The sequence below is a fragment of the Cibotium barometz genome, chromosome 11 (assembly GCF_041138505.1).
Source record: "Cibotium barometz isolate CiBa-2024 chromosome 11, ASM4113850v1, whole genome shotgun sequence".
NCBI lineage: Eukaryota > Viridiplantae > Streptophyta > Polypodiopsida > Cyatheales > Cibotiaceae > Cibotium > Cibotium barometz.
In genome coordinates this window covers 60208913-60346481 of record NC_141056.1, presented here as the reverse complement: position 1 = coordinate 60346481, position 137569 = coordinate 60208913, and the positions used below count along the sequence as shown (strand labels likewise).

Sequence of the window (137569 nt, the reverse complement as noted above, 5' to 3'; positions counted from 1 at the left end):
CAAAAGGCTACTAGCATCCTCCCAGAAAAAGATCCTCTACATATGAGGATATGCCTCCTCCATCAATATTCCTCTTTAGAAAATCCTTTATTCCCTCGATCAATATTCCTCCTCCATCAATATTCCTCTTTAGAAAATCCTTTATTCCCTCAACATTGGTATCCACTCTATTATGCCTCGTCATCAACATTGCCAAAACACATAAACACCAGTATATTTCCTTTTGCAATCTCATGCCAAGAAGGGCACCAAACCTTCATCTATGTGTAGAGTAGTCGTAACCTCACAACTAGCAAGTCAACACCACCGATTATAAATCTGTCTAGAATTGTGATAGCACATTGCTCATGGGAATGGAAACCTCAAGTGTGGTCACCCTCAAGCTTTACCAAAACAATGCTTGAATCTCCATAATCTAATCACACATGAGGGAGAAGCTGGCAAACTTCCTCTCTACTCACTCCATCTCTCTCTCTCTCTCTCTCTCTCTCACAATCACACTCCACATATACCTAATCTCTAGCAAGGATCAAGCTTCAAGCACGCATGCACACACACTCAAGCACTCACACATGCAAGCAAGTAACTCTACAAGATTTCATAGCCAAAGACAAACATAAACATGAGAGCATGAAAGAATTAGGAAATGAACAAGACAAGAAGGAAGGCAGGAGCTCCCAAGCTTGAGCTCAATAGTAGGTTTTATTATGAGAAAAGTGCCCTTACACACCCTCATAAGGTCACTTATATACAAGTGGGACAGCTATATCCACACTAATGGGGTGCCCAAAACATATGTTCTCCTTACATATACAAGCCTTATATGGTTGTCTTTCATTACAAAAGTGGGCCTTTGGCCATATACAATGTGAAGTATCTAAGATGTGGGTGGGGATTACAAAGAATGCACAGAAAAGGAGTAACCAAACCCCCTTCCTAGTCTACCTTTCATCCTCGAATCATTACTATATAGCGATGCCAAGCGATGTAAGCAACAAGTTTTGGATGGTGTCATGTGTAAGCAAGAAGTTTTGAATGGTGTCATGTCAAAGTAGAGAATTAACTGAAAAATATTTGACATGCTGCACATTGGAAAAACTATATATCATAAAACATTCCTTGAACATCCTTTGATGATGGAATGAGAGGTATTGGACTTGCTTGTAATAGCTATATATTTACCTTAGAGTCAGGCCGATGTGGCTCATAATAGTTTTATATTGCCTCAAAGTGTTGGGTCGTTGGCAAAATTCAATGCTAACTTTGCACTTCACTTTCATGATATATATGCCACCCCTTAGAGCTCTTCACTTTGTTGAAGCCTTCAAGGCAGGTAGCCAATGTATGGAAGATTTTGCAAGTGACTTGGACATATATGTCTTTGGATTCTTTGTGCTCATCCATGAACATGCTCATCACCTCGAGCATCCATTGTTTGGTGATGGCTTCACTTTGCGGTAGAGGGTAGCATTAGAAGATAAAAAATGAATTTGTTGACTGGTGCTCGAAGTACTTCTACCCATAAATAGATCCTTTTGTACTACAGATCTATTCTTTGTTGTGGGTTGGTTGCAGGTAAGTATTCCTGTATTGCACGCCTCTTTCAAACCATATTATGAGTCTCCAATCCAGTTTGTTTTCCATGGTGATTTTGGTGAAAAGTTCTCCTTGAGCGGTATGTGGTAATAGGTCTTAAATTTGGTCATGTAGATGATTTTTGCCTCAAACAAGTTACAAAGAAAAGGTCATTACCAACCACCTACAAGGTTGATGGTGAGGCTATGTTTCATACCATGATCCAAGCTACCATGGTTCCATCATCTAGAGATGTACCTAGAGGGTTAGTCATGTTGACGAGGATAGTTACAGATGTATGTGTTTGTGGGTATCAAGAAGTGAAATTTTTTTGTGATGCATGTAGTGAAATATGGAGGTGATGTGCATGGGTAGTGGGCGGAAGGTGTGCCAATGTGTGTACACTTCTCAACATGAAGACTTCTCCAACTCAACTGCTTTCTTTGACTCTCTTTGCAGCGTTCTTTGACATTTACTCGACATCTCTTTTTTGGGGGGAGTCAAGCTTATGGCATTATTTTGGGATATGGTAGCAGACTTTTCTCATGGCTGCACCCACAGCTGCAATGGAGTTGGCAGCCTCTAGGGCTTGAGCGAGCACTTGGGAAAGAGGTGATTCACTACGTGGTATGGTTGAAGACAAGACCATAGAAGGTTCACGTTGATTGTAGAAAGATCTAGGTGATGGGTCGTACCATATGGGCTTGGCTTACACTGCCATGGTCATCCCATCCCAGAAATGTACCTAGAGGGTTATCAAACAATGAGGCTGAATGCATATACATTGGTAAACCATGAGCTCGGACATGCTCAATAGTTCCGAGTGCTTTTTGAGCCTCTTTTTGAAGTGTTGGTGGTTTTTTGCTAGCTTGCTTGAAGCATGGTGATGTCGATGCAAAGAAGTGAAGCATTATAGAGGTTGTGCAGCTTCAAGGTGAAAGTTCAGATTGTTGGACAATGCCGACCTTAGCGTGTGGCTTTACATTGGCATAGGCATCTCTACCACGTTTAATTAGCATGATTGTGTACATGTTTTATGCCTTAGGGGAGATGTGGAGCCCAGTTGATTCTTGGGATTTTTTCAACATTAATTGCATTACCAGCTCTTCACCCCCCCAGTTAGGTTCTCTTCTTGGGGGAGGTTTTCATGCCCCTCTCGTACCCTCTTTCTCTCTCCCTTTCTCTTGCTCTCTTCTTCCCCTCTTTATATTTCTCTCTCTTTCTCTCTCTTTCTCTTTCTTTCCTTTTCTTTCTTCTTCTTGTCTTTTCTCTTACTCTTTCTCATATTTTATTATTATTATTATTATTTAAAAATAAAAAATATATTATTTTTTTATCCTTTTTTTATTTTAAGGAATTTTTAAAATTTTTCTTTCTAATGAGATGATGTGGTAACATGAACCTACATGATGATGCGGCACATGTGACTAATATAATGATGTGGCACTTTTTTTCTAAGATTTGTTTTTTTCAAGTGATAATGTGGCAACGTGAGTACGTGATGACATGACACATTCTTATTCAAAGTTTTTTTGGGTGATGACATAGAAACGTGAGCTTGCATGATGATGTGACAACATGAGCCTACATAATGATGTACACATGAGCCAATATGATGATGTGGCATTTTTTTTCAATATATTTTTTTCTCAGGTGTGATAACATGGCAATGTGAGCATATGTGATGATGTGGTGATATGAGCCTATGTGATGACATGGTGACATGATGACATGGCACATGAGCTAACGTTTTTTTTTGTAAGATTTTGTTCAGGTGATGATGTGGTAACATGAGCATACATGATTATGTGGTACTTTTTTCCAAGCTTTTTTTGGGTGATGATGTGGCAATGTGAGCCTACATGATGATGTGACGAGGTGAGCCTATGTGATGATACCTGTGAGCTAACATGATGCCATGGCACTTTTTTTCCAAGGTTTTTCTTTTGGGCGTGTGGAAGGAGATGTTTCAAAATTTTAAGGGAAGAATTTTCAGGATCTAAGGGGAAGAAAAATAGGGGTAGTTTTTAGGGGGGGTTGAGTGTGCATACGTGTATATGTGAATGCACATGCAGGTAAGTGTGGGTGTGTGTATATGCTAATGCTATGTGCTTGTTGTAGATGCATGTACATGTATGCTTGCTATGAAAAACTGTGTGACCATGGGCATGTGAATGTGTAATTGGGTGCACAATAAGAAGAGGTCTGTGCACATGTATGTGTGGTACATGTGTACACGTGCAAGATGCAGAGGGGGGTGTAAGTGACAATGCAAGTGTGTGCGTGTACATGCATGAAGGTGGGTGTGCACATGTAAATGTGTAAAGAGTCTATGCACGTGCATGAAGGTGGGTGTGCACATGCATGAATGTGGGTGTGCACGTGTAAATATGTAAGAGTCTATGAACATGCATGGGGTGCAAGTGTGTGTGTGCATTAGTAAATGAGTGTGCAAGTGTGTGTGTGCATTAGTAAATGAGTGTGCATGTGCAAATGAGAATGTGTGGGGTGCTATTGTGTAAACAAGAGTACCCACATGCGTGAATGTAAATGAGTGTGCATGTGCAAATGAGAATGTGTGGGGTGCTATTGTGTAAACAAGAGTACCCACATGCGTGAATGTAAAGTGTGTGTGCATATGCAGTGTACATGTGGATGCATGTTCTTGTTTTTTGATGTGTCTTGTAATGTTTTTGTGTTTTTTGTGCTTTTATCACTATCGGTGAAGGTAGTAACTATACACTTGAGCGGGGTGGAGGGGCTACGTTACATATAAACACATGGACTTAGGGAATCGAGGCTTATCATGCGTGCACTTAGCTGGTTGCCAGCGAGGTGGAGAATCATTTTCCCATCCATGACAAAAAGCTTGAATACCATCCTGGCCGGCTTTGTTCGTGCACTTGATTGGGCTATATATTTCCACTTCCAACTTGCAAAGAGTTTACAGTGTGGCGCACAGAGGTGTTGAATCATGGTGATTTGTTTGATCCATATGGTTTCTCGGTGCTTCCATGGAAGTTATGCATGGTTCTCTTTGGGATTTTACACCATGGGTGGCTCTCCTTCGGTTGGGAACAGGAATGGGTAGGGCCACTGCATATGGGCAAGGTATTTCCTCTTGCTACTTAGACTCCACGGACTCATCTAGATGTTGGCACATGAGTCAAGGTGGAACTACTCTACATTAATGCTTAAGCTTTAGAGTTAGTGTCAAAGGCATGGCTTTTGAAGTGTTACCATATTATAGTAGTGATGTGTGTGAACACACTTAGGACCGTCGGGGCACTTTTTCCCTCACTAGGAGGTTTTTTCCCCCGTGCATTGTATATACGCCCATTATCTTCTAGGGCTTGTTATCTTTCATTTTTGGCACTCATAATACACTACTATGTTGTGCTCAAGCTTCCTCATCTTCTTGAAGTTGTGTGTGCATTCCTGCAACCCTAATTCCAACAATTGGTATCAGAGCAGGCTTCCTCCTCCCGGGCAGCATCACCGGCACCTGCCGCTTCATCTCCTCCGATTGCGACGAGGTTTCACGAGCGTCTGCAGGTTAGTATATGCCGTGGGGTAGCCCGTAGGGCTTGGTCGTTTCAGAATTTTGATCTGAAGTCATTTCGCCCTCCGTTTTTGCATTCCAAGTACTGCGCAGGCAAAATCGTCCTACTGTGCAGATTTTCTGTCAAGATTAAAATCTGCAGGACAGGTGCCCATTCGTCTGTTTTGGGCTGTGCTACATAGCACAGGTCGATTTTATACAGGTTTACCTCTTACAGACAGCATTTACATCTAGTAGTACAGTCATTGGCCATGGCTGACAACAATGATGTATTCCGCATGTTGGCTGCTGAGGATAAGTTGGATGGCACCAACTATCCATTGTGGGCATATATGATGCGACATGTATTGGTAGCAAAGGGGTTATGGAACATTGTGCAGGGTATTGATGCACGTCCTATTGTGGCTGGGAATGCTGCAAACACATCAGAAACAGGTACTGTTGATGATGGTGCAGGCACAAGTACTGTAGCAGCTGTTCGAGAACCACCACTTTCAGCAGAGCAGATTCGTTGGGATGGTAGAGATGCGCAGGCTCATGCCTTGATTGCGCTGTCTGTCAAACGTACCATTATCCCACATATTCGCTCCTGCAGGACTTCTAAGGATGCTTGGGATGTACTTGCCACATTGTATCAGGCAAGAAATGAGGCTCGTGTTGCTTACCTCCGAAAACAGTTGGAGAGTGAGCATATGAACGAAGGTGATTCTATGGATAGCTTTTTGACAAAGATCAAGGATTTCAAAGAGCAGCTCATTTCTGCAGATGAAATCCTGTCAGACAGTTCACTTGTGCAGACTGTTTTGAATGGTCTACCAGATTCTTATCAGGGTTTTGCTTCCACTCTTCGCTTGATGATGAAAGGCAATCCCAATGCCTTATCATTTGAGGAGTTAGTTTCTGTTTTGCTGCAAGAAGACCAGTCAAGGCAAAACAGGAATATTATGCGTGTCGCAGATCAAGCTTTCGTTGCTAGTCAGAGAAGCGGGAAAGGTAAAGCTGGCTTTTCTTCTAGTAAGCAGAAATCTACAAATGCTGCGCAACCAAAGAAGGAAGACAAAGATGAGAAGAAGGGTGACAAACAGAAGACATTTTGCAAGTACTGTAAGGGAAATGATCATGTCATCAAAGCGTGTCCTAAGCTGGCTGCGAAAGAGGCTAAGAAGAAAGAGGCTGGTATGGCTGTTGCAGATGCCTCTCCTTCTAACAATGAATCTGCTAATGTTGTTCAAGATACAGAATGGGCATTCAATGCGCAGTGCAGTTATGACCCATCTTTGCATGACACATGTATGTCTGCAGTAGATTCAGATGTATGGTACTTTGACAGTGGTGCCACTAAGCATATCACCTCGCAACGCAGTTTATTCACTTTCCTTGAGTCTGCTCCCACAGGGAATACTGTCACTTGTGCCAATAACTCCTCTTATCCCGTTAAAGGAGTTGGACAGATTGTGCTGAATGTTGCAAATTGCAACACCTTTACACTTTTTGATGCATTGTATGTGCCAGGGATCAAAAAGAATGTGCTGTCAGTATCCGCATTTGCCAAAACAGGTTTGGTTGTAAAATTTGTGGATGACAGATGTACTGTTCATGATCTCTCTTGTGGTGACATCATTGTAGCATCTGGTTCACTATGTCGAGGGCTGTATAAGCTCAATATGGATGGCAAATGTGTAGAGGATTCAGCATGTGCTATTATGGATACGCAGGCTATTTCAAATGCAAAACTGTGGCATGCACGTTTTGGTCATCTGAATTTTGCAAGTTTGCTGCGCCTGCAGAAATCTGAAATGGTGTCTTCTTTGCCTAAGCTTGAGGCACCTGTCAAGCATGTTTGTGAGGGCTGCATATTGGGTAAAATGCAGCGTGCTTCCTTTCCCAAAGATGGATCAGTGAGAGCTGAACGCAGATTGCAGCTTGTTCACAGTGATGTTTGTGGTCCCATGCAAACTCCATCATTTGGAAACTACCTTTACTTCGTGACTTTCATTGATGATTTTACCAGGCATGCATGGGTATATCCTTTGAAGGCAAAGTCCGAAGTGTTTTTGTGCTTCAAACAGTTTTTGGTTATGGCTGAAAATGTGTCAGAAAGTAAGATGGGCACCCTCCGTTCAGATCGAGGGGGGGAGTATATGTCTTCAGAATTTAATGCATTTCTGGCTGAGCGTGGGATAAAACACCAATGTACAGTGCCGTATACACCACAGCAAAATGGTGTGGCTGAGAGAAAAAACAGGTCTCTCATGGAAATGGCAAGATGTATGGTTAAGAGTCAAAGTCTACCACATGGTTTTTGGCTTGAGGCTGTCATGTGTGCCACTTATGTACTAAACAGGTGTCCCACCAAAGCATTACAGGTTGTCACTCCATATGAGGCTTGGCATAGCCGCAAGCCATCTGTTGGCCATTTACGTGTTTTTGGTTGCCTGGCATATGCATTAGTGCCTGTGCAACATCGCAGAAAATTGGATGACAAAGCTGTCAAATGTATTTTTGTTGGATATAGTGCTGAGAGCAAAGGCTATCGTTTGTATCATCCACAGACAAAGCGCATTTTGGTTAGCCGTGATGTTGTATTTGTGGAAGATGCAGTTCAGCCCTTGGTTTCATGTACTAAGGAGACAGATATCAGCTCACGTGATGTCTATGATACATTGTTGCCTCTTTTCAGTGGTGCACAGTCAAGTGCAATACCTCATGAGGCAGTTTTTCAGCCTATGCAGGTTTTAAATGATGGCACAGATCAGCCTATATCTGATGCAGATGTGCATGATGCACTTGAGGATGAGAGACAAGAGATTGAGGGCTCTAGGAATATGCCTAGATGGCTGGTGCAGACTTTGCGTGACAGCAAGTTGGATGCCCCTTTGTCTAGTCGCACTCGTTCTGGCTCTCATGGTGCCTCTTATGCGTCAGATTGTTATGCATTGGTTGTTTCTAGTATGTGCGATGAAAGTGAGCCTGTTTCATTTGATGAGGCACAAAGTTCAGAAAATTGGATGGCTGCTATGCAAGCAGAATACGATGCTATTATGAAGAATAGTACATGGTCTTTATGTGACTTGCCCCCTGGCAAGAAGGCCATTGGCACTAAGTGGGTATACAAATTGAAGCGTAAGCCTGATGGCACAGTGGATCGCCATAAGGCTAGGCTTGTTGCAAAAGGTTATGCTCAAGAGAAGGGCATTGATTTTGATGAGACTTTTGCTCCCACATGTCGTATGACCACTGTTCGTAGCATCTGTGCATTAGCAGCTCATAATGGTTGGAATGTACATCAGCTGGACATAAAGACTGCGTTCTTAAATGGAGATTTGCATGAGGAGGTGTATGTATCGCAGCCTCGTGGTTTTGTTCAAAGAGGGCAGGAAAACAAAGTGTGCAGATTAAAAAAGGCTTTATATGGTTTAAAGCAAGCTCCACGAGCTTGGTATGAAAAAATACATGCATATTTGACTGCACATGGGTTTCAGAATAGTCCAACAGAAAGCACTTTGTATGTTAAACGTGTGGATGGTGTACATCTAATCATTGCTCTCTATGTCGATGACATGCTGCTCACAGGACCAAATGAGAGTCATATTGCTGATTTTAAGGCTGATTTGAATGCCTCTTTTGAGATGTCAGATTTGGGGCATTTGCATCATTATTTGGGGATACAATTTAAGCAGTGTGATGGAGGTATTGCTTTGTGTCAGACAAAGTATATTGAAACATTGTTGCGGAGATTTGGCCTTGAAGACTGCAAGCCTATAGCTACTCCAATGGAGACAGGTTTGAAGTTGAGTCTTCATGATGCTGGAGATCACTTTGATGTCACACTCTATCAGACAGCTGTTGGTTGCCTCATTTATGTATGCATTACGAGGCAAGACATTCAGTTTGCAGTCTCACAGGTGAGCAGATTTATGCATAGCCCAGGCATTAAGCATTGGCAGGCAGTGAAGCGTATCTTTCGCTATTTGAGTGGTACTCGGCATCTTGGGTTGTTTTATCCCAAGGGGGGATCATTGCCGCCAGATTTACATGTTTTTTCAGATTCTGACTGGGCTGGTTGTTATGACACACGCGTGTCCACGAGTGGTTTTTGCTTCATGCTTGGAAGCTCATGCATATCATGGTTGAGCAAGAAGCAGCCTACTGTGGCCACTTCTAGTTGTGAAGCTGAGTACAGGGCAGCTTTCACAGCTACGGTTGAGTGTGTGTGGCTCAGACGCCTTATGGCTGATTTGGGTGTTGGGCAGCCATCTGCCACCACCATCTTCACTGACAGTCAGAGCGCATTGGCAGTTGCGCGGAACCCAGTGTTCCATGCTCGTACGAAGCACATTGAGGTGCACTACCATTATGTCAGGGAGAGACTCTCTGCAGGAGAGATCAGTTTGGCTTATGTGCCAACACAGGATAACCTTGCAGACCTTTTCACAAAGGCTCTGCCTCGTGAGAAGTTCGAAGCTTTTCGCAAAGCTTTGGGCTTACTCCCTTTTGTGGATTCGTCCACATAGCTAGACACTTCCCTATACATGAGTGCTAGCTCTTGTTCACCGCATCACTCCAGGGGGGATTTGTTACCATATTATAGTAGTGATGTGTGTGAACACACTTAGGACCGCCGGGGCACTTTTTCCCTCACCAAGAGGTTTTTTCCCCCGTGCATTGTATATACGCCCATTATCTTCTAGGGCTTGTTATCTTTCATTTTTGGCACTCATAATACACTACTGTGTTGTGCTCAAGCTTCCTCATCTTCTTGAAGTTGTGTGTGCATTCCTGCAACCCTAATTCCAACATGAAGTCCACTCCATATTTGGTCTAGTGATGGCTTGGTTGTAGAGGCTTGTGGTGCGGATTTTCTTGACTTTAGAACCCAAATGTACGGGTTCACTTTGTAGAAGCTTTGCGTTCTATTAGCTTGGTTAAAAACCAATGGAATGTTGGCTGCTACGCTCGTACTAGCATTCGAGGCTTATGGAGAAGAGACCAAGGCCGACAGGGTTCGTATATCAAGATGAGGATACAAATTTATCTGAACAACTAATGATCTCTCTAAGGAACTATCTAAAAAGGACCTCTCTAAAGGGGAACTATTTAGCAACGCACAGTTGGAATATAATAGTTTACAACCATCAAAGCCACTTAGCATAGAACCATGAAAGACACTTAGCACAGTGTCATCAAAGACACTTAGCACACAGAACCATCAAAGCCACTTATTTCTATTCACTAAGGGTCTGTTACATATCGTGGGGAAGCTCGAGTGTTATGGTTCTTTTCTACTAATTACACAATCAGTGGTGCTGTAATACATCCCCTCCCACCAACGATGATGCTCTCTTTCGTTGTACCTATGAGGGTCACATAAAACTTATAAAACACAGATTTAGCTCCAATATAAATTCAGCTTCAAAACAATTGATGGTTATAAATTGGGAATTGTTTACCGTAGTAATGGTTGATGTGGATGGTGTGAGGCCTAATGAGGTCCCCATGTCTCCTAAGACAACATGTTGCAGCTAGCCCCAGTGTTAACTAAGCAGAGCCATGCAGCTAGGTGACCTTTCTAGGGGAACTCTAGATCAATGTTGAGTGGGTTTGGGTTCCATTGCTGGTTCTGTTTCAAATGCATTAAGCATATACATAGATGTGATTTGGGCACCATCCAACCATGCAAACCTTGTCCCAAGATTTTGTGAAAGAATGTCCATGGTCTCGCCAAAACGTGGATCCAATCCTTAGAGTCAAAAGGCTCTAAGAGGAGTTCATATTCTTGGTCCTCATCTTCACCATCCCATATCTTGTTACAAGCTCTACAGATATCAATTATTGATATGGTCCAAGTAGTTGTGTTAGACTCATTGGGATGAAAAGCTTGTGCCTCTACAAGTGGTGAGCTTGCCAAGGCCTCCTAGCAAACAATAGGTAACAAGGGGTTCATTTCGCTTTCGAAGTCATGTCCCAGCTTGTTCATGGGCACTTTTAGCTATCCTTTTGTCTAGGGCAAAGAAGGAGAGCGTTTAGTATGGCACGACTCATCCTTCTCATCCTTCTCTTCCTCTTCACGTTCAAATGTGTGGGTTCTTAGAGTTCAAGCCATCAAGTCTGATAAGACTCTCCAAAGTTGAGAACCTCCTTGTAAAAGATAACTTATCAAGATGACTCACTCTCCAAAGTTGAGAACCTCCTTGTAAAAGATAACTTATCAAGATGACTCACTCTCCAAAGTTTAGAACCTCCTTGTAAAAGATAACTTATCAAGACGACTCACTTCCAAGGGCTGGCTACGGGTTAGTATAGGATTAAGTTAGGGTTATCTTCCTTCTCCTTCTCCTTCTCTTTCTAATATCGTAATAAGAGATTGACATGGCTTTTAAGTATTTCTATTAAGTAATCATTAGAGACAGAGAGAGTTTCAAAGCACAACTCTTTGGCGGCTCTCCTATTAACATGAGGCAACATTAATTGCTACTTCAAATTGACCTTAGGCAACATAGCAACCTACTTACTGGCATCGTGTGACTATTGTCACTAGGAATGTAAAAAGGTAGTAGCCTTTGAGCATTACCACACAACACAAAGAAAGCTAGAGGAGTATAGCCCCTTGGTAGCTACCTTGAAGAATGTTATGGCTCACCCTAACCCCTCTTAAAACACATCCAACAAGAGATTACCTGGTGAACTGCAACTGTCGTTTGAGGATCTTTCCAATGGCTAAGCTTGTAACCCTTGAGGTCTCCAAGCTCTACAACTACACTACAAGTACTTGTCCCTCCTCTGACCTCACTTCACTCACACACACTCACTAGCATGCATTAGGGAGAGAGATTAGTAAGAGGATTAGCAAGAGAAAGACTCAATTGCATAATGGGAGAGTATGTTGTATTATGAGAGAGATTCACTTATATACATTGCCATAAGTGTTCACACTCACTTAAACGATGGCCGACCGGGCACTTTAGGCTCATAAGAGGCCTAATGCTACTACAATGACTACTCTCATAATATATCCATGAAGTACATCACTTGGGACTTCATCCTACATGCTACCACATGCTCTTGATGTGGGAATTGCCATAAATACTTCGTCACAACATTACGGGTGCCCATCCAAGTTGTAGCTTTGGACACCATTGCTTCCTATCTTGAATGTATGACCCTTTGGTTATCTACCTTGACTCCTTGACATCAGATAATGGCGGTAGCTCTTGTTAACCGTAGGAATGGGTTAACATTCCCCCTTTCCTGATGGTGATCGTGTCCTCATGATCGTGTTTGAAGACCTTTGTGTGGGGAGAATTGATATGCTTGTAGATTGCTTGGATGTTGATTGTTGTTCAATGGTCTTTATTCCTCCAGAAGGAATAAAAAAAGCTAGTACTGAATGAAAAGGTTAGTTGCTTATTAGGAATTCCTAACGGAGTGGGGGGGGTGGGGTTTTTTGTGAGTAATTGCATTTTTATATTTGTGTGAGCATGTTTTTTTTGGGTTTTTTGCTCACTTTGTTTTTAGAAATCATAAGCAAGGTTACATGTGATTTGTGTTAGTGGGGACGTTAAGAGATGTTAAAAATGGGAGAGAAGAGAGGGAATGTAGACATAATCATCAGAATGAAATGGTAATTCTTAGTTCCTCATTTGATTCATTGAAGCGACATTCATCATTTGAAGAAATTGGCCTTCGATGAAGTCCCTTTGTGTGGCTGGATTCTTGTCAAATGTTGTTGAGTAGGACCTATTCCTACATGCTTCTTCCCATGTGCTTTTCATACTTTTATGTATATTTAAGTGCTCTTATGAAGCAGATATACATGAAGTACAAGAATTGAGTCAAATAGACTCTTATTAAGCTGTTGCTTTTTGTTGAAGTAGCCACTTGTTGGCGCGGATTGAAAGAATTACATCGACTTGCGAGACTAATATAGATATCTTCACTAAGGATTGAAGATCATTGATTTGTGAAGATGGTAGCGTCGTTTGGAAAGGTTTATAATTTGAAGGAAAATTACAGGCGATGGGTTGTACCATTGACCAGGCTTTCGCCCATCATGGCCCCCCTATCCAGAGATGTACCTAAAAGTTGTCGATGGGTGAGGCTTTGGTGCAAATGTTCTCCAATACATAAGTATGTATATGTACTCATGGAGTAGGTGCTACATTAACATAGCCAAAAGAATAGTAAGCGATAAGCTTAACAAGATATAATGACTATTGAAGATCCTTGGGAGTTGTTTGTGATATTTTACCACTTCTAGGTAGGCCATATGTGTGACTCCCTTGTGTTTGTGTGGTTTTTTTTTTACTACCACACCTTGCGAGCAATAGGTTCTTGTGGCTCATCTCCTTTTTCAGAGAATGGATTCTTATGTCTGCCACATAGCTTCTACACTTACGCTTCACATCCCCAGGGGTGAAAAGAGAACTGTGAGTTTGTCTTTGATTGACTCATAAGTCTCCGTTTGTAGACGTGGGAATTGATTCTTGAATTTTTGGCTCAAATGTTGTCGAGGTGGTAGGTAAGACTGCTGGTTGGTTACCACTGGGGTTGCTTGAACACACAAGCTCTTGCGTAGGTGCTGAATACACGAGAGTGGTTGAGTGACTTGGTTGGTGTGTCTTGGGCTTCTTGTTGAGCGTTAGCCCTTGGGGTTGAAGTCGATGGTGAGGCTTTCATCACATTGTTAAATTTTGGCAACCATATGATGGGATTACCATCATAGTATCCTTGTTATTAAAGCACATGCACAGGCACCCATCTTTGATGTACATTATAAACTGGTGGCTAATGCCTTTGGTGCTAAGGTTTGTTTCTTTGAACAGGTTGAGGAGACTTTTTGATGCGCTTGGGAATCCAATCTTTGGTATTATCTTGGTAGTACCCTTGTGCTTGTAGTAATCTTTTTGGTACCCACACTTGTTGACTTAGTAGAGTTCTTTGATGAGGAACTCGCATAGGCTTTTGTGGTGGACGATGTTGTGGAGTACTTTTCTTTTTCCTTGGCCTCTGAGTGCTACGTTGAGGAAGAGGCTTTGACTATCAAGGCACCCAAATTTGATTGGCACCGTCGTAGTAGCCTTGAGCAACAAGTAGCTTCTTCTCCACCCAAATTTTGATACCATTAAGATACCTTGATTTTTGTTGTCTTGGTTGATTTTTCTTTTTGGTGGAAGTGAAAGGTTTTGGGTTCTCCTTCACATTGGTTAGCGCGCTGAGGTTGCAGGTTTGAGAATCATGGATATTTTTTACGATAATGAGGCTAGAGTCTCTTGTGGAGTGGCTGTCAATGATGAGGCTTTCGATCATGCAGTTGTCTCCTTTGGTGAGATTTGTTGATAAAGAGGCGTTGGCTCTGGGGATTTTCCTTTGAGTTCCTTGTTAAAGATAGATGGTTGCGTGGGGAGAACTTCTTCAAGAATAGTTGTTGATTGTAAGGTTTTGGCATCAAACTTCATTGGTGAGGATGGGATTGAAGGAGTAGATACTTTATCGGAGTCGGTCATTTTTGTTGACACAGATGGTAGGTCATTGTGTAGAGAGTCTTCTGTGGAAGAGGCTTGTAACCTTTTGCGTTCAGCATCATAGAAATCCATTAAAGTTGGATCCTCTTCCTTGTAGTATGGTATTGTCAACTTTGTGTCATTGACCATCATGATAACTCTATCGCTATAGTAAAGCACAGTGGTGCTTGGGTAGCAATAGTCCATTTATATCCCAAGATCAAATCTACTCCCAACACATACTTAACCACCAAAAACTTACAAGTAAGGGGGTTAGTTTCAATATGCATTGTATGTTCAAAGTACCCCAAACATGGTATGCTCAAGTCTTGTGTAAAGAAAATTCTTTCAAGATGAGCCGTGAGTGTTGGTTGACATAACAAATCTAATAACTCAAGGGTCATGAGATTGTGTTCTCGTGTTGGATAAAGTTGTGCTTAAGCTGTGGCAATTTTATTAAAAAGTTCCAATCCAACCACAATCCTAGGAATCTTTTCAAAAAATAAGATATGTTGGAATTTCCAGCTCCTCCAAGGTCTCTTCCTCCCGTAATATCAATTATAGAATGCCTGCAGGAGTGTTCAAGGTGATTGTTTTCATGGAGTCATCAATTGAATACAACGAGCCACGTATCCAAGTTCCACATGGAATGTAAATTCCACATCTCCACTGATTATTTGAGTAGCATAGCTAAAGTAACCAAGAACTTCAATGTTTTGTCCAATGGCTCCTCTTGCAAGACCATTGTCTGGTAGGGATGATTTTAGGTTGTCCCAATGACACCAAGTGTTTATTGTCATGATGTTATGACTAGCTCAAGTGCTAATCTCAACGCGCATTTGCGCTTACCATCATTGCCTCTAGGAAAATCCAACCATATCATGATAGAATCTTCAAGAGGAACCATGGATGTTTCAGTTTTTGTTTCAACTTCAAATCCTATTTCTGTTTCATATTCCCATTCACTTTCGTCCTGTTTTTTGGCTCTCAGTGTTTTCAAGAGTACCCAATGCCAATGTGTACAATGGCACACTTGGTCCTCTAACAATTCTAATTGTGTTCTGTTTGGAAACTTGCGAATCCTTACAGTTCTATTCTATGGAGCTCTTTATGTCTTGGTATAACTCATGTTGAGTCCTTATATAAAGGTGCAAGTGCTGATGCTATGTGGACTTCACCAACCATGAGAGAAGAGCATTTCTCCAAATGAGGTTTTGAGAGACTGCTTTAATTTTGTAAGGGAATTATTGAATTCCTCACGTGCTTTCTCAATTTCATAATTCATGTAATTAGTCTCTAATGACTCTTGTGTAAAGAGAGTATGTCTTCCTCTTGAAAGGGAAAGCGATACTTCTCTAGGTTTGTATTTTGGTTGCTTTTTTAGATTTAGCATTATTAGGTTCAATCATAGCCGGTGATTCTGTAAGACACTCAACCATGCTAAGCATGCTCTCCTGAGCTTGCTTTTTGCATTTTGCATGTCATATGATCATGATTTTCAATCTGGGATGGTTGGGCGGGTTCTAGTTTCTTGATTGGTCTATTAAGTGCACTTAGTGATGAATCAGAACTTGCTTCATCCTCCTCACTAAGTGACGTACTAGAACATGTTTCATCTTTTGACTTTCTTTGGATCGTCGTGTTTTCATTATGTTTGCTCATGCAACGAGATCGAATTTTCTTTTGAGCTTTTGTATCATGTGTCGCACATATGGGTCTTGTGGTTTGTGTGGTGGCTTTGAAGACGGATGCTTCTGCATCATGTGTAGCTTTTGGCTCTTTTGGGTTTATGTCCCCTTTTGGGCTTATGTCCTCCACCACAAGCTCCTTTTCCCTGTCCTTTAATTCAAACTTGGTTTCAATAGTTTGTTGTCCCTTGTTTTTCTTGGTTTCAATAGTTTGTTGTCCCTTGTTTTTCTTGGGTTTAGAAGGTTTCGTTTTCTCTTTTGGTTCCTTCTTTAAGGCATTTTTTTCTACCCATTTCAAAGTGTTATCTTTTGCATTCTTTTTTACTATCTCTCGCGTGCCTTGGCTTGTAAGCGTGTTAGCACATTCAAGGGTACCATGGACAATTGCCCGTTTTGTACACTTAAGATATGTTGAGTTGAATTTTGTGAGACAAGTTGCATTGAAGCAACTCACCTTGGGAAATCATGGAACATGTGATCAATGCCACATCGTTTACACATGGGTTGCAAAGTGTTAGTGACTATGGGCATGGAAGTATTCCAAGCTGTGCAGTCAGCCACCTTGTGCGGTCCGACAATAGAAACACTGAAGTGTTTGATTAACTGCTTCTTGAGTGGTTTCTACCCTTCATCTCCTGTTTGTGTTTGGTGCATAGGAGATGAAGGTTTTAAGTCAATTGTTGATGAATTGGGATACTTTGTAGTATTATGACCAAAGGATTTACAATATATGCATTACAAAAAGATAGGTACCTTGTATACACAATGGGGATTGGGATGGTCGTAGTGATGCACTTAACACAAGGCATATCGCTCCTCACTTGTAGAGGCATTAAGGATGTTTGGCTTTGAAGGATTTCATCCTCTCTTAGAGATGTCGATTGAAGCTTTTAAGCAAGGTTGTATACAATTCGAGGAATGACAATTCCGCGATCGATCTTTCTTTTGCCATTGCTTCACTTGGTTTAGTTGAGGAACATCTCGTAGGCATGATCATCTTCCAGCATGTTGTCATCTAAACGTACTGCTTCTTTACAACATTGATTGAATGTTTCCAGGTTGATACAATGATAAGTTGTGTAAGCTATTATTCTTTAAGCCCATCATGAAACATCTCTTCAATTGAGAATTGTTTAATTTTTTCCATAACTCACATCATGAGTCCAAGAGTTTATCCGAAGGATAAAGTCTCTAATGGTTTCATTTGGTACGCATAGAGTTCTTTCACTGCACTCCACCGGTCACCTTGTTTGGAAAAGCCATGGATAAAGGTTGTTTTCAAGGTTCTGAAGTTGGTCTTGATCACCGGCATCAATGTGATGAACCATCGACTAGCCTTTCCCTCTATAAGCATAGGTTCAATGCATGTACCTTGGTGGGGCAGTTGGGATTTCCCAAAGGCTTCGCATCGCTATTCAAACATTTGTATGAATTGAACAGGATTAGTTGTTCCGTCGTATTTGCCCATGATTTTGGAAATCTGTACAGGCGTATTTTTATATGAGTCACTGAGGCCGTATGTGAGTGCTCTTGATAGTAGTGACTCACTGAGTCCTTGGGCTACCCCTTCCTACACTAGTCAGTATATCCAAGGTGTGGGCATTCACCGGTTGAAAAGGGTTGGTACCTATAAGATTGGTGGGAATGTTAGGTAAAGGACCAAAGCCAACGGGATTGAAGTGACAGGGGGTTGTAAAACCCAATGACACTCTTGTTATTGGTATAACAAATGGTATTGGGAGGTACATTTGGGGCATAGATCTCAATGACTCGAAGATGTTAGCCATTGGGTTCAATGAGGGTGTCAGCCCACCTAGTCCCTCTATCGTTGCCATGTCTGATTGCCTATTTTCTTCTTACTGAACAAGCACGTGTTTTTTTTTTTACTTTTTATATTTTCTCATAGCTCGTTACAGCCTCAAGAGGCCTGGCGTACTCTTCGTTGGATCAAACGATTGTCCTTAGACGCTACACGCATGTGAACGCACCTTAGGGATATTTTTCCAGAAAAAGTGCATGCTAGTAACTTCCCAGATGGAAGAGGAGGTCCTAAAACCTATTTTCCATCATTGTCTCAAGATGAAAAAAAAATTTAAATTTTTTTCCCTGTTTTGCAGCACATTTTTTAGAGTATTCCAAAAGAAATTTGAAAAAACTCTGTATGAGAGTCGTAGTATTTTTGGAGTACTACAACTTTGTCTTTTTAAGTCGTTCGTGATTTTATCATTTAGACCCTCCATAAGTAGCCCGAATATGATTCGAAGTCGTTTTCACGCTGTTATTTACGATTGTGCTTTTTAGGCTTTTTTTAACCTCGATTTTTCGGTCAAATTTTGTGACTGCTAATTAAAGGCCAAAACACTCAATTTTAACTCGGATGGCCAAGACCAAATTTGAAGAGCTTGATGTCGGCTTTCCGATGAGCTCTAGAGCGCCCTCATCAGATTCACGGTTTAAGAGATACGAGCCTCCAAACATGGGTGTTTTTCAAAGTCTTTTTTTTTTGGCCAGCGGACCTCCTTTCACGTTGTAAACTAGCAGGGTGCAGTTCACGGCATGAAACGGACTTCACGGATTTTATCAAATTTGATTTATTTTTTTGCATGAGGTCTTAAGGCGTAAGACCCTTAGGCTGCGGAACCCTTAAACACATGTCTCACGCGGTCTTTTTTTTAACGTGGACCCCTAGAGTGCGAATCCTTAGGACGAGTGCAGAAATGGTTTAGGGCATTAGCTACGTGGCTCATGTGATTTTTATTTTTTATTTTGGACGCAAACCCCTATAGAGCATGAGTGTAGAAATGGTTCACAGCGTGAGTCATATGGCTCATGCGATTTTATTTTATTTTTTGGAGTCTAGCGAAAAATTTGAATTTCCTTGTTTGGGGGGAATATTTTTTAAATTTTAAATTAAGGAGATATGAGCATTTTTCCAAAAAGATAAGTGGTAATAAAAAAAGTTAACCTTTTTAAGACACCCCTTTATACCCTTCATAAATGACCCCCAAAATAGACAATTTGACAACTCATGGACATCTACTCATTGAACCCTTTTTTACACTAATCAAAGACTCTAATTAACTCTAATTAATCACTGATAAATTAATATATAACTAGAGATTAATTGAGCTCTTAATTTTGATCTCTTCTTTTAAGATAAAACTAAGCAAAAGAGAGTCCAATTCCTCCAATTGATGTAATTAGGTGTTTTGAAGCTTGTAGATGCTCTTAAAACACTCAAAAACACTTATTTCAACTACTTACATGATCAATTTTGATCCCAATTAACACATTTTCTAAAATTTTTACCTCTTGAACAAGATTAATCACCCTTACTGACAAAAACCAATCCATTAAGAGAAATTAGTCGAATTTAAAGATTTTATATGGTTTTGAAAAATTTGTTGAGGAATTAAGCTACTCCTAATGCTTGCTAATACTCTAATGCAAACAATTTCAACAAAAAAACACAGAAATTAAGCTAGAATTAATGATTTTAGTTCTATGTTTAACACTAAAGAGAGCTAACATTCACTAAAAAATGCATTATATTACATTGTTTGATGCAATGGATGCAAACTAAACCTAATACACTCTATGTGCAAGTCCTAAGAACATGAAAAAACCACATTAATAATAACAAAAATAATAAATTAAGCTAAAAATAAGACAAAAAGCATTCTTTACAAAAACAAAAAAGAGAGTTATTCTATAACAAATCATACATAAATCACCATCAAATCCACATCTCTCTCATGGAAAACCACTAATCAAAATAATGGGCAATGGTAATGCATAGATTAGAGGAAAAATGATGGAAAAAGCCAAGGGATGGCTCCCCGAGACAACAGCGCCAAAAATATTATGGCTCACCCTAACCCCTCTTGAAACACATCCAACAAGAGATTACCCGGTGAATCACAATTGTCGCGAGGATCTTTCCAATGGTCAAGCTTGTAATCCTTGAGGTCTCGAAGCTCTACAACCCTTTGGGAAGCATCTCCACAAGCATTCACACTGCCGCATTGCACTACGGGTACTTGTCCCTCCTCTCACCTCACTTCACTCACACACACACACTAGCATGAATTAAGGAGAGAGATTAGCAAGAGCAAGACTCAATTGCATAATGGAAGAGTATGTTGTATTATTACAGAAATTCACTTATATACATGGCCATAAGCTGTGGCCAGCCGGGCACTTTAGGCTCATAAGAGGCCTATGCGATTACAATGACTACTCTCATAATATATCTATGCAGTACATCACTTGGGACTTCATTCTACATGCTACCACATACTCTTCAAGCGAGAATTGCCATAAATATTGCATCACACCATTACGAGCGTCCGTCCAAGTTGTAGCTTTAGACACCATTGCTTCATATCTTGAATGTATGACCCTTTGGTGTATCTACTTTGACTCCTTCATGTAAGATAATGGTGGTAGCTCTAGGAATGGGTTAACAAAGAACCTCCTAGATCTAACCATTGCAAGAGTGAAAGCAGCACTTATAGAAAAAGAGAAGTGGATTCAAGGAAAGGCAGCCCAAGCTTTATCAAAGTGAGAAGAAAGCATTCTTCTCAAGAGGACCAAGATTAAGAACCAAGGATAAAGATGACATGCCACTAATATGGAAAGCTATGTCACATGGCAAAGGATTGATGGCATAAGAAACATGCTGAAACAACAAATATCATGATCTAGAATGAAGATAAAAGCGAGGCTTCCAAAGATGGAAGCAACCCATGTTGAGCATGAGAGGCATGGCTTCTCACCCCTGGTTGCAACCCCATCCTTCGGTGTGTAAAGTGTCAGGTCAAAGCTAACATTGTAGCCCACAGAGCAAGCTGAGACGAACCACTCTAGCATGACTAGGAGTGTAGGTCCAATGGAGCACATTAGGTGATAGACCCTCATCACATTAAGGAAGTGTTGAAATAACAATGTGTGAGGGTACAACATGAGTAGAGAAAGGGGAAGAGCATGCACATTAGAAAGGAAGAAGAAAGACTAAGGCCTAACTCAAGGTTGAATTGTATGGTTACTTGTAAAAGGTGAAGTCAACGGTCAAAAAGCTAGCATATGAAAAGTAAAAGGTGGTATATGGAGTGTGATCGTTTATTGACACATGTATGGTAAAAGGTTGCATGTATCTTGTGGATGCGGCCTCCTCGAGAGCAGTAAAATCATGTAATCCTTGGCTCATTTTAAGAGCTTGATCAATGAGATTGTGTCTTGATTAAGTATGGCATTGCTTAAGCATTCTATTAACTCTTAATTAGTTAAGCTTTCTAATCATGGAGCTTGTCACTTATTATGATCCACCGTAAATAACATGTATTTCAACTAGCCACTCAGGTGATTGTCACTCCATTGGAACAATCCTTGAAGGCATGTTCGAATCCACACTTGTACCATGTCTCCATGTGGAATGACATTAGGGTTTGTCACTCGATTCAAGGATGAGGTTGGGACACGAGGTGTGGGTTCTATGAGAACACTTGATAACACAGTGTGGATCCTTACAATGGAAACATTGCATCGATGGCATGCATGCCATATTGTTAAGATCTCTCGCTCTTTGTTCCACCACAGAGTCTATGGCTGGAGGTTACTCAAGATATCCATATAAATCATGTTGCTCATATGACTCATAGCTCTTCTACTCTGGTCCACTGGCATGTCACGGAGTCCTATTGTATTGGTGTAATTCTAGGAGGAATCGAGAGCTGGGTAATGGCATTGGTGAGTCTGTACATATCTCTTAGTATAGAGCTCTGATGAATGGGCACTTGATTATGCAGTTGTTGAGCAGCATTTGGTATGGGCAATAGAGGGCTGATGGTTGCTTTGGCACCAAGAGCAATGATGTGTTCCCTACCTCTTGGTTCGGATGGATGACTTCTACATCCTTGTCTTGTAGATTATCCACTAGGTCTATTGCTGTAGCACTTATTGAAGATATAGTGCCTAGACCTGTAGAGATGGTTCTGAAGCCTCTTGCTCTTAAGACCAATCATGAAGATCGATCGATGAGTGATAAATCATCCAATATTTTGTGGGTGTTGCATCTCGTACGGAGATACTTCATTTTAGCAATGTAATCACACATTGTTTCTCCCTCTTGGTTGTAGATCTGTGCAATGGGACTCCATATGGTTCCACAAGGTGAAAATCCCACTATGAAGGTGTGTCACGAGACCTCGTAAGCTGGTCTTTTCAAGTGGGTATAGTGACCTAAACCACTAGCTTGCTTTGCCTTTAAGACGAAGTTCGAATGAGCTTAGTAGGATCATCAATCTTTCACATGGCCCCACAAATTTGATTGAATTTCTCTAGATATTGAATGCATCTCCAATTCCATCAAATTTGGTCATCCTCCTTGAGATGTTGATTCGCTTATTATAGCCCAACTCTGGGCCTCTTTTGCTATATTGCACAACCCCCCTTCCTACTTCAAATGCCATCTTCATCATGTCTTTTGCATATTTACATGGCGATGGAACGTAAGGAGGTGGTTGCGTGAAACCCTCCATATCATGGTATAGAGTTGGGCTGCATGATTTTCCATGGCACTTGTCCTTTGTCGGCCTAGCTTTTGAGACTACAAGCTTACTACAACCGAGGACACGTTCTATGAATTCCCTTCTGGATCCCTTTGTGATGAAGTAGTCCCAAACACACTGGCTTGTTACCCCTCCCCGTGTTCCCTGTTACTTGTCCCAACGGAAAGAAGAACTAGAACTTGGTTATGTAATAAAGGTGTTTCTATAATGAGCTCCTACGACGAGAACCATTGATAGGTATACACATCACGAGCCAAGATCCCATACAAAACCCTTGTCCTCTCGAAAGGGGTGCCACAAAAGCTTCATGACCTCAACTTCCAAAAAATGGATAAAAGATAAATGTTAAGGAAAGCAAATATAAAAGTCGAAGAGGGCAGAAGAGTTGGAGTTGGAGTTGGAGTTGGAGTTGGAGTTGTCACATAGAGGAGCACACACTTGGGAACACCTTCAAACCCACACATCTCATGCACGACACCCGATCATCACTAAGGGCTTTATAATTCACAAGCACATCTTGCATGAGTTAACACTCACAATAGCTCACACATATACTAACACTCATCATCAACGACCAACAACCATTTAAGTACATCTTTGGATGGGGAGAGCATGGTGTGCAAAGCCAAGCTCCTTCCAGGTTCCACTTGCCTCTTCTTCGATTTTTACCGTCACAACAAAAACCTCACCACAGAAGTGCAACAAAGCAACAACAAAGTCCGATCCCTGGATGTGGTGCAGCCTTGGTGCAGAAATGCTTGATGCGAGGTCTCAACTAGCTTCCTACCTCAAGGACCAACCAACGTTCATCTCCAATTGGCCCGAAGCTAGTGGATTGATCTCTCACCACCGACTACAGTTTCGACCATCCATGCCTCTCCGAAAGCATCTCTTTGTTGCCCACATTACTCTCACATAGATGTTTATTCTAAAATAACTAAACTTTCCTAGCACACTTGTGTGAAACTAGTTCCCCTCCATCAAACAAAAGCTAATTCAGTCACCACTTCCGAGGCATGCTTATGCACTACAAACTCATTGAATAGAGAATAATGCAAGGTATTTGCAAATGATATTTCATATAAGGGACGGAATATTTTACACATCTTCACAAACTGTGGGGGAGAGCAGGTGTTCAGAGAACTCTCTGCTACTGTAATGCCACACATCAGTATGGCTTCCCTCATGAGGTCATCAGATCTGTTAAGGAGCATTAGAAACTCCTGTGCCAGCACATCACAGAGAAACCAACTATTACGCACGCTGAAGTCATACTGCAGCTTCACTCTGTTTCCTTTTGCTCTTCTTCTTTAGAACACGCTTCTCTCTTAGCACCTTCATCTTCTTATCCTTCCGATCCTTAAACAAATCCTCAAGACCACTGTCTTGCATTTTTTGTGAAGCAAGCCGTTTGGCTTTGAATACCTGCATATGAGCCAATTTGAACACTAGGAATATTACAGCTAAAACACAACTGGTTCATCAGATAGCATCCACAGATATCTCATTAGCAGTTCTCAGTAGCATTGCCCTCACCTTGGTGATCCCTTTCAGTGCATCGTCTTCCTCAACCTCATATTCCACTAGCTGCTTTCCAATCAGTGCCTCAATCTCATGTACAAGGTCCACGTCATACTGCAAGCAAGCAAGGATTCAGCTCAATTAACAGGACAGCCAAAACATCCTTTTTGTTCAATCGTCCACTTCATACTGCAAGCAAGCAAAGATTCAGCTCGATTAACAGGACAGCCAAAACATCCATTTTGGCTCAATCGTCCATGTCATACTTGTTAATCAGCAATCTCATAGTCATAAAACTAAGGGCTGTTACTTGAAAATGGTTGTTAAAGACCATGCAAAACATTTCAACAAAAATTTCAAAAAAAATAATCATGTCTCTAACCTGCGTAACTAAAGAGATACCCATTCCACCTCTGCCTGCACGTGCTGTACGACCTACACGATGAACATAATCACTAGTAAACCTGCACCCAAAAAAAACATTATTAAAAAAACCCATATTTTCTAGTCGCACAACATACACGTCAAAATGAGAATGTGTTGGAGAGTGCACAAGACGCGATTAACTAAACATACTAATGTCATAAAAATGCACATTTAAACAGTGACTAACGTGTACACACAACACAAAACGGGGTCCCAATAATGACTCGGACACCCCCCCCCCCCAAAAAAAAAAAAAAAACTTCCATACGCAGAGCACTTGTTCTTTTTTTTAAGAAATTGAAATGCAAGGTTGAAATCTGCAAATTACCGTTACCTCTCCATGTTCTCATGTGCTAACAAACTGGGAGCCTACACGTTATCTGTTATGCCCGCCGTCGGACACCACCGCTTGATTTCCATCTGCATTATGTCTGTTGTTATAGGTCGATGCCTCCCGGTGGCTATAACCCCTCACCTACATGATACATCTACCCTATATACAAATCCTAACCTACACTCACAGTACTCATCAACCACCTCCCATCTGTGAGATTCACAAAGGTCTACTAAAACATGATATCACACTCGTGTACATGTCCCCATGAAGCCATGGCACATGCACCTGAGGACTCATGCATGTGACAAGATGAATTTCCGTGATCAGGATGGAAGAGAGAATCTAAACTATGATAATGCCAAGAACAGTGGTTAAATAAAATTATACGCGACCACTGTATGTGCCAAGTTTAAACAGGTCATGAATGAAACCTGCCTACTGGATATCATTGCTGTTGCTATGAAGGTAAATTAATTTGTTCAAGATATTCACAAGGTTGTCACGTGCACCATTTATCCTAGGGTGCTACGTGGGCATTCTCCTTCATCTAGGACAGAGGATACCTTTCCTGATGGCCTTGAGCATGTTGTAAGCCCTAATCCAAGGGATCGGTTGCCAGGCAGTGGGTTTAGTCCAATCGTGCCCCTGACACAAGTCTAGGTAACCCTCTTTACAAAATGTAATGTTTGTACAGGCTAAACCAAACACTTATTAGACCCATGGTCGGGTGTCTAGGAAGGCTAGGTCAGGCGGCCTTGTTCGAGTCCTGGGCAAATGTGCCATGCCATGTGTGAAAACCATTAAGGTTAATGGTGACTAACAATGGTCAAAAGTGGGGCCATCGTGCTGTGACCAGCCCATGGCACCCGGGTGTGAAGTGACCAGCTCATGACACCCGGGTGGGGAGGGACCAAAAAGGGCCATGAGAGTGTTTGCCCATGGCACACCTTTTGATAGCACCTTTGCCTCCCCTTTGGTGCATATAAAGGAGCAGATCTAGGATGTTCTATCCATCTGGTTCACATGCCATAGCCATCAGCCTTGAGGACTCCATCTCTCAAGGAAGGAGAGCAAGAGTACCATCATTCAAGGGGCGACCAGGACAAAGGTGAAGGAGGCGACCATCTGAGGTATAATGCACATCATCCAGGTGCTGATTTGCAGCCAAATTCAGCATCTATGCAGGCTGAAGATTACCACACCATAAGGCAGCTCTTCTGGGCATGAATACACAGGAGAAGGGCGGCCACAAGAGCATCTCCAGAAGGCCAGTACACAGCAGATTACAGCAGCTTGTGGGCACCCAGATCAGGTCCCAAACAGGGGCAAACAGGCCATACAGTCAGTCCTCTACAGAGGGCAGCCAGGCCAGTAAAATGCACAGCCAAGGGGCGGTAAAGATCAGTCCAAATCAGGTCCATATCACCCGTCAAGTCTTAGTCAAGTCCAGTCCCCGTGTGACAGCACAGTAACTCAATCTTGTACTCATTCTCTTGCAAGCAATAAAGTAAATGCACCTATAAGGTGGGGGCCCTTGAGAGGGTGGATTGGGAGCCAATCTGGTGTTCGAGTGTTCATGGATTGAGATAATATTAGGGAAGGGACTGAACTAGAACTGGACCACATTACATAACTATCCAGATAGCTGATATTATGACAGAAGGCTCAAACAAGGAAAGTGCATGCATGCCGCAATGCAGACATTGCCCTAAAAGCCTCAATGCTTCTCACGCATTAATTACCCACAAAAATGTATCTAATGCCCTTAGTAATTGATTTCTTGAGACAGAAGGTAGCATATAGATCACCACTTTCAACCTTGGAATGTCATAGTTGATAACTAAATCAACAGTTGGGATATCCAAGCCTCGACTTGCAACATCTGTGGCAATTAAAACAGGAACCTGCCCAGATTTGAAGCGATTCAAAGAAGCCAGTCGCTGAGGTTGTGACTTCATAGAATGCAATGCTACAGTCTGGATTCCGAGTTCATCCAGCATTAAGCTCAAAAGATGGCAAGTCCTGCATTTCAACATAAGAAAGACAAGCATATGATATCAAATAGTGTGCACAATGAGACCCGAGGAGACAACTAAAACAGAAAAAGTTTCATACTAAGACAAGAAGAATATGAACACGGATAAACCAACACAGTAAAGATTTAACATCAAACATGATGACAGAATTAAGCAACAGACAATTGATTAATACATAATGCAAACAACATTGTCCAGACAATACAAAGATGGAAATAGACTTTGTGTATTTTTCAATGCTCTTCTCCTTCTTCTTGATCATCCATGCATGATTACAACTAGCGGTTTGCGGGCAGGTATGATCACATGATTATTGGAATTCTATTCCTAAACTACCCCTAAGTGAAACTGGCCTTCAGAAACTTGACGGGTAGTGAAACAAACACTCGCACACAAAACACTTCATCACCCATGGGGACCTGGAAAAGGAAACAAACAAGGGGAGCTAGAGTGTTCCTACAAATAGTAGTAGGACACCGATTGGCCCCAAAACGCAGTGGTGCCCCTTGCGGTATTTCTTTACATGTCTGCAAGTTTCGCCTAGATACGACTCCTACAGGCAGCTCATGGAGAGAAGCACCATGCCACACGATATTCGTCAAATTCCGCCACCCTCCCCTTTTTAACAAGGATGCGATTCCATTCACTTTCCAGAAAGCAAAGTTTATTGCAAAAAGCGCATACTTCAAAAATATTATTATTTTAAGCCTTCAAAGGTTATAAAACCTTATAAACTCAAAATCCCTTTTGTCCTCTTCACACTTGGGCTGGCTACACATATGAGTTTCCTTTTCATATCCAACTGATGCCTTTTCACACTGTCCATCCTGTGCCCGTGCCCACCTCCTTGTTGTCCAGAGGGAAAAACACAGGGTCGTAACATACAAGATTAAAGTGGTGGGTTATTTCCTAAGCTAGCACCTCGCCCACCTGGTGAGTAGTCCACCCCATGGGCAAAAGTCAAACCCACTTGATATTCAGATAAGTGAAATAAATCCAGATTTTGTAATCTCTTGATTGTGCAGATTTTCTTTGCAAACCCAATCCGGATCTATCAAATGACTACCTAAAATCTATATCTATAATATGGGCTAAGGAATGGACTTGTTTGTAAGAATTAAATGTATAAAGTAAATAATCTTTTTTTTAAATCTTCTATTCCGAATTTCCAAATTGTAGATTTTCTTCATTCTACTTAGCATCATCCGGACTGTCACTCTGACCATATAGTGAGATAGCGGCACCTCTTCTTTGTGAGCGAGTTTGAGTCGATGAAGAACCTCTTTGAGCTGTTGAAGGTCTTGATTTTGAAGAGCGATCTGGATTCTGATGATGATCCTCCAAAGCATGGTAAGATGGTTGCCTATCTAATGGCGGAACTTCCTTGCTAAAGTGAGCTACTATATTTTGAACTATAAGCTAATTAGCCAAAAGTGGCAACTACCTAGACCGCAAGGTTTCCACTCCTCCCAGAATGTAGGTGGCACACCTTTCCATCTCCCACTCTCAGACATGAACAGAGTTTTTCAATTGACTTGCCTTCTTTATTTTCCATCAGATTTGAATACTCTGCATGATGACTTTGAAGCCTTTGGATTTCTTCCTCATACTCATCAAGCTTTCTGACAGCATCCCGCAATTTTGTAGAAGCAATAACTTTTTCTCTCAATTTGCCAATCTTTACCAAGTCTCATACTCTTTGATCTTCAAGTTCAACATTCCTCTTCTCCACTTCTTGATTGGTTAACCTTAAGGCTTCAGCTTCATTTTTTAACTGCTCTGAGTTATGGTGAAAAGCTCAAGCTTGTTCTCTGAAAGATAATACATTCTCTTTGAAGTTTTTAAAGTTTTTATCCTGCTATGTGATGACTTTCTTAACTTTCTCTGTTGGATTATCGGAGCACTGGCCTATCATTGTGTCTGTGGTATCCTCAGTTCCTCCAAGTAACTGGGGATTCGGACGGATCCACCTGCTCCAGATTGATCATCCGCCTTGTTGTGCTTGAGCTCATCTAGGCGGCATGCAAGATTGATAATGTATTGGAATTCTTTTATGTAGCCATCGTAGAGACTTTCCGTCAATTCCCAGATTCTTGCTTCATAAGTACCCACATCATTCATAGACATTTCATTAATTTCCAAGTCTTTATTAGAAACTAGTGCATTAATATGGCTCTACAAAACTTGAAGATTGGCTCTATCTACTTGTCTACCTTTTCATGCTGATCCATGGAAAATATATGTTGAGCTAACAAATGTTGGCTTTTGAGCTCTGAATCCATGTATTTTCGTTGAAGCTTAGTTATCTGTTCCTGCATCTTGGCTTTATCCTAATTAGCCTGACTTATTCCCATGCCGAGAGTTTGAACAATCCTCTTTAAGTGCACAAGTTGTTACATGGCTGAGGCCTTTGGTCAACCCCAAAGGGGGTGACCCTTGGCCTTTTACATTACTTCTATGATGGGTGAATGACTGAATGACTTGATTAAATGATTAATGAATGAATGCCTTATATATATGTTTGGGATGCAGTCGGCCAGCCACCAAGAGCTGTCGGCCTGCTGTGGACATGAACCCTGAGAAAATACTAATTTTGATGCCCACTCCATAGAACCTGGCTGCCTGCTGCCAACCGACAGGGTCTTATGCTCTCCCATGATGATGCTGCTAGTGTTGATGATGATAATGCTGATGCTGATGATCTGAGGCTGATGCTGATGCTGATGATGCTACTGATGTCTTAACCAGGGATTACGACTGTTCATGCACAGGATTAGCCATGGCATGGGCGTGCACGTGACACAAGTTCTGACTCCCAAGATCTGCACCTTCTGCTGAAGTGCAGAGAGCCCTGTTAACTTTGCTTCAGTCTTTTGTAGCTCAGATATAGATAAATTTACCTCATTCGATGGTAAACAAAAAAGGAAAGTAAGCTATGAAAATTGCTCGCTGAAGCTCGCGCTCCCCCCCCTGCTCGCGCTACTGCACACCTCCTCCCTCTTCCGCCTTCGCGTCTGCTCACCCCTCCCTCCCCCCCGCCTGCATTCGCACTCGCCCCCCCTCCGCCTGGCTGTCCTGCGCGCCCAGCGCTGCAGCGCCCGCCGCCCCCTGCTCCTCCTCCTCTCCTTCGCGCCCTCCCATCTTCCTTCAGCGCCCCGCCCCCCCTTTTTCGCCGCCGTTGCCTCATCTTCCCCCCCCACCCCCTGTTTCGCGTTGTTTCCGCCTCCCCCCTAGGGCCCTTTTTTTGTCTTTGCCGCCTTACCTTCCCCCCCTTTTTTTTCTGATTTCTCCGTCCCTTGGGGTCTTCCCTTTTTTTTCTCTCTTTTTTGCCTTCCCCCTCCGCCCTTGTGTGCAGCTCGGCTCTTGCAGGACTCTCCGCTTTCGCTCCGCCTTCGACTTAGCTTCAGACTCTGATGGAGGCTCCTCCCGCCCCACCTCAGAGGGACTCTCCCGCAGCCCCCTCGCCCGCCCCTGAGGATACCCCCATCAGGCTTTCTCTTTCGCCAGAAGAGGAAGCGAGCCTCACCGCAGAGGTGGAATGCCTCCAGGCACATTCCACCATCTGCCGTATAGTCGGCACTCGCCCCAGCAGAGGGGAGATCCGGGATCTTCTCCAAGCCCGCCTTCTTGCAGATGTGGGCAAGATCCTGGACGTTCAGCTACTGGGCCGTGGTCACTACCAGATCGAGTTCGAGACTGCCCAAAGCATGGCCAAGGTCCTAGCCATGAGTCCCCTAGACATCAGGGGTGCTCGGGCATTCTTCAGACCTTGGCAGCATGCTTTGACCCAGCAGCGGCCGAGCAGGGAGAGCGCCTCTTCCATGTTACAGTTTGCTTCCCTGGACTCCGCCGTGAGTACTTGCCGCTCCTTTCTAGGCTGGGAGCATTGGTGGGTTCGGTGCTAGAGACTGGCCCCACAGCAGCTTCAGTGGGGGCCAGAGCAGCTGGGCTACCTTTGGTCAGAGTTTTGGTTCCGAACATCTCCTCCCTTCCGAAGGTCATTCAGCTACCGAGGATTGGGGGGGGATGGATTGATCAGAGAGTGGAGTTCTCGGGGCTCCCGAACCAGTGCTTTATTTGCACGCATGTCGGCCATCTGGCCAAGGCCTGTCCTCGCAGGAGAGTCCGACCCTCACCGCAGCAGCAGGCCCCTGATGGCCCGCCCACAGATGCGGCTCGGCAGGCAGCCTCCGGGACACCTGCTCAGGCCACAGAGACCTCGGAGTTGCAGCCTGGACAGGGGCGCCGTCGAGGGAGGCAGCCACAGCAGCACGCCCGCACGCCCAGAGACCGATGCAGCAGCAACCTCAGTCTCAGCACCACTGGGTTCCCGTGAGGAACAGCTTCGCTCCCCTACAGGAGGAGACCCCTGCGACGACTGGAGGTGACAGTTGTGATAGGCCGACTATGGGAGTTGGCTCATTTTTTCTTGGATCCCGGGAGTGTGGATGCCTCAGGGATTCGCCATTTGGTCGTTCGCATAGTGGTCGTCTTAGCACGCAGCCTTGGATATGTATGCATACATGAGGTTGCTCTGTCTGAGCGAGAGGCAGTCGCCATGGGACACACCCACTGGCGCCTGATCCGTGATTCTTGCAGCACGCCGGGTGGGCAGATTCGTAGCCGCTCGGATGGGGACTATTCTCCATCCAAGCCGCTTGCGAAGGCCCGTCGTACGGCTGAGACAGCATCCACCTCAGCAGGTCATCCATGAGGATCATCTCATGGAATGTACAGGGCCTTGGCGAAGCACATTACATACGCTATCGTGGTTGCTTGAGGCAGGAGCTGCAAAGATGCCTGGTTGGTGGCAGTATAGATATCTTGATGATGCAGGAGCACCACTTGGGTGAGAGCAGGATCCGGAGATATGGTTCGGTGATGCCTGGTAGATGGGACACCTTTTGGTCTGCAAGGTTCGGCCCTTTGGGTGGATAGGGAGGAGTATGCATGGTCATTGCAGATGTATGGCAGCAGGCCATTGTGGATCGAGGGATCATTGTGCCTGGTAGAGCACAATATGTCATTCTGAGGATGCATGATGAGCTCTTGGGCATGCTTAACGTCTATGCGCCCAACCATGCTAGTGCCAGAGCAGAGTTCTGGACCTAGGTTACGGATGCATTGCCAGAGGCCGCACATTGGTGTGTCGAGGGAGACTTCAACATGCTTGAGGACCCGGCCGATAGGGTGGGAGGCAGTCATGTTACAGTGCACGGCACGGAGCTTGCAGCTTGGGAGCGATTTTGCATGTCATTGAGGATCACTGATGCATGGCAGCATGGGGCCTTCTCCCGCTCTCAGGACAGTCTTAGTTTCTCTCGATCGGATCGCCGGCAGGGAGGGACTAATCTATCACGGATTGATTGCTTTTATGTGGGCGACTGGTTAGTGGAGCGAGGGGGCTCCGTTGGCATTCTCGCTGGCAACTCATTTTCAGACCATGCGCCAGTTATTTTGACACTTGAGGAGAGGACACGGGAGCCCAGCCTGCAGTTAAGGTTCCCAAAGAGGGTACTTACGGATCCTAGTCTCGCTAAGGACATTGAGAGGATCTGGCATGATAGTCACTGTTCTGACCAGGACGCAGGCCAGTGTGCCCAGGGACTTATCGAGCTTAGCTCTTTTCTTCACGCAGCAGCTTTAACACGGTTGAGAGAGACTCGCGAGCGGGAGCATTGGCTGAGACGCAGCCTTGCTTCGCTCCAGCGCCTTCAGGAGCAGCAGCCTGCGTGTGAGTGGGTGGCGTCCCAGCTGAGCCAGGCACGCTAGGAGGTTAGAGAGGCAGAGGAGCAAAGACATGAGTTTTACTATCGCCGCCAGGCCTCTCAATGGACGCAGCTTGGTGATAGAGTGACTGGGGAGTTTTTTGAGATCACTGGACCCCGCCATGCTCGAGCAGGAGTCCGGCAGCTTGGGAGGCCGGACGGATCGGTAGCTACTTAGCCCGGGGAGATCAGAGCCATTGCCACTGGGTTCTATAGAGACCTACTTTCAGCGGAGCCAGCCACTGAGGCTCGGGATGCTTGCAGACAGACTGTGTGGACCCATGTGTAGAGGAGGGTCACATATCGTATGCGTACAGTTCTGGGTGAGCCTCTTTCAGAGGTTGAGCTTGCTGAGGCCTTGAGGGTCCTGCCGCGCCATAGTTGCCCAGGGGAGGACGGATCGACGCCTGCCTTTTTTATGCGCTATTGGGACCTTTTGGGGCCAGGCCTCCGCAGGGGCTTTCAGTATGTTTTGGACACTGGGGTGATGCCACAGAGCTTTTCAGAGGGCTTGATCTTTCTTATCCCCAAGAGAGAGTATCAGATGGAGACCTATTACGAATCAATTGAGCAGGTACAGGTCCTAATGACTCAGATTTGAGCACAATTGGCAACAATTGGGTGACATTGGTCACATTCCAGGTCAATTGGCAGGAAATTGGATGTTAACATTTTGGGGCTTTTGATGTAATTGTGCCATTGGGCATTCATACATGCTGTATGATGTGAGCAATCTCACATTCGGGGCTAAATTGCAAGAAATTGGAATGCAAATCAAAGGGCTTTTGTGCCAATTGGGTTGATTTGCATGCAGGCACTGGCAATTGATGCTTTGGGCAATGTGTTGATGCCTATCAAGCACTCAATGTGCCAGTAAATCAAGGGGCTTTTATGTATTGGATGTATATGTGGCCAGGGGGAAGACTCTGGATGCCTTCATGTGCATTAATGTACCATTCATGATCAGAAATTGATCTTGAATCAAGGGGCTTTTCAAGATTTTGTGCTTGTTGAGCTTGGCAAAGCAGCAGGGAAGACTTTTATGCCTTGAACCCTCAGTAATCCACTTGCAGTCAAGGGCCTTTTGCCCAATTTCTGTTCGGGACTGTTGTATGCAGTGGTGAGGACTGTCAAGGTCTGATTTTCACTCATTTGGACAGCCAGGAGAGCATTTATTGCTACTGTACTTGCTGGTACAGATTTGGTACAACTTTGTACAAGTTTTGGCATGGCTGTACATTGATTTGAGTGAGGAAAAGGCTCATTTTCAGCTGCTGTACTTGCCGGTACAGATTTGGTACATCATTGGTGAGCACTTCGTACTGTTGTACAGTATTTTGGAAGGGGAACAGAGCACATCTAAGGTGCTGTCATAAATCTGCAGCAACCAGATTTTGGTGATTTTATCACATTCAGTGGGGGGAGAGTTGCATTCGTGCTTCCGCAGTGGGAGATAAACTTTGGGAGAACAACTGTGAGCATTTTGGGTGCTTTAGTGCAGTGTTTGCACATCTTGCAAGGAGTCAGGCATTGACTGTGTCAAAGGTTGCATATTGCTATGGCAACCACAGGTGAGAGCTCTTCATTGCTTCACATCAAGAAGCTTGAAGGCTCACATAATTATGACATTTGGCAAACCCAGTGCTATAATGTGGTGCTCCAGAAGAAGCAGCACAAGCCCATCAAAGAAAGGGGTGTAATGCCCGCTTCTCTTACTGCTGAAGAATGGGAAGATATGGATGAGCTGGCAAGATCCACCATCATGTTGTCTGTGTCAGACTCTTTACTTTTCAGCATACGTGAAGAGAAGACAGCTTGGGGAACGTGGCAAAGATTGCAGGGCTTGTATGCCCAGCAAAGTGCCTCAAGCAAAGTGTATTGGTTGAAGAAACTCATAGGTCTTCAAATGAAGGAAGGGACGTCTATGACAGCCCATCTAAATGAGTTTAATGGTGTTGTCAGCCAGGTCATCAATCAAAAGTTGGCAATGGACGATGAGTTCAAAGCCACCTTTCTCTTATGCACTTTGCCAGAGAGTTGGGACACATTCAGGACAGCCACTAGCAATTCAAATGCTATGCTATCATATGCAGATGTGGAGGGTGCTCTCCTTCAAGAGGAGATGAACAGGAAGAACAACTCTGTTGGAAAGTCCAATGCAATGAATGCACGTGGGAGATCCCAGCAAAGGGGTAAAAGCCAAGAACGGGGAAGGAGCAAGTCCCGCTCCAAAAAGGACTTGGAATGTCATTATTGTGGCAAGAAGGGACATTTCAAAAAGCAATGCTACAAATGGAAGAATGATCAAAAGGAAAAGGGCAAAGGAAAAGACAAAGACAAAGATGAAGCCAAAGATGCAAAGCCAAAGGGCAAAAGTGGAGTCAAGATTGAAGAAGTCAATGTGTCACATGCAGGTGACAATGAGGATGAAGTCCTATTCATGTCTTCACTTGATGCCCATTTACTCCATGCAGGAGATGGTCATGGTATGTACTCATGGATCATTGATTCAGGTGCCTCCTTTCATGTCACAGGTTGCAGATATTCCGTATGCTTCAGCTTGTGGCAGTCTCATGTATGCCATGGTTGCTACCAGGCCGGACATTGCATTTGCAGTGGGAGTGGTTACTAGATACATAGCAAACCCTGGTAAGAAGCATTGGGAAGCAGTGAAAGGTGTCATGAGATACCTGAAGGGCACAGAGGATATGTGCATCTGCTTTGGCAAACAGGATGCATTAGTGCATGGTTACACAGATTCGGATTATGCCGGTCATCCAGATAACCGGAAGTCTACTACCGGTTATGTGTTTACATTCACAGGAGGTGCTGTGTCATGGATATCCAGGATGCAGAAGTGCACTGCCTTATCTACTACAGAGGCCGAGTATATTGCAGCCACAAAGGCTTGCAAGGAGGCATTATGGCTATCTCGGTTAGTGGTTGATTTGGGGTATACAGGGGATATTCCATTGTTGCATTGTGACAGTCAGAGTGCCATCCACTTGGCAAAGAACCCTGTCTTTCATGCAAAGACGAAGCATGTGGATGTGAAGTATCACTTCATCAGAGAGGTGATAGAGAACAAGCAGATTCAGCTTGTCAAGATTCAGACGGATGCCACCGGCTGATCTGTTGACAAAAGTTTGCCTCCAGAGCGGTTTGCTCATTGCAGACACTTGATGGGCATTGGATGAGGCCAGTTTCAGCCTTGATATGGCCTTGTATATTATCATGTCCATGCTGATTTTTCTTTTCCTTCATTTAAGGGCACTTTGCCTTTCAGTGGGAGGTTGTTGGGGTAAAGACATTATGCCCACCCTTGTAGTGTGTACAAGTGTCACCAATTGGCCGACCATTTGGTCCATCTCTAGTTTTTGCGTCTCGTTCACTTGAGGCCAGGCCGGTGTCTCATGTGAAGAGGCCAGTATTTTGCTGACATGGACGGGAGCCAGACTGGTGCCACCCGTGTGTTAGCAGGATGGTGTTGTATGGACGGGAGCCAGACCAGTGCCACCCATGTATGACCTGGACTGTGTTCGACCCATGGGATTGTCACGCCATGGAAGAGCCAATATTCGTGCCGTGTTTTGCCTATGGGACTGTCATACCATAGGGAGACTCGTGCCTGGAACTGTGTCTTACCTATGGGACTGTCACTCCTTAGGAAGACCAGGTTTTTATGTTTTTACGTCGTGCCAGTTTTGTGCCGACAGATATTTTGTACTTGTTCCATGAACGGGAGATATGTCCATGTTACTATTTGCACATGCACACATATTTTGCATGTTTGAAACTGCTTTCGCATGACATGTATTTGTGTGTTTGCCTGTTTGACGTGTTACTTACTGAGCAGGGACGCCTGCCAGTGAGTCGTGAAGTCTGCTCTGTATTCTGACGAGTTTTGGTGCATGTGAACAGGTGGTAAGTATGGTGCACATGTTGTTTTTATTATTTTATTTCTAACCTTTAGTTTTATAAGGTTAAGTGTTCACATTCACTTAAATGTGGGCACCCACTTAGGGGCCAAGGTGGGCAGCCCCACTTAAGTGAGTGTGCGGGTGGGCATGGTCACCTACCCACACTAATCACCCACATGCAAACGTGGAAATCACCAAAGTGTAACACCACTTCAATTTTATACCTTCCCTATCAAGCGTGGGGATGAACCGCTTTCGGCCTCTTTCGTAAAAACAAAGACGGCGACCATCTCTTGCGTGAGCTCTCTTGCAGGCGGCTGTCACCTCCACAAGGCTGCACTGCTGCGCTGCCTCCACTCCTGCAGGCGACTGCTTCACCTCCCATACAGGCGTGTGTGTGTGCTCTTTCTCTTCATAGCAGGCTGCGCTTGCTTTTCCCACGCGGCTGGCTGCTCTACGACTGCACATGCTACAGGCTGCCCACCATCTATTGGCAGCCTCACCTGTATGCTGTCCAGGCTGCGCTTCTGGACCATCTGTGGCGACTGTACCCTCTACCGGTTCCCCTTCTCAGCAGGCTGCGTGGGCTCTCCTGCAGGCGGCTGCTTCACCTCCTATACAGGCGACTGCACCTATTCGCCTGCAGCTTCTACTCCCCACAGGCGGCTGCAGCAAGTATCCCTCTTCTCCATATAAGGTGGCTGCACTTGCTCTCCAGCAGGCTGCCCTTTTACTCTTGCAGGCAACTGTGGGTGTACTCTCTCTTCATAACAGGCTGCTCCTCCACACCATCTTCTTCCCACGCTGCAGTCGGGTATCCTCTCCCTTGCAAGTGGGTACTCCTCCTCTCACAACAGGCGGCTGTGGACTTTTGCGGTGGTGGCACATCTTCTCCACTGGCGTTCTACAAGGAGACTTCGCATCTCCTGGGTGGCTTCATCTTCTACACAAACACCGCGAGTATTGGTTTTCTATCAGCCATCCACAAGTAAGTGAATTTCAGATTTAAGTAAAGTATTTTGTGTTTAAATCTGATAAGGGATTCCCGACTCCCTCTACGGCCACACCCGTTCGGTGCTGGGTTGTCCAAGCTCTATTGGAGAACCTCGGTCCAAAGGTGCTGAGATCGGGAGAGCCAGGCGTTAGTACGAGAGCGCCTGTTTGTGCGTGGTCTCGGAACACCAGTGAGGCGCTCTCCGCGGAGTCCAGTGAAAGCACAGGACCGTAGAGATTGGACCACGCTAGTGGTCGTTCTGCTTCGAGCTTCTACATCGAAATTCGACTTGGAGCCTATTTGTTTGGTACTGTTTTCATATGTACATGGACATCATCTGGTTCTTGGAACCCATGGAGCATTGTATTCATCAAATACTCCCAATAAATATATCATATATTGAGGGGGGGGTCGGCCTGTTCCGGCCCCAGTGCTGGTGTCCATCTTTCCATTTCATTTCATTTAAATTTCAAGTTGTATTAAGTTGTCCATTTCAAATTTGTGGTTTTAAAGTTGTGCTATTAAGCGTGTGGGTGTCCAACGGAGTCCTTCCCACTTGACGGGATCGGTTTCATTGGTATCAGAGCACGGTTATTTCCCTCTTCCTAGTGGGGAAACGAACCTGTGTACTGGACATCCCGCTTTTAGCAAACTTAAAACACAATGGCCAACCAAGGTAACCCTTTGGAAGTGCCAAATTCGAGGGGTCCATCTAGTGCCTCTCGTGGGTCTGATGCCCTGCGAGGTAGACACAAGCCCCTTGAAAGGGTTAATGATAGTGAATCAAAGGGTCAACTGTCTCCAGGAAAGACAGTTATGCTTGAATAAGAGCCTGATGCTATGAGGGCTGAAATGGAACATATGAGAAAAATTTTGCTTTCTGAGTTGTCTCATGGAGAGACATTACTATATGCAGGTAAGTCACATGCATCTGAGTTTCGAGTTCGTGGAGCACATGCCACCGTGCCCCATGAAACTTCTATGACGGCCCATGGAGCCCATGCAGATAGGGCTACCCCGTTGGATAAGGGGAAAAGAAAAAGAGAAGACCATGAGCCTCATACCAGGAAGCTCAAGGAATTCAAAGCAGGTGACAAATCTGTCAAATTTGATGCTTTTCATGGTGAACATGATGCTTCTAAGGTGTTAGCATTTGTGGCACAGTTCGACATTGCTTTTAGCGATGAGGATTTCACATAAAAGTCAAAGGTGCGCCATGCTAGCATGTTCTTGAAAGGGACTGCTGCTCATTGGTGGATCACTGAAAAGATCACCAAGGATCCCATCTCCACTTGGAAGGAATTCAAGGATAGATTTTATGCTCAGTTCTTGCCACCCAATGCACAGCAAACTCTCACTCAAAAGTGGGACAGGCTGGGGCAAAGAGATAATGAAAGTGTGCAACAGTATGTTAACAAATTCTGGAAAGTGTTGCTGAAAGTGACTCCCTTCATGCAAATCACTGAGGATGAAAGAAAGAGGAAGTTTCGTTCTGGACTGCAACCAGCATATCGTTCGGGCATAGAATTGCACCCGAAACATACTTTGCAACAACTCACAGCTTCTGCTCTTGCTACGGAGCAATTGGTGCTCAAGATTAAGCAGGATCAAGGAGGTTCCAAGGGAAAAGACAAGGCTGTCCCAAATCAGCAAAAGGTGGGACAGCCACCTAAAAAGAACTTCCGGGAGCCCTATAAGGGTGGTAAAGCTGAAAATAACACATCTAAAGAACAGGGCCCAAGGAAGAACAAATTCGGCTTAACCCCGGAGCAAAGAGAGCAATATGCCAAGGATGGAAAATGCTTTTCTTGTGGTAGCAAAGACCACATGTTCCGACAATGCCCAAATCGCAAATCAAAGCACGAGGATAAGCACACCAAAGCTAATGTACATGCAGTTCCTGATGTGCAAGGAAATACAGGTCATGATGCAAAAGAGCGAATGGTTTGCAAGGCTTGGGGGCAAATCAAGGATCAGTCCGCATTCTTCATGTTTGATGACTGTGCAACTGACAATTTCATCTCTATGCAAATGGCAGCTGCATTGGGTATTGAGGTTGAAAACATGGGACCTCAGATTGAAGCCGAAGCTGCATTTATTGGTAAAGAGGTGCAGGTTGCCCCTTTGATAGGGAAGTTGCGCATCCATATCCAGGGCTACCTTGATAATGAGCATTTCCTAGTTGCTCCACTGAATGGATGTGATGTATTGTTGGGCAAGCCGTGGCACCATAGGCTTGAGCCCCGCACAGACTACAAGTCTAATATGATTTCTTTTATGCATAAAGGCCGCATGCATTTTATTGATGCTGGCAAAGAAGGAGATTCCATCCCACTTGTATCACACATCCAAATCAATAAAGCAATGAAAAAGAGTCTTTCAGCGTACTTGGTTTTTGTTGGTGATAGTCTTGTGCCAAATCATCAAAATGTGGATGCTATGTCTAATGATAGGCTGAATTTTCTTAATGCATTCAACGACTGTTTTGCTGACTCGTTGCCAGGTGAATTACCTCCCCAAAGGCCCGAAGACCATCGCATAGATCTTGTGCCAGGTAGTTCTCCACCTAACAAACCCGCACACCGAGTGAGTGCTGCACAACAAGAAGAAATAATGAAGCAGGTAAACGAGCTTTTAGAGAAAGGTTTGGTTCAGCCCAGTTCCTCACCTTACTGCTCTCCTGTGCTTCTTGTCCAAAAGAAGGACGGATCATTCCGTATGTGTGTGGACTATAGAGCTTTGAACAAGTTACCATCAAGAACAGATTTCCTATTCCACGTATTGATGATATCTTGGATAAGCTTGATGGCTCAGCTTGCTTTAGCAGACTTGATTTGAAGAGTGGTTATCACCAGATACGCGTGGTGCCACAAGATGTCCATAAGACTGCATTCAGGACAGCCTTCGGATTATATGAATTCTTGGTAATGCCTTTTTGTCTCACCAATGCTCCTGCTACTTTTAATCGTATGATGGATAGGATATTCCGACCCCATCGCAAGTTTACAGGAGTCTTCTTTGATGATATCTTGGTTTTCTCATTTAGCAAGCAAGCTCACTTCTTGCCTGTCAAGAAAACCATCAAAGCTGATCATATGGTAAAGCTTTTTCTTGCTAATAGTTTCAAGCATCATGGTATGCCTAAATCCATTGTTGGGGATAGAGATCCCAGGACTACAAGCCTTTTTTGGAGGGCTTTATTTGATAATATGGGTACTAAACTTGAGTTTTCATCCTCGACGTAACATTTGCTTCAATCATCGCGGCTCGCTGAAGCTCCCGCCTCCCCTCTCCCTGCTCGCGTTGCTGCACAACGCCTGTCGCCCCCCCGTCTTCCCCTCGCCTTCCCTGCATTGCCCGCCGCTTGTCTTTTAGCCCCCCGCCCCCCCCCCCCCCCCCGCCTGCTTCCGCTGCTGCTCCCCCCCCCTTTTTTCCGCCTGCTGCCGCCGCCTTGCTCTGCTCGCCTTCCTCTCCTCGCGCCTCCCCCCCTTATCTTCGCGCCCCCCTCCCCTCTGCAGCGCCTCATCCCCCCCCTTCCGCCAGCTCGCTTCCTCCCATCCCTCTTGCGCGCAGCCCCCGCCTTCCCCCCTTTTTTGGGTTTTTTTCCTTTTTTCTCCTTCGCCTGCTCCCACCCCCCCTCCTTCCTTTTTCTTGCTTCCGCCCCCCCGTTGGGGTTTTGTTTTCCTTTTTCACTCCGTATCCCGCCTCTCTGTGTGCAACTCGGTTCCAGCAGGATCCCGCCTTCACCTCGCCTTCGCCGCAGCTTCAAACTCTGATGGAGGCTCCTCCCGCCCCGCCTCAGAGGGACTCATCCGCATCCCCCTCGCCCGCCCCTGAGATCACCCCCATCAGGCTTTCTCTTTCGCCGGAAGAGGAAGCGAGCCTCACCGCAGAGGTCGAACGCCTCCAGGCTCATTCCACCATCTGCCGTATAGTCGGCACTCGCCCCAGCAGAGGGGAGATCAGGGATCTTCTTCAGGCCCGCCTTCTTGCAGATGTGGGCAAGATCCTGGATGTACAGCTCCTGGGCCGGGGACATTATCAGATCGAGTTCGAGGCCGCCCAGAGCGTTGCCAAGGTCCTTGCCATGAGTCCCCTTGACATCAGGGGTGCTCGGGCTTTTTTCAGACCTTGGCAGCATGGATTTGACCCAATAGCGGCGAAGCAGGGAGAGCGCCTCTTCCATGTTACAGTTTGTTTCCCTGGTCTCCGTCGGGAGTATCTTCCGCTCCTCTCCAGGCTCGGAGCATTGGTGGGCTCGGTACTAGACGGGCCCCTCAGCAACTTCAGTGGTGGCCAGAGCAGCTGGGCTACCTTCGGTCAGAGTGTTGGTGTCTGACATCTCCTCCCTTCCTAAGGTCATTCAGCTACCTAGGATAGGGGGGGGTGGATAGATCAGAGAGTGGAGTTCTCGGGGCTCCCGAGCCAGTGCTTCATTTGCAGGCAGGTCGGTCATCTAGCCACGGCCTGTCCTCGCAGGAGACCCCGACCCTCACCACAGCAGCAGGCTACTGATGGCCCGCCCACAGATTCGGCTCGGCAAGCTGCCTCCGGGACACCTGCTCAGGCCACAGAGACCTCGGAGTGGCAGCCTGGACAGGGGCGCCGCCGAGGGAGACAGCCACAGCAGCACGCCCAGAGACCGCTGCAGCAGCAGCCACAGTCTCAGCCTCACTGGGTCCCCGTGAGGAACAGCTTTTCTCCCCTCCACGAGGAGACCCCCGCGGCGACGACTGAGGACCAGGAGATGCCAGCACCCCCACCTTCACCCCCCCCACCCCCGTCCCCTCCCACCGCCTCGCTTCCACCATCGCCTCCTCCCGTCTCCGCTCCGGTTTCGGCAGCGGCTCCCTCTCCACCTCCCTCGCCTCCCCCTCCTCCCCCTCCGCCCGCCTCACCTTCCCGGGAGGCCCTGGTAGTTCCCTGGCGTTCACCTGCAGTCCGGAGAGCGCTGAGCACTGACCTCGCTCGAGCATCACAGAGGAGACCTATGCCGATTAGGGCTTCACGGATTTCATCTATCCGCAGTCGGCTGAGTCGCCTTGGCATTAGACAGCGCTCGGAGGCTTTTGATTATACCTTCACACGGCTTTTTGGAGCAGAGGGCCCCCATGAGCCAGCACCCATCCGAGTTCATGTAGTGATACCTCCGGCCCGCGGGGAGGAGGCACTAGACTCAGCAGTGGCCTTCTCGTTCCCTCTATGTGGCCCTTGCGACCGGGAGTGGACTCTAGAGCTCGCTCTCAGCACTTTGAAGACTCAGGCAGTTGAGTTTTCTCATCACATGAGCGATCTGGAGGTGACAGATGTGATAGGCCGACTTTGGCAGTTGGCTCATTTTTTCTTGGATCCCGTGAGTGTGGATACCTCAGGGATTCGGCATTTGGTCGTGCGCATAGTGGCAGACTTAGCACGCGACCCTGGATATGTGTGTATACACGAGGTTGCTCTGTCAGAGCGGGAGGCAGTCGCCATGGGTCACAGCCACTGGCGCCTGATCCGGGATTCTTGCAGTACACCGGGTGGGCAGATTTGCAGCCGTTCGGATGGGGACTACTCTCCATCCAAGCCGCTTGCGAAGGCCCGCCGTACGGCTGAGACAGCATCCACCTCAGCAGGGCATCCATGAGGATCATCTCATGGAATGTACAGGGCCTTGGCGGAGCACATTACATACGCTATCGTGGTTGCTTGAGGCAGGAGCTGCAAAGATGCCTGGTTGGTGGCAGTATAGATATCTTGATGATGCAGGAGCACCACTTGGGTGAGAGCAGGATCCGGAGATATGGTTCGGTGATGCCTGGCAGATGGGACACTTTTTGGTCTGCAGGGTTTGGTCCTTTGGGTGGACAGGGAGGAGTATGCATGGTCATTGCAGATGTATGGCGGCAGGCCATTGTGGATCGAGGGATCATTGTGCCTGGTAGAGCACAGTATGTCATTCTGAGGATGCATGACGAGCTATTGGGTGTGCTCAACATCTATGCGCCCAATCATGCTAGTGCCAGAGCAGAGTTCTGGACTCAGGTTACAGATGCATTGCCAGAGGCCGCACATTGGTGTGTCGGGGGAGACTTCAACATGCTTGAGGACCCGGCAGATAGGGTGGGAGGCAGTCATGTTACAGTGCACGGCACGGAGCTTGCAGCTTGGGACCGGTTTTGCATGTCACTGAGGATCACTGATGCATGGCAGCATGGGGCTTTCTCCCGGTCTCAGGACAGTCTTAGTTTCTCTCGGTCGGATCGCCGGCAGGGAGGGACTAATCTATCACGGATTGATCGCTTTTATGTGGGCGACTGGTTAGGGGAGCGAGGGGGCTCCGTCGGCATTCTCGCTGGCACCTCATTTTCAGATCATGCGCCAGTTATATTGACTTTGGAGGAGGGGACACGGGAGCCCAGCTTGCAGTTGAGGATCCCAGAGAGGGTACTTACAGATCCCAGTCTCGCTGAGGACATTGAGAGGATCTGGCATGATAGTCAATGCTCTGACCAGGATGCAGCGGGCCAGTGTGCCCAGGGACTCATCGATCTTAGCTCTTTTCTTCACGCTGCAACTTTGACACGACTGGGAGAGATTCGCGAGCGGGAGCAACGGCTGAGACGCAGCCTTGCTTCGCTACAGCGCCTTCAGGAGCAGCAGCCTGCATGTGAGTGGGTGGCGTCCCAGCTGAGCCAGGCACGCCAGGAGGTTAGAGAGGTAGAGGAGCAGAGACATGAGTTTTACTATCGTCGTCAGGCCTCTCAGTGGACGCAGCTTGGTGATAGAGTGACTGGAGAGTTTTTTGAGATCACTGGACCCCGTCATGCGCGAGCAGGAGTCCGCCAGCTTGGTAGACCGGATGGATCGGTAGCTACTGAGCTCGGGGAGATCAGAGCCATTGCCACTGCATTTTACAGTGACCTGCTTTCAGCAGAGCCAGCCACTGAGGATCGAGATGTTTGCAGATAGACTGTGTGGGCCCATGTGCAGAGGAGGGTCACAGACCATATGCGTACAGTTCTAGGTGCGCCTCTGACAGAGATTGAGCTTGCCGAGGCCTTGAGGGTCCTGCCGCGACATAGTTGCCCAGGGGAGGACGGACTGACGCCGGCCTTTTTTATGCGCTATTGGGACCTTTTGGGGCCAGGCCTCCGCAGGGGCTTTCAGCATGTTTTGGACACCTGGGTGATGCCGCAGAGCTTTTCAGAGGGCTTGATCTATCTTATCCCCAAGGGGGAGGGAGTATCAGATGATATTCGGCATTGGAGGCCTATTACGATCCTCAATACTGTCTACAAGGTCTTAGCAAAGGCCTTGAGTTTGAGGATCCAGCCCTTCCTGGGGGAGTTGATTCATGCTACTCAGACAGGATTTGTCAAGGAGCGCAGTATCCTTGACAACATCTTTACTTTCTGGGAGGCGACGGCCCGAGCTAGATTTCTTGGCGAGGGCTTGGTCATGATGCTTCTCGATTTTAAGAAAGCATACGATAGAGTTGATTGGGGTTTCTTAGAGGGCAACGGCAGCTCTGTATTCCACAGCTCACAGCCAGGTGCTGATTGCAGGAGGACGGGGGCCGAGTTTTGAGCTGACCAGATCAGTCCGTCAGGGGTGTCCTCTCGCCCCTTTCCTTTTTCTCTTCTTTGCGGAGGCTATGAGTATGTATTTGACGGCAGAGGGGGTTGGTTTGAGAGGACTTCAGCTCCCAGTCCGGGGGGAGGACCTGCTTGAGGCTGAGTTTGCAGACGACACGGGCTTATTTTTGCATGGCCAAGAGGCCAATCTTATTCGGGCTGAGCAGTCGCTCCAGGTTTTTAGTGCAGCTTCGGGAGCATTGATCAATTGGCGCAAGACAGTGGCCTTTTGGATCAGTAGTGCTCCCACTCCGGCATGGAGCCCGGACCCCGGTTTTAGATGGATTCCTCCAGGCACAGCAGTGCGGTATTTGGGATGCCAGATTGGCCTAGATTTGTCACCTGAGCAGCAGATTGCCCCGCTTCTTCTGAGCATTCGGAAGAAGCTATTGTATTGGAGTACAGCTCGACTATCCTTGGCTGGGAGGGTGGTGGTGGCAAATCAGGTGCTGTTAGCGACCATGTGGTACATTACATCTTGCTGGATCTTCTCGAGCTCTTGCATCAGCCAGGTACAGAGGCTGATCAGGAACTTTCTGTGGTCTGGGCGGGACGGTCAGCCAGCTTGGGCAAAGGTTGCATGGGCAGTTATTACACTTCCGCTGGCTCAGGGAGGTTTGGGCATTATAGATCCAGTCGATCAGAGTAGAGCCTTATTGGGGAAGCTTATTGTTCGGGGGTTGCTTCCAGGCGCTGAGCCTTGGAAAGAGCTCCTCTTGGAGCGGCTGCAGGCTCGGGCGTCCCCAGCAGGGGGTACTTGGGCACCAGAGATTCGCTGGATCTTCATAGAGATGAGGAGGACAGGCCTCAGTAGAGGATGGGAGGACAGATTTGCTTTGAGTATCCTGAGAGCTTGGGAGCTGCGGAGACCGGGGCTCTCTCAGCGACCTCCTTCTTGTGTTGAGGAGCGGGCCAGACAGCCGCTCATCTGGAACCCAGCGGTTCGCACGGAGCAGGGTCATATGCTGGGTTCTCGGCCTCGTCTAGCCTGGGGACCTTTAGCGGCAGGCCCAGCTCATAGTTTTGGAGACTGGCAGGCTTTCTGCAGTCTACCAGAGGAGATCCACGTGGAGAGGCTGAGTCACTTCAGAGGGGGGTTGATTATGAGGGATGATCTTCAGGAGGCACTCACAGAGGAGTGGTTCACGCCTCTCCAGCCAGTGGCCCCACGGTGGATGGGAGCCTTTACACAGTTGGAGATCTTGATTGCTGTCAGAGCTTGCACTGAGGATGGCAGATGCCTCTACTATGAGATTCAGGATGAGGGCAGACTCCAGAGAGTGGAGGTGGAGTCGCCTTTGGTTGCAGAGTGCACCTTTCAGAGGATTCGGGTAGTGGCCGCTGCTTCTTGGAAGTGGCATATTGACCCCGACCCTACTGATGTGCTCCCGGATTGGCGCATATGGGCATATGCAGCGCGCCCCTTGGCCCGGCTACAGTGGGACCCCGGGGAGTACGAGTGGCATGATCCTTATGCATCCCTTGTGGCCACAGAGATCACCTTTTTCCAGTATACTGTTCGGCTGGGGCGGCATATTTTGACGGCGAGGAGGACGGTTTCTCCAGCGGCGGCAGCGAGGCATTGGCGACTACAGGGACTCTCACAGGAGTTCCTGGAGGATTTTTGGGCTCGGCTCTGGGCTAGTCGACAGGCCCGCAGGATCTCGACTTTTCAGTGGCTGGTCGCCCACAGGGCTCAGCAGTTGGCACTTGGCTTGTTTACAGCGGTCTTCCGGCGGCCTGCGTCCGATGCGGCCACCCTATGGAGACACAGAGACACTGCCTTTGGGATTGCCCTCAGGCGCAAAAGATTTGGCTGCGGATGCTGCGTATTCTGGCTCCCCTCTCTCCAGAGGGTATGCTTACGTGGGGTGCCGCTGCTTGGTCGACTTCGTCAGGGCCTGCTATGGGCTATGAGATGGAGCAGGGCAGTCAGGCCATCAGATTTATTAGGGGCCAGCCTCGCCTGGTTCCGGCACCGGATTTCTCGTCCGCCAGCTGGACACAGGAGCGGGATTTACGATGGGAGCTCCTCAACAGCCTCACCATCTGGTTCACCTGGAGGGCCCGGTGCTTTACGGCCTTTGAGGAGAGAATGGAGCGCGCCAGGCCTTTCACACCACTTGGCGCTGTGGCCCTTTCTACACCTTACACACGGGATCCCCCCGTTGGCACTACAGGCCACCTGTTTGGCTCTTCCCCCCCCCTATTGTATGATTTAGTCGCTCAGTTCTTTGTACTGATGCTTGTATTTTGCAGCACCTAGGGAGAGTCTCCCGGGCTGTCATGCTGTATTCACTGCTCTGTCTCTCTTATGAGCAGGAGAGATCTTTTGTAGCCCTACGGGCGTTTTTATATAACTAATGAAAGGATCTTTTCTCGGAAAAAAAAAACTTGAGTTTTCATCAGCTTATCATCCCCAAACGGATGGCCAAAGTGAAGCTGCAAATTCAGCCGTGTTGGATTTATTGAAGTGTTATGTGGCAGATCAAAAGAGTGCATGGGAGAAGTATCTTCCACTTGTTGAGTTTGCCTACAACAATACAATCCATGCTTCCACAGGAAAGGCTCCGTTTGAGATTATCTATGGCAGAGTGGTATTGCCACCCATCCTTCGTACCAAGGATGACATTTTTGCAGCTGATGAATATGTTCGTGACTTGGATGTTGCCTTTGGTCAGGTACGGACAGCCATTGCAAGATCTCAGGATAAGCATAAAATGGCTGCTGACAAGCATAGAAGGGACATGGAAGTCAAAGAAGGTGATTGGGTATTCATGAAATTTGAGAAGGCTCGGCTTCGGAAGAGGCCAGGACGAGAAGGATCATATCCTAAGCTTTCTCCTCGCTATTATGGACCCTTCAAGGTGATTCAGAAGATCAATGAAGTGTCCTACAGGCTTGCTCTACCTAGTCATTGGAAGATTCACAATGCTTTTCATGTGAGTCTATTTCGGAAATATGTGGGGCCAGATCCTGATGAGCCTGTCACAGAAGATCCACCAGAAATTGGTGAGCTTGAGGAGATCCTCCAGCTAGAACAGATTGTTTTTCACAAGGAGAGAAAGCTGCCTGCAGGAAAGCTTTCCAGGAGATACCTTGTGAAGTTTAAGAATTATTTGCCTATTGATGCCAAGTGGGTAAATGAGGATTATTTTGCAGATTATCCGCAATTGTTGCAGGCATATCTTGAGGCTTTTCAGTTGAGGTCAACTCTTTAGAAGCCCGGGGGGATGTCACCAATTGGCCGACCATTTGGTCCATCTCCAGTTTTTGCGTCTCGTTCACTTGAGGCTAGGCCGGTGTCTCATGTGAAGAGGCCAGTATTTTGCTGACATGGACGGGAGCCAAACTGGTGCCACCCGTGTGTTAGCAGGATGGTGTCGTATGGACGGGAGCCAGACCAGTGCCACCCGTGTATGACCTGGACTGTGTGTCAAATCCCCACGGATTCCCTCATGATCGATCTTGGTTCGAACTCGAATCCTGCAAACAAACGAACAACAAACAAGCAAGGGGGTGCAGGCCTGACTCACCTCCCAACCATGACAGCCGTGGGCGAGCCCACAATCTTGGCTGTCCCCACCGAGCCACGAGCTGAGCTAACTAGGTTGACGTACCGACCAATCTCCTCCTCGTGACGTCCCATACCGCCACGAAGCTGCCCTCGCGGGCCTCGAGATTGCTGCCGGCCTCGGCTGCATTAAGCTCTCACAAACTCGCGAGACTCTCTATCATACAATAACTAACCTTGGCCACCCTTTTATAGGCTCTTGGCCGGTCATCGAGCGTCCACACTTGGCCGCCCACCCGTCCATACTTGGGTGCCCGCCCGTTAGTATTTCCCTAACTCAGCTCGTTAATCAGCCTGCCTAGTTCCAAGCTTCCCCAAGCCTCGAAACTAGTCTTGCATGCGTATAGCACACGGTAGATACCCACTGTGCACATGACATACTCCCCTTCCTCTAAGAGCTCACTCCTGAGCTCACTAAAAAGCCAGGGTAATCTCTCTGAAGAGAAGTCAATGTCTCCCATGTAGCGTCCTCCTCAACACGATCCTTCCACTTGATCTTGTATTCCGTGATAAGCGTATGACGCAATCTTCGTTCACGAAAGCCAAGAATCTTTTCAGGTTCGTGCGGAACAAATGTCATGTCCTGGACATCTATAATTTCTTGAGGAGTAACTAACTGATCTGCTCCACCCAGTACTTCCTTTAAGTCTACTGACATGAAATACAGGATGAACTTTCACATTAGAAGGCAAATCCAATTCATATGCAACTGAACCAATCCGTCGTGTAACACGAAATGGTCCACAGTATCTAGGGGATAATTTCGGAGATCTACCTGTCCGTAAAGTCTCGGAATCTTTCGGAACTCGCAAATACACCATCGTTCCTTCAGAGAACTCTCTAGGTGAACGATGTCTATTAGAATAAAACCTGTCTCGATCTTGAGCACTTCTAATAGATTCCTTTGCAACTTGTAACATTTCCTGCATATCTTGCAAAAAATTACGTGCTGCATCATGCTGAAGTCCTGAGAATCCTACTGTAACAGGTGATCTTGGTTGAAAACCATACATAAGCATGAAAGGACTAAACCCTGTACTCGTATGCTTAGTACTGTTATATGCAAATTCTAACATAGGAAGATAATCCTCCCATGAACTTTGTCTTTTGGATACATATGCTCGAAGCATATCCTCCAAAATCTGATTCACTCTTTCAGTCTGGCCATCGGATTGAGGATGATCTGAGAAACTCAAATTCAAAGTTGTTTCCAACTTCTCGAAAACAAGTTTCCAAAAGTCACTCGTAAACTTTCACTGTTCGCGGTATAGGCCAGTCCAAAACCTTCTGAACTCGGTCATAGTCAATGCTCAATCCATCTCTAGTGATCTTGTGTCCCAAGTAACTGATGTCGGTCATAAAGAACTCACATTTACTCAATTTAGCATATAGTCGATTCTGTCTTAAAATAGATAAGACAATCGTTCTTCTCCATAAACTCGAAGAAGATCAGGCATGCCAAATACCTTAGAATTGAACAGACAATCAGAACAAGTACTAGGGCGAGAAAGTACAGTAATTGACGTACCTGTCAAAGACAACTGGTTAGCTGCCTTTGGCTTGGGTCCTACGTTTGACTTGGTACCCTTTTGCTTCGGGCACTCATTACGCATGTGTCCTTTTTCTTCGCAGATAAAACAACGTCCTTCCTTCTTGAGCTTCAAAGCCCTAAGGAGTCGTTTCTTCTTCGCTGGTGTCGAACTTGTATTCTTCGAAGGTTGGTCCGAAGACTTGCCTTCATTCGTGTTAGCCATAGGTGCGGAGAACTTTCTTTTATGCTTGTTCCCCTGCTCGGTAACGGGTTTGGACTTGGAAGAGACCATCGTATCATCATAGATACGAGCTGAATGAATGGCCTCGTCCAATGTTTTGCATTTGTTATTTTTAACCTGTAATCGGTACGAGTCTGGTAAACCAGCTACGAAAAACCCCAAAAGAGTAGTGGGATCCATCTTTGTAGCTTTCATCTGCAAGTCACGAAACTTCTAGAGGTAGACCTCATAAGTGAGGTGCTGCGAGGTCATGGTCAAAGCTGAAAACCGGGCAACAACATCGTAGTCATTCTCTTTCTTGAGGAATTCTTTCTTGAAAATGTCTTCGAATTGTGCCCAAGTCGTTGGCTTTGGATTCAGTTCCTTCCACCAAAGCAAAGCTTTGCCGGACAGGAAACCTGCTGCTAATTGTATCTTCTTTCCATCATCATATGGATGAAACTGAAAGTGAACTTGCCACTTATGTAGCCAAGTGTCCACGATCTCCTTGGTTCTCTGCTTTTGCTCGCCCCCGAACGGTTCCGGAGTAATATTGGGGCCTTAAGCTGAAGCCAAGGTATCCATTCCCGAAAAAGTAGAGAGGGTAGTGGTCAAGAGAGCGATGGAGTTCTGCAAAGCTTGCATCTGGGCTGCGATTTGTGCCTGACGTTCCGCCGAAGAAGCTTCGAGAGCTACTTTGAACTCTTGGAAATCTGATTTTGATACAAACTCGTCAAAAAGATCGGCATCTGTGCCTTCCGTAGCCGGCAAGCCTTCGCGTTCCACGAGGGGCTCCAACTCTGATTCTTGGGTCGACATCGCGAAGAGGGTACGTGGAGAGAAAATTTGATCTTTGCACAACAAAAGTGCGAGCGAACTTGAGAGCTTGAGAGCTTGAAAACTTGAAAACTTGAGAACTCGAGAGATGTGTGGCAAGAAGCCCACTAGAGGGGGTTAATAAAGGTTTCCCAAAAGCCCAAAAAAAAAAATTCTCGAAAAGCTATGCTTAGCTTTTGCTTTAGCTTTTGTGTTTTTTTTTTCATGAATATATATATATATATATATATATATATATATATATATATATATATATATATGGATATATATATTCTAAAGTCTTAAAAAAAATTAAACACTTTTAAACCTTGGAAACCTTAGGGACCCTCGACTTTTGTAAAAAAATAAGTAAAACAAAAAAGCAAAGCGCCGAATCGAGCTGGGCGCACACGCTTGCTGTTTTGCTTTTTTTTTTTCAAGTCCCGCCAAGAATAGGACCTTCGCCACCTCGCCGGACGCATGCTGTCGCCTGCTTGCTTGCGCCAACCTGCGCCTGCACCCGCACCTGCGCCTGTATGGACCAGGCATCGTGGCAAGAGTGCCGGCCTGGGCTGGTCTAGGCGCTGGCCTGCCTGGCCTGGGCCGCCTGCGCTAAGGCGTGGCTATGGAAGCCTAGGTGCTTGGCTGCCCGCCTACACAGTCTTAGGCGCCTGCTAACAGGGCCTCTTGCGGCCAAACGTACACCCGCCAGCAAACGAATCAAGCAGTTCTCCGCTCGCTCTCTCTCTCATGCGCCAAAAAGCCACGAAAAGCATCATGCTTTTTTTCTTTTTTTTTCTGTTTTCTCTTCCTGCAAGATATGCGACTGCACACAAGGCCTCTTCTTTGCAAAAGAAATCAACCCTATTCAACCTACCATCTCCCATCAACATGGGGTTCTTTGATGAAGGAAAAACACATACAAAATCTGAAAACTGCAGTATGCACAGAAAAAACAGCAAGTTTTTAAACACATACCGTTCTTCGACCTCTTCTTCTCTACCTACCGACTTGCTCGTTCACGAGGTATGCTCTGATACCACTGTCAAATACCCACGGATCCCCTCGTGATCGATCTTGGTTCGAACTCGAATCCTGCAAACAAACGAACAACAAACAAGCAAGGGGGTGCAGGCCTGACTCACCTCCCAACCATGACAGCCGTGGGCGAGCCCACAGTCTTGGCTATCCCCACCGAGCCACGAGCTGAGCTAACTAGGTTGACGTACCGACCAATCTCCTCCTCGTGACGTCCCATACCGCCACGAAGCTGCCCTCGCGGGCCTCGAGATTGCTACCGGCCTCGGCTGCATTAAGCAGGTGCACGTCTGCACTAGATCCAGGCTCCAAGACAATAGAGCTCTCACAAACTCGCGAGACTCTCTATCATACAATAACTAACCTTGGCCACCCTTTTATAGGCTCTTGGCCGGTCATCGGGCGTCCACACTTGGCCGCCCACCCGTCCATACTTGGGTGCCCGCCCGTTAGTATTTCCCTAACTCAGCTCGTCAATCAGCCTGCCTAGTTCCAAGCTTCCCCAAGCCTCGAAACTAGTCTTGCATGCGTATAGCACACGGTAGATACCCACTGTGCACATGACACTGTGTTCGACCCATGGGATTGTCACGCCATGGAAGAGACAGTATTCGTGCCGTGTTTTGCCTATGGGACTGTCATACCATAGGGAGTGTCACCAATTGGCCGACCATTTGGTCCATTCCTAGTTTTTGCGTCTCGTTCACTTGAGGCCAGGCCGGTGTCTCGTGTGAAGAGGCCAGTATTTTGCTGACATGGACGGGAGCCAGACTGGTGCCACCCGTGTGTTAGCAGGATGGTGTCGTATGGACGGGAGCCAGACCAGTGCCACCCGTGTATGACCTGGACTGTGTTCGATCCATGGGACTGTCACGCCATGGAAGAGCCAATATTCGTGCCGTGTTTTACCTATGGGACTGTCACACCATAGGGAAACTCGTGCCTGGAACTGTGTCTTACCTATGGGACTGTCACTCCATAGGAAGACCAGGTGTTTATGTTTTTATGTTGTGCCAGTTTTGTGCCGACAGATATTTTGTACATGTTCCATGAACGGGAGATATGTCCATGTTACTATTTGCACATGCACACATGATTTGCATGCTTGAAACTGTTTTCGCATGACATGTATTTGTGTGTTTGCCTGCCTGACGTGTTACTTACTGAGCGGGGACGCCTGCCAGTGAGTCGTGAAGTCTGCCCTGTATTCTGACAAGTTTCAGTGCATGTGAACAGGTGGTAAGTATATGGTACTTGTTGTTTTAATATTTTAATTCTAACCCCTTTGTTTTATAAGGTTAGGGGTTCACACTTATTTAAAAGTGGGCACCCACTTAGGGGCCAAGGTGGGGAGCCTCACTTTTAAGTGAGTGTGGGGGTGGGCATGGTCACCAACCCCCACTAATCCCCCACATGCATGCGTGGGTAGCTCTAAGGTTATCTTCACTTCAATTTTTATTAAATATGGCTCTCCATCAAGCGTAAAGAACATCGCATCTTCTTGGCGTTGCTTGATCACCCTTCGTAAGCTTCCTGGCGGCTGGAGTTGGCTGACTTCCTGCACAACGACTGCTCCTGTTTTTCCTCTGCTGTTTGCTGCGCCTGCCCCTCTACAGGCGGCTGAACACTGCTGCTGGTGGCTGCGTTGAAACCTGCAGAGGACTACTTATGCTGCTGCTGCCTGCCCCCCCCCTCGCTGTTCGCCTGTCTATCTTCTCGCTCTCTCTATCTCTCCCTCCCCTCCTCCCCGCCTGTGCGCCCTCTTGCCCGCCTGCACCCCGCTCTTTGTCCCCTCCATCTCTCTCTCTCTCTCTCTCCCGTCTCACTCTCTCTCTCTCTCTCTCTCTCTCTCTCTCTCTCTCTCTCTCTCTCTCTCTCTCTCTCTCTCTCTCTCTCTCTCGTCGCCGCTGCAGCAGGGCCTGCCCCTCCCGTCGCCGCTTCTCTCCCCGTCACTTCCTCTCTCTCTCTCTCTCTCCCGTCGCCGCTGCAGCAGGGCCTGCCCCTCCCGTCGCCGCTTCTCTCCCCGTCACTTCCTCTCTCTCTCTCTCTCTCTCCCCGTCACGGGCTTGCCCCTCCCGTCGCCGCTTCCTCCCCGTCACTTCCTCTCTCTCTCTCTCTCTCTCCCGTCGCCGCTGCAGCAGGGCCTGCCCCTCCCGCTGTAGTAGCAGCCCCGTCCTCTGCTCCTCTGCTCGCCCTTACCCTCTCTTGAGTAGGGTTTAAATTCAGTACCCCCCTGAGGGGGAGGGGGGGGGCTCCCTGTGGGCTATTTTCAGCACCCCCGTGATACAACATGGCCCCTAAACTGAAGTCATTTGCAACCATGGCCTCGAACCCACCCCCCCTTCCACCCCTTATCAAACCTCAATCCCCATGGGAGATCTTCATCATGGGAGAACTGAAGAAATTGCAGCAGGAGGTCTCCACCCTCAAAACTGAGCTGACACACAAGGAAACAAAGATTGCCAGTCAAGAAACAAGGATTGCTGGCCTCGAAGCTCAATTGCAGGACATCAAGAACAAGCAGGAGATTCAGGAAGCAGCCCAAGAAGCAACCCAAAAAATACAGGAAACACAACAAGAAAGCACAAAACCTCAGGTAAAATCAGAGAGCTTTGTCAGTGAAGTACTGTCAGTCCTGAAAGAAAATGAAAGGGTCAAAAGCCTGGAAACTTTTGTTCGAATTGGGGGCTTGCCAGAAGATTGGTCAGTAGGTACCAACACAGATGAACAGCTAGAGGGATACATCTTGGATGTAGATATCATAAAGGAACGACTCACTAAAGTGGTACCTTTTATAGACCTTGGTGACCCAACTGACATTCAAATTAAAGGGAAACAGGCTAGGGTTCGATACTATGATATGATTGATAAGATCAAGGTAATGAAGCAGACTAAATCATTGCAAGGTACCTCGGTGTGGATTTCTGATGAGTTGACCCCACTACAACTAAAGAATAGAGCGGGGGAACTGGCCAAAGTCAGAGAAGCAAGGAAACAAGGGAAGTGGGCGGTCTACAGAGGAGGAAAAGCTATCATCAAAGATTTTAAAGGTCCACCCTCCTTTTGAAGGACATGAACTTGATACTTATACATATCTAATCACATTAAGCACATGGTGATTTTACCATTGTAACATGTAACTCTCATGAGTCATGAGAGCTTTGAAGTTAGTTTTTCTTTTTGATCCCACATGCACTTTTCTTTAACCGATACCCCGAAGTGGATTGTAACCAAAGATGTATTCTGATCTGTCCTATAGGTCAGCTTTGGCCTCGACAGGACGTTAATATATCTTTCTTTCTTTCTTTCTTTCTACAGGCGGTTGACCCTACTGCTGGCTGCGCCTGACTCTTTACAGGCGACCCTCTGCTGCAGGCTACGCTGCTGCTCTTCACAGGCGGCTGACCATCTCTGCTGGCGACTGCACCATAGGCTGACGGCTGCCTACTCTACAGGCGGCTGTGTATGATTTATCTCTAGCAAGGCTACGTTGCCTTTCTTGCTGCAGGCGACTGTGTGACCAGCTTCTGTGGGTTACTCTTCTTCTCCTGCAGGCGCCTACCCCTCTTCCCAAGCAGGCGATCCCTTCTCCATACAGGAGGCTGTGCATTCTATAAGGTGGCTGCACTTGTTGTAGCCAGGCGGCATCTTTCCTTATAGCAGGTTGCTTCTCCATACAAGCCAGGTCTTTATCCACCCTTACAAGTGGATACTTCTTCTCGCACAGCAGGTGGCTGTGGTTTTCTTTTACGGAGGTACCTGCCTTGATGGTTCACCACGAGGCAACTGCTTCTTCATCACCTGGAAGACTTCATCATACTACAAGTATTGGTTTCACATCAACCATCTACAAGTAAGTGACTTTCAGATTTGAGTAAAGTATAATATGTTTAAATCTGGTAAAAGATTCGTCCCGCTCGGCCTACACCCGTTCGGTGCCGGGTTGTCCAAGCTATATGGGCGAACCTCGGTCCAAAGGTGCTGAGATCGGGAGAGCCAGGCGTTAGTACGAGAGCGCCTGTCTGTGGGTGGTCTCGGAACACCAGTGTGGTGCTCTCCGCGGAGTCCAGTGAAAGCACAGGACCGTAGCGATTGGACCACACTAGTGGTCGATCTGTTTCGAGCTTCTACATCGAAATTCGAGCTATTTGTTTGGTACTGTTTTCATATGTACATGGACATTATCTGGTTCTTGGAACCCATGGAGCATTGTATTCATTAAATACTCCCAATAAATATATCATATATTGAGGGGGGGGTCGGCCCGTTCCGGCCCCAGTGCTGGTGTCCATCTTTCCATTTCATTTCATTTAAATTTCAAGTTGTTTTAAGTTGTCCATTTCATATTTGTGGTTTTAAAGTTGTGCTATTAAGCGTGTGGATGTCCAACGGAGTCTTTCCCACTTGACGGGATCGGTTTCATTGGTATCAGAGCACGGTTGTTTCCCTCTTCCTAGTGGGGAAACGAACCTGTGTACTGGACATCCCGCTTTTAGCAAACTTTGAACACAATGGACAGCCAAGGCAACCCTTTGGAAGTACCAAATTCGAGGGGTCCATCTAGTGCCTCTCGTGGGTCTGATGCCCTGCGTGGTAGGCACAAGCCCCTTGAAAGGGTTCTTGATAGTGAATCCAAGGGTCAACTGTCTCCAGGAAAGACAGTTATGCTTGAACAAGACCCTGATGCTATGAAAGCTGAAATGGAACATATGAGAAAACTTTTGCAGGCTCAAGAGCAAGAATTGAAGTTTTTGCATGAAGATCCTCATCTGCAAAGTGCTATTGAAGCCAGGAAGGCTGATGCTATGGTTGATGTAACCTTTGAATCAATGGCTCGTGAAGTGGGCAAGAAACCAAGGGAGTTGGCACTTGCCTATCTCCTTCGCAAAGGTGATATCAAAGAGGGGGATGACGGAGAGCTAAAATTCAGAAATCCACCTCGTTTGAAGCATGGAGATCCCGCATCCCAGAGGCTAAAATCTTTTATGCAAAAGGAAGAGGTGACTGTCACCTCTCGTCATGCATCCTCTCCACAAGGCACTAAGCCTGACAGATTTATGTATGCCAGTGCTCATGGAGGGCACGAAAGTCACATGCATGCAAGATATGTATCTCATGGTGACAGGTCTGCTTCCAGAAAAATTTTGCCTTCTGAGTTGTCTCATGGAGAGACTATGCTATATGCAGGTAAGTCACATGCATCTGAGCTTCGAGTTCGTGGAGCACATGCCACCGTGCCCCATGAAGCTTCTATGACGGCCCATGGAGCCCATGCAGACAGGGCTACCCCGTTGGATAAGGGGAAAAGAAAAAGAGAAGACCATGAGCCTCATGCCAGGAAGCTCAAGGAATTCAAAGCAGGTGATAAATCTGTCAAATTTGATGTCTTTCATGGTGAACATGATGCTTCTAAGGTGTTAGCGTTTGTCGCACAGTTCGACATTGCTTTTAGCGATGAGGACTTTACAGAAAAATCAAAGGTGCGCCATGCTAGCATGTTTCTAAAAGGCACTGCTGCCCATTGGTGGATCACTGAAAAGATCACCACGGATCCCATCTCTACTTGGAAGGAATTCAAAGATAGATTTTATGCTCAGTTTTTGCCTCCCAATGCAGAGCAAACTCTCACTCAAAAGTGGGACAGGCTGGAACAAAAAGATAATGAGAGTGTGCAACAGTATGTTAACAAAATTTGGAAAGTGTTGCTGGAAGTGACTCCCTTTATGCAAATCACTGAGGATGAAAGAAAGAGGAAGTTTCGTTCTGGATTGCAACCTGCTTATAGATCGGGTATTGAATTGCACCCAAAACATACATTGCAACAACTCACAGCTTCTGCCCTTGCTACAGAGCAATTGGTGCTCAAGATCAAGCAGGATCAAGGAGGTTCCAAGGCGAAGGACAAGGCTGTCCCAAATCAGCAAAAGGGTGGACAGCCACCTAAAAAGAACTTCCGGGAGCCTTACAAGGGTGGTAAAGCTGAAAATTACTCATCTAAAGAACAGGGCCCAAGGAAGAACAAATTTGGCTTAACCCCGGAGCAAAGAGAGCAATATGCTAAGGATGGAAAATGCTTTTCTTGTGGTAGCAAAGACCACATGTTTCGGCAATGCCCAGATCGCAAACCATAGAAACATGGGACGGGGAACGGGAACGGGGACGGGGACGGGGAACGGGACGGGAACGGGGCAAAAGGCCGTCCCGGGGACGGTGGAAAAAACGGCAATATGAAAACGATTGTTTTTTTGCAAATTTTTTTAACACACTTGATTTACAATTAGAAACCAAGACATTAAGCACAAAATTGCACCAAAAAGAGGAGAAATGCATAGTCGTATTAGCAAAAAACTATAATGGGGCGCCGATGGCGTGATAAACAAAAGTGAGTGTACAATGATCAATCTAAACAAAAATGCCAAATGGCATAATGAAAGGCCCAAGGAGGGTGTACACTCAAGGCAAAATGACTAAGTGCCAAGATACAAGACTCAAGAGACTAGGCAAGAGGCTGAAAAGGGTGAACATCAATCGTGACCTCCTCGGTGAAGTCCTCCATAGGCTGGTCCTCAAGTGGGAGGGGAGGGGGAGGTGGGGGGGACAATGCCTCGGGCACAACCTCAAGCTCCTCTAAAATCTCGGCCCTCTGCTGATCAGAGAGATGTGGGTCCTGCTGTGCCTGCTCCCATTCGGTGAAAGGATCTGCCTTCTTTGTCAAGCCCTTGCAAAGCATTCGCAAGTTGGCACTGACAAACACCAAATCATTTGCACGCTGTACACCAAGGCGGTTCCTCTTCTTAGAGGCAATGTGGCTATAAACTGACCAGAGTTGCTCTAGGCAACTGCTACTGCAAGCCTGTGAGAGTACACGCACAGCAAATTCCTGCAACTTTGGAGTTTCCGCACCATAATCCTCCCACCAAAGTGCAGACCCTACCTTGAAGCGGTCCGCCTGTGCATCTGCCAAACCAAAAGCCCCCCGCTTCTCTCTATAAATCTGCAATTGGTCCTTGATTGTGCGGCGATCCTCCTCACTAGTGTAAAGGCGATCCAAGGTTTGTCGAAGGCCTTTGCTCACCTCTTTGTCCTTGTGTTGCCCTTTGCCTTGAAACTCAGGATCAACAATGTAGGCAGCAGCATGGAGGGGAGAGTGGTAGGCTTGCCACCTTTTCAAACATAGGGATTTGACCTGTTTATAGTGAGGCTTGACTTTGAACATTGCTTTTAGCTTCTCTGTCATGCGATCCATTGCCTCGTACACTTTGCCAATGCATGGTTGAGTGGAATCCACCACCCTAAGGAGATCAATAATCGGTTGCACCATCTCCACAAGCGCCTTGGCCTCCTCCCACCATGCCGCATCATCCGCCCTTTCCCTGCAAAATTTGCCGACCGTCGTGGAAGCCTCTGAAGTGCGTGCAAACTCATCACTGAGGAAGAGTCCCCTCAATGCCCCGCTACATGTACACAAGCGGCCTAGCATGAGAAAGTTGAATGCAAACCTCGTCTCGGAATACTTAAGAAGAGAGAGGCTTGACTTCTTGGAAAACTCGTGCTGCACCCTGTGATGGTTGAGGACAAAGGTCACTATTTTGTTGGCACCCTCAATGACAGGTGCAACCCAATCCAAGGCCCCTATGTCTTTGATAAGGTTGTTGAGGCAATGGGCCATGCAAAAGCACACGGTGATGCGAGGATAAGTTGCTTGGAGAATTGTCCCCGCCGCCCTATTTGCCGGTTCTCCATCCGCACATATGGCAATGACATTCTCCGCCCCCACCGTCTCTAGTGTTGTTGCCCACTCCGCAGCAAGTATCTCGGCACTCTTCCCCGTCCCGGAAGCATCATGGGAGTCGACAAAGTATGTCTCCCCTCGTGAGTAGGCAACAACTCCATGGATGGAGCGCTTTCTAGTGTCACTCCACCCATCAACGACGAGGGTAACACCATTTTCAGCCCATTGCTCTTTCATGTGGTTGGCCGCCACCTCCACGCTTGCCTTCTCCTTGTCAAGGAGAGAGGTGCGGATGGTCTCCGAAGAGGGGGGAACATAAGAGGGTCCATACTCCGCTATCAATTTGCACATGGCCCGAAAGTATGGAGATCTATCCAAAACACCATATGCAAAACACAAACAAAATTCAGATTTTTACCATCATTTAGTCTTTAAAGTTTTAGTCTTTAAACTTTAAAGTTTAGAGCATGATATTTGAATTTTGAATAGTACATGAGCATAGTGCCAAGGACTTACCGTGCCGCCCGAAATGCTATGTGGTCATGAAAGAAGAATCGTGCCACCGCCATGTCCACCTCCTCTTTCAATTGAGGGTTCCAATTCTCATCAAGAGTACTTTGGCGTCCCCGGGAAGCGGATGCCTCTCTTGATGAACGAGGTACATGCGGCGTTGATGTCCTCACAAAGGATGTGGGGTCGACGGCCACTTGAGGATTGCGTTTTGCCAACTCGGCCGCCTCATAAACCACAAGCTTTTCAAGGAGCTCCTTCTTCTTCTCGGCCGAAACCTCCTTGCAAAATTGCACTTCGTTGCCGGGCTCATGCAAGAAGTGAGCACGCACTTTGTGGGCACCGCCGGTTCGCTTGTAGCCGCAAAGCTTACATACCCATGGTCTTGAACCACCCCCTTGACCGTATTGCGAGCACTCTACCTCATCCCACCAACTCCATCGATGTACGGCGGGCCTCCTTCTTCGTGATGGAGCGGGTGTTGAAGTGGTGGAGGCGGCGGCGGACCCGGGTTGAGGAGAGGAAGGGGTTTGAGAAGAGGATGCCATAGTGATAGAGACTAGAGTAGAGCTTGAGATGGATGGTAGAGCTTGAGAAAGAGTCAAGATGGAGAATTGGGATGGAGATGTTGGAGAAGGAGAGCTTGGACAATGGAGAGGGTGAGCTTGGAGAGGGAGAGCTTGGATGTTGGAGAAGGAGAGCTTGAAGAGGGTGAGCTTGGAGAGGGAGAGCTTGGATGTTGGAGAAGGAGAGCTTGGAGAGGGAGAGCTTGAGCCTTGAGCCTTGGGTCTTGGAGAGGGAGAGCTTGGAGAGGAGATGGCTTGAGGAGAGCATGGAGGTCTCTTAAATAGAAGATGGGGAGCCATGTGGGAGAGCTTGAGCCTTGAGGAGGAGTTGCGCATCACCAAACGGCTAGGAGAGACAGCCGTTGAAGCCCCGCCAACGGTCAAAAAATGCGCCAACGGTCAGTTTGACCGTCCCCGTACGGACAGGGAACGCCGTTCCCGGAACGTTCCCGGAACGCGTTCCCGGCATCCCCGTTCCGCTGTCTGGCTGCCGTCCCCGTCCCTCCGTCCCGCGGACGTCCCGCCCCCGTCCCAGGCGTTCCCCGTCCCTAGGGTCCGTTCCCCCCGTCCCATGTCACTATGTCGCAAACCAAAGCACGAGGACAAGCACACCAAAGCAAATGTTCATGCAGTTCCTGATGTGCAAGGTAATACAGGTCATGATGCTAAAGAGAGAATGGTTTGCAAGGCTCGGGGGCAAATCAAGGATCAGCCCGCACTATTCATGTTTGATGACTGTGCATCTGACAATTTCATCTCTATGCAAATGGCAGCTGCATTGGGTATTGAGGTTGAAAATATGGGACCTCAGATTGAAGCTGAAGCTGCATTTATTGGCAAAGAGGTGCAGGTTACCCCTTTGATTGGGAAGTTGCGTATCCATATACAGGGCTATCTTGATAATGAGCATTTCTTAGTTGCTCCATTGAATGGATGTGATGTATTGTTGGGCAGGCGTGGTATCATAGGCTTGAGCCCCGCAAAGACTACAAGTCCAATATGATTTCTTTTATGCATAAAGGCCGCATGCACTTTATTGATGCTGGCAAAGAAGGGGATTCCATCCCAGTTGTATCACACATCCAAATTAATAAAGCAATGAAAAAGAGTCTTTCAGCGTACTTGGTTTTTGTGCGTGATAGTCTTGTGCCAAATCATCAAAATATGGATGCTATGTCTAATGATAGGCTGAATTTTCTTAATGCATTCAAAGACTGTTTTGCTGACTCATTGCCAGGTGAATTACCTCCCCAAAGGCCCGAAGATCACCGCATAGATCTTGTGCCAGGTAGTTCTCCTCCTAACAAACCCGCATACCGAGTGAGTGCTGCACAACAAGAAGAAATTATGAAGCAGGTTAACGAGCTTTTAGAGAAAGGTTTGGTTCAGCCCAGTTCCTCACCTTACTGCTCTCCTGTGCTTCTTGTTCAAAAGAAGGACGGATCATTCCGTATGTGTGTGGACTACAGAGCTTTGAACAAGCTTACCATCAAGAACAGATTTCCTATTCCATGTATTGATGATATCTTGGATAAGCTTGATGGTTCAGCTTGCTTTAGCAGACTTGATTTGAAGAGTGGTTATCACCAGATACGCGTGGTGCCACAAGATGTCCATAAGACTGCATTCAGGACAGCCTTCGGATTATATGAATTCTTGGTAATGCCTTTTGGTCTCACCAATGCTCCTGCTACTTTTAATCGTATGATGGATAGGATATTCTGACCCCATCGCAAGTTTACAGGAGTCTTCTTTGATGATATCTTGGTTTTCTCCAAGAATGAGCAGGAACACAGAACTCATTTGGTCACAGTGTTCGAAGAGTTGCGGAAGCACAAACTTTTCGTCAATGCCAAGAAAAGTGAGTTTTTCCTTTCAGAGATTCATTATCTGGGACATATTGTATCCAAAGATGGAGTTACAATGGATCCTGCAAAGATAGAGACTATTCGGAATTGGCCCGAATTGCAAAACGTACATCAAGTACGTAGTTTTCTGGGATTATGTTCGTACTACAGGCGTTTCATAAGGCATTTTGCTATGATTGCCACTCCTCTACATGATCTCACGAAGAAGAAAACTGTTTTCAAATGAACTTCAAAGGAACAGGATGCTTTCTTGCAGCTCAAGAATGCGATCATATGTGGTCCAGTATTGATTGTTCCTGACTTGCACAAGTCATTCGTGGTTGAATGTGATGCTTGTGGTGATTGCATAGGAGCTGTCCTAAATCAAGAAGGGCATGCAGTTGCATACGAGAGCCGTCGTTTGCATGATGCTGAGCTTCATATGGATATCTATGAGAAAGAGCTCTTGGCTGTAATTCACGCCTTAAAGATTTGGAAACACTACCTTCTTGGAGCTGAATTTGTGGTCAAGACAGATCATCAAAGCTTGAGATACTTTCTATCTCAAACTAAGCTTTCAGAGAAGCAGATGAGAATGGCAAATTTTCTTTCCATGTTTCATTTTCAGATTGTGCATACCCCAGGAAAGAAAAATGTGGTGGCCGATGCACTATCTAGGAGGCCTTATATTGCTGCAGTCTCAGTGGCCTCTCATGGAGATCTATCTGCTATAAGAGATTTGTATCATTTGGATGCTGATTTTTGCCATATATGGACTGATTTGATGGCTGGTCATTCACATGCCTCTTATGTAATCAATGAGGGTTATCTCGTGAAGGATAATTGCCTATGTGTGGTGAAGGATTTGCGTCCAAAGGTTATGGACGAATGTCACGCTCCACCTTATGCTGGTCATAGAGGTATTATGCCTACTACTCGCATGATTCAGAGGTATTTCTTTTGGCCAAGCATGCGTAAAGACATTGAGGCTTATGTGCGTGCATGTATCACTTGCCAAAAGGTGAAATTTGATAGGCAAAAGCCTCCAGGTTTGCTTCAGCCATTGCCTATTCCCTCGCAACCTTGGGAAAGTATCACGATGGATTTTATTATGGATTTGCCTAGATCCCAGCATGGGAATGATGCTATTTGGACTATTGTCGACAGGTTTAGCAAGCAAGCTCACTTCTTGCCCGTCAAGAAAACCATTAAAGCTGATCATATGGTAAAGCTTTTTCTTGCTAATATTTTCAAGCATCATGGTATGCCTAAATCCATTATTGGGGATAGAGATCCCAGGACTACAAGCCTATTTTGGAGGGCTTTGTTTGATAATATAGGTACTAAGCTTGAGTTTTCATCAGCTTATCATCCCCAAAAGGATGGCCAAAGTGAAGCTGCAAATTCAGCTGTGTTGGATTTGTTGAAGTGTTATGTGGCAGATCAAAAGAGTGCATGGGAGAAGTATCTTCCACTTGTTGAGTTTGCCTACAACAATACGATCCATGCTTCCACAGGAAAGGCTCCATTTGAGGTTATTTATGGCAGAGTGGTCTTGCCACCCATCCTTCGTACTAAGGATGAGATTTTTGCAGCTGATGAATATGTTCGTGACTTGGATGTTGCCTTTGGTCAGGTGCGGACAGCCATTGCAAGATCTCAGGATAAGCATAAAAAGGCTGCTGACAAGCATAGAAGGGACATGGAAGTCAAAGAAGGTGATTGGGTATTGCTGAAATTTGAGAAGGCTAGGCTTCGGAAGACGCCAGGACGAGAAGGATCATATCCTAAGCTTTCTCCTCGCTATTATGGACCTTTCAAGGTGATTCACAAAATCAATGAAGTGTCCTACAGGCTTGCTCTACCTAGTCATTGGAAGATTCACAATGCTTTTCATGTGAGTCTATTTCGGAAATATGTGGGGCCAGATCCTAATGAGCCTGTCACAGAAGATCCGCCAGAAATTGAAGAGCTTGAGGAGATCCTCCAGCCAGAACAGATTGTTTTTCACAAGGAGAGAAAGCTACCTTCCGGAAAGCTTTCCAGGAGATACCTTGTGAAGTTTAAGAATTATTTGCCTATTGATGCCAAATGGGTAAATGAAGATTACTTTGCAGATTATCCGCAATTGTTGCAGGCATATCTTGAGGCTTTTAAGTTGAGGTCAACTCTTTAGAAGCCCGGGGGGATGTCACCAATTGGCCGACCATTTGGTCCATTCCTAGTTTTTGCGTCTCGTTCACTTGAGGCCAGGCCGGTGTCTCGTGTGAAGAGGCCAGTATTTTGCTGACATGGACGGGAGCCAGACTGGTGCCACCCGTGTGTTAGCAGGATGGTGTCGTATGGACGGGAGCCAGACCAGTGCCACCCGTGTATGACCTGGACTGTGTTCGATCCATGGGACTGTCACGCCATGGAAGAGCCAATATTCGTGCCGTGTTTTACCTATGGGACTGTCACACCATAGGGAAACTCGTGCCTGGAACTGTGTCTTACCTATGGGACTGTCACTCCATAGGAAGACCAGGTGTTTATGTTTTTATGTTGTGCCAGTTTTGTGCCGACAGATATTTTGTACATGTTCCATGAACGGGAGATATGTCCATGTTACTATTTGCACATGCACACATGATTTGCATGCTTGAAACTGTTTTCGCATGACATGTATTTGTGTGTTTGCCTGCCTGACGTGTTACTTACTGAGCGGGGACGCCTGCCAGTGAGTCGTGAAGTCTGCCCTGTATTCTGACAAGTTTCAGTGCATGTGAACAGGTGGTAAGTATATGGTACTTGTTGTTTTAATATTTTAATTCTAACCCCTTTGTTTTATAAGGTTAGGGGTTCACACTTATTTAAAAGTGGGCACCCACTTAGGGGCCAAGGTGGGGAGCCTCACTTTTAAGTGAGTGTGGGGGTGGGCATGGTCACCAACCCCCACTAATCCCCCACATGCATGCGTGGGTAGCTCTAAGGTTATCTTCACTTCAATTTTTATTAAATATGGCTCTCCATCAAGCGTAAAGAACATCGCATCTTCTTGGCGTTGCTTGATCACCCTTCGTAAGCTTCCTGGCGGCTGGAGTTGGCTGACTTCCTGCACAACGACTGCTCCTGTTTTTCCTCTGCTGTTTGCTGCGCCTGCCCCTCTACAGGCGGCTGAACACTGCTGCTGGTGGCTGCGTTGAAACCTGCAGAGGACTACTTAACTCTCTACAGGCGGTTGACCCTACTACTGGCTGCGCCTGACTCTTTACAGGCGACCCTCTGCTGCAGGCTACGCTGCTGCTCTTCACAGGCGGCTGACCATCTCTGCTGGCGACTGCACCATAGGCTGACGGCTGCCTACTCTACAGGCGGCTGTGTATGATTTATCTCTAGCAAGGCTACGTTGCCTTTCTTGCTGCAGGCGACTGTGTGACCAGCTTCTGTGGGTTACTCTTCTTCTCCTGCAGGCGCCTACCCCTCTTCCCAAGCAGGCGATCCCTCCTCCATACAGGAGGCTGTGCATTCTATAAGGTGGCTGCACTTGTTGTAGCCAGGCGGCATCTTTCCTTATAGCAGGTTGCTTCTCCATACAAGCCAGGTCTTTATCCACCCTTACAAGTGGATACTTCTTCTCGCACAGCAGGTGGCTGTGGTTTTCTTTTACGGAGGTACCTGCCTTGGTGGTTCACCACGAGACAACTGCTTCTTCATCACCTGGAAGACTTCATCATACTACAAGTATTGGATTCACATCAACCATCTACAAGTAAGTGACTTTCAGATTTGAGTAAAGTATTATATGTTTAAATCTGGTAAAAGATTCGTCCCGCTCGGCCTACACCCGTTCGGTGCTGGGTTGTCCAAGCTATATGGGCGAACCTCGGTCCAAAGGTGCTGAGATCGGGAGAGCCAGGCGTTAGTACGAGAGCGCCTGTCTGTGCGTGGTCTCGGAACACCAGTGTGGTGCTCTCCGCGGAGTCCAGTGAAAGCACAGGACCGTAGCGATTGACCACACTAGTGGTCGATCTGTTTCGAGCTTCTACATCGAAATTCGAGCTATTTGTTTGGTACTGTTTTTATATGTACATGGACATTATCTGGTTCTTGGAACCCATGGAGCATTGTATTCATTAAATACTCCCAATAAATATATCATATATTGAGGGGGGGGTCGGCCCGTTCCGGCCCCAGTGCTGGTGTCCATCTTTCCATTTCATTTCATTTAAATTTCAAGTTGTTTTAAGTTGTCCATTTCATATTTGTGGTTTTAAAGTTGTGCTATTAAGCGTGTGGATGTCCAACGGAGTCTTTCCCACTTGACGGGATCGGTTTCAGGGAGACTCGTGCCTGGAACTGTGTCTTACCTATGGGACTGTCACTCCTTAGGAAGACCAGGTTTTTATGTTTTTATGTCGTGCCAGTTTTGTGCCGACAGATATTTTGTACTTGTTCCATGAACGGGAGATATGTCCATGTTACTATTTGCCTGCCAGTGAGTCATGAAGTCTGCTCTGTATTCTGACGAGTTTTGGTGCATGTGAACAGGTGGTAAGTATGTTGCACATGTTGTTTTTTATTATTTTATTTCTAACCTTTAGTTTTATAAGGTTAAGTGTTCACATTCACTTAAATGTGGGCACCCACTTAGGGGCCAAGGTGGGCAGCCCCACTTAAGTGTGTGTGGGGGTGGGCATGGTCACCTACCCACACTAATCACCCACATGCAAACGTGGAAATTACCAAAGTGTAACACCACTTCAATTTTATAAAAGAAAACCTTCCCTTTCAAGCGTGGGGATGAACCGCTTTCAGCCTCTTTCGTAAAAACAAAGACGGCGAGCATCTCTTGCGTGAGCTCTCTTGCAGGCGGCTGTCACCTCCACAAGGCTGCACTGTTGCGCTGCCTACTCTCCTGCAGGCGACTGCTTCACCTCCCATACAGGCGTGTGTGTGTGCTCTTTCTCTTCATAGCAGGCTGCGCTTGCTTTTCCCAGGCAGCTGGCTGCTCTACGACTGCACATGCTACAGGCTGCCCACCATCTATTGGCAGCCTCACCGGTATGCTGTCCAGGCTGCGCTTCTGGACCATCTGTGGCGGCTGTACCCTCTACCGGTTCCCCTTCTCAGCAGGCTGCGTGGGCTCTCCTGCAGGCGGCTGCTTCACCCCCTATACAGGCGACTGCACCTATTCGCCTGCAGCTTCTACTCCCCACAAGCGGCCGCAGCAAGTATCCCTCTTCTCCATATAAGGTGGCTGCACTTGCTCTCCAGCAGGCTGCCCTTTTTCTCTTGCAGGCAACTGTGGGTGTACTCTCTCTTCATAACAGGCTGCTCCTCCACACCATCTTCTTCCCACGCTGCAGTCGGGTATCCTCTCCCTTGCAAGTGGGTACTCCTCCTCTCACAGCAGGCGGCTGTGGACTTTTGCGGTGGTGGCACATCTTCTCCACTGGCATTCTACAAGGGGACTTCGCATCTCCTGGGTGGCTTCATCTTGTACACAAACACCACGAGTATTGGTTTTCTATCAGCCATCCACAAGTAAGTGAATTTCAGATTTAAGTAAAGTATTTTGTGTTTAAATCTGATAAGGGATTCCCGACTCCCTCTACGGCCACACCCGTTCGGTGCCGGGTTGTCCAAGCTCTATTGGAGAACCTCGGTCCAAAGGTGTGAGATTGGGAGAGCCAGGCGTTAGTACGAGAGCGCCTGTTTGTGCGTGGTCTCGGAACACCAGTGAGGCGCTCTCCGCGGAGTCCAGTGAAAGCACAGGACCGTAGAGATTGGAACACGCTTGTCGTCGTTCTGCTTCGAGCTTCTACATCAAAATTCGACTTGGAGCCTATTTGTTTGGTACTGTTTTCATATGTACATGGACATCATCTGGTTCTTGGAACCCATGGAGCATTGTATTCATTAAATACTCCCAATAAATATATCATATATTGAGGGGGGGTCGGCCCGTTCCGGCCCCAGTGCTGGTGTCCATCTTTCCATTTCATTTCATTTAAATTTCAAGTTGTATTAAGTTGTCCATTTTAAATTTCTGGTTTTAAAGTTGTGCTATTAAGCGTGTGGGTGTCCAACGGAGTCCTTCCCACTTGACGGGATCGGTTTCATTGGTATCAGAGCACGGTTGTTTCCCTCTTCCTAGTGGGGAAACGAACCTGTGTACTGGACATCCCGCTTTTAGCAAACTTAAAACACAATGGACAGCCAAGGTAGCCCTTTGGAAGTGCCAAATTCGAGGGGTCCATCTAGTGCCTCTCGTGGGTCTGATGCCCTGCGAGGTAGACACAAGCCCCTTGAAAGGGTTAATGATAGTGAATCAAAGGGTCAACTGTCTCCAGGAAAGACAGTTATGCTTGAACAAGAGCCTGATGCTATGAGGGCTGAAATGGAACATATGAGAAAAATTTTGCTTTCTGAGGTGTCTCATGGAGAGCCATTACTATATGCCGGTAAGTCACATGCATCTGAGTTTCCAGTTCGTGGAGCACATGCCACCGTGCCCCATGAAACTTCTATGACGGCCCATGGAGCCCATGCAGATAGGGCTACCCCGTTGGATAAGGGGAAAAGAAAAAGAGAAGACCATGAGCCGCATACCAGGAAGCTCAAGGAATTCAAAGCAGGTGACAAATCTGTCAAATTTGATGCTTTTCATGGTGAACATGATGCTTCTAAGGTGTTAGCATTTGTGGCACAGTTTGACATTGCTTTTAGCGATGAGGATTTCACAAAAAAGTCAAAGGTGCGCCATGCTAGCATGTTTTTGAAAGGGACTGCTCCTCATTGGTGGATCACTGAAAAGATCACCAAGGATCCCATCTCCACTTGGAAGGAATTCAAGGATAGATTTTATGCTCAGTTCTTGCCACCCAATGCACAGCAAACTCTCACTCAAAAGTGGGACAGGCTGGAGCAAAGAGATAATGAAAGTGTGCAACAGTATGTTAACAAATTCTGGAAAGTGTTGCTGGAAGTGACTCCCTTTATGCAAATCACTGAGGATGAAAGAAAGAGGAAGTTTCGATCTGGACTGCAACCAGCATATCGTTCGGGCATAGAATTGCACCCGAAACATACTTTGCAACAACTCACAGCTTCTGCTCTTGCTACGGAGCAATTGGTGCTCAAGATTAAGCAGGATCAAGGAAGTTCCAAGGGAAAAGACAAGGCTGTCCCAAATCAGCAAAAGGGTGGACAGCCACCTAAAAAGAACTTCCGGGAGCCCTACAAGGGTGGTAAAGCTGAAAATAACACATCTAAAGAACAGGGCCCAAGGAAGAACAAATTCGGCTTAACCCCGGAGCAAAGAGAGCAATATGCCAAGGATGGAAAATGCTTTTCTTGTGGTAGCAAAGACCACATGTTCCGACAATGCCCAGATCGCAAATCAAAGCACGAGGATAAGCACACCAGAGCTAATGTACATGCAGTTCCTGATGTGCAAGGAAATACAGGTCATGATGCAAAAGAGCGAATGGTTTGCAAGGCTTGGGGGCAAATCAAGGATCAGCCCGCACTCTTCATGTGTGATGACTGTGCAACTGACAATTTCATCTCTATGCAAATGGCAGCTGCATTGGGTATTGAGGTTGAAAACATGGGACCTCAGATTGAAGCCGAAGCTGCATTTATTGGTAAAGAGGTGCAGGTTACCCCTTTGATAGGGAAGTTGCGCATCCATATCCAGGGCTACCTTGATAATGAGCATTTCCTAGTTGCTCCACTGAATGGATGTGATGTATTGTTGGGCAAGCCGTGGCACCATAGGCTTGAGGCCCGCACAGACTACAAGTCTAATATGATTTCTTTTATGCATAAAGGCCGCATGCATTTTATTGATGCTGGCAAAGAAGGAGATTCCATCCCACTTGTATCACACATCCAAATCAATAAAGCAATGAAAAAGAGTCTTTCAGCGTACTTGGTTTTTGTTCGTGATAGTCTTGTGCCAAATCATCAAAATGTGGATGCTATGTCTAATGATAGGCTGAATTTTCTTAATGCATTCAACGACTGTTTTGCTGACTCGTTGCCAGGTGAATTACCTCCCCAAAGGCCCGAAGACCATCGCATAGCTCTTGTGCCAGGTAGTTCTCCACCTAACAAACCCGCATACCGAGTGAGTGCTGCACAACAAGAAGAAATTATGAAGCAGGTAAACGAGCTTTTAGAGAAAGGTTTGGTTCAGCCCAGTTCCTCACCTTACTCCTCTCCTGTGCTTCTTGTCCAAAAGAAGGACGGATCATTCCGTATGTGTGTGGACTATAGAGCTTTGAACAAGTTACCATCAAGAACAGATTTCCTATTCCACGAATGGATGATATCTTGGATAAGCTTGATGGCTCAGCTTGCTTTAGCAGACTTGATTTGAAGAGTGGTTATCACCAGATACGCGTGGTGCCACAAGATGTCCATAAGACTGCATTCAGGACAGCCTTCGGATTATATGAATTCTTGGTAATGCCTTTTGGTCTCACCAATGCTCCTGCTACTTTTAATCGTATGATGGATAGGATATTCCGACCCCATCGCAAGTTTACAGGAGTCTTCTTTGATGATATCTTGGTTTTCTCCAAGAATGAGCAGGAACACAGAACTCATTTGGTCACCGTGTTCGAAGAGTTGCGGAAGCATAAACTTTTCGTCAATGCCAAGAAAAGTGAGTTTTTCCTTTCAGAGATTCATTATCTGGGTCATATTGTATCCAAAGATGGAGTTACAATGGATCCTGCAAAGATAGAGACCATTCGGAATTGGCCCGAATTGCAAAACGTACATCAAGTACGTAGTTTTCTGAAATTATGTTATTCTTTTGCCGTGTGTGTGTGTATGGATTTAGTTGGCCATCTCGACCATGAGAGATGATTCTCATGGAGACCTATCTGCTATGAGAGATTTGTATCATTTGGATGCTGATTTTTGCCATATATGGACTGATTTGATGGCTGGTCATTCACATGCCTCTTATGTTATCAACGAGGGTTATCTCATGAAGGATAATTGCCGATGTGTGGTAAAGGATTTGCGTCCAAAGGTTATGGACGAATGTCATGCTCCACCATATGCTGGTCATCGAGGTATTATGCCTACTACACGCATGATTCAGAGGTATTTCTTTTGGCCGAGCATGCGTAAAGACATTGAGGCTTATGTGCGTGCATGTATTACTTGCCAAAAGGTGAAATTTGACAGGCAAAAGCCTCCAGGTTTGCTTCAGCCATTGCCTATTCTCTCGCAACCTTGGGAAAGTATCACGATGGATTTTATTATGGATTTGCCTAGATCCCAGCATGGGAATGATGCTATTTGGACTATTGTGGACAGATTTAGCAAGCAAGCTCACTTCTTGCCTGTCAAGAAAACCATCAAAGCTGATCATATGGTAAAGCTTTTTCTTGCTAATAGTTTCAAGCATCATGGTATGCCTAAATCCATTGTTGGGGATAGAGATCCCAGGACTACAAGCCTTTTTTGAAGGGCTTTATTTGATAATATGGATACTAAACTTGAGTTTTCATCAGCTTATCATCCCCAAACGGATGGCCAAAGTGAAGCTGCAAATTCAGCCGTGTTGGATTTATTGAAGTGTTATGTGGCAGATCAAAAGAGTGCATGGGAGAAGTATCTTCCACTTGTTGAGTTTGCCTACAACAATACAATCCATGCTTCCACAGGAAAGGCTCCGTTTGAGATTATCTATGGCAGAGTGGTATTGCCACCCATCCTTCGTACCAAGGATGACATTTTTGCAGCTGATGAATATGTTCGTGACTTGGATGTTGCCTTTGGTCAAGTACGGACACCCATTGCAAGATCTCAGGATAAGCATAAAATGGCTGCTAACAAGCATAGAAGGGACATGGAAGTCAAAGAAGGTGATTGGGTATTCATGAAATTTGAGAAGGCTCGGCTTCGGAAGAGGCTAGGACGAGAAGGATCATATCCTAAGCTTTCTCCTCGCTATTATGGACCCTTCAAGGTGATTCAGAAGATCAATGAAGTGTCCTACAGGATTGCTCTACCTAGTCATTGGAAGATTCACAATGCTTTTCATGTGAGTCTATTTCGGAAATATGTGGGGCCAGATCCTGATGAGCCTGTCATCACAGAAGATCCGCCAGAAATTGACAAGCTGAGGAGATCCTCCAGCCAGAACAGATTGTTTTTCACAAGGAGAGAAAGCTACCTGCAGGAAAGCTTTCTAGGAGATACCTTGTGAAGTTTAAGAATTATTTGCCTATTGATGCCAAGTGGGTAAATGAGGATTATTTTGCAGATTATCCGCAATTGTTGCAGGCATATCTTGAGGCTTTTCAGTTGACATCAACTCTTTAGAAGCCCGGGGGGATGTCACCAATTGGCCGACCATTTGGTCCATCTCCAGTTTTTGCGTCTCGTTCACTTGAGGCTAGGCCGGTGTCTCATGTGAAGAGGCCAATATTTTGCTGACATGGACGAGAGCCAGACTGGTGCCACCCGTGTGTTAGCAGGATGGTGTCGTATGGACGGGAGCCAGACCAGTGCCACCCGTGTATGACCTGGACTGTGTTCGACCCATGGGATTGTCACGCCATGGAAGAGCCAGTATTCGTGCCGTGTTTTGCCTATGGGACTGTCATACCATAGGGAGACTCGTGCCTGGAACTGTGTCTTACCTATGGGACTGTCACTCCATAGGAAGACCAGGTTTTTATGTTTTTATGTCGTGCCAGGTTTGTGCCGACAGATATTTTGTACTTGTTCCATGAACGGGAGATATGTCCATGTTATTATTTGCACATGCACACATATTTTGCATGTTTGAAACTGTTTTCGCATGACATGTATTTGTGTGTTTGCCTGTTTGACGTGTTACTTACTGAGCGGGGACGCCTGCCAGTGAGTCGTGAAGTCTGCTCTGTATTCTGACGAGTTTTGGTGCATGTGAACAGGTGGTAAGTATGTTGCACATGTTGTTTTTATTATTTTATTTCTAACCTTTAGTTTTATAAGGTTAAGTGTTCACATTCACTTAAATGTGGGCACCCACTTAGGGGCCAAGGTGGACAGCCCCACTTAAGTGAGTGTGGGGGTGGGCATGGTCACCTACCCACACTAATCACCCACATGCAAACGTGGAAATCACCAAAGTGTAACACCACTTCAATTTTATAAAAGAAAACCTTCCCTTTCAAGCGTGGGGATGAACCGCTTTCGGCCTCTTTCGTAAAAACAAAGACGGCGACCATCTCTTGCGTGAGCTCTCTTGCAGGCGGCTGTCACCTCCACAAGGCTGCACTGCTGCGCTGCCTCCTCTCCTGCAGGCGACTGCTTCACCTCCCATACAGGCGTGTGTGTGTGCTCTTTCTCTTCATAGCAGGCTGCGCTCGCTTTTCCCACGCGGCTGGCTGCTCTACGACTGCACATGCTACAGGCTGCCCACCATCTATTGGCAGCCTCACCTGTATGCTGTCCAAGCTGCGCTTCTGGACCATCTGTGGCGGCTGTACCCTCTACCGGTTCCCCTTCTCAGCAGGCTGCGTGGGCTCTCCTGCAGGCGGCTGCTTCACCTCCTATACAGGCGACTGCACCTATTCGCCTGCAGCTTCTACTCCCCACAGGCGGCTGCAGCAGGTATCCCTCTTCTCCATATAAGGTGGCTGCACTTGCTCTGCAGCAGGCTGCCCTTTTTCTCTTGCAGGCAACTGTGGGTGTACTCTCTCTTCATAACAGGCTGCTCCTCCACACCATCTTCTTCCCACGCTGCAGTCGGGTATCCTCTCCCTTGCAAGTGGGTACTCCTCCTCTCACAGCAGCAGGCGGCTGTGGACTTTTGCGGTAGTGGCACATCTTCTCCACTGGCGTTCTACAAGGGGACTTTGCATCTCCTGGGTGGCTTCATCTTCTACACAAACACCACGAGTATTGGTTTTCTATCAGCCATCCACAAGTAAGTGAATTTCAGATTTAAGTAAAGTATTTTGTGTTTAAATCTAATAAGGGATTCCCGACTCCCTCTACGGCCACACCCGTTCGGTGCCGGGTTGTCCAAGCTCTATTGGAGAACCTCGGTCCAAAGGTGCTGAGATCGGGAGAGCCAGGCGTTAGTACGAGAGCGCCTGTTTGTGCGTGGTCTCGGAACACCAATGAGGCGCTCTCCGCGGAGTCCAGTGAAAGCACAGGACCGTAGAGATTGGACCACGCTAGTGGTCGTTCTGCTTCGAGCTTCTACATCGAAATTCGACTTGGAGCCTATTTGTTTGGTACTGTTTTCATATGTACATGGACATCATCTGGTTCTTGGAACCCTATCATATATCGAGGGGGGGGTCGGACCGTTCCGGCCCCAATGCTGGTGTCCATCTTTCCATTTCATTTCATTTAAATTTCAAGTTGTATTAAGTTGTCCATTTCAAATTTGTGGTTTTAGAGTTGTGCTATTAAGCGTGTGGGTGTCCAACGGAGTCCTTCCCACTTGACGGGATCGGTTTCATTGGTATCAGAGCACGGATGTTTCCCTCTTCCTAGTGGGGAAACGAAGCTGTGTACTGGACATCCCGCTTTTAGCAAACTTAAAACACAATTGACAGCCAAGGCAACCCTTTGGAAGTGCCAAATTCGAGGGGTCCATCTAGTGCCTCTCGTGTGTCTGATGCCCTACGAGGTAGACACAAGCCCCTTGAAAGGGTTAATCATAGTGAATCAAAGGGTCAACCTCCAGGAAAGACAGTTATGCTTGAACAAGAGCCTGATGCTATGAGGGCTGAAATGGAACGTATGAGAAAAATTTTGCCTTCTGAGTTGTCTCATGGAGAGACATTACTATATGGAGGTAAGTCACATGCATCTGAGTTTCGAGTTCGTGGAGCACATGCCACCGTGCCCCATGAAACTTCTATGACGGCCCATGGAGCCAATGCAGATAGGGCTACCCCGTTGGATAAGGGGAAAAGGAAAAGAGAAGACCATGAGCCTCATACCAGGAAGCTCAAGGAATTCAAAGCAGGTGACAAATCTGTCAAATTTGATGCTTTTCATGGTGAACATGATGCTTCTAAGGTGTTAGCATTTGTGGCACAGTTCGACATTGCTTTTAGCGATGAGGATTTCACAAAAAAGTCAAAGGTGCGCCATGCTAGCATGTTTTTGAAAGGACTGCTGCTCATTGGTGGATCAATGAAAAGATCACCAAGGATCCCATCTCCACTTGGAAGGAATTCAAGGATAGATTTTATGCTCAGTTCTTGCCACCCAATGCACAGCAAACTCTCACTCAAAAGTGGGACAGGCTAGAGCAAAGAGATAATGAAAGTGTGCAACAGTATGTTAACAAATTCTGGAAAGTGTTGCTGGAAGTGACTCCCTTCATGCAAATCACTGAGGATGAAAGAAAGAGGAAGTTTCGTTCTGGACTGCAACCAGCATATCGTTCGGGCATAGAATTGCACCCGAAACATACTTTGCAACAACTCACAGCTTCTGCTCTTGCTACGGAGCAATTGGTGCTCAAGATTAAGCAAGATCAAGGAGGTTCCAAGGGAAAAGACAAGGCTGTCCCAAATCAGCAAAAGGGTAAACAGCCACCTAAAAAGAACTTCCGGGAGCCCTACAAGGGTGGTAAAGCTGAAAATAACACATCTAAAGAACAGGGCCCAAGGAAGAACAAATTCGGCTTAACCCCGGAGCAAAGAGAGCAATATCCCAAGGATGGAAAATGCTTTTCTTGTGGTAGCAAAGACCACATGTTCCGACAATGCCCAGATCGCAAATCAAAGCACAAGGATAAGCACACCAAAGCTATTGTACATGCAGTTCCTGATGTGCAAGGAAATACAGGTCATGATGCAAAAGAGCGAATGGTTTGCAAGGCTTGGGGGCAAATCAAGGATCAGCCCGCACTCTTCATGTGTGATGACTGTGCAATTGACAATTTCATCTCTATGCAAATGGCAGCTGCATTGGGTATTGAGGTTGAAAATATGGGACCTCAGATTGAAGCCGAAGCTGCATTTATTGGTAAAGAGGTGCAGGTTACCCCTTTGATAGGGAAGTTGCGCATCCATATCCAGGGCTACCTTGATAATGAGCATTTCCTAGTTGCTCCACTGAATGGATGTGATGTATTGTTGGGCAAGCCGTGGCACCATAGGCTTGAGCCCCGCACAGACTACAAGTCTAATATGATTTCTTTTATGCATAAAGGCCGCATGCATTTAATGATGCTGGCAAAGAAGGAGATTCCATCCCACTTGTATCACACATCCAAATCAATAAAGCAATGAAAAAGAGTCTTTCAGCGTACTTGGTTTTTGTTCGTGATAGTCTTGTGCCAAATCATCAAAATGTGGATGCTATGTCTAATGATAGGCTGAATTTTCTTAATGCATTCAACGACTGTTTTGCTGACTCGTTGCCAGGTGAATTACCTCCCCAAAGGCCCGAAGACCATCGCATAGATCTTGTGCCAGGTAGTTCTCCACCTAACAAACCCGCATACCGAGTGAGTGCTACACAACAAGAAGAAATAATGAAGCAAGTAAACGAGCTTTTAGAGAAATGTTGGGGTAAAGGCGTTATGCCCACCCTTATAGTGTGTACAAGCCCATAAGTTATAGTACATAGTACACTTAGTACTTTTAATGTACTAAGTGCACTATGTGTACTAGTGCAATATACATGTGTGATAGGGGAGTCACACACTCATGCTTTTCATGAGTTGACTTATCCCCACAACTCTCTCTCTCTCCCTTGCTTCTCTGTGTATGTCTCCCACATGAACTCTTAACCTAACCCTAATTCTTGTTTCTCTCCCGTCAACTGGCATCAGAGCCCTTAGTGATCCCTCCCTCCCTTTTCTCCTTGATGGCTCCTGCATGAGACAGCCCTGTCACACTGGTCGCCCTGCTCCTTGCAGCACAAAAGGAATGGCCAACCAGCTGCCCCAGCCAGCATACGTGGCTGCCCAGGCTGCCCATGCTACTCGGTGAAGAGGCAACGAGCGAAGGCGCATCGTAGCGAACCCAGGCGAACAGCGTGAAGCTGGCGAACGTGGAGTTCCAGCGCACAGCGCTAGGCGAATGCAGCGTGTAGCGTGGCTGAGGCAACGAGCGAAGGCGCCAGCGCTAAGCGTCGACCTCAGGCAAACAAGGCGCCGGCTGTGCGAACTAGGCGGAGGTCGAGTGTGAGCAGTCGAGCGAATACACAATCGAGCTGCAAGCGCTACCAGGCGGGCGTTGCATCACAACAAAGGCGTTGCAGCCGACTGAGCGTAAAAGCCAGGCGTCGAGCGTGGAGCACTGGCGGGCGTTAAGCATTGACGAAGGCGTGTTAATCATCAGCGCGTGGCCCAAAGCCGCCCTCGCTTCAGCCATCCGTGCACCACAGTACGTGTTCGCTCGTTGAACTCTGCCGTGACCGGTAATTCCAAAAGAAACGCAGAGAAGGGTCCTTCAAGACCGCTGGGCTGGAGTCGCAGAGCTGAATGAAAGCCTTCTGCACAAGGCTTGGCAAGACTCCCTTGTGTCCACCTGCACAGAAGCCTGCAAGCAGCAGCATCAACAGCAAAATCGACGCTCTCCTATACTGCAAGAAAAATCAGAAATTTCAGAGGTATTTTTGCTTCAATTTTGCGAATTTCTTATCAATTCAAGCAATTGTGCAGGTGCAGGTGCCCAAATTGCTCAATTTTGAGCAAAATTGGCAAAATTGGGTGACATTGGTCACAATCAGGATCAATTTGCAGGAAATTGGTCAAATCAGGATCAATTTGCAGGAAATTGGATGTCGAAATTTGGGGCTTTTGATGTAATTGTGCAATTACGCACTCATACATGCTGTATGATGTGAAAAATCGCACATTTGGGCAAAATTGCAGCAAATTGCAGTGCAAATCAAGGGGCTTTTGTGCCGATTTGGTCGATTTGCATGCAGGCAATCGCATTTGATGCTGTGGAAAATGTGTTGATTCCATACAAGCACTCAATGTGCCTGTAAATCAAGGGGCTTTCATGTATTTGATGTATATGTGGCCAGGGGGAAGCATCGTGAACACTCTGGATGCCTTCATGTGCGCCAATGTACCATGCATGATCAGAAATTGATCTCAAATCAAGGGGCTTTTCAAGTTTGTATGCTTGTTGAGCTTGGCAAAGCAGCAGGCAAGACATTTATGCCTTGAATCCTCAAAAATCAGCTTGCAGTCAAGGGGCTTTTGCCCAATTTCTGTTCGGGACTGTTTTATGCAGTGTACAGGACTGTAAAAGTCTGATTTTCACTCATTTGGACAGCCAGGAGAGCATTTATTGCTATTGTACCTGCTGGTACATATTTGGCACAGCTTTGTGCATGTTTTGGCATGGCTGTACACTGTTTTGAGTGATCAAAAGGTTCAAATTCAGCTGCTGAAATTGCCGGTACAGGTTTGGTACATCATTGGTGAGCACTTAGTACTGCTGTACAGTACTTTGGAAGGGCAAAAGAGCACATTTAAGGTGCTGTCCAAAATCTGCAGCAACCAGATTTTGGTGTTTTCATCACATAAAGTGGGAGAAAAGTTGCATTCTTGCTTCCGCAGTGGGAGATAAAGCTTGGGAGAACATTTGTGAGCACTCTGTGTGCTTTGGGTGCAGTGTTTGCACATTTGCAGGGAGTCAGGCATTGACAAGTTGCATTTTGCTATGGCAACCACAGGTGAGAGCTCTTCATTGCTTCACATCAAGAAACTTGAAGGCTCGCATAACTATGATATTTGGCAAACCCAGTGCTACAATGTGTTGCTCCAGAAAAAGCAGCACAAGCCTATCAAAGAAAGGGGTGTGATGCCCGCTTCTCTTACGGCTGAAGAGTGGGAAGATATGGATGAGCTGGCAAGATCTACTATCATGTTGTCTGTGTCAGACTCATTACTTTTCAGCATTCGTGAAGAGAAGACAGCTTGGGGAATGTGGCAGAGATTGCAGGACTTGTATGCCCAACAAAGTGCCTCGAGCAAAGTGTATTGGTTGAAGAAACTCATAGGTCTTCAGATGAAGGAAGGGGCTTCTATGACAGCCCATCTCAATGAGTTTAATGGTATTGTCAGCCAGGTTATAAATCAAAAGTTGGCAATGGACGATGAGTTCAAAGCCACTTTTTTGTTATGCACTTTGCCAGAGAGTTGGGACACATTCAGGACAGCCACTAGCAATTCGAATGCTATGCTGTCATATGCAGATGTTGAGGGTGCTCTTCTTCAAGAAGAGATGAACAGGAAGAACAACTCTGTTGGAAAGTCCAATGCAATGAATGCACATGGGAGATCCCAGCAAAGGGGGAAAAGCCAAGAACGGGGAAGGAGCAAGTCTCGCTCCAAAAAGGATTTGGAATGCCATTATTGTGGCAAGAAGGGACACATCAAAAAGCAATGCTACAAATGGAAAAATGATCAAAAGGAAAAGGGAAAAGGCAAAGACAAAGAGAAGGATGAAGCCAAAGATGTAAAGCCAAAGGGCAAAAGTGGAGTCAAGATCGAAGAAATCAATGTGTCACATGCAGGTGGCAGTGAGGATGAGGTCCTATTTACTTCTTCACTTGATGCCCATTCACTTCTTACAGGTGGTCATGGTATGCACTCATGGATCATTGATTCAGGTGCCTCCTTTCATGTCACAGGTTGCAGAGACTTGTTTGTCAGGTACACTGCTGGCAATGAAGGAGTGGTTTATTTGGGTGATAACCATGCATGCAAGATACTTGGCAGAGGTGATGTGAGGCTTGTATTTTCAGATGGCTCACAGCTTATGCTCCATGATGTCCGGCATGTGCCTGAGATCAAGAAGAATCTGCTTTCTACTGGACAGCTTGATGATGCTGATTATGTTACCACATTTGGTAGTGGAAAGTGGAAGATTAGTAAGGGCTCACTGGTTATTGCCAGAGGCTCTAAGGTGGACACTCTTTACTTTATGCATGCAGGTGTTTGTCACCATGCTAATGTAAATGCAACCGAGCTGCCGGAAATCTCTATGTGGCATAGCCGGTTGGGACACATGAGTGTCAAGGGAATGGAGCAATTGTCTCGTTTGGGTTACTTGCCTTCTCTAAAGTTTTCAAGTTTTCAGTTTTGTGAGCATTGTATATATGGTAGGCAACTACAGTGCCCCCACAAGAAAGCTCTTGGACAGAAAGATGCTCAGTTAGAGCTTGTGCATACAGATGTATGTGAGATGCCTCAGCTTTCTTTGGGAGGGGCAAAGTACTTTGTGTCTTTTATAGATGATGCCACACGCAAGGTGTGGGTTTATCCTCTTCGTTTGAAGAGTGATACATTCTCAGTGTTTCAGAAGTTTGTTGCTCTTGTTGAGAATCAAACTGGCAAAACACTGAAGGCTTTGCGTTCCGACAATGGTGGAGAGTATACGTCCAAACAGTTTCAGGACTTTTGTGATGCTAAAGGCATCAAGAGGGAGCTCTCTACTCCTTATGATCCTCCACAAAACGGGACAGCAGAGAGGATGAACAGGACCATTCAGGAGAAGGTCCGTTCTATGTTGTCACATGCTGCATTACCTCATGGTTTTTGGGCTGAAGCTGTTATGACAGCCGTTCACCTTATAAATAGGTCACCTAACACGAGGCTTGGTGGGAAAGTGCCAGAAGAAGTATGGACAGGGAAGCCTCCGTCATACAAGCACTTGAGAGTGTTTGGTTGCGTTGCGTACGTGCACATACGCAGGGAAATGCGCACCAAACTTGATCCTAAGTCTCACAAATGCATATTCCTAGGATATGGTGACAAAGGTGAAATGGGGTATAGACTTTGGGATCCCATGAATAGAAAGATCATACGCAGCAATGATGTCATTTTTGATGAAACATGCATGTATAAGGAGCCTGCAAGGCAACAGGAGCCTGGCAGAGTCATCTTTGATGATGATGGACATCATGGACAACAACAAAGGGCTGTAAATCAGCCATTACAGCAGGAAAACCAGCCCTTAAATGGTGCTGAAAATGGTCCAAATGGACAGCCAGATATGGCAGAAGATATCCCTATGGATATACCACAGTTGGAGGAGATACCGGGCATGATATTTCAGCCTTATGGCATGGAACAGGAGCCACCAATGGGTGATATGCAGGCTGGACAGCAACCTGCAAATGATGGTCATTGGGTACGGAGGTCCACTAGACCCTCCAGAGCCCCTGACAGGTTTGTTCCAGGGGTTGACTACTTGATGCTCACTGACTGTGGGGAGCCCTCATGTTACAAGGAGGCTTTACAGAGGGCAGACAAAGCTCTATGGGAGCGTGCCATGAAGTCAGAGATGGATTCTCTGCATAAAAATGAAACATGGAAGTTGGTGCATTTGCCTGCAGGCAAGAAGGTTTTGCCATGCAAGTGGGTATACAGGCTCAAAGTTGCATCAGATGCTAAGCCAAGATACAAAGCCAGGTTAGTGGCTAAGGGCTTCAAGCAGGAATATGGTGTGGACTTTGATGAGTTCTCTCCAGTGGTCAAAATGACCACACTTAGAGCTGTGTTAGCTTTGGTTGCACATGATGATCTGGACTTGATTCAGATGGATGTAAAGACTGCTTTTCTTCACGGTGATCTTCATGAGGAGATATATATGCAGCAGCCAGAGGGTTATGCAGAAAGTGGAAAGGAGAAGCTTGTATGCAAGCTGAAAAAGAGTCTTTATGGGCTCAAACAGGCACCAAGAGAATGGTATCATAAATTTGATACATTCATGAAATCACAGAAATTCAGGAGAAGTGACATAGATCACTGCTTGTACACCAAGAAAGCTTTGGATGGCAGTCTATTGATCCTCATCTTGTATGTTGATGATATGTTGATTGCCGGGAAATCTCGTAAAAAGATGGATGCCTTGAAGAAGAGGCTGCATGAAACCTTTGATATGAAGGATTTGGGTGATGCAAATCACATCTTGGGTATGCGGATACTTCGGGACAGAAATCAGCATGTGTTGTATTTGTCTCAGAAGGAATACATTGGCAAAGTCTTGCAGAGGTTCAATATGGACGGGGGGAAGAAAGCTAGTACTCCTTTGCCTCCATATGTGAAACTCAGTGCTATGGACAGCCCACAGTCGGATAGAGACAGGGCTGATATGGCCAAGATTCCGTATGCTTCAGCTTGTGGCAGTCTCATGTATGCCATGGTTGCTACTAGGCCGGACATTGCATTTGCAGTGGGAGTGGTTTCTAGATACATGGCCAACCCTGGCAAGAAGCATTGGGAAGCAGTGAAAGGTGTCATGAGATACCTGAAGGGCACACAGGATATGTGCATTTGTTTTGGCAAACAGGATGCATTAGTGCATGGTTACACGGATTCGGATTATGCCGGTCATCCAGATAACCGGAAGTCTACTACCGGTTATGTATTTACATTCACAGGAGGTGCTGTGTCATGGATATCCAGGATGCAGAAGTGCACAGCCTTATCTACTACAGAGGCCGAGTATATTGCAGCCACAGAGGCTTGCAAGGAGGCATTATGGCTATCTCGGTTAGTGGTTGATTTGGGTTATACAGGGGATATTCCATTGTTGCATTGTGACAGTCAGAGTGCCATCCAGTTGGCAAAGAACCCTGTCTTTCATGCAAAGACGAAGCATGTGGATGTGAAGTATCACTTCATCAGAGAGGTGATAGAGAACAAGCAAATTCAGCTTGTTAAGATTCACACGGATGACAACCCGGCTGATCTGTTGACGAAGAGTTTGCCTCCGGAGCGGTTTGCTTATTGCAGACACTTGATGGGCATTGGATGAGGCCATTCTCAGCCTTGATATGGCCTTGTATATTATCATGTACATGCTGATTTTTTCTTTTCCTTTACTTAAGGGCACTTTGCCTTTAAGTGGGAGGTTGTTGGGGTAAAGGCGTTATGCCCACCCTTATAGTGTGTACAAGCCCATAAGTTATAGTACATAGTACACTTAGTACTTTTAATGTACTAAGTGCACTATGTGTACTAGTGCAATATACATGTGTGATAGGGGAGTCACACACTCATGCTTTTCATGAGTTGACTTATCCCCACAACTCTCTCTCTCTCCCTTGCTTCTCTGTGTATGTCTCCCACATGAACTCTTAACCTAACCCTAATTCTTGTTTCTCTCCCGTCAAGAAAGGTTTGGTTCAGCCCAGTTCCTCACCTTAATGCTCTCCTGTGCTTCTTGTCCAAAAGAAGGACGGATCATTCCGTATGTGTGTGGACTATAGAGCTTTGAACAAGTTACCATCAAGAACAGATTTCCTATTCCACGTATTGATGATATCTTGGATAAGCTTGATGGCTCAGCTTGCTTTAGCAGACTTGATTTGAAGAGTGGTTATCACCAGATACGCGTGGTGCCACAAGATGTCCATAAGACTGCATTCAAGACAGCCTTCGGATTATATGAATTCTTGGTAATGCCTTTTGGTCTCACCAATGCTCCTGCTACTTTTAATCGTATGATGGATAGGATATTCCGACCCCATCGCAAGTTTACAGGAGTCTTCTTTGATGATATCTTGGTTTTCTTCAAGAATGAGCAAGAACACAGAACTCATTTGGTCACAGTGTTCGAAGAGTTGCGGAAGCATAAACTTTTCGTCAATGCCAAGAAAAGTGAGTTTTTCCTTTCAGAGATTCATTATCTGGGTCATATTGTATCCAAAGATGGAGTTACAATGGATCCTGCAAAGATAGAGACCATTCGGAATTGGCCCGAATTGCAAAACGTACATCAAGTACGTAGTTTTCTGGGATTATGTTCGTATTACAGGCGTTTCATAAGGCATTTCGCCATGATTGCCACTCCTCTACATGATCTCACGAAGAAGAAAACTGCTTTCAAATGGACTTCAAAGGAACAGGATGCTTTCTTGCAGCTCAAGCACGCGATCATATGTGGTCCAGTATTGATTGTTCCTGACTTGCACAAGTCATTCGTGGTTGAATGTGATGCTTGTGGTGATTGCATAGGAGTTGTCCTAAATCAAGAAGGGCATTCAGTTGCATACGAGAGCCGTCGTTTGCATGATGCTGAGCTTCATATGGATATCTATGAGAAAGAGCTCTTGGCTGTAATTCACGCCTTAAAGATTTGGAAACACTACCTTCTTGGGGCTGAATTTGTAGTCAAGACAGATCATCAAAGCTTGAGATACTTTCTATCTCAAACCAAGCTTTCAGAGAAGCAGATGAGAATGGCAAACTTTCTTTCCATGTTACATTTTCAGATTGTGCATACTCCAGGAAAGAAAAATGTGGTGGCCGATGCACTATCTAGGAGGCCTTATGTTGCTGCAGTCTCAGTGGCCTCTCATGGAGACCTATCTGCTATGAGAGATTTGAATCATTTGGATGCTGATTTTTGCCATATATGGACTGATTTGATGGCTGGTCATTCACATGCCTCTTATGTTATCAACGAGGGTTATCTCATGAAGGATAATTGCCGATGTGTGGTAAAGGATTTGCGTCCAAAGGTTATGGACGAATGTCACGCTCCACCATATACTAGTCATCGAGGTATTATGCCTACTACACGCATGATTCAGAGGTATTTCTTTTGGCCGAGCATGCGTAAAGACATTGAGGCTTATGTGCGTGCATGTATTACTTGCCAAAAGGTGAAATTTGACAGGCAAAAGCCTCCAGGTTTGCTTCAGCCATTGCCTATTCCCTCGCAACCTTGGAAAAGTATCACGATGGATTTTATTATGGATTTGCCTAGATCCCAGCATGGGAATGATGCTATTTGGACTATTGTGGACAGATTTAGCAAGCAAGCTCACTTCTTGCCTGTCAAGAAAACCATCAAAGCTGATCATATGGTAAAGCTTTTTCTTGCTAATAGTTTCAAGCATCATGGTATGCCTAAATCCATTGTTGGGGATAGAGATCCCAGGACTACAAGCCTTTTTTGGAGGGCTTTATTTTATAATATGGGTACTAAACTTGAGTTTTCATCAGCTTATCATCCCCAAACGGATGGCCAAAGTGAAGCTGCAAATTCAGCCGTGTTGGATTTATTGAAGTGTTATGTGGCAGATCAAAAGAGTGCATGGGAGAAGTATCTTCCACTTGTTGAGTTTGCATACAACAATACAATCCATGCTTCCACAGGAAAGGCTCCGTTTGAGATTATCTATGGCAGAGTGGTATTGCCACCCATCCTTCGTACCAAGGATGACATTTTTGCAGCTGATGAATATGTTCGTGACTTGGATGTTGCCTTTGGTCAGGTACGGACAGCCATTGCAAGATCTCAGGATAAGCATAAAATGGCTGCTCACAAGCATAGAAGGGACATGGAAGTCAAAGAAGGTGATTGGGTATTCATGAAATTTGAGAAGGCTCGGCTTCGGAAGAGGCTAGGACGAGAAGGATCATATCCTAAGCTTTCTCCTCGCTATTATGGACCCTTCAAGGTGATTCAGAAGATCAATGAAGTGTCCTACAGGCTTGCTCTACCTAGTCATTGGAAGATTCACAATGCTTTTCATGTGAGTCTATTTCGGAAATATGTGGGGCCAGATCCTGATGAGCCTGTCACAGAAGATCCGCCAGAAATTGACGAGCTTGAGGAGATCCTCCAGCCAGAACAGATTGTTTTTCACAAGGAGAGAAAGCTACCTGCAGGAAAGCTTTCCAAGAGATACCTTGTGAACTTTAAGAATTATTTGCCTATTGATGCCACGTGGGTAAATGAGGATTATTTTGCAGATTATCCGCAATTGTTGCAGGCATATCTTGAGGCTTTTCAGTTGAGGTTAACTCTTTAGAAGCCCGGGGGGATGTCACCAATTGGCCGACCATTTGGTCCATCTCCAGTTTTTGCGTCTCGTTCACTTGAGGCTAGGCCGGTGTCTCATGTGAAGAGGCCAGTATTTTGCTGACATGGACGGGAGTCAGACTGGTGCCACCCGTGTGTTAGCAGGATGGTGTCGTATGGACGGGAGCCAGACCAGTGCCACCCGTGTATGACCTGGACTGTGTTCGACCCATGGGATTGTCACGCCATGGAAGAGCCAGTATTCGTGCTGTGTTTTGCCTATGGGACTGTCATACCATAGGGAGACTCGTGCCTGGAACTGTGTCTTACCTATGGGACTGTCACTCCATAGGAAGACCAGGTTTTTATGTTTTTATGTCGTGCCAGTTTTGTGCCGACAGATATTTTGTACTTGTTCCATGAACGGGAGATATGTCCATGTTATTATTTGCACATGCACACATATTTTGCATGTTTGAAACTGTTTTCGCATGACATGTATTTGTGTGTTTGCCTGTTTGACGTGTTACTTACTGAGCGGGGACGCCTGCCAGTGAGTCGTGAAGTCTGCTCTGTATTCTGACGAGTTTTGGTGCATGTGAACAGGTGGTAAGTATGTTGCACATGTTGTTTTTATTATTTTATTTCTAACCTTTAGTTTTATAAGGTTAAGTGTTCACATTCACTTAAATGTGGGCACCCACTTAGGGGCCAAGGTGGGCAGCCCCACTTAAGTGAGTGTGGGGGTAGGCATGGTCACCTACCCACACTAATCACCCACATGCAAACGTGGAAATCACCAAAGTGTAACACCACTTCAATTTTATAAAAGAAAACCTTCCCTTTCAAGCGTGGGGATGAACCGCTTTCGGCCTCTTTCGTAAAAACAAAGACGGCGACCATCTCTTGCGTGAGCTCTCTTGCACGCGGCTGTCACCTCCACAAGGCTGCACTGCTGCGCTGCCTCCTCTCCTGCAGGCGACTGCTTCACCTCCCATACAGGCGTGTGTGTGTGCTCTTTCTCTTCATGGCAGGCTGCGCTTGCTTTTCCCACGCGGCTGGTTGCTCTACGACTGCACATGCTACAGGCTGCCCACCATCTATTGGCAGCCTCACCTGTATGCTGTCCAGGCTGCGCTTCTGGACCATCTGTGGCGGCTGTACCCTCTACCGGTTCCCCTTCTCAGCAGGCTGCGTGGGCTCTCCTGCAGGCGGCTGCTTCACCTCCTATACAGGCGACTGCACAGTGAATTTCAGATTTAAGTAAAGTATTTTGTGTTTAAATCTGATAAGGGATTCCTGACTCCCTCTACGGCCACACCCGTTCGGTGCCGGGTTGTCCAAGCTCTATTGGAGAACCTCGGTCCAAAGGTGCTGAGATCGGGAGAGCCAGGCGTTAGTACGAGAGCGCCTGTTTGTGCATGGTCTCGGAACACCAGTGAGGCGCTCTCCGCGGAGTCCAATGAAAGCACGGGACCGTAGAGATTGGACCACGCTAGTGGTCGTTCTGCTTCGAGCTTCTACATCGAAATTCGACTTCAAGCCTATTTGTTTGGTACTGTTTTCATATGTACATGGGGGGGGGGTCGGCCCGTTCCGGCCCCAGTGCTGGTGTCCATCTTTCCATTTCATTTCATTTAAATTTCAAGTTGTATTAAGTTGTCCATTTCAAATTTGTGGTTTTAAGGTTGTGCTATTAAGCGTGTGGGTGTCCAACGGAGTCCTTCCCACTTGACGGGATCGGTTTCAACAAGCCCATAAGTTTTATAGTACATAGTACACTTAGTACTTTTAATGTACTAAGTGCACTATGTGTACTAGAGCAAATATACATGTGTGATAGGGGAGTCACACTTATACTTGAGTTGACTTATCCCCACATATGTCTCTCTCTCTCTCTCCCTTCTTCTCTGTGTGTGTCTCCCACATGAAACCCTAACTCTCTATAGCTGAGCTTCTTAGCTCATTCAACTGCATCCAGAGTCAATTTATCATGAAACTTCTTCATTTTTCTTCTCACCTGGGAATAACCCTTGTGCCCTTGTTGCTGTTGTGAGTGGGTTTGGCACACTGTCAAGAACTCCCTTATGCAGAAACTGGAGGTATAGTCCTATTTTTGTTTTGGACGGAGGACCTACACTCTCAAGCTTTGCTTGTAATTGATGAAAAAGGATGAGCCCATTTTACAAGCTTCCCTACTGACACATACAAATACAGACCCATTGTCCTCTTGGACATGTATATAAGCTTATGGGTAAGTATTATCATCTCAATGATAAACCTGAAATGCAGTCTATTACAAGCATCCTTGTAATTTGCCAGCTTGTTCTCTTTGCCTTCTCCTTTGGAACCAAAATAAAATTCCATGTCTACATCTATCGTTGCAGGAATATCCATAGCTCCTTCAACTGGCAATTGGAATACCTAAGCTACATATTATGGAGTGAATAGCTTTGTACCCTGTGTGGATGTCTTCACAACTCCATTCTTCTGCACCTCCTGCAGCTACTCCAACACATCTGTGATGAGTGTTTGAGGGTTCCATGGGAGAGAGGCAAACTACAATAAGCCCACCTTTTCCAACCAGACACAGTTGAAAGTGATGTTCATATCTAAGACGGCAGTGAGCTTCTTCAATTCCACCATGGCTACAGGCGAAAATAGAGAGCTAATACAAGAATGAGAGAAAGTGCGAATGAGAGAACAATGAACTTTGCAAAAGCACTTGTGAAGAATGGAAGTTTTGTTGATAGGGATTTAGAGTTTGGCGTAAATCACATGAACGGCCAAAAAATCGACACAAGAATTCATGATGATTGGATTCAAGGCGCACACAAATCAATGTGACAAGGTAGCTAAGAAAGATGAAATGCAAGCCGCCCCACAATGTAATAATAATAATCCAACGGCTTTGCACACTACCGTATGCATGAATACTAAGTGGACAAGGACACGTGTCATGTGAGTGCGTGACAAAAATAGTCACACTGGCATAGGCACTGGTTCTGGTAGCGTTCCAAAATAGGACTTCAGTCTAAATCCATTCACAAGCTTCAACAATCTCACACCATCCAATGATGTTAATTCAAATGTGTTGGTGTTGGGCTTTGCGAATATCCGGTACGGACCAGTCCATCTTAACTTAAGCTTACCCGGATGTAGACCCATTCTAGAATTAAACAATAATATCGGGTCACCTCTATCAAAATTTTTGGATTTAGTATTTCTATCAACAAAAAGCTCCGCCATTTCGAGATGATATCAGCATTCCAGCTACTCTGGAGCCTTTTCTCACCCAATGCCAACAGCTGCTCTAGCCAATGCATGACCGATTGCTCCGGAGACAATCTATAAGTCACTGCCACTTGAAAACTGGGAATTACGAATTCCATTGACCCCATGCTTCCAGATCATATACCAATGAGAAGCGAGTGCTTCTAGATGCTACCTTATATGCTGTCTAGAATGCCCATAGTGCCGAATACAACTTCTGATCCCAATCTATTCTATCTTGATTCACGATCTTCTTTAGTATTCGCGGCAATATTTGATTTAGTGGATTCTACTTGACCATTGGCTTGGGGATATAAGATATTCAATAAGATTCCGGATAACTTGATTCGGGAAGTGTCCACCCTGATCACTAACCAGTTCCATTGGGCAGTAGAACCTGGTCATTATCATTTCATATAAAAATTTTACTACAGACACAACGGTGTTGTCTCTAAGTTCCACCCATTTGGTACAGGAAGCGCAAAAGGCGCAGATACTGGCTCTAGAAGAGCGCACCCATTCTCCAGCTCCGCGTTTTCCATCTCCTCCCCCCTCTCCTTCCGTTTCCCAAATTCCAGATCCTCTACACAGGGACCCTCTGAAAGGGTCACGACCACAGCCGAGTTCGTTGCTTGAGTTGCAGATACGTGCATTGGAGATCTAACAATGTGAAGACGAAGCCATGCGACCCGTGGAACATGAGCGATACCTTGCGGCTTTGGACGCAAGACTGACACCAACAGCTTCCTCGAATCATTTTCCCAAGAAAATGAATTTCAATAAGTATAATGGTAAACTCGACCCCACAACTCTTTATTCATGGTTGCATCAATTTGAAGCTTACTTTGCCGCAGTCAGAAAGAATTATACTGGCAGGGTCATCTTAGCCAGTTGGTACTTGGAAGGGGAGGCCATTCCTTGGTGGACCCAATGGGCTCATGCCCACACCAGATTAGGTATGGCAGGTTATAGCTGAAGTTATGGTTCCAGAATAGATCCTTTTGCACCGCTTCAAGCATGACTCAGACCGAAGACAGAGACAGTTCCTCACAAAGTTTCAGGACCAAGGAACCCACGAAGCGATATGGCTTGACAAAGAGTTTTTCGATAACTATCCGGCGTTATTGACGAATTATTTGGAGGCTATGCAAATTCCGTCAAGTTAAGTAGAAGAGGATGTCACGTGCATCCCGCACTTGGATGCCACGTAGACATATTTGTACAGAAGGTGCAGGACCTGGGACCTGGGGTGAAAAAATGGTCCCATGTGAGCCCAGTTTGGGACCAGTCAACCAAGATTCCACTCCAGTCATCCGAGGTCAGGTGTGCATTGTCCTGCACATGAAACAGTGCTAGTCTGCGCTGTGAGTCTCCCTCTAGAAAGATGTCAGTGGTTTTGTGTATCTGGTATGACACTGGATGCCAAACCGCTGTGTAGACAGGTAGGATTTGCATGTAGAAGGGGACATCCATTATTGCTACCCCAGAAAGGGGATTATACCCCATGTTTGGGCAGGGGGTAGGCCTTAGGCCACCCCAAGGGGGCCCATGGCCCTTGCCCACCAGCCCAAGAGGGGCTGGGCAGGCTGTTGGCCAGCTAGCCAACTTGCCTTGGGCCAGCCCAATCAGTTGGCTAGCCCATTGGGCAGCCTGGACTCAAGCGGCTAGAGCCCAGCAGGCTGCTGGCAGCCTGAGAGGCTCGGCCAGACAGCAGCCCCAGTGTGAACACGCATAAAAATCAGCATTTAATACTAGATAAACAAGTCGTGGAGAGAATATTAGCCAACCGATCAGCATACTGAAGGGGTATAAATACCCAAGGTATAATTCAGTTCAATCATCTCATATTTCATCAAGGTGCTGAAGCTAACTCAAGGGCCAGGACAGCCATGTAGAAGCTAATGTTGGATATATCACCCAAAATCCATTCAAAGGTTGAAAGGGGCTATATAACCTTGATTACATTACTCAAGACACATCCTCAAATGGGCGCCTACTTCAAATATAGCCTAGAGGGCATCTTGCTCATTTATGGCATACCCACATGGGGGAGATGGCATACCCACATGGGGGAGATGGCATCTTATGCTTGTAAGACATCATAGGTGATGTCATGAGGTCATGTACTATTTGCCTATATAAGAGGCTCTTGCTAATGAAGATAACAACTCGTGTGTTTCCATGTTTATGCCTAAGCCATGTCTCATTAGTATCTCCTAATCCACTCATAATCATGTCTCTAATCATGACCTAACCATGACCATAACCATGTTTGATCCTCCTTAGATTTGTTAATCCACTCTCAACACCAAGAATTGGTATCAGAGCAGGTTTTACATCATCCAAATCTCACTTATTAGGGATTAATTAGCACTTCATTATCTTAATCATATCTTATCCTCTCCTATTATCTAGGCTAAAAGATAGGCAGTCCATGGAGCATCAAGATCTCATCGCCCACTTCAAGATTCACCACAAGCTCTCAGCCAGGCATTCTCAACTCAAACACGAAGCTGCTGACGGGTGGAATTAGCCAGAGAGCGCCTCTCTGTCTTCGGTCTGAGTCATGCTTGAAGCGATATGGCTTGACAAAGAGTTTTTCGATAACTATCCGGCGTTATTGACGAATTATTTGGAGGCTATGCAAATTCCGTCAAGTTAAGTAGAAGAGGATGTCACGTGCATCCCGCACTTGGATGCCAGGTAGACATATTTGTACAGAAGGTGCAGGACCTGGGACCTGGGGTGAAAAAATGGTCCCATGTGAGCCCAGTTCGGGACCAGTCAACCAAGATTCCACTCCAGTCATCCGAGGTCAGGTGTGCATTGTCCTGCACGTGAAACAGTGCTAGTCTGCGCTGTGAGTCTCCCTCTAGAAAGATGTCAGTGGTTTTGTGTATCTGGTATGACACTGGATGCCAAACCGCTGTGTAGACAGGTAGGATTTGCATGTAGAAGGGGACATCCATTATTGCTACCCCAGAAAGGGGATTATACCCCATGTTTGGGCAGGGGGTAGGCCTTAGGCCACCCCAAGGGGGCCCATGGCCCTTGCCCACCAGCCCAAGAGGGGCTGGGCAGGCTGTTGGCCAGCTAGCCAACTTGCCTTGGGCCAGCCCAATCAGTTGGCTAGCCCATTGGGCAGCCTGGACTGCAAGCGGCTAGAGCCCAGCAGGCTGCTGGCAGCTTGAGAGGCTCGGCCAGACAGCAGCCCCAGTGTGAACACGCATAAAAATCAGCATTTAATACTAGATAAACAAGTCGTGGAGAGAATATTAGCCAACCGATCAGCATACTGAAGGGGTATAAATACCCAAGGTATAATTCAGTTCAATCATCTCATATTTCATCAAGGTGCTGAAGCTAACTCAAGGGCCAGGACAGCCATGTAGAAGCTAATGTTGGATATATCACCCAAAATCCATTCAAAGGTTGAAAGGGGCTATATAACCTTGATTACATTACTCAAGACACATCCTCAAATGGGCGCCTACTTCAAATATAGCCTAGAGGGCATCTTGCTCATTTATGGCATACCCACATGGGGGAGATGGCATACCCACATGGGGGAGATGGCATCTTATGCTTGTAAGACATCATAGGTGATGTCATGAGGTCATGTACTATTTGCCTATATAAGAGGCTCTTGCTAATGAAGATAACAACTCGTGTGTTTCCATGTTATGCCTAAGCCATGTCTCATTAGTATCTCCTAATCCACTCATAATCATGTCTCTAATCATGACCTAACCATGACCATAACCATGTTTGATCCTCCTTAGATTTGTTAATCCACTCTCAATACCAAGAATTGGTATCAGAGCAGGTTTTACATCATCCAAATCTCACTTATTAGGGATTAATTAGCACTTCATTATCTTAATCATATCTTATCCTCTCCTATTATCTAGGCTAAAAGATAGGCAGTCCATGGAGCATCAAGATCTCATCGCCCACTTCAAGATTCACCACAAGCTCTCAGCCAGGCATTCTCAACTCAAACACGAAGCTGCTGACGGGTGGAATTAGCCAGAGAGCGCCTGGAGCCAACGGCATTGCAGCAGAAACCGGCGCCTTTTTATTTGGGGGAAAACGCTGCCCCATCGCCATCGCTTCACCAATCTCTAATTCCTCAGAGCCTCAAGGGTTTTCATAGGCTGCGAACACGCTGATCTGGTCAGATTTGCAAATGGCTGCGTGGTTTGGTGGCTGTAGGACTGACAGAGCTTCTGGAGCTTCAGTTCTTAACAGTAAATGAATGGGTGATTATTCCACTTAATCACCAATGTTTTGTGCTTAAAATAGTCTCAAATCACTGATATTTAAAGTACTTAAAGCATTAGATGCTTGGACCTAGGCCTCTACTTCCTTCAAGTACTCCAAGTGACCCAATTTTTGGAAGTTGTTTTGAAAGCATTTATCACATTGGTCACCATATACTTGATGATATTACTATATTGTGATGATGATATTGTTTACATTATTTTTTGAATCACAATGGCTGAACCTGATGCTGAATCATCGAACATTCAACATTTGAGACCTAAGAAGAAAAGCAAAAAGCCGAGGAGACGGGTAAGAAACAATGTCTACAACTCAAGAGCAAACAATGTTTCAGGAGGACATGACTGGTCTGAATTTTTCATAAATAACCTTCATCTATTTGGTGAAGGTATCTAATTTTGTAAAAGCATTAGACACTGCCCTTGAGTGATACTCAAGTGGTAAGACCTTGCTTTATCATCATGTCTACATCCTCATTTCATGTTGATAAGTTTAATGGGGTAGGTTTTCATACCTGGCAAGTTAGAGTAAGATTTATTCTCATGAAGAAAGGTCTGTGGGGAGTTGCTAGTGGAAAGGAGAAAAAACCTACCACTAGAGATGGTGAGCAAGGATGGTTACCTAGGGATGAGAAAGCTTTTGCCATAATTGCATTAGGTCTAAGTGACAACTACATACATCATATCTCTAATGCAAACAACTCCGCTGAAGCATGGGAAATCCTAGAGAAATTATTTGGGGCAAGGGAAGCATTCCAAGATAGGGCTGAAAATCCAATTCTTTAAACTTGAAAAGAAAGCTTCTGAGTCTTTACCTTCTCATCTATGAAAAACATTACCGAAAAAAGGCCACCTACAATGTCACTTTCATTCACAGTGTTCATAAAAGTACAATTTCATTGACAGTGTTAATAACAGAACAAAGATAGTTGCAAAAAGAGAAGGCAAGGAAAGAGAAGAAAGGACAGAGACACTTGCATAAAGAAAAGGGACATTTGCATAAAGAAAAGAAAGGGAAGAGACAGGACCAACTGACTCACCTCTTGATAAGTGAGTCTCCTTTTAAGCTTTTGTGCGTATGTTTCTTTCACCCGTGTATGAAAAGCCTAATGTCACAACTTGCAACAATAGGAGCACCAATAGATGAGGAAGATGCCATTGCAGTTTTATTGAAAAGCATGCCTTATGATGAATATGGACATTTAGTGTCAACTCTCATGAATCTTTCGGATCCTACTTTAGAAGCCATTGAAGCTGCACTCCTTGAGGAGTACAAGAAGAAGCAAGAGAATATAGTGGAAGGGGCATACTTCTCCAACAACAAGTCACACTTCAAGAAGAAGAACTTCATCGACACAAAAGGAAAGAAGAAGACTTGTGGATTCTGCGGCAAGGACAATCATATTGAAGAAAATTGTTTCTTCAAACAAAAGGCACAAAAGGCATTTCTCGCAAGTCAAGACAAAGAAGAGCTTCAAGAAGAGGCCTCCGAAGAGGCCAATTTTATCGAAGAAGAATGGGCCTTTTGAGTAAAATCAAGGGATAGCCCATACCATGTTTAAAAACCTCTCCATCCTAAATATAACTATCTCATTGTAAGCTTTACTATGGTATTCTAGCATCATCCATCATTGCTAGCATTGTAAACCTGACTGGAATAAGACCTACGGGCACCAGCATGGTCATCATAACTAGTTTTTGTATGTTGTAACTAGAGCCTAGAATTGCCATCATAAAGGTAGCATTGTCATGGATTTGGTTGAAGGAGGGTTTGTTGGATATATCACCCAAAATCCATTCAAAGGTTGAAAGGGGCTATATAACCTTGATTGCATTACTCAAGACACATCCTCAAATGGGCGCCTACTTCAAATATAGCCTAGAGGGCATCTTGCTCATTTATGGCATACCCACATGGGGGAGATGGCATACCCACATGGAGGAGATGGCATCTTATGCTTGTAAGACATCATAGGTGATGTGATGAGGTCATGTACTATTTGCCTATATAAGAGGCTCTTGCTAATGAAGATAACAACTCGTGTGTTTCCATGTTTATGCCTAAGCCATGTCTCATTAGTATCTCCTAATCCACTCATAATCATGTCTCTAATCATGACCTAACCATGACCATAACCATGTTTGATCCTCCTTAGATTTGTTAATCCACTCTCAACACCAAGAGCTAACACAAGGGTGAAGGATTGAAGATCAAGGGCAGAGGATTCTCCTCAGCCAAGAAGGTTTAGGTTCAGTCTTTTATGTTCAGTTTTGCATCATTCTAATAAAAGCAAATACAACATTCGTAGTGGGGGCCCTACAGAGGGTATTCGGGACCCAATACTATGTCCTCTTCTCCCTCTATCTCTCTCTCTCTATTTTTTTGTTGGGATGACAGAGGATACCCCACACAGGTATACTGATTTGTCTCATAGGCTGAGTTCGGTCTTTTGGAAGACGTTAATAAAATCTTTCTTTCTTTCTTTCTTTCTCTCTCTCTATTTTTCTGCACATCTACATTCAGTTTTGTGCGTCAATTCCGTTGCGACAAGTGTGCTGATTTTCTGAGCATTGAAGTTACCGATCTCCCCGAAGCTTCCGCATGTTACACTCCTCCAATGATATGAGAACCGTCTTCTCCATGCCCCAACAGCTTGAATTTCACCTTGCTACTTACGAAGTTCGTTGGCTATAATAAGATAGAGATTACCCTTAGCTAAGCTAGTTGGATATAACCAACTAATTGTAGATTTTGTTCTAAAATCCACACTTGGAAAAACTCTTGAAGCATAATGATAAAAGGTGAACTTGCCTGCATGTGGAAGCAAAAATGATCACAGACCGAATACTTTTATCTTCCAAGCTGGATAAGACATGTGAAAGATATACATCCTTTACATCCAAAGGCATAAAAATGTATAGCTGCTGCAGTTGTTCAACAGTCTGCAAGCCCTGATATGCCTCGAACAAATAAGCTTTGTCACCTGACAGCTCATGCAAAGCCTTGAGCTCAGGAGTCATCGTGGCTGAGAATAAGAGAGTCTGCCGATGCGATGGCAGGCTATGCAAGACAGTGCCCAACTCGTCTTCAAAGCCAACATTGAGGATTCGATCTGCCTCATCAAGAACAAGGAACTGCAAAAAAATTGTAATTAAGGAGAGTTGCCTTCAAGGCGTGAATACATAAACATGATGAAAGACGTGAATTACATTGTCTACAAGGGCTTGCACTCAATCCATCTTCAAGAACGATTCATACATGATCTTCTTATACCAATAACAAGCATCCTTTATTCACCCATGCGCTAAGATCATCATGGTACATTTTACACACCATCTTCCCATGCCAGCTTTGTCTGCAAACCCCACATACCTTGATGCTCTTGAAGACAGATGCTATGTCAGGATCATTCCTGAGCAGGTCTGCTATTCGTCCAGGTGTGGCGATAACGACATGTGGCCGTTGCATTAGAGCTTTAGCCTGTTCTATCATATCCAGACCACCAATGACAACAGAGCAACGCAGATGGAGACCAGAACCAAGGGCCTTGAACTGATCAGAGAGCTGGAAAGCCAGCTCTCTGGTGGGGGTAAGAACTAGGGCAAAGACGCCATAGAGGCTTTCTGCCAGTCTCTGGAGGATGGGCAAAGCGAAAGCTGCTGTTTTGCCGCTACCTGTCTGGGCGAGCCCTAGGACATCCATGCCGTTGAGGATTTGGGGGATGCAGCTCTTCTGTACGGGTGTGGGCCGCTTCAAGCCCATCTCGACGCAGGTCCTGGTTAGCCACTCGGAAAGGCCCAGGTCGTTGAAGCTTGTGATGGAGCTGCTGTCACCATCCCCATCAGAAAGCAGCAACTTCGTGGCTTGCGGAGGGCCGCGCAGTTTGCTCTTCCAGGAGCTCTGAAGCCTCGCCTTCTTCGAAAAAAGAGCAGGCCCCTCTTCCTCTTCCTCCGCCTCGGCCATCTTCGTTTTGTTTCCACCTTTGTTTCCGTTAACTTTTGCTACACCTTGGCTCCTTTTTTTTTAACTCGTTCTACTTCTTGACCTAGTTATCTTGATTGGTCTTAGTCACCCTCTTTAGAAGCCAACTAGGAGTAACTCTCACTTGGATGTGTTGGCATACATAGCTCTATAGAATCCAGTAATTGAAAAAAAAAAAGTGGGTTAGTTCAATTGTTTCAGCTTTGACATAACTTGGGCCTACGAAGCACACATTGAAGCTTTAAGCTTGTTTTAGGGTTACACGTCATGAGGTGCAACAAGAAAATGTGCACATTGTACATTTTTAGGGTTGCATCTTTTAGGTTTTTGACTTTATGGTACGTTAATATTGTTTTTAGGGTTATATATTTAGAGTTGATGAGTTGGATTAGAGTTAGGGTGGTTTTCTGCTTGTTGGGTTGGGATTTGTTTTTACAACCCATGTCGAGTTTCTCATGTTGGGTTTCTACTTGTCCGAGTAGGTACATGGAGTATCTCAGAGTGGAGTAGAGTTTCCGCCTTGTTTTGTGTAGCCTATATGCAACGCTTTCCCGCTACTTGTAAATTGATGGGGTTTATACTTGCCCAAGTAGGGTACACGGAGTATCTCAAAGTGGAGTAGAGTTTCCACCTTGTTTTATACAACCTATATGTAGCTTCTCCTTGATTATGTTTATCGTGCTTTGGTGGATCTTTAAGCAACCTCCACCCTCTTTGATCACTTCCCTCTGAATTGATCCTTTGATATCTCTTATTGGTGGGGAGAGAGTAGGGCCCCCTTTCCCAAAAGGAAACTTATTTTCAATAACTCGTTACTCAAAGATGAACTATTATTGCTAAAATGAAGGAGGGATTGGCTAGTGGTGATGTGTGGGGGAAGTTAGGGAGGTTGCAAAGCCTAAGATAGCTAAGAAGGGGTTGGCCCATTTGGATTTGCATGAGGAATGGAACTAGGTATTGTTATTGAAGCAAAGTAGACCACTATATCCTCATGAACTACAAAGATTTGAGGAATGCAAAGCAAAGTGGCATGAGATTGAAAGTCGCAGATCATCAATTCGAGGGTTATTCTGAAAGAAGTCTCCCCCCCACCCCCACCCCTCTTATATCATGATGATGTTAAGATAGCAGAGAGTTGTGTATAAAATTTATTATATATATACATTTACACGTGTGTGTGTGTGTATGTATAAATGATTTATCTATTTTAAACAAATATAATTTTATCTCTTTTAAACAAACACACATGTACATGTGTGTGTGTGTGTGTGTGTGTGTGTGTAACATGATTTATCTCTTTTAAACAAATATAACTTTAAGCAACCTTAATTAATAATTTTTGCTTTTACATTTTTTAAACAGAAGCAAAGCAACTTGCATTGTGAGTGTTACTGATTGTTTGTACATAAAGAATATAGAGAACCCCTTCCTTAAGCTTGTTTTGCACATGCCAATTTTTACATATGCCATGCACCCATTTCCATGTCATGATTACTATTTTAAAGATTCGGATAAGCTTATATAACATCCTAATGGAGTGCAAAAGATAACATGAAGGATCAAGAAAGATCATAACATAAAAGACTCTAAGCTCAATACAAAGACTTGTAAGATCCACAACACTCTCAAGCAAGTTGACATTGTTGCTATGGATGAGGGAGTCCATCATAGTCCTTAATCCTCCCCATGTACATGTTCATTCCCTCTACGTAACATGATACTGCACTATTTATAAAATTAGCAATGAAATACAGTCAAGAATGAAAAGCATGCATCCAATCTTTGAGAGCATGCAAAAGTACTACATCACAAATTTATTCATTATATCACAAAGAAGGCAATGGATAATACTTGAGACCTACTCTTCCACATGAATAGAGAATTTTAGCTCCTCTTCTCCTACATCTACACAAGTAGTGGACATGATAACAGGCATTTTCACATATGCCACTTAAACAAGCACATGAATAGAGAAGTCCAGCTGCTTTTCTATAGCATCTACACAAGTAGTGGACATGATAATAAGCACTTTCACATATTCCACTCAAACAACATTAATATATGGGAATGCAATAGAGAGAGAGTATCGAAGTTACTTAATGCAAGAGTGAGAAATGAAGAACTACCTTTGCATTGTTTTGTACTCCAAAAGATAACTCTAGATGTACTTTTCATATATTATTACATCATTGTCAATGGACAAATAAGCACATCTCATATACAAGGTGTCTTGGAAACCAAGAGTTTATAGGCCATCACCCATGATGTGTCCCTACCACACCACATGTCAAACAACTCGCCCTTGTGCCCTACATACCCAATGGCAAAAGGGCCACTAGCACCCATGAGGTGCACAAACTCGCAAGGGCTTGAAGAGGCATTAGCATGTTGAGGCAAGTCCCCACTTTACTTAACCAACCCTCCAATCTTTCCACAAAAGACAAAATTGAAGACAAGCTTGGGGGAGTTGAAGAAGGAGACACCCCTTTGGACTATATATGCCTTTCATCTTCCACATTGTCTTTGCATGTGGGATTACTTGACATCCCTTTTCCCATCTTGGAATCCCTATTATACCCATGTAAGTTTTGTATTTTCACCTCCCCCAATACTCCCCTCCAATAGAGCATGGAGGAGAAGTGGCCCCGGGATCATGAATTAGGGCTCTAATACCATTTTGGAAACTAAGATATACTAGCACGCCCATGATGTGTCCACTACCACGACACACAATAATGGCCCAGCATGCTCCCCCTATAGCACCCCTGGAGGCACACGCATTTGTATGGGCCTACAAGGTGATGCATGCTAAGGGGTAGGTCCCCACTTTACTTAACCAACCCACTAATCTTTCCACAAAAGACAAGCTTAGGGGAGTTGAATATAGGAGGGGTCCCTTTCAACTATATATGCCCTTTCATTTTCCACATTGTCTTTACTTGACATCCCTTTTCCCATATTGCAATTTACCCATGTGAGATTTGCACCTCCAGCAAGATGTCCTTCATGGCCAAACTTGTATCTGTTGCATCAAGATCCAATATTATCCCATTCTTGGGACATAAGAACTCTTTCATGTGTAGCATATAAGAAGAGATTCTTTGAAGCCTTACCCATCATGCATCCCTTGTCTCTTTCCTCCTTGTTTCCTCACACACACACAAGATAGCAAATACTACCTCAATGCATAATCTCTCAAACTCTCCTTCAGTATGACACTACTACCACTACTACCTTGGTATAAAGATGTGTGCTAGAATGGAATGGTGACAACTAAATCTGCTCTACATAGTGGTACTCACCATCAGTGCCGTGGTATCCTCTAGCACATCCCCTATGAAACCAGCATTGTTTATGAGGATCTACCTAAAAAGGACCAAGAGAAAAGCACACTTATGGTCCACCATGCTAGATAATGGTGACAACTAAATATGCTCTACATTGCTATGGCATCCTCTAGCATATCCCCTATGAAACCATTGTTTATCAGGATCTACCTAAGAAGGACCAAGAGAAAAGCACACTTAGGGTCCACCATGCTAGATGCAAAGAGTTTTGAAGGAGAGGGAGATGGAAGCTAGAGAGAGAGAGAGATTACAATGGCAATTTTGGTGATCCAAATTCTCTAGTTCTATACCTAGCAAGAAAGCATTGAGAATCTATTTAGCTAGATGTAAAGAGTTTTAAAGGAGAGGGAGATGGAAGCTAGAGTGAGTGTGAGAGAGGGAGAGAGAGAGAGAGAGATTATCACGCAATTTTGGTGATCCAAATGCTCTAGCTCTATGCCTAGCAAGAAAAGCCTTGAGAACCCATTTAGCTGTCATTCTTTTAGCTAGTGTAACCATAAAACCACCAAACTTTCCTAGGGCTACTGCAAATCTTCCATTTGATCTTATGATTCTTTCTACTATTAGGAACCCCACTCCAAAGGAAATTCTATCATAAAGCATTTAGCACCTTAATACTTGCCTTGGAAGGTTTCCATGATAGGAAATATATTGAAAAAGAATAAGGGGGAGAATTTCAAGGCAAGCATATTCTTGTATCCCCTTCCATTGTCGAATTTCGTTATGACTTTCTCCAAAACCCAAAGCCACCTTAGACGAAGTGATACATAAAAACCCATGAGAATACCTAAGAGTATTCTGCCCATTTGAAGATGATTTTACACCCTTATTCAAGAGGAAGGAGGGGGAGATGCTAGTTTTTATCCATGTTTTGGTATGGCTAATGGAAAAACCTAAATCCATAGAATATATCTCAAGGCATTTTTAATTTTTTTGTGTAGAGGACAAAGCAAGACATTGGTGTCAGTGAACTGGTGAGTTAACCTTGATTATTATAGGGAGGGAAATGCCTTTGATTTCTCTATAAACAACCATCTTGTACCAACCAATTCACACCATATTTGCAGTAATGATATAGAGTAAAGGGGCAAGAGGATAGCCTTGCATCATAGATCTTCTAAGAGAAAAAGCTTTTAGAGAGGGAGTCGTCGTCTAGAACTTTAACATAATCATGGCCAAATAATATTTTGATCCAATAGATGAACTTATCTCTAGCCCCTAGGCTCTACATAGACTGCAATATCTCCAGCTTCTCATACGCTTTTTTAAAATCCAATTTCAAAGAAAATGAGATCTCCTTTGAACTATTCAGTGTTAGAATGCCCACATAATGGGACATTTAAGATACAATGGCTAGATTCACTCTAAATATGAGGCTTAAAATATTAAAGGAGGGTGTGTAATTAACTCAATAATACAAAGCACTAAATTGTAGAAAGAAGCAGAGAGTAAACAATATTACTGCTAATAAACTTTGATTACAAAAGCTGATGGATGTTTGCCCACATGTGTGTTCCTAACCAGGAGCTTTGATGGATGTCTCGCCAACACGTGTGTTCCTAAATAAGTAGCTTTAATGGCAATCTAGACCGAGTTTGGACAAAGGATGTCTTGCGTTACAAGCATGCTTGAACATAGTGAATTCAATGATGAACAAAGTCTGCCAAACTAGTCAATATACATTGCCCAAGGTTGGGATGAATGTATTTCGGCCACATTGGCCAACCCTCGACTTGTTCCAAAATGACCAACTGATTATATCATCCATTTGCAAGACCATATAAGAGTACACTACAAATCTATAGATGCGTAGCTTCCACAGCCATCTAAGATCGTTTGGGCCCTCAAACGGACCCCGTAACCCATATATAACTTTGCCAGCCTGCTAATCATAAAGGCAGACACACAACTATATCTAAGAAAAGTCATATGCTGAGACTTTGAGTTCAACTTAGAGCGATGGTCCTTGGACACATGTACATATACCGAATAGCCAAAATACTTGCAAATGAACAACAATGAGCTTCTCACCATGGAAAGCCTCATATGAAGTTTTATCTAGAAGAGTAGCTGTTGGAGACTTGTTCTGAATATACTTAGCAATAGAAGCCACCTTAGCCCATAAATGTTGAGGTAAAGAGGAGCGCTCAATAGGAGACCTGTTCTGAATATAGTTAGTAATAGAACCACCTCAGCCCACAAATGTTGAGGTAAAAAGGAGTGCTCAAGCATAGCACAAGACATCTCCATGGTAGTCTATTTCTCCCTCTTTGTAACTCCATTCTGTGATGGACAATATGTTGTGGTTAGATGTCTCTGAATTCCTTGATATTTGCAATACTACTGAAACTCCTAGGATGTAAACTCACCCCCTCTATTAGTCTTGAGAACCTTGATTGAAGAAGCGGTCACTTTCTCCACCTCAACCCTCCAATAACGAAAGTGCTGAACCTTGATTGAAGAAGCGGTTGCTTTCTCCACCTCAACCCTCCAATAACGAAAGTGCTAAAAAACCCAACTATGCCATAACTCTAGTACTCTAAATTGGCTATGATAAACTATTACACAACTTGTCATCCAGTGGTGGCATATAAATCATAATCTCACCAACCATGCTGGTGACATAAGTGCAAAAGCAATCACCCATGCGTGTCATCGATGTCTACCGTAGCACTAGTTGAGATCAATTTCTCAACACTCCCCCTCGAGCTCAACTCCACACACTGCACTCCAAGTAAGCTCCTAAACTTGTAGAGCTTTTCTGTACCCAATGCCTTCATGAAGATGTCAACCATCTGATCCTCTAAGTTGACATATACAAGATCTACATCACCTGCTAGAACCTTCTATCTCACAAAGCGATAGTGCACCTCAATGTGCCTTGTTCTAGCAAGGTATACTAGGTTACTAGAGCCAATTGTATGTTACTTATGTTGTCACAATAAATTTCAATTGTCCTATCCATGGGCTCACCCATATCAGCAACTTCTGAAACCAAGCTACCTCACAAGCTGCCATAACAACACCCCTGTACTTTGCCTCTATACTCGACAAGGCAACTATTGGTTGATTCTTATTACTCCAACTCATAGCAACACTCCCAAATGAGAACATAAAACCACTGGTAGATCTCCTATTTGTAACATTAACAACATAATCAGCATTTGTGTAGTTGTATCTGTATACCATCCTCATAAAAAAGTCCATAATCAACTGTGGATTTTATGTAACTTAGAATCCATCTAGCCACATCCAAGTGTGGCTTCCAAGGGGCTTGCATAAACTAACTCACAAGTTCAGCAACATAGCTCAAGTCTAGCCTAGTAATGGTCATGTAGATCAAGCTACCCCCACTATGCGCCTGTACGTAGTGGGGTCCTTCAAAAGTTCACCTGTATCTATAGAAAGCATTATGTTTTGGTCCAATGGCAATGAAATAGGCTTATAGCCTATTATACCATACTTCGACTGCATGTCTAAGCCATACTACCTTTGTAATAACAAAATGCCATGAGGTGAACTCACCACCTCTGTGACCAAGAAATACCGTAGCTCACCCAAATCCTTCATCTCAAAATTCCGCATCAAAAGCCTCTTGACATCATGTATGTCAGCATCACTGTCACTAGTAATAATCAAGTCATCCACATAGATGACTAATAGCATGTTTCCTCTATCTTTTTCACATAAAGTGAAAAATTTTGATTGGATAGATGAAATCCAATGGTAACATGATACTCCCCGATCTTGTTTGACCATGCTCTGGGTGCTTGCTTTAAGCTATACAAGGCTTTATGTAACCTGCACACAAAATCTTGGTGTGCATCACTCTCATAACATGGTGGCTGCATCATGTATACTTCTTCTTGCAAATCACCATGCAAGAAGGCATTATTTACATCCATATAATTTAAAGACCAACCCTTTACTGTAGCGATAGAAATGACAACTCTCACGGTTTTCATTGTTGCAACCGGGTTGAATGTCTCTTCATAGTCAATGCCATAAGTCTACGCATAGCCTTTGGCCAATCTTGCCTCATACCTGCTCACTGAACGAGCAGTGTTATGCTTTCCTTTATACACCCATTTACATCCAATTGCCTTCTTTTCCTTAGGCAAAGACACAAACTCCCATGTTGCATTTGCATCCAATGTTGCTATCTCCTCATTCATGGCATCTTTCTATTTCTTATTTCCAAGTGCTTGCTCAAAACAAGTGGGCTCAAAACAAGTGGGCTCAAATTCCTGTGTATTGCTTTAACCATGTAAGAAAAATGATGGGTTGTATATCCATCATATCTCAACATATCAACAAGGTACTTAATTCTTATAGACCTGCGTTCACCTGGATCACTGTCAGGTGTCCTCAAAACAGCTCTGGTTCTCCTTACACTAGGAGTAACCACATACAGAATGCCAAGCTCCTCATCAAGGCTTTGATTAGAGCTTCTAGAGTCACCATCCACATAGGAGTGACCTGCTGACAGATGAGGCACAAAAGTTTGATCTACCTTTTCCTTGTCTTTGCATGATACATGTGTATCTACATCTGTCCTCAGCCTACTTGACCATGGGCTAACATTGGATCCACTCCTAGAGGACTCTCCAGGTCGACTAAGCACAAAAGTTTACATACCTTTTCCTTGTCTTTACATGATACATGTGTACCTACATCTGTCCTCAGCCTACCTGACCATGGGCTAACATTGGATCCACTGCTAGAGGACTCTCCAGGTCGACTAAGCACCTATGATTGATGCTCTATATGTGGTGCAACATCATCACTTCTTACATCTACATCTTCTGTTACATTCACTGCTGCTGCTAGTGCTTACCAGCTACTCAAAAAGATATCTCTGCTTACTTGCATCTCATGAGTGGTAGGGTTATACCATCTATAACCTTTCTACTCCATAGCATAACAAATAAAGATGCATTTCTCTGCCTTTTTGGATACAACTTTGTTCTTACTTCATCAAAAACATGCACATATGCAATACACCCAAATACTTTCAAGCGATCCGATCTAATGCACATATGCAGTACACATCCGGTCTTATGCACATATGCAATACACCCAAACGCTTTCAAGTGAGACACATCAGGAACATGCACATATGCAATACACCTAAACACTTTCAAGTGAGACACATCCGGAACATGCACATATGTAATATACCCAGACACTTTTAAGTGAGACACATCCAGTCGTATTCCTATGAACTTTTGTTTAGGTTTCATACCATGAACAATTGCAGTGGGTGTCCTGTTTATAATGTACACAACAGTTGATATTGCTTCTGCCCAAAAGTAATGTGGCATATTCTTTTCAGCCACATCAAGGCACGTGCCACTTTTACAATGTGCTTGCTTTTCTTTCTACAAAACCATTCTGTTTACGGAGTGTACCTACATGTAAATTGTCTCTTGATTCCCTTCTTTCCCCAGGGGATTCACAATCCATATCTTATGGTATCGTGAGTGTAAGGGAGGGGGTTTTTTAAATGGGGGGGCTTAATTAAGCTTATAAGTTAGGGGGTGAGTTAGGGGGATTTATGGTGGCACAGGGGAAGACAAGGGAGCAAGGGAGCAAGGGAGAATGAAAGTAGGGATTTCATTTCTTCTTCTAGTTTATAATATGTGATCTAGTGGTGTAGTTTAAAAACTCAATTAGTTTAATACTCTTTTAAGCTAACCACATATGGAACAATTTTTGGACGGTACATGTTGGTCTTTGTGCTTCTAGAGCTTACATCCATGCTACTTACATGGGCTGCAACTTGTCATGTGTATAACATCAATATTTGCTATTTGATTTTTAAACCTTAAATAAGGGGTACTTGAATTTCATAGCTGGGACTCATATGCTTAGAAATGGGTATAGTTTATTTTTTAGAAAAACTTAAATAGGGGATTTTTATGAGTTTCATGCACGCAGGTGATGTCTCCTTCTATGGAAAGTGAATTTCCGAGGATGCTTTCTGAGGAGATTGCTGAGATCATTGGAGAAATATTCTCCCCCATCATCTGATCTCAGGCATTTTATATGCATGCCTTTTTCCTTCTTGATCAAGGCTTTAAATCTCTGAAAGTGAACAAACACATCACTTTTCTCCTTCATAAAGTAAACCCAGCACACTTTCCTAGTGTGCTCATCAATGAATGTATCATAATACCTACACCCTACAATTGTTGCAGTCTTGGCCGGTCCCCATACATCTGAATGTATAACATTTAATGGCCTTGCACTGACGTGCTTTTCATGTGGGAAAGCATCTTTGGCTTGCTTAATAAGTTGGCATGCTTCACATACTTTTTGCATACCATCAATAATAAACTTTGGCAAACCTGCAACAATATTTTGGGCTTGCATAGACTTCAATCGTTGTGTATTCACATGACCAATGCGCTTGTATCGTATGCCAATATATGCAATGACACCTGTTCCATGCACAAACAAGGATGCCTTTACCTGAGGCATGCTCACATTCTACCATTTCTTTTACCCTTTGCAACCAAGCAACACTAATTTTTGAAGTCCTCAACCACAAAACGTCCTTGAGGACTAAACCTCACTTGCAAACCCTGCTCAACCAACAAAAACCAAGTTCTTTGTAACACTTGGAACATAAAGTAAATCAACCAAGTACTTCATTTTTCCATCCCACATAGACAGTGGAACTTTATCAACATGCGCAATGGGATGCATAGTATCATTACGTATTTCTACATAACCTAGTTTTTCCCTTTTCTGTATGTCTCTAAACCACTCAACATGACTGGTTATGTGGTTAGAGGTGCCATAATCCACATATCATATATCTTTATATCCTAACACATCCCCTGTTTTGTGGAATTGAGCATGTGCTCCTTCACAAACAGCTACTCTTCTATCAGTGCAAACAACGACTCACTTTTGTAATCACCACCACCCTATCTACTAGATGATGCATAGTTACCTCGCTACAACTTTCCACTTTTAATGTAATTTTGCTTTTTATAGAAGTCCTTTGCCATGTGCCCTGGTTTGCCATAATAATAGCACTCTATGCTGTTTGCACTTTGATTTCTTTACCAACTACCTTGGCCTCTTTGCTCCCCTTGCCTCTAGACTAGTCTCTTTTACTTGTGTATGATTGTTGCTCTGAGAATCATTGGATTGTTGTTGAGAGTTCTAGTTGGCCCCACAACCTTGGCCTTGACCACACCCTCTACCTCTACCTCTACCTGAATTAGAGTAGAAGGCCTATTCTAATGTGTTTTTGCTTTGTGAAGAAGAGACTTTTATTCTATTGTGCTCTTGCTTTGTGAAGAAGAGACTTTTATTCTATTGTGCTCTTGCTTTATGTGAAGAAGATTCCTCACCTAGAGACTTTTCTTCTATGATCAGCATAGACACCAATTCTCAAAAGTTGAGACTCTAACTACAATGAAGGTCTTGAATGGCTTGTACTCTTTGCCAAGCCCATTCAAATATACACTTACCAAATTATCATCTTCCACCAATACATTGTTAGACCCAAGGGATTCAACAATGCCCTTGATCTTTAAAGCATACTCACATTGATAGACATGTTTTTCTTTTCCACAGTATGTAGCTCTTGTTTTAGCTGCAATTTCCTTGCCTTTGTGTTGGTCTCGAATATCTGCACCAGATTCTACCACATGTAACTGCTAGAGTGTTGGCATCCTATATGTGTCCTATCATTGTGTTCTTGCTTTATGAAGAAGATTCCTCACCTAGAGACTTTTCTTCTATGATCAGCATAGACACCAATTCTCGAAAGTTGAGACTCTAACTACAATGGAGGTCTTGAATGGCTTGTACTCTTTGCCAAGCCCATTCAAATATACACTTACCAAATTATCATCTTTCACCAATACATTGTTAGACCCAAGGGATTCAACAATGCCCTTGATCTTTAAAGCATACTCACATTAATAGACATGTTTTTCTTTTCCACAGTATGTAGCTCTTGTTTTAGCTGCAATTTCCTTGCCTTTGTGTTGGTCTCGAATATCTGCACTAGATTCTACCACATGTAATTGCTGGAGTGTTGGCATCCTATATGTGTCCTATCATTGTGTCTCTGACATTGATTGAAAGCCAATACATGACTTTGCTTACCCCCTCGTTCCAGTCCTTGATTGCCAGGACTCTGGAGGATTAGATAGTGCCATATGAGGGTCTATAATAAGAGGAGAAAAATGCTTGGCAACAACAGGAAGATACAACTTGGTGGGAAGAAACATCACAAGTACCCACCGGTGAACCAACTGAATCAGTAATGGATTTTCCTTGTCACACCAAAGGTTTAGAAGCTAAAGAGCATCCCAGGTACAATATCTTCCACATAGCACAAGAAGCTCTCTTGACACTGTTTGCTGAAATTTTTGTAAAGGAGGACATATTGGAGCAGATGCTAGAGGAAACATATTGGAGCAGATGCTAGAGGAAACATATTTGGAGGTTATCAAGGATGGAAACCCTTGGTTGCAGCCATAACTTTTCTTTGAAGCAGTCATGTAGGTAACCACCTTTGATCCTCACTACCCGTATGATCCTACTGTGGATGTCAAAACACCCACTACAGAAATGATGGAAAAGAGGGCTTATTTGGCCTATCCTCTTAGGGGTGATATGGAGGAGCATGTAGAAAAGCACATATGGAAAGCGAGCGACCGATGGGAGCCTATATGTAAGATTCCTCCCTCCAGCTTTTGAGGTGTACAGGTATAAGGACCTTCCCTTTTGATCTTATAATTATTCCCCTCTCTGAAATAAAAGAAAGATCATGTTTTACCCTGTTTTGGCTTGGAGAGAGAAAATGTCTAGAGGGAGGTAATTCAAAATTGAGATATTTTTGGATATAAAAATCCTCCTAGTGTCTAAAATGGTTTCCCTTGAAACAAAAATTCAAAAAGAACTTTCCAATGTGCAATTGGAATTAATTGAAAATAGGTATAAAGGACCTTAGCCTAAGGGTCCAGATTTTTGGAAATTTTTGGATTATGGTCCAATTAAGGTTCCTATGGGGGCCAATAGGATCAATCCAAGTGTAGGGAGGAGATAAATTGAAGAATAAAAGAAAAACCCCCCAAAAATGAGTAAATGCTCACATAAGATGAAGAGTGGACTAAGGACCAAAGAAAAGAATTAAAAATTTGAATTTTGACACCTCAGTGTGGGGATCTCCCCTTATGAGTAGGCAACTTTTTCTCATCATTATCCCCAATTTTTAATCAATAAAATGAGATATTTTTGTGAGAAAGAAGAGATGAGAGAAGAGACAATGTACTTAAGAACTCATCAATGAACCACTAGCCAACTTGATTAGAAATGAACTACAATGCCTCATATATATAGGAAAGTTCCTCCACCCTTTCCTCCACCCAAAAATGTGTGTAAATAGGAAAAAATGGAAATGAATGCTATAAATTCCAAAAATGCCTAGAGGCTAAAGAGTGTGTCACTAGCATGACACCATCTGCCAACACCTCCTCTTCACGTCCAGATGGGAGGACCAACGCCAACGCGCTGAAGAAGATAATCCAAGGTAGGTCGAGGAAGAGTCTTAGTAAACAAATCAGCAACATTATCTTTTGTAGGACAATACTCAAGCTGAATGCGACCTTCAGAAATCCAATCACGAACAAAATGAAAATGAACATCAATGTGTGGATCATCCTCGAATAACTGGATTTTTGGCTAAAGCAATAGCACTCTGTGAATCTGAGTAGATGAGTGTTGGAGTAGATGAACATCCAAGGTGATTCAGAATTTGTTGAAGCCAAAGTGCTTTAGAAGTGGCATCAAGATATGACTTGTACTCTGCTTCGGTCGATGAAGAAGAAGTAATTCGCTGCTTTTGACATTTCCAAGAAACAAGTCCTTTACCAAGCATAAAACAATAGCCTGACATGGAACGCCTAGTATCAATACACCCTGCCCAATCAGAATCTGAGTAACCAATAAGTGTATCTCCACCTGCATAAGAAATGCCATACTCAAGAGTTCCATGAAGATATCGAAGAACCCTCAAAGCTGCCTACCAATGAGATCAACGAGGCTGTGAAGAGAATTGGCTGAGAATACTCATAGCATAGAAGAGATCTGGCCAGTGTTAACCAAATAAAGTAGAGAACCAATAAGTTGGCGATACTCTGTAGAATCAACCTCAGGGGAATCATCATCTTTGGATAATTTTAAATTAGGATCCATGGGACAAGTGAGTGATGCACAATCATGCATGCCATATTTCTCAAGCAACCTTAAAGTATACTTCTTTTGACAAAGAAAGATGCCAGAAGCAAATTGCCACACTTCTAAACCAAGAAAATAGTGGAGTAGTCCAAGATCAGTCATGGCAAATGATGTTGTGAGTTGAGTTTGAATTAGAGCCAGTGAGTGTCAAATCATCCACATAAAGCACAAGAATGCATATATCATCATCCACAATAAGCACATAAAGATTAGGATCTGCATGAGTCCTCTCAAAATGTAGAGAAAGGAGAAAACTGTCAATCTTCTGATACCAAGCTTGAGGAGCTTGCTTAAGACCATAAAGAGCTTTCTGTAATAAATACACATCATGTTCATGACCCTGTGTAATAAAACCTTCAGGTTGTTCCACATAAACTTCCTCCTCTAAATCTCCATTCAAGAAGGTAGATTTAACATCCATTTGATATATAGGCCAGGCATAGTGAGAAGCAAGAGCAAAAACAATAGGAATAGTAGAATATCTGGCAGTAGGAGCAAAAGTTTCATCAAAGTCTTCACCTTCTTTTTGAGCATAACCTTTAGCAACGAGGCATGCCTTGTACTTATCAAGAGTACCATTAGAATGAAACTTGACTTTGAAAATCCACTTAACACCAATGACCTTTTTATGTGAAGGTCGTGGAACTAATTGCCATGTGTTATTAGATTCAATAGAAGAAATCTCTGCTTGCATTGCTTCACACCAATGTGGTAAGGAAAGAGCTTTCTTAACCATTTCAGGCTCAAACACATCACCAATATGAGACATCAAGGCAATATTTACTGAAGGGCGTGTACGCAAGACACCTCATGAGGGTTGACACATCTCCTTAACATTTCATCCTTGCCCCTCTTGTACAACTGTCCCGCCGACAATGAGAATATAAGGCCTACTCTCAAGTAAAAGCCTCCTCTTTGCCTTGGCATCGGCATTCTGGGGAAACCTAGCTGTGCTCAGCAGCATCACAATGTCCTCATACCAAGTAGGGGTGGCATCCACAACAAACAACATGCTGTCCGGGAGATCATCACAAATCCCCTCATCCGAGGCTGGCTCCCCACTTGGGATTCTGGACAGATGATCAGCCATGACATGGTCCTTCCCTGGGCGCGGACTATAATGTTAAATAATCCTAAAATGGGATTGATCATGGTGATAGACATAGATTAAGCAACATAATTAGGGTGGATTAAACCACACTAAGAACTCCATAACAAGAGAGAGAGAGAGAGAGAGAGAGAGAGAGAGAGAGAGAGAGAGAGAGAGAGAGAGAGAGAGAGAGAGAGATTGCACACTTAACACTCAATTCTATTGCATATCACAAATGAACCATACAATGATATAGGCCCTCTAGCCTTATCCCACTTTACATGTCATTATCCATGTGGCATCCCTTTTCCAGTTCTTTTGGTCAACACTCACACACCATTCAATATTACATGTGGCATTCTTATCGCTATGGTTAGGGTTTGCAATATACATTAGGGTTTGCTCCTGTGTGTGTGTCTCCTCTCCCTCTACCTATTTTTCATCATGGTATCAGAGCCTGGTGCTCTCTATTAGGGTTTATGAGTGAGTGAGAGAAGAGGGAGAAGAAGCTGTGAAGTTTGCCATTGATGCTGTGAAGCTTGGAGCACATCGATTTCTATCAGATCTGAGAGCTTGGCCTACCGAGTAAGGTCTACTAAACACCCTTGAGCGGATTGCAGGTGATTCAAACAGAAACAAAGAAAATTAGGGTTGCCCAAAGCAAAGAAAAATTTTGGTTTTTTGGAAGCTTTCCATTGGAGCTTGGAAGCCGTGATGTATGGTGAAATAGATGCAAATCTGGAAAGAAACATGTACGTGACAAGGATGAATGTATTGGCAACTCATGTACAAGCCCTACACTGATTTTGGAGCAATTTGATGCATTTGAATGAGTGGAAAATTACTGGTTTTTAAGCTCTCACAAAACAGAGAAATAGAGGTCAAATTTTGATGACATTAGAGCAAATTTTTGGCAAAAATCAACCCATTGATGGGTTGTACACTTGCATTGGTGTGTTAGGCATCAACACATGCGATCAATTGACAACAAAAGCATCCCAAATTCCCTCTACAGCAGGCGACGCAAATCCTACAGCAGAAATAGAGCATTTTCTGATGATTTTGATTGGTGGAGGACTTAAATCAACTCTTGTGCTTGATAAATCCAAAAATTGGCTTAGAAAATTTGTGATTCACACTAGTGAGGAGGAGGCTACATGATTTGTTTGATCAATTATCATCTATGGAGCTGGAAATGAGCTGATTAAATAGGCTGTCTCTACTGAGTTCACTGAAACAGAGTGTGATTAATCGACTAATTACTCACTCGTCTTAAACAATTGGTCTGATTCCTTTTACATGGAGTTAGTGGACATCATTGCTAAGCTAATGAATGCCTGGTTGCTCAATTTGGACAAGGATTGAAGAAATTAGAGCAAATTTACTACTGGTTTTTCTAGTTTTTCCCAAAACAGAGAAGGGGGTTTGATAAAATTGGTATGTACGCATCTTGGATAGTGTTGATATGCAACATTGAGGTTGTTTAGGTGTCAATGCAAGTTATCCACACTTGATTGGACCACTACATTACAATTTGGAGCCTTGGAAAGCGCATCAAAACAACAGGGTATTTTGGACTACGTGAGCCAATTCATTTTGGATGCATATAGGTTGATTTTCTACATCAAAATTGAAGTTTGTTGACTACTTTGAAGTATCTGGAACACTCATTGGAGTGTGGTTGAGCTGAGGAAGGCTAGTTTATAGATTTGGACGTGTGCAGAAGATGCACATTAAGCAAATATGTCGGATAATCCAGTACAAATTGTGGGCGAAAAGCTGGATAGGAAGAACTTCCAGGCATGGAAGTACAAGATCAAAAGTTTTTTGAAGGGAAAAGGTTTTTGGAATCTTATTACAGGTGCTGAGCCAGAGCCGGAACCACCTCGACAACCTACACAGCAGCAACAGATTATAGCTCACAAGCAATGGTCAGAAAGAGCATACAAAGTGTTGCATTATCTGTCTATATTTATGTTGATACTGGGTGTATGTACATGTACTCTGGTCACATTTGGTGACACACAGGCTATGCTGAAGTACCGCTGCTCTGTAGCAATTACAAGAGATATTGCTGTATTACAGGTTGCATACAGAAGTTGTCTATTTACAGGTTATTTGATTGTTGTAGGAAAACATGTCAATTTGGAGCCTCCAGAGTTAAAGGCATTCAAGGATTGGAATCAGGGTGCAAGAAAATTCATGTACTGGCTTTCAATTAGTGTCATAGACACTATGATAGGACACCACACATACAGGAAGCAAACACTCCAGCAGTTGCATGGTAGAATCTAGTTCAGATGTTCCAAACTAACACAAAGGCAAGGAAGTTGTAGTTTTAAAGCAAGTGTTGCATACTGTGGAAAAGAAAAGCATGTCCATCAATGAATATGGCTTAAAGATCAAAGGCATTATTGAATCCATTGGGTCTATCAATGTATCAGTGGAGGATGATAATTTGGTGAATGTCTATTTGAATGGGCTTGGCAAAGAGTACAAGCCATTCAAGACCTCCATTGCAGTAAGGGAGAATATTCCTAACTTTCGGGACTTGATATCTATGTTGATCATAGAAGAAAAGGATTTAGGTGAGGATTCTTCTTCATAAAGCAAGAACACATTGGAATAGGCCTTTTACTCTAATTTAGGTAGAGGCAGAGGTAGAGGCCGTGGTCGAGGCCAAGGTGGTGGCCGACAAGGAAATCAGAATTCTGGACAACAACAATCCAATGATTCATAGCAGCAATCATACACAGGTGGAAAAGGCAAGTCTAGAGGCAGGGGGAGCCAAAGAGGTCAAGGTGGTTGGCAAAGAAATCAAAATGCAAATAGCATAGAGTGCTATTACTATGGCAAACCAGGACACATGGCAAAGGACTGCTACAAAAAGTAGAACGACCTTGATGGGTGATGGGTGAGTTGGGTAACACCTTGATTAAGAGGGGGTGTTGAGAGATGTAATCGTGGTGTTGTGTGTATGTGGGAAAGCACCCTAGAGGTGCAAGATATTGTGGCAAGATAAGAGTACACATAATATGAAAGGTACTCAACCAATACATACACGGGTTCTCTATAGTGTGAACCCAACTAAATGAGCTGGCGCTATAACTATGCCAGTCTCTAGAATGGCTGTCACACAGCCTGTCATCCCACTGGCCGTATATCACTCAAGATCTCACCAACCATGCCAGTGGTGTAAGTGTGGGGCCTATCCCCCAGTAGGCGGGTCATCAGTGTCCACCGCCTCACTAGACGAGCTCGATATCTCAACACGAAGCACCCTCTGTTGATTGCAGCATGTAGTTTCCAGGATCTTGGGGTAGTCGAGCGACCAAAAGTTTAGCTCTTGTGACAAGTTGGGCCACTGACTCCCTTACCTTTATGGAGAGTTGGTTGAGCTCTTGAGTGATGAGGTCGAAGTAGTTCCTCGACCGAAAGGTAGCCAAGAACAGCAGCCTAAGGGTGGCCCAATCTGGGAAGTGGTTGATGGGAAATTGATTGTACCATCGGTCGGCACTTTCTTCTAGCGTTGTCAGGAACAAGACCAAGCGTGCATCATCTTGGTTGAGACCTCCTGAGTCACACATAGTGAGGAACCACCACACATGGTCTTCCACATCTTCAGTGATGGTACTTTGAAGGTTGGTAGCTTAACTTACACACGGTTAAGGACAGTAGTCAATGGCTCTGACCCTGGAGCTGCCATAGGGTTAGAAGAGGAAGATGTTGAGGGAAGAGTAAGGGAACGAGGAAGAACCCTACGATGACTAGTTCTAAGAGGAGAATGAAGGGATGAATCACCTCCACAAGCTCTAGTCTTCGGGGGCATGCACAACACTCCTCTTACCACGATCCAAAAAATGCCAAAAAGAAAAAGAAAAAAAAATTGAGACTATCCTTAACCTCTAGGAGAGTCCCATCGTGATCGCCAAATTTTATCTTAGCTGTGGATGACTCTGCCGATCCTTGCTAGGGAACTTGAAGAATACAGATGCAAACACTGGGGTTGGGGAGAAGGGAGCGTGGATCCTCTCGAGGAAGTATACCCGCTAACAATGAGTCGACCTCACTAACTAGACATGCAAGACCTATTCTCTACACTATCTACGTGCTCTTTGACCACCACCTAGCACTGCAGTATCCCTACATAGGCCTCTCAATCACGCCACACACACCACTGACCCCTCACTCACCTCGCTCATATAGAGCGATAGACAAAACACCAACAAAGCGCAACATTGTATACCAACTATAGGCCAGAATGCTACAAGAGAGACTCTGCTCCAAAATGAGAATGTGCTACCATGAATGGGATATAAGAGAGAGTGTCCTCATCTGTGAGAGTGTGTCTGAGACTCTGTGTGTCCTGCTGCCTAGAGAGTGCTCCCCTTATCTCCTCCTTGGGTGTCCTCCTCCTCGGGTGGTGCTCAAGAGGATATTGAAGAGGATCTCTCCCTACCTTGGGAAAGGAATATGGTGTTCAGGATCTCGAAGAGGATCTCTTCCTACCTTGGGAAAGGGGGAGGGGTGTTGCCTCCATAAGTACCATCGGAGTTGGCCATGCACATTTTAGATGTCGGCAGAGGGCATCGGCGGTCGGAGATGTTGACGAGCACCGGGGGTCGGAGCAATCGGAGCCTATCGGCAGTGAGGCAGTCGGAGCCATCAGAGGACACCGACGGTTTTGGTTGGAGGTGTCCGAGGGGTCGGAGATGATGGTGGCAGATCTTGATGGAATGTGGAGGACCTGGCATCCCGTCTACAGTCATCAATGAATGTTACGTAGTACCTGCACCCACCCATAGACATAGTACTCACAAGAACCCATACATTTGAATGCACAACATCTAGTACATTCCTGCTCACATTTTTGTCATGTGGAAATACATGTTTTGTTTGCTTTCCAAATTGATATGCTTCACAAACTTTCTGCATACCTTCAACTTTAAACTTAGGCAGCCCTGTCACAATTTCTTTAGTCTACATATACTTCATTCTTTGCACATTTACATGCCCAATTCTCTATGCCAAATGTCTGTATCTACAACAGCTTCTGAACAATTTGCAAACATTGTGGCAGTCACTTGAAGCATATTTACATTCAATGTAAACATTTTTCCCACTCTGTTGCCTTTTGCAACCAACCTTCACTTATCTTTAAAGTCTCCTACATAGCAGCCACCATCAAGGTTAAACTGGACCTGCAAACCCTGCTTAATCATCTGGCCAACAGAAACCAAATTATTTGTAATGTTCGAAACATGAAGTACCTTTGCAAGGTACTTCACCTTACCATCTTGCATGGACAATGGCACATCCCCAACATGGGCAATTAGATGAGCAGTGTCATACCCTATTTCACCTAGTCTTTCAAGACTCTTATTTCCTTGAACCACTCACCCCATGACTTGTCATGTGGTTCGAAGCTCCTGAATCAACATACCATACATCATCCTTACATGATGCTACATCATTTTCAGACACAACATTAACTACATATTGCATAACAAACAACCTCTCATTATCCTCATTATTTCTGCTAGAGGATGCATAGTTATTTTGCTGCACTTTTCCATTTCGCATGTCACTCTACTTCTTATAACAATCTGCCTGCACATGTCCAGGCTTACCATAGTAAAAACACCCTCGTGTATCATTATGCTGCCTTTACCAATTACCACGATCTCTTTGACTCCCCCTGCCTCTAAACTGGCCTCTTCCACCTATGTGTTGTTGTTGTGACTCTTAGAACTGTTGCTTCTACTGACCATAATTCTGATTACATGTTCGGCCACCACCTTGGCCACGTCCACGACCTCTACCTCGTCCTGGGAAAAAAGGCTACAAATGAGTTCATCAACACTTACAAAGGTAGAGTTAAAGATTTCATGCTCTTTGACACAAGAATGAGCATTAAGGAAGTCCTCATACAGCATGCCTACATGCACTTAGAATTGTGTTTGCAACATTGGCCTATTGACATCCCACTCCATAGACCAAACTATATGTCAATGTGTTTTAAAGGGGTTTTACATTATGTTAATACATTGTGCCTCATTCCTATACTTACACTTGTCTTGTATTTATTTGTATGCCTACATGCACTGAAGATTGTGTTTGCAATGTTGTCCTATTGACATCCCACTCCATAGACTAAATTGTATGTCAATGTGTTTTAAAAGGTTTTTACATTATGTTAATGCATTATGCCTCATTTCTATACTTGCACTTGTCTTGTATTTATTTGTATAAATATATATCCTTCAAACCTAGTAGATTGGAAGTCTATTGACAGTATAGTGGGAATCTTTAAAGAGTTTCATGCTTTTATTAGTGAGCACCTATACAAATTAAGATCAAGCAAGTCTTGGCTGAGAGAGGAGTTTTTTTTAATGACAAATTTTACATGACACCTCATAGTGTTACAAGTTAAGGATTTTTGAAATCATTTCCACTACCTTCATTCAACAGTTCAAAATGGCCAATATCCATTGTAGAAACAAGTTAGTGCTTTAGATTAAAGATATACCAAGACCCTCTTTCTATTCCTCCTTGCTTTCGATCCCTCCACCATCTTATTGATCCCTCTTTCTATTTCTCCTTGCTCTTGATCCCTCTACCATCTTATTGATTCTCTTTCTGTTTCTCCTTGCTTTTGATAACCCTAGTAGCAAAATGAGAATGTAAAGAAAAAAGCGTCATTTACTTCATTTTATTCTTCAGGTGCTTTTTTCATTTAAACTTTGAGAGAGATGCTATTTCAGTTTGTAAATAGATCTTTAAAGAAATGAGCCATTAAACTCTAAAAACTAACCACTTCATTCTTCACGTATATGAAAAGAATAAGTGATTAAAAACTTCAAGGGCTGCTGAGGAGGAATGTATCTTTTATATTTTAAAAGAAATGGAGAGAAAATATGCCAAACTCAATTTCATCTTATTTTTAAAACTTTATGGATTATCTCTCTCTAAGTTGAGTTGGCACTTCTTAGAGGGCCCAAAGTTGAGCCCAAAGTATCCCTAACATTTTTCCTCTTTTAGCACAACCTTATCCACATCATATTCTCTTCTCTACCAATTACAAAGCTTCAAAACAACTAAATTAAGGGAAAATAGACTTGTAAGAAGATGTCAAGGAGTGCAAACAAAGTAGAAAAGGCTGGTGGTTCCTTGGTAGCGGCGCCCGAAATGGTACTAGCTACACCATCCCTCTTCTAATGGAATGGACAATTCTCATCTTAACTTGTTGTGGGGAACTTGCCAGTGTGTAAGTGCGTATCTTAGTAGACTCCAAGCTTTGCTAATGGTAGCTAGCACCACTGTCTTGACTCTTCTGGTGGGGCAAGTTGTCACCATGAGGTTACCATTCTTTTTTCAAGGACATTCACTCCTCTCTACGCTCAAACTCAAGAATACAAGCATGAAAGGAACATGTACCAATAATGTAGCTCTCTCTCTCTCTCTCTCTCTCTCTCTCTCTCATACACACACACACACACACACACACCATAGATAAGCAAGAGAGCAAGGAGATAAGACTTAACACAATCGACAAAAAGAGGGATTGTGACTTGCATTATGAGAGAATGTAACTCTCTCCTCTCAACTCTCTCTCTCTCTCTCACACACACACACACACACACACACACACACACACACACACACACACATCCCATATACACAAGCAAGAGGGCAAGGAGATAAGACTAGACGCAATTGGCACAAAGAGGGATTGTGACTTGCATTATGAGAATAATGTTATTTATACAACTAACCCTTATTCATACTTGGGTGCCCAAAACTTAATGAATGATGAACTAAATGTTTACAAATTACATAGTTTTGAGGCATAGCCAGCTATTCTTATAATTACAACATTTAGAGTGCCATTTCATGACACTTATTGTGCTATCTCTCATATGTAATGGAGAGATGCTATGTTAATCCAAAATGGGGTTAACAAGTTTGTTTAAGTACTCTTGTAAGCAAGACATCCTCCGTCCAAAGTCTGTCTAGATCTCGCCACTATCAAAGCTTCTTACCCAAAGCACATGGGTGGATAGACACCATCAATTTATAATTAAGTTTTTGCAAGTAGTAATATTGTTTACTCTCCACTTATTTATGCAATTTAGTGCTTTGTATTGTGTTGATCCATCAAGGTCATGTGCACAATGCTACCATCCTTTTTATGTTGTGTTGGATTTTCATATAATACAAACTGGTCAAGGGTCATGGTTTCATAGGCGAGTCATAAAAACTACCAAGCCCTCTTCCCACAGGTCCTTTACACACTTTATTTTTTTTGCCATAAAGGCCTTTACACACTATTATTGATTATAGTGCCCATGTACTAGGTGGGCTCTAGTGCCCATTTTCACTTTCAAAAGATGTTACCCTTCCATATTTGAAATACAGGTTTGAAAAGGTCACCTCCAGTATATTTTTGTTTAGTGATGGGTTTTATTAGAAAATTAATGTACCTTCAACCTTGCAAGCTTTAAAATTTGAAGTTTGTAAATTTTAGCCGTGCATATGCGAGTCTTTACATGCTTGGATGTGACATAGTTACACACTTGTAAATTTTAGCCGTGCATATGCGAGTCTTTACACACTTGGATGTGACATAGTTACAACTTGATGTCTTCTTATAGGATTAACATGTTTATTTCATTATACTAGGCATAATCAAAATAAGGCTTGCCATTTGCAAAGAAAGATTAAAACGCAAGTGAGAAACAATGCTCTTGCTTCTTTGCTTATGTAAGGTAAAAATTGAACAGTCTTGAGCCATTGTCCTTTAAAAGCAACACTACTTCAAAAAGCTATATATTTTGAAGTATTAGGTAAGAAAAACCTTTCTCTCTCTCTCTCTCTCTCTCTCTCTCTCTCTCTCTCTCTCTCTCTCTCTCTCTAGCCTATAGCTCTTGGCTATAAACTTTTACTTGTAGCTCTTCTCCCACTGCCTAACTGAGGGATTAAGCCTTCACTGGTTGCTCCAATTAGGGCGCACATACTCTCTCCCACCCTCCATAAAGAAGAAGCACATGTTGAAAGTCCCCCTCCTCCCAACAAAAAAAAAGTTATTACAAAATACACTAAAAAGCCTTTTTGTTTTTTGAAGCAATTGGACCTTCGCAAATTTTTGTTGGTTTCCGAGTGTTGCCCACTAAATTCTAGTATTTTAAAGTAAATTTTAGCATTTTTAGCATTTTTTAGTATTTTTAAAGATGCTTATATTATATTATACCCTAAAAAAATATTTTTAACCCAAAAATACCTTCAAATCCCTAAAAATCTAATGAAATTACAAGATGCTTATATTATATTATACCCTAAAAAAATATTTTTAACCTAAAAATACCTTCAAATCCCTAAAAATCTAATGAAATTACAAGATGCTTATATTATATGATACCCTAAAAAAATATTTTTAACCCAAAAATACCTTCAAATCCCTAAAAATCTAATGAAACTACATATTTTTTCCCAAACTTCTTTACCATTTTTTATGCAATTTAGATAACAACCTTTTCTACATTGACATGATGACACGTTGCCAAATAACCCTCCTAACCATTATGAATGAGAAATTCCATGAAAGGTTGGGGTACATCAAACCCGAGTTCCTTGAAAAGATTGTTCTCCCTTATCATTTACATGTTTCTAGAACTCTTTAGAACTAGCTTATAGTAAATGTATATATAAATATTAGCAAAAATTTAGTATAACCATTGCAGTTTTGCCTTCTAAAAGACTTCCTACTTTAGTAGAAATTTGTTGCTACTTATTCCAATCTATTACCACCTGGACTAAGTACCAAATAATTTTATATAGAAACTATTTTGATAATATTTATATAGAAATATTATCAAAAATTTTGTACAACCATTACAGTTTTTGTCTTTTTAAAAGTACAATTTTGTCACTACTTATTCCAATCTAATATCACCTAAGCTAAGTACCAAATATTTTTCGTCAACTCTTTTCATGAAAAAATTAATTCAATTGCTTTTAATTATTTTTTAGGCTTGTTTAAGCTAGCCTACTAATTGTTGAGATTATTGTTATGCATTTCTCATGATATCGATATTTGCAAGGCTTTCTTGGTGAAGTATAAAGGCCAACCCAAGAGGCTCAATGGCTACTTGACCATGCCTTCATTGTGTAGCCATTCTTGCTTGCATCTCATAGGGATAGTAGCCCATGATTGGATCCTCTTTTAAGATAGCTAAGGATAATTTCTTCTCAACCCCGGGGCATATCATTAGTAGTAATATTGTTCTCCCTTATCATGCCCATGTTACTAGAATTCTTTAGAACTTTCTTATAGTAAATATATAGAATATGATCAAAAACATTGTACAACCATTGCAGTTTTGTCTTATAAAAAGACTTCCTACTTCAATAAAATTTTGTCACAACTTATTCTAATATGTTACCACTTGAGCTAAGTACCAAATGTTTTCGTCGACTCTTTTCATGAAAAAAATAATTCAATTATTTTTAATTATTTTAAAGGTTTTTTAAAACTAAGCTACTAATAGTTAAGATCATTGTTATGCATTTCTCATGATATCGATATTTGCAAGGCTTTCTTGGTGAAGTATAAAGGTCACCTCATAGAAGAGGTGAAGTATAAAGGCTTTCTTGGTGAAATATAAAGGCTACCCCATAGAAGAAGCTCAATGGCTACGTGACCATGCTCTCATTGTCTATCCATCCTTACTTGCATCTTACAGGGATAGTGGTCCATGATTGGATATTCTTTTGGGATAATTGAGGCCAGTTCTTAATCCCAAGGCATATTATGAGGAGTAATTATGAAGTTTAACTTTCATTGTTAATCCATTTTGGGGTTAATAGGAGTTGCCAGTGTTATTCTACATCAAATATCAAAGATGGAGACACCATTAGCCAAAACATACATGGAATTGCAAAAAGAATATTCCTTATGTTGCTAAATAGTAGGGTGGGTTGTCATATAGCAATGTGCCAATCTCTATTTGGAAGACATTGATTCTTCCATTGATGCACTCTGCATTCTACCACTCTTGCACATTTGATGGATATAAAGTTGCAAGAAAATTTTAAAGCTTAGCTATACAGCTATTGAATGCAAAAAACAAAGACTACTTATTACTGAATCTTATCGCTTGTCTTAGATCTTGTACTTTGATGTTGGTGATGTAGCATTATGTTCTTGTGCATATAAACATGCTGCACAAGAACCTCTATTTCACCATTTGGCCGCCTGCAGATCTCTAGGATCCTATTATTCCAATGCTCGTTAGGATAACCAATGTCTTTTTATTTTACCTCGAATGCTCCTCAAGTGTTGGGTCTGATCATGATCCAGTCTAACTTCCTGAACCACTGAGAGATCCAGCTACCATCAGCATCCTTCACCTTCACAAATTGACCTTGTCGATGGCTCTGATACCACTATTGGGAGACAAAGACTCAAGCATATTAAATTGCACAATACTAATAAAATCAAATTTCATAAAGCTTCACAAAGCATAGACAATACTCAAGATTAGGTCCAATTTTCCCCCACATTTGAGTGAGCCTATACTTCCTTATGGTGTATTTTCATTGATTATTCTCAAAAATAGCTTTTGAGACCTAAAATAGCTCTAAATACAAAAAGTAGCATGCTTTTCTTTACGTGCAAGTATTTCTCTCAAAATTGGGCGAGATAACCTACTCAATAATATCTACAACCTTTGCATCAAAATTTAATCGTCTACAAGAGAGCTTTGACATGCTCTATGAAAATAATTACTTGATATCAATTGGTAATATAGAAGAAGTCCAAAATAGAATAAACGACGAGTGTCCCAATACAAAAAGAAATAATTATTTGGGGATGCCCAAAGTTGAGCGTCTAAAAATCTATCAGATTACCACACCGGCTCGCTTCCATTACCTAACCCAAAGTATTTGCACTTACATCAACTACGTCAATCAATTAATAAACTAATTAATTAAATACCAATACAAATATCCACATAAAATCCAAATATAATCGAGACAATGCAACCAACACCATGAAATCACCTACATGCAATCAAGATTGGCTATGATCACCTGGATTTAAAAAGGCTTCCCAATCTAAATCCATCTAGGAGAATTCGTAAATAGTTAAAAACATCAGAATTAAATTCCATGAACACTCATTCAAAAAGTTATATATTTTGAAGTATTAGAGGTAAGTAAAACTTCTCACTCTCGCTTGTAGCTCTTGGCTAGAACCTTTTACTTGTAGCTCTTCCCCCACTATCTAACTAAGGGGTTAAGCCTTCACTGTGGTGGAAAGCTCATGCTACTTTGACGTTCCACACTGGTTCTCCACGTTTGTAACCCAACTCAACTACCCAACAAACTCCAAACTACAATGCGAGCACCCATTGGCTCTATTTAGCCATAAGCTCTTTTTGACTCCATCTTGACCACCACGACTTCATCTCCACTACCAAAAAAGGTACCTTGTTCGTACTATAATGAAGAGAGTGTTTATACGCATATATTTTCCTAGATGCTTAAATCTTTTGTCGATTCTTTAGCATCACCAAGAAGAGTTCCAATAGTCTATCTACCTATTTGAACAAATCGAAACTTTGAGAAGATAATGCTGAATTGAAGAAGCATCTTTGTAAAGTGAAGATCATCTCATGATCCTAGAAAATGAACCAAGCGCGATAATTAGAGCACCACATTGTTATGAGGAGGACACAATCTAGAGGCCTCGTAAAAGATGCACAATACATAGCTTCACATAGCTCGAAGTGGCCTCTCTTGCTTCTTGTTGAGTCATAATACACATATGAATCACCAAGATAAAAGTAAAATCTATTAATGGATACTCTTGGGGGGTGCATTACTAAGAAACCCTATGTATCACGTGCGTTCAAGGGGTATTTAAAAAATCCCTTACTCGTGAATTTTTTATGAATAAAATGATCCCTTTTTTTGTATAGACTTACAAGTTTTTTTTAAAATCGATTTAAAAAACCCTTCTATAAATGTATTTATGTAAATTTACCTTAAAATTTTGAATTAAAAAATCCCTTCATTTGAACTCATGTGACATACTTACATATTTATCTTAGACAAGCAAAGAAGCAAGAGTGTTGTTCTCACTTGCGTTCTAACCTTTCTTGCCTTAGTTTGATTATGTATGGCATGACGAAATAAACATGTTAATCCCATAAGAGAGACAGAGTCTTGGTTAGCCTTAAGAAGACGTCAAGTTAATCCCATAAGAGAGACATATTGTTGGTTAGCCTTAAGAAGACGTCAAGTTACAATGATGTCACATCCAAGGGTGTAAAGATGACTAAAATTTACAAACTTCAAATTTGAAATTGAAGACTTGCAAACTTGAAGGTACGTTGGTTTTCCAATGAAACCCACCATCAAACAAAAATGTACTACTTTTCAAACCGCATTTCAAAGGTGGGGTAACTTATTTTGAGAGTGAAAATGGACATGGAGGGCACCTACTGCCCATATGGGCACTATCATCAATAATAGTGTGTAAAGGCCTTTATGGGGAAAAAATAAAGTGTGAAAAGGCAGTAATGGGAAGAGAGGAGAGTCGCCTTGACCAGCCCGTGTCATATGAAATATCATCCAACACAACATGTGCACATACATGACCTTTGATGTTTCAAATCAAAAAATAGCAGATCAACGCCAGAAAGATGGTAGAGTGATCCAGCATCTTAGAAGTGGCTATGCTGGAGTGTTTCTTGGATTGCTTCAGAGGACGACACCAGCCATCTGATCAAAAAGAGATCAGTGCACCAAGTCAAGGCAAAGGTGAGGTTATACACCTTGTTCTCTTTTGTGGACTCCCTGCAACAAATCCAGCCTTATGCCTTTTCTGAATTTTGCGAAGACGATGATACTTCATCAGATCGTGCTGCTGCGGAGGGTTATGAAGTCAGTGTTGGCTCCTACCGCATCTTCTCCTTGCAAGATCTGAAGATAGCAACAAACAATTTTCATTCTGGGAGCAAACTTGGAGGGGGCGGATTTGGGTGGGTCTACAAGGTAACGGTGTTTCTCACTACCATGTTACGGTTTTGTCAGTCACATCCTAAACTAAACTGTGTGAGGGTTTGCTCAGCACCATACACAGGCTTTGTTAGATGCCGCTCAGGGTTTCTTCAAGCCCTTAAAAAGACTTTGTGAGGGTTTCCTTTGGACCGTCTAGGCTACATGGCCTTAGTGATATCACATTGGTGTGCTTCCTTGCTTGACCATGAGGGGTCCTAATACCCTTGTTTTTATGCCTGCAGGGTGTATTGGAGGACGGGTCCGAGATTGCTGTGAAGCAGCTGTCCCTGGGAAGCCGCCAAGGCAAGAGTGAGTTTCTCAATGAAGTCAATCTCCTGACCACCGTCCAGCACCGCAACCTGGTTCGGCTCTTGGGCTGCTGCGCCGATGGATCTGAGAGACTCCTGGTGTACGAGTACCTGAAAAACAAGAGCCTTGACAAGTTTCTATTTGGTATGTATGACCATGGACCTTGGAAAACAAAGCATAGGTTTTTGATTAAGAGAGCTAGTTTTTGAACATGGAATGCTGGGTTTCTAGAGCCTGGCGTAAAGAGCAGCTCACCTTTGGAGTGGTCGATTCGGCGGGGGATCATAATGGGCACGGCCAAGGGTTTATCATATCTGCATGAAGATTCCCGGGTGCGCATAATCCACAGAGACATCAAAGCTAGCAACATTCTCTTGGATGACAAGTTTTGCCCCAAGATCGCGGATTTCGGACTTGCCAAGCTGTTCGACTTGGAACAAACACATGCCAGCACTAAAGTGGCAGGGACTTTGTAAGGCTTCACCTTTCTCAAGGCTCAGCACTTGGAACACACAAAGTTAGGCGTAGAAACAAACGAAAAAGTTCATGTTGTGCCTTTGAGATTTACAGCATAGGAAGTTTTTACCAACTGAATTTAGTGCTTGTTTGTGATCAAGTGGATACCTTGCTCCCGAGTATGCGATAAATGGGAAGCTCACTGAGAAAGCGGATGTTTACAGCTTCGGTGTGGTCACGCTCGAGATTGTGAGTGGGAGAAAGCACACTGATTTTCAGCTGACATCAAAAAATCACCGACTTCTAGAAGTGGTATGGTTCTCATCTTTTGATGCCCTTCTTTTACACCATCTGTTCCAACATGGTCTTGTGATGGCCTTCTTTTGCACCATCTAGATTCTATGCTCCAACATCCATCTATACGGCGTTCCTTGCTGCAGTTACGGAGATGAACACGTACTTTTTGAATGCTTTTGGAGGCAGCATTTCCACTGTACATTGCGAATAAATATAACCTCATGAATGCTGGTGGTGACAGGCATGGAGACTGTATAGGAAAGGAAAGCTCTTGGAATTGGCGGACTCTAAAATGGGTAACAGGTTTGTTCCAGAGCAGGTTGCACGAGTGGCTCACGTGGCCTTGCTGTGCACTCAAGCTGCACCTGACTTGAGACCCTCCATGTCGAGGGTAGTGGCATTGCTGTCTGGACGCTCACCAATTGTGGAGAAGCCCACCATGCCACCCTTCATCAGCAAAGAAAGTTCTTCTAAGCCCCAAAGGCGTGCTCCTCACGGGCTGGATGAGGCATCATCCAGCACAGCAACATCTGCTTCCTCTGCAAAAGCAAGTACTTCTTCCTCATTCTTCTCTCATTGAGGAGAAGAAGCTGTCTTCTACGAAGCACAACAGTATCATGATTATAGAGAAGAAACGAAGAGCCGTTTTCCAAAGCAGACAGCCAGTCCTTGACCAGGTGATAAGCATTCATGCTCACTTGCCATGTAACCAGAAACCAACGATGCAAACCCTGCAGAGCCACTTCAAGTTGGTATTACTGCCATAGCACATCTTTGAAAAGATGGGGTTTCGCTCATTCCTGCAAATTTATTTGGTCAAGCAAGTAAACATCTTCCAAGGGAAAGAGACATTGTTGCAGTCTAGTGCCATTGGTCTTGCCAAGTGGCCCAAAGTTCGGCGTTCACAATTTCATAGCCAGGCTCAAGTGATTACCTGTTTGTAGAAAGGTTGAGTATAAAGGTTGGTTAGCCAGGCTTATGTACACACATTTTTGGTAGATAGGCTTATTGACACAAGCTATTGTTTCACATAAATTATAATCTCATCACTTGACCTGTTATCATCATGCCTTGCCCATGGTATTTTATAAATTGGCATTACCAATGGACCCAGTATTGACTGTTACAAGTATCAAACATTGGAAAGACCCCTAGTTTTTCCCTTTCAAGCGTTTCCAATGGGGTTCTTTTATCTAAAGCAAGAAGTATGTGTGATTATGGTTGAGTGGCACTGGCAATACTCTTGTACTGATGAGCCCTTGTATCTACTTAAATGGTTGACATTTGTCCCTTTGGGACACCCTCATTTACACATACATACAACTCAGTCGCTCCCACCAACTAACACATCTTTGTATCAACACCAGCTCATCCGATCTCTTCTGCTATATGGAACGTTCGCTCTTTTTGAGCTTGTCTCTGTTCTATGAACCATTGCAGCTTCTTGGAGAGGGTCTCTCTGCTGCTTCAGGTCATATCCCCGGGCATTATGGTGTTAATTCACTTGCATAGCCACATAGAAGCCGATTTGTAGTAGTGCAACACTGAAACCTCGAAAGCTTTGAGCATTTTAAATCATGAACATAATTTCTTGCTTAGCACTTTTTTATGCCCACACATTCTGGTTAAGTTTTGTTAATGTCTCATCTCAATGATTGATGTTCTCTTGTTTCTAGCAAGTTGCATTCCAGTGCGTGCAGCTCCTTGGGGCCTCAAGGGTCTCAAAGCGGCCTTGTAAATCCTCTCCAAAGCTTTCTTTCTTAGGAGTGAGAAATGGCAGTGTACGCAAGGAGGGATGCGAATCGTTAAGCCTTAGTTTCTAATGCTCGCTTTGCGAGTACACAAGAAGGGATGTGAATCGTTAAGCCTTAGTTATTAATAATGCCAATCTCTTGGCAATGACCAATCATCTATTACATATATTAACCATGGACAACCAAGGCACAAGGAGAGGAGAGAAAAAAGAAATCTTGGATTTCTAAAAAAATAAGAGGAAAAAATCCTTTCGATTGACCCTTTGTATTCCGGCTTCCATTCTTACTTACGTTTTGCTTCTTTTAATGTCTTTTACATACGTAGCAACGTGTGGGTTGAATACTAGTTTCACTTATTCATACTACACGATAGTGCGTACAACAAAGAGAATGCTCCATGGTGGTGGTATAGACTTCTTTCAACCTACAAGTTAGGCTAAACCCTTAGCTCCCTGTCTAATTAAAAGGTTCTCTTTATGAGGAGTTGTCAGGTTTATGATTACGGTCGACAAGATCTAGACACTTGAATGGTAGTCATTAGAGGCTAGGATAAGGTTTTGTACATGGCTTAATTAGCTACATGCAAGTAAGTGTAGACCAATATATTAGGGTTGAAGAAAATATTGCGGGCCTGAACAAGTATCTAAATACTGGGCTTCTAAGGAGCTTATATATATATTTTACATATTAACGAGAGACAACCAGGGCACAAGGAGAGGAGAGAAAAGAGAAATCTTGGATTTCTAAAAAATAAGAGCAAAAAATCCTTTCGATTGACCCTTTGTAATCTGGCTTCCATCTGCTCTCGGACTCCCCCCTTTCCATATAAAAACCCTTTTAGCATGGGTGTGTGATCATGCAAATGATTGATTTTGTCACAGTAGACACAAGACGATGACCCTCACCACCAACAAGAAGAATGACGTCGTTGTGCGGATGAGCAAGGAGGCGACCCTCCTGCACTACCGAAACTTAACCCCCACTTGTCCTCGTTGCTCGCGTCTCCAAGGGCATTCAATAGCTAGGGCTCAAGAACCAAAGCAAGGCAGCATCCTTCATGGGGCTATGCGTGTGCAAGGCTCCTTCGTCGCACCTTTGGGTATGGTTGGCCTTGGTGACGTTTAACACATCCTTAGGGCGACAATATGCTAAGCACAATCACAACATCTATCTATTCTATCTATCTTCTATTACATATTAACCATGGACAACCAAGGCACAAGGAGACGAGAGAAAAAAGAAATCCTGGATTTCTAAAAAATAAGAGCAAAAAATCCCTTCCATTGCTATTATCTATCAGCATGTGCTATTGCCGTTTTTGACCCTTTGTATTTCGACTTCCATTCCTGTGTTTCACTTCTTAATGTCTTTTACATTTCGCAACAATAGCGGATTGAGTACTAGTATACATATATACATATATATATATATATATATACATATATATATATATATACATATATATATATATATATATATATATAGAAAGAGAGAGAGAGAGAGAGAGAGAGAGAGAGAGAGAGAGAGAGAGAGAGAGAGAGAGATTGCTTGTGCACCATTGAGTTCTTTTTTCATACGATCTTCTTAGGAGCATATAGGTGAAAAGCAAAAGCCATATGTTATAAAAAACTCTTTACAACAGTAATTCTAGTGTTGTTATTGCAAAAAGCCATCTCGGTTATTTTACTGATCGTTCCAAAATCAAAAGGTTCGCAAAAAAACCTGGGTTCAATGCGCCCACTGGCCAATAGAAGATGAGAGGTGTAACTAGTCACCCGTAAACTTATTACCAAAGGTAGCAGGTCCATCTTGGCTACTACGGATCATCGATCGTTCCAAAATCAAAGGGTTCACAAGTAATTCTAGTGTTGTTTTTGGACTTTGTTCGGAATTTGTTCATTTGCATGAGAGGAAGTTCCTATGTTATCAATTCAACAGAGCATAATGTATAACGTTATCTGTAATTTCTTACGGAGGGTAATGCATCATCGTTCATAGGCTTATGCAAACCAAATAAAGGTATCAAAAAAACATTTTTCTTAAACGCGTGCTGTGTCTATTAGCTAGCTTTTTTTTTGGGTTCCTTTTTCTACCAACGTAGTGTTTGCCAAATTACAATGAAGCCACCAACCCCATCTCAGAGGCTATCAATTCAAAATATGGAATCCCATTTATAAACTTCAAGAATCGAAGAGCAACATAGCGTCTGTTGCTCTTTTCCATTCTTAAAATGTTCCATTCTCCTTAGTTTAAGCTAGAGTGGGAGCCTTTCAAAGTAAGTTTTCCCTTTAAGTGAGCCCATCATATTCAATCTCAAAAGGGACCGACATTAGAGAGAGCCAAAGGTGACCTAATATGTATTGAAAAAGCTCTACTTGAGGCACAACACAAAAGTTTCACACGCACTTGTTTTGAGTTTATTATAAGTACGGTTTTTAAAATAGAAGCCTCTTCAGATTTTTAAATTTATGTCCATCTAATAGATAGGAAGTAAGGAAGAAAAAAGAGGCAACAACGTTGTTCTTTACGTAAATGTCTATTAAAAGAGGTAGTGTAGGCTGTTTGGTTTCTACTCAAAAAGGGTAAAGTAAATTATGTGGGTATTGCATAATTTGAGGGATCAAAAGACCAATGTGAAGAGGGGCAAAGTTAATAGAATGTGAGCAAATTTTTTTTAAAAAAAGTAAAAAGAAAAAGAAAAAGGAAGTGAGGCAAACGTGTGGATGTCCATCCTTGAGCAGGAGGACGACATATTTGTGCTTGCAATTTGAAGGAACTTGTTTGGAAGGAAAAAGTCTGGATATATATATATATATATGGAGAGAGAGAGGGAGAGACCTTGAATTATTGAACACATTTTATAAAGAACTCATGGTGGCCATATTATTGGTTCAAAAATTCTCACAACAAGAGAGCTAGGGAGAAAAAAACGTATCTTCAAAAGGAGGAGGAGGAGTTGTGCAGCCAGCGCCTGCGCTGGACCAATCTCGGATCGATCTGGAGGCTGTCGGCGGGGGGTCGGTCCAATAGGGGCTCGGATGGTTTGGCTGCTGGCTCGGCTCGGCTCTGCTCTGCTCGCCTCTCCTCTCTCCTATGTAACCCCCGTTGGAGGTGCAGGTTGAGGTATTTGTGGCCCTGCTGGAACCTCCCTCATTGTAAAGTACACCGGGAATCTGAAATGGCAGTCAACCTCTCGTGATGATGCCCCCTCCAACCCCCCCCAATGCCCTCTTCTCTCTCTCGTAGTCTCCACTCTTCGGCGGTCAAATCTATCCCATCCTATGACTGGCCGCCTTTGACGAGGCCGTCTTTAAAAATTCTTCCATAATAGACTTTACCTCGTTGCGAGAGATGATGTCCTCCCCTCACAAAAGTGTTCCAAAAAAAAAAACAATAGTTTAGTCTCAAGGTACACATACCTCAGGATTTTGAGAAGTTATATAGAACAAAAACCTTGTGACATCCCACTGTCCCCTCCGCGCACCGGATTTTCGATTGCTCACAGCAGAAGCAGCTCCCTTTTGCGCGGGGCAGGGTTTCCCACTCGAAGCCTCGCCCTCGAATGTCCGGGCACGAGACTAAGTTGGTGGTCATTCCGAAAACCGAAACCAGGAAAACTTTTCATGCCCGAAAAACGGGGACGATTCCACCATTTTGAATTTCTTAACAAATTTTTCTAACGAGGTCAAGATACTGAACTAACCTTCATCTGAATAAACCAGATAGAAGGGAAACTATTACAAACTTATCTTGAAGGAATCAACGTTTTTTTCCTAATTGAATCAGGCACAGCCGTTGATCTATTCATTTGAGAAGTCTTCAAGTTATTATTTAACTATTCGAGTTCTAAGCGTATTTCTATTGATCAATTTTATTATTAAAACTCTACTGATTCCAGTCCCATCCGGCCCATGGGTTAGCCACCCCCATCACCCAACCCCCACTGGAATTGGTAGAACCAGACAAGTATTCACCCACCCATAATTGAATGCCTTTCTTAACTTTTGCTTTAGAATACAGATACGTACATACTCCTCTTTAAACTTTAACTTATAAAACAATCCATTGCTAATGGTTACAGATGTCACAACTTAAAATTTCCATTGAATCCTTATTTCTCACAAAACAGAATCACTCTGGACTCTCCGTTGAGACCAGCAGGTCAGCAACGAGATCCAGTAGCAGATTACAATAATTTTCTCGTAATCATACATATATATATCTTCCACGACATACGCATGGGTGTCCTAAGCACCGCGAGCCCGTGCATCGCTTGGTCAGAACCCTCCACTAGGATCCTCCTTAGGTGTCCTGGCACTTCACTTAATTAGGGACCGTTTCGTTGGCCCTCACCCATCGTACTGGAAGCACACTATACCCAGGCTGGTCATATACCAAATGCTCCCTCCAGCATTCTGGCGTAAGACAGTCCTTTAAGAAAACAGGGTTTCTATGCAAGTTTTCAGTTTTGAGTTTCTTTTGAATACAATGCGTATATCTTAATTCCGTATCCCAAAACTTCTAGATCACAGGTCTGGATTCCCAAGCAGAATTCCTCGAATTCTGAATTCTTGATCCTAAGATCAAAATCAAAGATCTCAACTTAGTTTCAGATTCGGTGGTGGGTGATTTGAGTGTAGATTACTGAACTGGTCACATCATCTTTTCTTGAAACTGATGAAGGAGTTATGTTCACGGTTTGAGTTTGGAAAGGTTCTCCCTGAATTATCTTTCTCGAAGGGTAATATTTCAATTACTACTTTACTGAATTTCATTCATAGAGTATTTTGCTTAACTGAATTCAAAACTAATAACACGAATTCCTATGAGGAATAAATTAATCATTTATCTAAAATTTCGACTTCGATAGTTTTTCTGAATTTCTCATTACCATCCTAGAGAATATGAAATGGTAGAATTTTCTCTCACAGAGTATTTACTTATTCATTTACCAATATTCATGGGATTTAAACATAGGATTAAAGAGAACTCTTATTTTGATATAAAAATTATGTATGCATCTATTTATGCATAAAATCCAACTTCTATGAAAATAACACTTTTATATAAAAGAAAATCCTTTTATGCATCTATTTATGCATAAAATATCAATTTTGATGAAAGTAACACTTTTATAATAAAAAAATTCTTTTATGCATCATTTTATGCATAAAAATCAATATTGGTGAAAGTAACACTTTTATAATAATAAAAAATTCTTTTATGCATCATTTTATGCATAAAAATTAATATTGAAAGAAGTAACACTTTTCCAATAAAAAAAATTCTTTTATAAATCAATATTGGTGAAAGTAACACTTTTATAATAAAAAAATTTCTTTTATGCATCATTTTATGCATAAAAATCAATATTGATGAAAGTAACACTTTCATAATAAAAAAATTCTTTTATGCATAAAAATCAATATTGATGAAAGTAACACTGTAATAATGAAAAAAAATCTTTTATGTATAAAAATCAATATTGATGAAAGTAACACCTTTATAATAATAATAAAATTTTTAATGCACCATTTTATGCATAAAAATCAATATTGATGAAAGTAACACTTTTATAATAAAAAAAATTCTTTTATGCATCTATTTATGCATAAAAATTAATATTGATGAAAGTAACACTTTTATAATTAAAAACAAATTATCCAATATACATCTTTCTATGTATAGAACTTAAATCTAATGAAAATCACTCTTTTATAATTAAAAAATAATCAATATGCATCTTTCTATGCATAGAATTTAAATCTAATAAAAATCACTCTTTTATAATTAAAAAAAATCAATATGCATCTTTCTCTACATAGAATTTAAATCTAATGAAAATTACGCTTTTATAAAAAAAAATTCAATATGCATCTTTTTATGCATAGAATTTAATTTTAATGAAAATAACACTTTTATAATAAAAATATTTCTACTATGCATTTTGCTATGCCTAGAATGAAAATAACACTTTTAGAATACACAAACGGTGGGGATTACTCTTTTTGAATAAAAAAAGATAAAACTTATTTCACAAAATTTAAGAAAATTTTGCCATAACCTCCTTTGTATGGCTGACCATTTTTCAAATTTTCTTAACCTTAAATTACTTAAAAGTTATCCCCAAATGGTTTAAAGCATTCTAAACTAATCAAATTCTACTTTTAAAAGAGAAACAATATGAAAAGTTTGATTCCAACAATTAGATTACTTATCTAGGATAAAGAAAGGCTGATTTTAAGAATGAGAGAGGGGGAAAGCCTTTCCAACAAGGCATAGCATCAATTTATCATTTTAAAGATAACAAAAATTAGAAAACCATTAAAAGAATAAAGAAAAAGTAGGATTTCTAACTTACATGAATTTTTGGGAGCTTTCCTTTGGCTTGGTGGTTTGAGGGATCTACTCTTGTTTGCAACAAGAAAGGCCACCAATTCTTTAGAAGAGGGAATGTTCAAAAACTAATGAATTATTAAGAATTTCACAGTTTTTGGCTCTGGGAGAAGTAGAGTAATAGTGCATAAAATACTATTAAGCTTCAACAAAGGGAAAGGCTTCTATTTATAGGAAAAAGTGAGCTTCTAACCAAACAAACTGATTCTAGAATTTTCCAGATCTGTTTGGTCAATTTTTGGGTCAGTTTAGCTTACTTTTTGGAACTAGACTTGAATTAGGAGAGAGGAGAGATGAAATATCTCAATTTTTGGGACTTTAAAACTCCACCACACATGTGAAATAGGCACCTCCTTCATGAGGGGGAATCCCCACTCTGAGGTGTCAAAAATTTATTTTTTTAGTATTTCCTTTGGTCCTTAGTCCACTCTTCATCTTATGTGAGTATTTACTCATTTTTGGGGGGATTTTCTTGATTTCTTCTATTTATCTCCTCCACACATTTGGATGAATCTGATTGGCCCCTCAAAACCTTAATTTAAAATTTTCAGTAAATCTGGACCTCTAGGATAAGGCCTTTTGAATAGATTATAATTGATTTCTAATGCACCTTCTGAAAATCTTTTTGAACTTCTGTTTCGGGGGAGTTTATTTTAATAAGAAGAGATATTTTTCCATCCAAAAATATCTAAAATCTGAATAATCTCTCTCTAGAATATTTTCTCTCTCTAAGCCAAAATAGGTAGAAACAAGATGGTGGCGGCATTAACCTTTTTGAGGTCAACACACACTCTGAATTTTCCATTCTTTTTGGGAACTATCATGATTGGTGATACCCACTCCGTATGTTCAATTTCATAGGATGAATCAAAATCTTAATTTAAAATTTTCAAAAAATTTGGATCCCTAGGATAAGGCCTTTTGAACAGATTATAATTGATTTCTAA

The 137569-nt window shown here is 44.0% G+C and overlaps 3 protein-coding genes across 6 annotated transcripts; 2 read left to right on the top strand and 1 right to left on the bottom strand.

Moving 5' to 3' along the window:
- Positions 1 to 23957: 23957 nt before the first annotated feature.
- Positions 23958 to 98710, bottom strand: RH36 (RNA helicase 36). The gene is made up of 6 exons (XM_086805564.1): positions 98032 to 98710; positions 97471 to 97793; positions 26997 to 27200; positions 24798 to 24879; positions 24431 to 24529; positions 23958 to 24319 (listed from the first exon to the last, which is right to left on the bottom strand). The coding sequence occupies exons 1-6, from the start codon at positions 98620 to 98622 to the stop codon at positions 24164 to 24166; spliced, it is 1455 nt and encodes a 484-aa protein (XP_086661690.1). The 5' UTR covers positions 98623 to 98710; the 3' UTR covers positions 23958 to 24163.
- On the top strand, positions 54878 to 55772 carry LOC147634404 (uncharacterized). Its single transcript, XM_086805565.1, has one exon. It carries the CDS (start codon positions 54985 to 54987, stop codon positions 55759 to 55761), a length of 777 nt encoding a protein of 258 aa, XP_086661691.1. The 5' UTR covers positions 54878 to 54984; the 3' UTR covers positions 55762 to 55772.
- Positions 98711 to 126939: 28229 nt separating the features above from the next.
- LOC147634402 (cold-responsive protein kinase 1-like) lies at positions 126940 to 130075 on the top strand. Of its 4 annotated transcripts, none has more exons than XM_086805563.1 (6): positions 126940 to 127170; positions 127250 to 127404; positions 127653 to 127863; positions 127951 to 128191; positions 128337 to 128487; positions 128572 to 130075. In XM_086805563.1, the coding sequence occupies exons 1-6, from the start codon at positions 127086 to 127088 to the stop codon at positions 128695 to 128697; spliced, it is 969 nt and encodes a 322-aa protein (XP_086661689.1). In that variant the 5' UTR covers positions 126940 to 127085; the 3' UTR covers positions 128698 to 130075. The 4 variants fall into 4 exon arrangements, with proteins under 4 accessions (XP_086661689.1, XP_086661686.1, XP_086661687.1 ...); XM_086805560.1 differs by having other exon boundaries at positions 126941 to 127170; positions 127268 to 127404; positions 128714 to 129641; XM_086805561.1 differs by having other exon boundaries at positions 126941 to 127170; positions 128400 to 128487; positions 128714 to 129533.
- The last annotated feature ends 7494 nt before the right edge of the window (positions 130076 to 137569 follow it).

Bases quoted from the DNA above. Each gene is read 5' to 3' on its own strand.
- LOC147634404 (XM_086805565.1), top strand. From the start codon at position 54,985: ATGGCCCCTAAACTGAAGTCATTTGCAACCATGGCCTCGAACCCACCC.
- RH36 (XM_086805564.1), bottom strand. From the start codon at position 98,622: ATGGCCGAGGCGGAGGAAGAGGAAGAGGGGCCTGCTCTTTTTTCGAAG. The intron at 27,201-97,470 runs GCAAGTTCACCT...GTTGAAATGCAG, and splicing joins ATTTTTGCTTCCACATGCAG to GACTTGCCATCTTTTGAGCT. The intron at 24,320-24,430 runs GTGAGGGCAATG...GCTCATATGCAG, and splicing joins CACTGAAAGGGATCACCAAG to GTATTCAAAGCCAAACGGCT.
- LOC147634402 (XM_086805559.1), top strand. From the start codon at position 127,086: ATGCTGGAGTGTTTCTTGGATTGCTTCAGAGGACGACACCAGCCATCT. The intron at 127,405-127,652 runs GTAACGGTGTTT...TTATGCCTGCAG, and splicing joins GATTTGGGTGGGTCTACAAG to GGTGTATTGGAGGACGGGTC. The intron at 128,488-128,713 runs GTATGGTTCTCA...TGGTGGTGACAG, and splicing joins ATCACCGACTTCTAGAAGTG to GCATGGAGACTGTATAGGAA.